This window comes from Selaginella moellendorffii, unplaced genomic scaffold (assembly GCF_000143415.4).
Source record: "Selaginella moellendorffii unplaced genomic scaffold, v1.0 SELMOscaffold_0, whole genome shotgun sequence".
Classification (NCBI taxonomy): Eukaryota; Viridiplantae; Streptophyta; class Lycopodiopsida; order Selaginellales; family Selaginellaceae; genus Selaginella; species Selaginella moellendorffii.
This window is the reverse complement of record NW_003314261.1, coordinates 6537251-6664891: the sequence shown is the minus strand read 5'-3', so window position 1 is coordinate 6664891 and position 127641 is coordinate 6537251. Positions and strand designations below refer to the sequence as shown.

Here is a 127641-nt window from a genome sequence, read left to right as displayed (position 1 = left end):
CAATTAATATCTAAAGCATTGAATGATTGTCTCCTTGGAAAGAATACATGAAATCTATGTTTATAGTGGATTTTTCCTATAAATATATCCAAGTACTATTAAAAAATTGATCGTGACCGTTGATCATGACCATTGATCGTGACTGTTAATTTTTAGAGTTTTACTGCTGCAACGCTTGAATGCTTCAAAATGCTTCTCAATCAAGACACTAAATGCTCTTCAAGACACTAAAAAGAAACTCCTCAATCAAGATATGCCTCTCTTTGCTACTTTTCCATCTCCCCATCTTTTGGTCCTAGCTTGCAAGTAACTTGCGCCTCACGGCTACTTCACACTGAAATGATCGGTTCGGTAGCAAACAAATCTTCCAAACACATCAGATTCTGGGTTTTTTTTTTGTTTCTTGTCATTCTATTGGTGTTGAGAAGATTGGTCCAGCGACGAATTGATCTTCCCAGCACATCAGATTCTGGGTTTTTTTAATTTCTTGTCGTTCCATTGGCACTAAGAAGATCGGTTCGGCGACGAACTAATCTTCCCAGCACCAAGGGAGTTTCTTTTTTTCTTCTTTTTTTTGTTCCCTTGGTGCTGAGAAAATCAATTCAGCAATGAACTAACCTTCCTAGTGCCAAGGGAATTACTTCTTTATTTCTTTTTTTTGTTCCCTTAGCACTAAGAAGATTGGTTCGGCGATAAACCAATTTTCCTAGTGCTAAGGGAACTACTTTTCTTCTTTTTTTTGTTCCCTTGGCACTAAGAAGATTGGTTTAGCGATGAACCAATCTTCCCAGCGCCAAGGGAACTACTTCTTTTTTCTTTTCTTTTTTTTGTTCCCTTGACACTGAGAGGATCGGTTCAGCAATGAACCAATCTTCCTAATGCCAAGGGAACTGCTTTGTGGTTTTTTTAATGTTTACTCAAGTTTATTTGTCATTTTCATGCAGATATATAAATCATGTCACAATAGAAGAAGTGTGCCAATCAACCTCAATAGACCTGTTCTCCAGGAAAATGACTAGATTGTTGTGCTAGATTCACTAGGGACACCTCACAAGTTCAAAGCGCTACTTCGGAGGAAGACCAAGGTGGGAGCAGTGGTGTCCAGATCCAAGTAATGGTTGATCCTAATCCAGGTATTAGCATGCAGGAGCCAGATGGTTCTATAGAGCATGGAAATGCAAAAGTTAGCTATAGCACAGGAGAAGCTGGTGGTGGTAGTGCCATAGGTGGTGGGGTGGAACTTGGTGGCAAAAATGAAGCACCTGGTTCTATAGGTGGTGGGGCAGATCTTGGTGGTGGAAATGGTGGACATGCTGCTGCTCCTAAAGGTCACAAAAATGAGGTGGTAACTATGCTAGAGACTAACATGATTTTGAATGAGCAAGTACATGAGACTATTGTCCAAGCTCAAGAACAAACTATTAGCAGGGTGTGAGGTGAAATGGCTTGGAAAGGATTCTAACATCTTCAGATTCCACTTTGCCGTCTTAAGCAGAGTCACTAGGTGCACTCAGCTTATGACCTCAACATGGCTATTTATACCTCTTTCACAGAGGTTGGATTCGGGCACACTGCTAAATCATTTATTGTGTCATTATCATTCCCCAGAACAAATTGTATAGACATGGTTAGTCACGAGATCAAGCAAACTTGGGATCAAATATGGCAAAGGAAATCTCAGGATTTTAATACTTTGATGGCGTGCCACAAGGAGACACAAGCTTTTGTAGGCTGGATGTTCTTCATTATTGATGGAAACCACTAGTGGCTAGCATTTTGGAGGTGTATCTAAGAGAAGTTCCAGGACGATGACGAGCAACATATTTGTGTCCCAGTGACACTTGTGGAGCCATAGGATCGAAACCAAGCTGTGAAGCTCAACTTGGCATATCACAAGATCAACATGTAAGAATCATTTATTAGTAACCTTTGTTCTCACCAACTATGTTATAGGCTTAATCAGTTTGCTTTACAAGCACATACCTTGGTCCATGATATCAAGCACCTTCGATATGTTGGCATGCTTTCTCTTGAGGAAATCTAAATGTTGTATAGTCATGAGGTTATGGAAGTAGTTCAAGCAAAGCTTGTAGCACGTAAAGGCCAAGAGTTGCTTACTTGGTATCAAGTGCCTATGGATTTTTTGGTTGTGGTGTCTGGGCAAAAGTATCCTTTTCTTGCATGAACTTGTGTTTTCTACTCATAAGTTTTCCTTTTAGCCAATTGTCAAGGAGGAGCAAAACTCATATTTGAAGATTAAGCAAATGATAGATGAGGTGCAAACGAACTTTGAATTACGACAAATTGAGCAGCATATTTTGAACTCGAAGAAATTAAAAGTGAAGAAGCTACTTGCAATTACAGACATTCGACATGATAAAGATTGGCTAGATTGCATTGCAGAGATATGCTCTCATGGCAGTAAGTTAGTCCCTTTTATCTTTCTCATTCCACTTTGAAATCCTTGTCCTTGTAGGAAATGGTAAAACATATGAAGAATTAATCTATAACATTGCAAAAAGCAAACTCTCCTTCAATGAACAAACCTTTTGCTTGGAGCTCCTCAATGCTTGGCATCATAACAATGATAAGCAGTTGGAGAGCAAACTTGAGAATGTGATGAAGGAGAAGCTTTATATCACTCAGAGTATTGCAGCTACTAAAGAGCTACTTCAAGTATGGGATACGAAGTTCCTTATTAGTGCTTGCATTAGCATAACACTTCCAGAATATGTCTGAGCTTCCCTTCAAGAGCTTGAGGATGGATGGCTTCCTAATGGCAGCTCAAACTCTATGGATTTCAAGAATCAACTGGGCCAACCATTTTCTCGTGCCACATGGCATATAGGTATATTACAAGAAATTGACTTGTTTATTTAATCATGGCTCTTTTGTAGGTATTTAAATCATTGCTTAGGTGCTCCAGTATACATAGCAAGTGTTTTTCTCAAACTCTTAACTAGTGGGAATAAACTTGGCATATATAAACCAAAGTTCCATTGTCCCATTGTGCAAGAGCGAGAACTTTGTCCATGGTATTTGGAGTTGTGGAGGCAAATGCCATTGTCACCTTTTGAGCTTGATCTCTACCTCAAGTGTATTCAGGTTTGATGAGTAAAATTTCCTAGTAGTAACTTATGTTTCTACTTTATTGTAGAGGCACTTTTGGAGGGAGTGGAGATGCCTCAAGACAAAGATGAGATTCATATTGAGCAAACCAAAGATGAAAGAATGGAGAACTAGCTGAAAACTCTCCTGCCCCATCTCATCCTACAGCAGTTGCTCATTCCCCAGATCCTACTGCCACTGCTTGTTTAGCCCCGACTACTCAAAATGTACAAAGGCAACTCCATAGTGAGGACGTCCAAGAGAGTAAGAACTTGATTTCCAATAACCTTGTTTATTGTAATTTGGTTGTAGATGTCAGAGAAACCAGCTAGCACTCTATATGCTGACGTACAAATGCATTCTTTCCATCCCTCCCCACTGCTACAGAGGATAACCTCCAAGAGTTATCTTTATCAGCTTCACATAAACAGGTATGAAAAAAAACATGTATTAACTTTAATATTTTCCAGTTTTGAACACTATTCAGTTTGCCCTCTTTCTCCTACGGGAAGTGTTGGCAACGTGGTAATAGTTATTGGGGACTACTTTTAGCTTTCCAACAACGTGAGCCGAGAGTCTTCTATGTTCCATCAATGGATACAAGGATTGGGAATGAACAATACTTTCGGCATCAACCTCGCATTCTTCGACCTGCCTGATGGGTTACCACCTTTACAAGGCGACACTCCATCCTAAAACATCCTTCGACTTGACCATATTTTTCAAGCAGTGGATATGGCATCCAAGGTGTTGCGATACAAGGGCATTATGCTAGTCATTCTTCCCCATTTTTTATTTTGGGGAGGTCTTCTTGCAACGATGGCAGAGAATGATGACTCTAGATTGGTTGAGTTTGCATCAAGCTACCTAACTCTCAAACATCCTAGTTGAAACAAAAGGAGCAGGTGGCCGAATCCAAAAGGTTTGCATTTCCTTATTTTTCATATCTTAAATTGATTGCCTCTTTTCATTATAGGTTTTAGCATGGAACTACCATGCTCTCTGCCACTACTCTTGCCGTCACAGTATTACACGAGTTGATGAGTGTGCAGGTTTAGCATTGCCAGGATATGATAGCTCAACAAATATCATCCTGAATGTCATCGACAAGGACCATCATATAGAGTTCCCTGGCTATTGACATTGTTCACCAAAGGCCATGCAAATCCTCCTAGAGTTGTTTTGTCTTCCTAAGAGGATTGTGCTTGATGCTACAATAGGTTTTGGTTCGATGGTGCTAGCAGCTAAAGAGACTAGTTGTGCAATTTATGCACTAGAGAAGGAGAGTGCATTTGAAGGTGTTCTTGGGACATTTCATAACAGGTGATAATAAAGTATAAATTTCTCATTATAGTAATTCCATCATGGTTGTGTATATTAGGTGGATCGATGACATAGGCTATAATTTACCATATTATGCAGAAGCAATGGCACAAACTCATATATAACAAGAGCCCACAGTTAAAGAGCAATAATACTATTGTGGATGTGGATATTGAGGAAGACTAAATTTAGTTTTTTCTTTAGTCAAATTTTTTAGTGGTAATATAGAGTTTCTTCTTTGAGTTATGATATTTATTTTCTTATTAGACTTATATTATTTAGCTTTTTCTTGGACTGAAAATATGTCTTAAGTTTTGAATAGAAGTGTTAGTTCATCTTGAACCAATCATTTAAACATCAACTTTTGTATTTGGTGGACTATATTGATTTTCATTGACTTTTATTGACTTGAGCTCAGCTCAAAAACTACCCAACCCCCCTACATTCAGATCAATAAAGTTTTATACATGAGAGCATGTGGTTGCTGCTCCATTATGAATTTTCCCTCTTGGCAATGGAAGAACAGTAGAGTACTTGGTTCCTGCTCCATCTTGTTTCACTTGGGAGACTCTGGAGGGGCCTACCAAAGGGTGCAGACTCAGATCTAAATTTAAAATTATAATTATAAATTTAGAAATTCAAGAAATTAGATTTTGTTGCCGATGCAAAAAAAAAGGACATTGTTTTCTAAATCAACTTTGCCTACAGACGAGATTCCAAGGAATCTCCTCACAGATTCTTCCAGAATCTTCCAAGGACCCTGATGCACACAACCCCTTGGCATTCTGTTACCACGGACTCTCAGATCCTCTTCTTCTTGAGCTGCTTGCACCATGCACGTCACAACGCATGCTTGAGAGCATCAAATTGGACCAGCATCTTCAACAGACTCTGTGGCTGCGTTGAAGGCGATCTAACCGCTTTTGGAGCCACAGCGAGTCATGAAGCTGAATTATTGCAGGTGGAGATGCACGATGAAATTGATGCCATTCACAAGAATGGTACCTATTCTCTTGTTCCTCTTCCTGCCGGGCGCCGCGTACCAGATCCACCAGCTACAAGGCTCAGTTGTTTGCGAAGGGTTTCGAAGGTGGCTGGCATCCACTACATAGACTTTTCCCTGGTTGCTCACATGGCAAGTCTTTGCAGCCTCTTAGCCCTTGCAACACAGCATGACTGGGACATCCATCAGATGGATGTCGGCAGGGCCTTCTTGAATGGTAAGCTCGAGGATGAGATATACATGCGTCAGGCTGGAGGATTTTTGGAGCCAGGCAAGGAGCAACTGGTTTGCAAAGCCTTGTACGGCTTGAAACATTTGGTAGCAAACGTTCAACAATTTGCTGTGGCAGCATTCCTTTGGAAACACAGTTGCAGATGTCAACGTGTACATCTTCAACAAGCCATCACCATCATTATCTTTATGTTGATGACCTTCTCCTCATTCCACTGATTACATTTTGCAGATGAAGCGGCGGTTATCTAGCACCTTTGCAAGACTTACCGGTTGGCCGGTTTTTGGGACCACCAACACCTCCGCATTAGCCTGACTACATTCACAAACTTTTCTCACAAGCACAATATGCAAGATTTCAACTCTTCAGCGACCCCCATGGAGGTTGGTGCTGCAAGGATTACAACGACCAACCTTTCGATGCAACCTTGTTCTGAAGTTTGGTAGCCGGGTTAATATACCTTAAGCTTGCTCAGTCCACACTTTTCAAGATATTCTTTTGAGGGCTTTGAATGCAAAAAAGGGAAGGGGACAATATGGTTGTTCTTTTCAACTTTGCCTGAAGTCCATCTAGGGAAGCTAGCACGACTCCAGACCTTTGAAAGTGGCACTGATTCCACAGGGTGTTGAGGGTGATGCATCATGTCAGAAAGCTCCACATCAGGTTATGGAAACCATTCTGAAGATTCAAGAGCGGCAGTGAAAGACATTGAGAAGAGCTGCATCCCTTGGAGTGTACTTTGGAGTATCGTAAGACAAAGTACCTTCTGTAAGACCCACTTTCTAGTATTCAAAGTGTTTTTTTCGCCAGAGTTCTACTCGTCGTCATAGGCTTCCTGGTCAAACAGCTCATCTTCTTCTCCCTCCAACAGTTCCATGTCGTACTCTGAGTCAGACTCCGCTGGCATCGAAGCCGTGCTAAGAAAAATGACCACCACTAGTCAGCAGAGTATCAAGCAGTGTGAACTACAGCTTACATATCAGACGATGAGGCACCATCGCGCTTGCGCTTCCGAACATGCTCCTCAGGCACATCCCTCATAGATTCCTAGCAGGAACAGTGCAGTTAGAGCGAAAGAAACCAGGCTTCTTACCGTGATTGCCTTGTAGTTGCCGTCTATGCTGTCCACGTAGTCCCTCAGCATATGGATCTTCTGTAAATCATCGCCAAGTAGCTCAAACTTCACCTTGTACTGACACAAGTTCGGGGATGTCTTGACGTCCACGAATGCACCTCTGACTTTACGTTTTCTCTTCCACGCCTGAGGCTTGAACGTTGTATAATTGGTCCCCGAGACGATGAAGAAAAGTCCCACAATGAAGATCCCGTTGCTGCTCAAATGCTTCAACAGTAGCTCCACGGGATGCCACACGACTGGATATTTCTCTGAAACAGTCGCCTGGAGGAGGTACGCCCGTTTGGTCTTGAAGTTTATGTAGAGGCTGTCGATGGCAGCCTCCGTCTTCGTCCTGGGCCAAAAATAAGCAGCTGCATAGCCTTTTTTGAGGCACTTCTGAATCTTCTTCTGCAGGTCCGCAAAGTCGTGATAAAAGATGACATGCAGGTCATCCACTCCATCTGCCAGCAACAGGTCGTTCGCAGCGTTGTTCGACACATGTCTGTGCTTCTGGCCACGCTTCGGTAGATCGCATATTCGTTCACAGCTGACGAAGTACTTCGGAAAGGTCATGTGCATGAGTAGTTCCATCAAAGTACCCCGGAAATCTGCCAGGCCGCCGACTCCCCTTAGACTGCTGTACTGCTTGATCATCTCTGACCAGTGTTCTTTCTCAAGCCGGAGCAGCAACTGCTCCTTCACGAAGTTTGAAGCAATCTTCGTGCAGCCTTCAGATGAGTCGCCTCCCCTGTCTAAATGAAGGAGCGTGTGCGAAAACGTACTCTCCAGATCATGGTTTCCTATCAGGGAGAAGAGCGACAGTAAGTTTTCTGTCTTCAGGAGATTACTCTTCATGGCCTGCTGGACGCACTTGAACTTCTTTGGTGTCTGGAACACGAGCCTCGGAATAGGACCGGCAACGTCGATGTGCTTTTGAACTGTTCTCCATTCCAGCTTACTACTGTATGCAACACTCCAGCACTCCATGAGCTCTTCTTTGCTCCATAGCCGAGCATAAAAAGCGTCAGAGCCTCCAGAAACCTTGCTGAACTCTTTGTATACCTTCACGTCAGGACTTGAGATCAGCAGGGTCTGGGCATCGATGGAGTCCGAGTTCGGAATCCTACTCCCGTCGTGGATGTACATTGTAGAGGAGTCCATAAAGTACTCGCTCGCCCCATGGAGATCGAGAACAGAGTCGAACTTGCCGTCACGAAACAGGAAGTACACTCCCGCAGCTAGCTTCTCCTTGTAGTAGACTGCTGTGCGCTTGCCCACCACAGCAAAAAGGAACAGAAGCTGGAGACCCGTCACCGATTTGCCGACGCCTGGATTCCCGACGTACAGCCTCTGAGTCTTGTCTCCTTCCTCTTCATCGTCCAGCACGCTCTCGTAAAGCTCCAGACACTCCTCGCGAACATAGAGGCAGCGGCTCTTGGGCACGTCCCTGATGTTGCGGCCGAGTTTGATCATGAAGAAGGAGCCCACAATGTCGTCTTTCTTCGGGTCGAGCGTCACAAACCCATCGTCGCCCAAGGTCTGAAATTCGGAGAGGTGGAAATTGACGAAGTAGTTGTGGCGGCCTGCGAAATCTAAAGCAAGCACAGACATTTCGAAGATCAAGACTAATTAAAACCCTAGGCTAGGGCAGAACTCTTAAGAATATTCTACCTTTGATTACAAAAACTGACCAAGGTATCATTACACTTATACCCCAAGAAGGAAATCTGTTGCCATCTTTTACACACTCACCAAATAGACACAAGAGGGTGGTGCGCTGGGCATTTGTATAATCACATGACTTGCAAGAGCGTGGATTACTGTTATTTAGATTTTGTAGTTTGGGCATTTTTGTAATTTGTAGAAAATAGAGGGGTATTTTTGTAATTAACTCTCAACCTGAATAATTATGAATATAGGGGTAAGTTTTGTAACTTTCCCAAACAGAAATTCAAATCCACTTTCTCATAAATTTCTTGGAATGGTTAATCTATTTAATGATCCTCACAAAGGCATAATATATATATGGTTTTATTCTTATTTTGGCAAATCAGCTGATTTCATTGAATTCTCCTTAGTTTTTTGTTTCTTCCAGATCATAATGACAACAGGCATCTTCTCTTTCTTTTAATTCCATTTTTCTTCAGAATAAAATAGCCATTAAAGGCTCTTTTATTAAATAATTTCCCTTTTTTCAATCGGTTTTAGAGGAAGAAATAGGGTGTATGTCAAAGCAATTAGCATGAATTTGATTTATATTGATTAGTGGCCTTAAAAAATATATAGATTCCCTTAAGCCTAACTCTAAAATTGAAATCATATATATTGGGCATGTGTGAGTATATCTTTTGTCTTGTAGAGCATCCACGAATGAAAAGATCCACCATGGGACTATAGTACAAATGGATAATTAGTTAATTCATATGGAATAACTAATCTATAAAGATTCAATGCGAAAATGAAAGTATTGATTCCCTTTGGCTTAATAGGGGTTAAGGTTTGTTGTTTTGAAAAGGGAAAAGAATGTAAGTCCTTAAAACTTTGAGGGATATATGAGAATAAAATAGCTCACTCATTTAGCAATTCATTTTTTTTCAAATAACTTAATGGGAGAGACATAAGATGTGCTATAATATTGACTTATTGGTAAGTGCTTTCTTTTTTATTTAGTTTCTAAAACCTTAGTAGTAAATTTTAATTGTGGTGAAAGTTCATTTGCATTGCACTCATTAAATGCCATAACTTTGTAATATGTTTTAGTTTCTCATCTTTATTTCTAGAAGATATGCCATCTATTCTTTTGGGAGACATTTTATCATTCTAGAATGAAGTCATTTTTAATCCAGATAATGTTTTATTCTTACCATTAATTCACTTGCACAGTATACCTCCACTCCATTTTATATAAGATTATGGAATATGGTTGGATGACCAAATTATTATAAAGAATGAGTGGCAATTTATCTTAATAATGGCTCTGTTTACTCATATCTTATGTAAGATCTTAGATAAAAATTTAGTCATATTTGTTTCTAACTATATATATATATATATATATATATATATATATATATATATATATATATATATATATATATATATATATATATATATATATATATATATATATATATGATCTCATCTATGATTTGCTCTCTATCTATATAAAATACACTATATTGGTATATGATGAAGTTAATTGTAAAATTCACTTTGACATAAAATGGTTTTATGTGGTGAGTTTGCTTCAAACATTCAAGTGGAGTCCTGCTAACCTAGGTGGGATTGACATGGAAGAGCTCACAAGAAATATGATGTCAAAGCTTGCTCGTTCAAGAATATAATACAAAACTCAAATTGAGGAAACACAATATAAATTATAAATATGCTAGCATATACTGCATAGTTTGGCTAAACCTCTCTATTGTAGTAGTTTAATAGGGACTATACACAAGCAAAGTAACTAGAGAAACCAAGAGAGATCAACCTTTGAGGCACAAAACCACATTACAAAACACTTGCTGCACTCACTACTCATCTCTTCCATCCTCCTCCTGCACTCACTTGCCACTTAATTAGGGTTTGCCCTAAACTAGACATTTTTGTCATGGGCCTGTTATATATGTAGCAGTCTTTCTTGTGTTAAAACTTGAAAATTTCAAATCCAGAAACAAAGTTATTGAAAATCTCATAGTTATCTTGCTCACCTTTTGCACCAGCAACAATGTAAATTACCATGCTCTATCATGCAATAAAAATTATAAACAGCATGCACTCTCTCCTTCCTTATATATATATATATATATATATATAGAGAGAGAGAGAGAGAGAGAGAGAGAGAGAGAGAGAGAGAGAGAGAGAGAGAGAGAGAGAGAGAGAGAGAGAGAGAGACACGCACACACACATACTGCATTTTTAGATTTGCATCACACCCACAGAATCAAACCTCATTAAACTTTATCGAGGTTGGTGGTGGTGAGGGGGGTGATCGCCCTCCGAGAGAGGTACAGCGGGATGACGGTGCGCACTAGTGTCCTGGTCCTGGGCTTTGGGCGGGCCAGGCTGTGGTGAGCTGGGGGGACTACTGCCCGACCAGCAGGACCAGGCAGCACTGACTGCCGCCAGAGAGGGCGACACAGGGCAGCCACAGCTGGAACCTGCGTTCGGGGGGAGGACCACCCGGCTGGGAGTGGGTCGATGGGGGGCAGACCGTGGTGCTCTCCTGACCCGTTATGCTTAGGCTAAGCTAACATCATCCAAGACAGCCACATAGATTCACACCACTTTCATTTCATAGTCAGCCTTTTCAATCACTCTTTTTGGGGCTTGTATCTTCATTTATAATATACACCATGCCAAGATACCAAGCACAAGAAGCAAAGCTACCACAGCTTGTTGAGCACAGCATAATCAAGTCCTACATCCCTGGGGGTTTCTTTCCTCACTACACCCCCAGCTGCACTTTGACTCACTACTAGCCATTCACAAGGAAGAAAATACTAGCCTACTATAGCACCAACCAAATTTTTCTCTTGCACACAGGGTGTTCAAATAGAAAAGTAAGCAGCTCACTCACTATGCCTCATGCTTTTAAGAGAATTATAATTTAAGGGAATCATGTGGATTTTTGAGTTGAAACCACATATTCGTAATTGGAAGGAAGAGCTGAAGTATTTGTCATTTTGACTCAGTCAACGTTTTGACAGTCATGAAATACTCAGGAAAATTCTATTTGACCGTTGACTTTGTGCTGCCCTTATGTTGACTGGGGTGGTGAAAGACCTGGTATGTACTTGGAGTCGGTCTATTGGTCATATAGGAAGACATTGCCCTGCAAGGTGTCAGCATATGTGTTGCTGGCATTAGGAGTGAAACACCATTTTTACAAATCATTTGCTTTCAAGAGAATTGTGTATAGATTTTAGAGTTGAAAAGCACATATTCATGTCAGAAGGAAGAGTGGAATCCAATGATAAATATCATTTGGACTCGGTCAACATTTTGATATTTTCATTGTTAACTTCACATTCACCGTACATTGACTGAGATGGTGGAAGACCTAGAGTCACTTGTACATACTTGGAGTCCATCAATCGTGCAGGATGAAGTTATCCCATGAGTTGTCGACGTGTGTCACCAGCATTGGCAGTGTGACACCATTAATGCTGATTTTTGAGTAAAAAACCACATATTCAAGATCGGAAGAAAGAATAGCATATGCCATTTTGACTGGTCAATGCTCTGACAATCAGGGAATATTGAAAAATATTCTATTTTACAGTTGACTTATTGTTGACCACACGTTGACTGAATGGTGAAAGACCTGGAGTCATTGGTACAAACCCCTGAGTCCATCTATTGTGTGGGAAGGAGGTGACAGTATATGTGTTGTTATGTGGCATTATTATTATGATTTGTATGATTTCTAAGGCATCTTGTGTGGATTTTTTATTTAAAAATCATATACACATGAAATCTAATGGTATATGGCATGTCTGACAGTCAAGAAATATTTAAGGATTGACTAAGGGTTGACTGTATGTTTACCAAAGTAAGAGGACCTGGAGTCACTGGTACATAACTTGAGTTGATCAACCACTAACTAAAATCCATTGGTCAAGCAAGAAAGTGTACAATTATACATAGAAAATTACAAACCACAATACAAAAGGTGGCTAAATTTGTGAAGAGACTTTAAGCACTAATCAGGGTTCAAGGAGCATCTCCAGCATGTGATCACTTAGGGGAGCGCATCTGCAATAAACTTCATCTATCACCTACCAACTTAATTGCATCTTCAAGTCGGGGGAAGTTGCTACAGATCAAATATATTAAGAGTTGGGTAGGAAATAAGGAATTTTAGGGCTTTTTTTTCATTTATGGCTTGTTCTTCTCTCTCTTCTTGTTTCTCACTTGTGGCTATAGGTGATGATCGAATAATCATTGCATGATGGGTATAATAAAACTTTAAATAACACTAAGATAAAAATATGGTTAACATGGAATTTGCTATGCTGTTGCACAACAACATTTGTTTTGCTTTAGTTTATTATATTTATTTTGTAAATAAATATAGCAATTTGATTTATATTCTGTGTCTGTAAAGGTATCCATAGGTCTTACTTTTGAATAATTAAAGGACAGGTCAAAAGTAAATCACAAAAGTAATTATTTATAAGTTATAGTATATTTTTCTTAAAAAATTTATTTTAATTTTAATCTCAGAATCAGCTATGAAAATATGAGATACAGTCCTGAGGAGTATTATGAAACAAGCTTGATGAAATTTAAAACTTTTGGTCTTTAGAAACTATAAAATATCTATTGAGTTTACAGAGAGAGAATGATACAAATTGAAGTTAAAATAGTCCAAAAAAATAAAAGGATGATAATTGAGATACATCTTCAAATTTATGAGGAATTAATAAACATTTTACAAATTCTCAGTAAGTGGTGCCTTTCTCCTTTCAATAAAAATTATCTAAAAGAACAGAAAAAGAAAACTTTATTTTACTAGAGAATTTCATATGCTTAGTGTTCTCTTTGAAACTTTAACATAGATTGTCAAATAAGGTTTTGGTGATCTATGGATACTATAAACTCTTTAAGGTAAGAGAGTAGAGGAAGCTTGAAGAAAAGGGGCAATGACATCAAAGTTTGCATTGATCTGGTGGCCAAAAATGCTATAGTAATAAAGGGTTTAATGGCTATATTTGGAGAAAGAAAAAGTGAGTTTTTGAAATGGTGGGTGCTATTTGTCTTATATATCTAAAGTTGGCCTTTACAAAAAGGAGGATTTAATAAATTCTTCCAAAGAAGAGCTTGGTTCTTGATCTTAAAGTTCTCCATTACTTAGAAGTTCTTAATTATTAATCCATGTCATAAATAGTTGTAAATGGATCAACAAAAGTTTTCTACCAAACTTTGATTCAATCATATTCTTGCATTCTTGATTCTACTTATTAATAATATAAAAGCAACCAAAGAGAATGATTCAAGAGACAATTTATAAAGGTTTAAATATAGAGGGAAAAAGCTTATAAACAAGAGTGTTTTTTATTCAATTGATTAAAAGTCTTAGGATACTTAGGGTTAAGCATTTTTGGGTTTTAGTAGTGTGACTTTTCAAAAAGTTCAAATTCATTACACAACACCTACTTTAGGATATTCAAATTTACTTGACAAAACCAATAAGCACACACATAATTAATCATTGAATCCTTTGCAATAGCAATGGTAAATGGTTAGATCTTTTATACTCCTAGCCAATTTTCCATTACTCTATGGTGTAGTAATCATTTTAATCTAGCGACTGAGATAATAATAGTATCTAAGAAAAAAAAAACCCATGAATAAAAGTGCACCTTGTTTCAATTAATTAAAGGTTTTAGGATGGAGTTAAGCATTGTTGCAACTAAAGAGTTTACAATATGGTTAAGCTATGCTATAGAGTTTATAATATCCTTGTTAGAAATTACCAAAACTTTATCTATATAGGGAAGTAAAACAACAATCCCATTATCAACACCTCCCTCCAATAGACATTATAGAGCATGGTTAATCGCTCTTGGCCAAGGAGATCAAGTGTCAATCTTAGTGAGGAGAGCTCTAGTGAAGGGAGCTCTCACTAGCAACACTAAACATTACTTGTCTTTTGCTGACACTTACAAACATCATAAATCTAGAGTTGATCTAGAGCATGTTTAGAGCCAATATGCCTTGGGTGTAGAGCTTATGAGAACTATCAATGCCCCATGCCTCACTCACAACCTCTATAAATCCTATTTTAAACTTGGGGTTTGCTAGCCTTGGGAATGACATCCACACTTAACCTTTGCACTTGGTCCAAGTGCTTTACGTGTCTTATCCTATGACTGACACCCAAAGGTACCATTAACATATCAACTTGTTACACTAAAGCCATGCCCATTCACCTTTGTCACACTGATAATCCAACACCACCTATATCACAATTTTGTCTTTCAAAGATTGGGCAATCCGTCCATAAATGATCATCCCAAATCCATTCTTTAGCATCTTTAGGATGTCTGCAGACATAAGGGATAGCCTTCTCTAATACCCTTTTTTTAGTCCCCACCAAATCTTTTTCTATCCATGATTGTGTTCGTTAACACTGCCATTGGATCAAGGCTTATAAGCCCAACTATTAAGTCCCACTATCCTCTGGGACTTCCTCATTACGTGACCATTTTCTCGGTCACTACACTAGAGGATTGCTCCTCTTCCTTTTTATAATTTGGGACTTTGGGATAACATTTCAAAACATTGTGGCCCTACACAAGCCTCATGGGTACTCTCTCCACCTTCTACCTTTGGGTGCTCTAACCATGGGGCTAGAGTGAGATTTTGTTGAGCCACGCCAAATATCCAAGTAGGTAGTCCCACCCATGTTTGGACTGGGAGCATCAACCATTTGATTTCTTAGGTGAGCTAAAGTTGGCTCTTGAACACTTTACCAAATTACCTTACTTGTCTATCTGTATTCACTCTAGTTTTGGACTCTTTAATGAATATATCATCACCCAATACATGGGCATAGCCTTCTTGGGTCACATTGGCCTTTCTTGGCCAAATTGCTCCATTGGGGTCCAACCCCCACACTCTCCTTACTATACTTTTGGAACCCCCTGCAGCCTCTCCTATCCTAGGGGACGATCGCTTTGGGCTTTCACCCAACAATTTGTATTAGTATTCAAACTCGGACTCGGACTTGGACTTAGTCTTAGACTTGGTCTTGGTCTTGGTCTCAATCTTGGTTCCATCTCAAACTTTATCTTAGATCCATCTCAAACTTTATATCGGACTCCATTTTGGACTCCATCTCAAACTCCATTTTAGGTTCATTTCGGACTCCATCTCAGACTCCATCTCAAACTCTATCTTGGATCCATCTTAGACTCCATCTCAAACTCTATCTCAGGTCCATCTTGGACTCCATCTTGGGTCCATGTCAAGTCCATTTTGGATTCCATCTCGGACTCCATCTTGAGTTCATCTCGGACTCCATCTCAAGTCCATCTCGGATTCCATCTCAGGTTCATCTCAAACTCCATCTTGGACTCCATCTCGGGTCTATCTTAGGTCCATCTCAAACTTTATCTTGGGTCCATTTCAAATTCCATCTCGAACTCCATCTTGGGTTCATCTAGACACTTTCACGTGTCATGTGTTAGTCCTCTTGTGTCCCTTTTTTAGAGACTCAATTATTGCTCACTTTAAGTTCATTCCTTGAGCCCTTTGTTGAGATTTCCACTCTCGCTCTCGACTTTTCAAGTTGGAGCTTTTAGTCCAAACATGTTAAACTTGTTTGGCTTTCGCTTCGGCCACTACCACATGGCACCCTTTTAGCTCCACTTTAAAGCTTAGGGATTTGTGTCTCACAACTCCACCACCTATAGATGAAGTTCGATGTCTTTATCGAATAATAAACCATTTTATAAAGTAACCTTATAATGGATTACCACTTTTTATCCTTGGCACACAGCCAATATTTGTCAATGGTTTGACACAAAAAGCTCACCATGTTTTCTCCATCTTTTAAGGAGTATAGTCTCTCCAACTTAGAGATTCATTACACCACTTATGGTGGCTGTTTCCCTTTTGCTCATTTAGTTCATGTTAAATTTGTTAAAGACACTTTCTCTATTTCAATTTGACTACTCATTCAGAAGTAACCTCGGCTTTTACTAACATAATCATCACACTTTGGAACTTTTAATTTTGTCTTTTTAAAGTCAATTTCCTAAGGGTTTCTGACACCTTGCATTGCATGTCTTGTACAAACTCCACTTCCCGATCCTAGGAAGTTCTTTACTTGAGGGCACTATCATCCTCACTCTTATTTCGTGCCACTCTAAACACTAAGTTTTATTTTTCCATAATTTGTGCTAGGGCTATCCACAACTTTATCATTTAGCTATTTTACAGCTCCCTCCTTTAGAACTTTCACCTTTGCCAAATTGGAGTATTTGGAAATCTATCTTTGCTCAACTTTATTGTTTAGATTTCTTCTAATGATTTCTATAGCTTAAACTTGGCCATTAGTTTCTTGCTCCTATCTTTTGATTGTTGTACCAAGTAACATAGGACCATTACCTCCATCCTTAAAGTATTTTTTTGGTTCTATAGTAAAGACTCTGCTTTGCCAAGTCTAAGGGGTGTTCACCCTTAGTAAGTCTCCCCAATATTTTTTACTTTGGGCTCTATTCATGATTTAACTTTGCAATTCACCCATGTGTTCTTCCTTGGAAACTATTTTTTTGAACTCACAATACCATTGTATTGTCACAGTTCATTTCCCTTAAGTGTCCTTCCCACTTGGTCATCTTGACCAAGCCACACCATTATCAATAGTTTAAATCAACACTTTGAACTAGGAACTTTATTCCTTAACGTTACAAGGACCTCATCTTTGCTTAGCCATAAGATCACTTAGTGATATAACTTTGACACCTTAACAAATTTGCTAATAGGTACTAAGTCTTCCAGATTTTTAAGTTGATAACCATAACTTTGGAGGCATCCCCCACACTTTGCGATGCTCCCAAGTCAACCCTTTTGGCCAAGGATCCATAGCAATTGAGATTGGGTGTCCCCATCTTATTCACCACGTCCTTGGTGCCACTTGCACCAAAGTGTTTAAGTGAGATATGTTGAGCTTTCACACTAAACAATCTAATAGTGTATCACGACTCCGAGGCATCCCCTACTTGGTAATGTGCCTAACTTAGTCTCCTCACTAAGAGTCTATGACCACTGAAAAATGAGTGTCTTTATATTCCAAACTATCATTACGCCCTAGTGAGTTAGGACTCAAACCCAAGCATTAGAGGGTTGGGACTAAAACAGTTATTTCTTATGCCAACTATTAGTTAATACTACACCATAGTATTCACACACAACTCTGTGCCAAAATTTCTTTCTTCTAAGAACATCTTTTCCATAACTTTAGTATGGCATATTTTGCCATCAATGAAATATCTATTATCCTTATACTTGAATCTTATGATTCTCCCCATCTTTCGTGGGACATAACACACCTCAGTTCAAATGTTTCTACCAATCTCTTAGGACCATCCCTTGACTCCACTTGAGTCATCAAGCTTTTTGGACTTTGTTAATAAAATGACCTGTGAGGTTTTACTTTTTGAGTTGGTAGCTCGCTAAAATATAACTTCTTGTATTTATGTCCTACTGATAAGGACCATCTTTGCAAGTGTTACTCCGACACTTGATTATTATTTGTTCCATATGGGCTACTTTTGCCCCTTAAAACTATCTATCCATATGATGAGAATACTGACTCATCCTCTAAATACACCCCCAACTCTAGCATTTATAAAAGGTAGTCTTGGCTACCATTTCAAGGACTTGTATCCTCATCCGTATTTGATCTCCCACGGTCATTAATTTTAGTCTCAAATTTATAAACACAAGCCTCAACTATATAGGGATAATCTTGTGACTCCTTTATTATTTTGGAGTTTCTATTTTTCATGTGATCCCAACTATAGTTGTTTACCACAACTATATTAACCAGTTTGTTAAGTTAAATGCTCATCTGGATCATATCCTCAACTCTCTAAGGAAAATTTTATACTGTTCCCAAGATCCCAAAATCGTTCCTTTATTAGCGTTTTTCTATCCAACACCTTGTCTACAAGTTCATATATGAACTATAGTGGAGAGCCATGTCCTCCTGACTTGCTACTCCTCAAGGATAGACCCACTCCTAGGACCTTCCGATGCCAACATAAATGGTGATATACTTCAATAAAAATAAAAGTTAAACTAAGGAATAGCTCCGATATTAAATTGTAAGCGACTAAATTTTCCATTCTACTTTAGTCATTTAACCACACCTCTAACCACTTGGAGGAGCTTCACTCACAACCTCCATAAATTCTATTCCAGAGTTGGGGTTTGCTAGCCTTGGGAATGGCATTCATGCCACTCAACCTTTGCACTTGGTCCAAGTGCTCCACGTGTTCGATTTTATGACTGACACCAAAAGGTACTACCAACATATCACCTCGTTACACTAAGGCCATGCTTATTCAACTTTGTCACACCGGTGATCCAACACCACCTATATCACAATCCTATCTCTCAAAGACTGGGTAGTCCATCCATAAGTGATCATCCCAGATCCACTCTTTAGCATCCTTAGAATGCCTATAGATATGGAGGACAACCTTCCCTAATACCCCCTTTTCGGTCCCCACCAAATCCCTTTCTATCCATGGCCGTATTTGCTAACACTGCCATTGGATCAAGGTCCATAGGCCTAACCATTAAGTCCCACTATCCTTTAGGAGTTCCTCACCATGTGACTGTATCCTCAGTCACTACACCAAAGGATTGCTCCTCTTCCTTTCCATAGTTTAGGATTTTAGAACAACATTTCAAAACACTATGGCCCTATGCGAGCCTCACGAGTACTCTCTCTACCTTTCGCCTTTGGGTGTTCTAGCCATAAGGGTGGAATGAGGTTTTATTGAGCCATGTTAAGTATTGAAGTAATTAGTGCCACCCATGCTTGGATTAGGAGCATCGACCATTCGATCTCCTAGGGGAGCTAGAGCCGGCTTTTGAACACTTCACCAAGCTACCTCATTTGTTTGTCTATATTCACTTTAGTTTTAGACTCTTTAATGAATATATTATCACCCAACACATGGGCATACCCTTTCTAGGTCACATTAGCCTTTTGTAAGGAACCAACTTGCCAAGGTGTCGTAGGCTAAAGGATCCCCGAAAGCATGACCAAAATGACAAAGAGTTCATCAGATGAGACTAAGTCGAAAATCGAGTCCAAGACCAACTCTAAGACCGAGTTCGAGATAGAGTCCGGAATCGAGTCTGAGGCCAAATCGGAGACCGAGTTCGAGACCGAGTTCAAGACAGAGTCCGAGATCCAAATTGGGTCCAAGACCGAGTCCGAGTCCGAGGTCGAGTCCGAAGTCGAGTCCGAGATCGGGTACGAGAACTAATACGGGTCAAGGGGTGAAAGCCTAAAGCGTGCATCTCCCAGGGGGGGGGGGTGAGGGCTGCAAGGGGTTCCAAAAGTAGAGTAGGGATAGTGAGGTCCAGGAACCAGTCTTGAAGGAACTCTCCAGTGGTGCTTCCAAACTGACTTAAGGTTGAGACTGGGGCTGAGGGACCTTGGGTGGGAGTGAACAGGGACTTGGGTGGTGCCGGAGGGGCCACCCCGGGAAGTGCTCAAGAGCAGCTCCTACTCCCGAAAGGGAAACCGACTACGATGCTTCCGGCTCATGTGGAGTGGTGCCCCACTTGAGTACCATGTGGCTCATTGGTCCTCACCCTTCCTAGGGGCTTGGGCCTTCCTTCGGGATGGAAGTGGGGGGGTAGAGGTATCCATACTGGGTCGTTAAGCCATGGTGTTTCGCCCCGGCGTCCCGAAACAAGTGTTGCACCCAAGACTTGGGATTTAAAGGGTACCATGATCAAGTTTTATGGTACCAAGGGGTGTTAAGAACCTGGAGGCTTGGTGTGCTTGGTTGCTTGTGCCTACGGGGAGTGTAGCTGAACCTTAAGTCTAGTCTAACCCGGGGAGGGGGATTGGGAGAGATTTGGGAATCTGTGGATGGATGGCTAATGCTCCGTTGCTCGTGTAGTGAGTAGCTGAAACCAAGTAGGAGCTGATACCATAGGCGAGAACCTTGGCGAGGGAACTTAGCAAAAGCTAAGGCAATGTTAGATGGGTAGACGAGGTAAGTTAGCAAATTGGAAAGGAAAAATTTGTGGCTTACACCTTTTCTGGCCAAATTGGCTCCATTGGGGTCCAACCCCCACACTCTCCCTACTATACTTTTGGAAACCCCCCACTTAGGGGACGATCACTTTGGGCTTTCACCCAACAATCTATATTAGTATTCGGACTTGGACTTGGACTTGGACTCTATTTCAGTCTTGGTCTCAATTTCATCTCAGACTCCATCTCAGACTCCATTTCGGGTCTATCTCGACACTTCCATATATCATATGTTGGTCCTCTTATGTTTTTTTTCTAGAGACTCACTTATTGCTCACTTCAAGTTTGTTCCTTGAGCCCTTCGTTGAGAGTTCCACTCCTGCTCTTAATTTTTTAAGTTAAAGCTTTTAGTTCAAACATATTACACTCATTTGGCTTTTATTTTGGCAATTACCATGTGGCACCCTTTCAGCTCCACTTTGGGGCTTAGGGATTTGTGTCTCACAATGCTCTTATAGAACTAAGCGCTAAGAAACCAAATGGCACCACAAGTAAGAATCACTATCCTAATTCAATTAGATCATGATCCCATACTAAAACACAAATGTGGAGCATGAGGGAACCATATGTGATGTTATTCTCGTCCAAGCTATGCTGGATTTTTGCTGTTTCTAATATTTATTTTATAAAAAGATATTAAAAGAATTTTAGTTTTTATATTTTACTCTATGTGTTTATACTCTAAACTATCTTTATAAATATCCTTAGTTTTATGTTTTACTTTCATAATAAGTATTTCTTATAGCTTATATCATAATATGTATTTCTTACAACTTCATTATAATCTACTAATATTGTGTTTAATGTTTCTATGTTTTAATTTAGGATTATCAGGACGAAAACTAACCATTGGAAACACTAATGTTTTAACTCCAGAAGATATGGGTAAAATCATTGGAGCTATGTATAAGTTAATGGGGGATGTTTATGGAAAACAAAGTTATTCAACAGATTATTCAAATAATATTGAAGTAGAAACAACAAAAGGTATTTTTGATGTAATATTTGAATGTAAAGAGGATTGTTTCAAATCTGCTACTATTGGGGGAAATAATATAATTACTGCTTTAAGAGTAATTATTGATAATTATTTAGATTTTATGAATGAGAAACTTTCAGACTTTTTTCAAAAGGAAACTAATAAATTTGTATTAACATATAAACTAAAAGATAACTCAGAAACTCTATCTATGCATCTAAATAAAAAAATTAGTATAAATGATTTATCTTTTTGTATATTAAGAGCTACCAGATTATATTATGATTCAGTTATGTATACTGGTGATTTTATTTACTCCAAAGGTTTTAAATTTGTTTTAATTTTAGAAGTAAATTGCAAACTCTCTCTATATAAGGGAAAAATAAAAATCTGGGAAATAACATCTAGGAAGAGAAATATTTTTAATTGCTATTTAAAACTGAAAAATAATGGTAAGTTAGTTTTGTATCATTATAATGAAGATGTATGGGATAGTCATAAATATTGTGAAAATTGTTTGTTATCAACATATTTAAATGTTTCAAATGATTGTGCTTTAAATATTCATCTATTAAAATATCCTAATAGAATTTATTGGACAAATAATATGAAGTGTGAATAATTTGATTTCTAATTTGCAAAATATGTTTTTACTTTAAATAACATCGCTAATCAATACTTTTCGAAATAACTTTTTCGTATGATTTAGCCCTAACCCTTTTAGCTCTTCCTGAAAGGATCGAATCAAGGTACGATGAAATTCTTCTCGGATTCATGATTCATGATGGATGTTTGCACCAGGCGACGATGCCCAAGAGCTTCGCCTTCGCTCTCTACTTCGACGCCGCGCTAGAGAACCAAATCCTCGAGCTCTGGAACGTCTTAGCCCGGAGGAAGATAACCTCCCTGCTCATTGACAGCGGCAGCCGACCTCACATGCGTCTCAGCCTCACGACCGCCGACGACTTGGAGCTCCCAAAACTCCGGACCACTGTCGAGAGCTTCGCCGCGCAGGAGGGCCCTGTGGCCATCAGTTTCTCCGCCGCTGGGGGCTTCTTCACGGACAAGACCTCCCTCTTCCTCACCCCGGCCCCCACAATCCAGCTCCTGGCTTTCCACGACCGCTTCCACGAGCTTCTCCAGGTGATGGGAGTCGAGAGCTTGGATGTCTATCAGCCCGGGAACTGGTTCCCTCACTGCAGTGTCGCCCAAGAGCTTCCCAGGAACCGGCTGGCGGATGCCTTCGCTGTGTTTCAAGAGTTGAAGCTACCTCTAACGGGCCACATTTGCGACGTTGGCATGGTGGAGCTCACTCCCTTCCAGGAGTACTGTGCTTTCTCTTTGGACGGCGATATGTGCTAGAGGTTTCTTTCTCTCCGGGAAACTCTTTTTGTCTGTCCGTCCGAGAGCCACAGAGCGGCTGCAATGTGTCAGTAGTACACAACGAATCAATCAAACCGCGACTTCTCTATATGTTTCCTTCCTCGTCCTCGTCCTCTTCCTGTGCGAGCTCTATCAGCTTCTCTGTTGGCACGGAAATGATCTCTTCTTTCAACTGGGCGTCGACATCAACATCGTCTTCTTCTTCATCATCCTCCTCCTGAACGAACGAACGAACTGTTCATCAAAACAGACCCATCCAACATGCGTGTAAAGTTCTTACCTCTATATCTTTGTCGCCAATGTCAATAGCTGCGGCCATTTCTTCCACAACTGCTTCATCCTCCTGGAATTCAAGAGCCATCAATCAAGAGCTGCTCGAAAACGGAAAAGAAGCTCACCTCGGCCCTTGCGGCTGCAGCTTCAAGTCGTTGCTGCTGCAAAGCCATTATGCGGTTGTGTTCAGCTCGTGTTTTCATCCGACCACCCTGCATGAATGTTCAAAAGGAGGATAAGCCAAAATGCAAGTCAAAAGTATATCTTACTGTACCCGTACCCGTATCAAGTGTTCTATGAGATTTGGCCTTGGCTGATGGAAATTTGGCCCTCGGTAATCTGGAATTTCATCTGGTTTTTTTCTGTAATTTATAGTTGGATAGACAGGATCGCCACCAAAAACTGAAACAAACCAGCCAACGACCGAATCAGGTGAATCCAAGAAACGATTTTGTAACTCACCGGATCTTTTCATCTCTCGCGTCGCACGCATCACAAGTGGATCTCTTCGGATTCGAACATCAGTACCCATCATTTGTCGATATTCTCTCTGAGTCTGGCAAGCCAACATATTCATCAACTGCAAAGCCACGTCTTCTCCCGTTTCCTCGTAGTGCTTCTGAACAGCTTCTTTCGACGTATCCTTGTCCCACGCTTTCACCCATTCATGATAATATGCCATTGCCCCTATTTCGTCCCTCCGTTTCGCTTCCGCCGCCAACCTGAAAGTTTTGTGTTAATTTTACAGCCAGCACAAAGAGAAATTTTTGGCAAGGTAGCTCACCTTTCCTCTTTGAACACGAATTTTCGAGCACGATAAATGTGCGTCTCTGTCACAGTTGGCGTGTCTCCGAACAACTTAATCTGTCCTGTCAGTGCCGCCATAGCTGCCATTGTCTACATACAAACGTACAAACGCAAGCTCGAGTGTTAGAGAAAGTTTGCAAGTGGAGAACTTACGATATCAGGAAGCCCAGGACGTTTCTGGAACTCACTCCAGACGTGCTCATCAGGCCGTCGGTTCTTCCAGTTCCACCATAGCTCGTCGTTTGTCAGCGGAGGACGCTCGTCCTTGGCGACCTTCCTGGGCTTGTATGACGAAATAAGCGCGTAGCATTCTTTGTCCGGGAAGTTCATGTCGACGACATCAAGGTCTCCTTCCTGTTTTTCTTCGTCTTCCAACTCGTCTTCAGCTTGATCATCGTCTTCCTCCTCTTCACTCTCGTACACAACTTCCACGTCGGCCATGTTCTTACCTTCAATCACCTTAAGCTTCTCCCCCTCCATGATTTTCCATCTATCATTTTCTTTCTTGCTCTTTCTTTTGGTCCGCGCAACAACCGCCTCGGCTTTTGTCCCATCTCTGTCATCAACAACTTCAACTTCCACCGCTGTAGCTTCTACAACTTTCCGCTTAGGTGCTGCCCTTTTCTTCTTCGGTTTTTCAAGGGGCTGTTCATCCGAGTCCCTGGGAGAAGCTGCTGCCGATGCTCGAGATTGTCGCTTCGTAACTTTCGGAGTCACAGCTTCTTCTTCTTGCTTGGGTTGAGCCGAAGGATCATCAGCCTTCTTCCGACGTCTCGGCTTGGGCTTGGGTGTCTCAGAAGCGTCAGCACCACTACATCGTATAACCAGCGGTCTTCGAAATCCACCTCGGAGAAGGCTCTACAAATGAAAAACGCCACAAAACCAAAACTGAAATAGAAAGGAAAATGTAGTGTACCGTGGAGAAGCTCAGTCTCAAACGTGGAAGAGAGTAGTGGCCAATGAGCTCTGCAACCTCCAGAATTAGACGAAATCGCGTTCTTCAATGCTGCCTACCACCACTCACCTGAGCGCCAAGTGCCTGTGCTCACAATGCCAGCTACTGCCGCCATGCCCGCTCGCTAAAACCATCCATAAACCCTAGCGCACGACTCGTCCTTAGATTATAGAGCAACTTAATTCTTCTTACCTCATGTTCGTGCATGCATAATCTCCGCATTGTCCAGGAACTTGGATCTCAGCTCCAGCAATGCGCCAAAACGCGATCGCTGCTCCAGGGCAAGGAGCTCCACCGCGAAGTTCACAAGAATGGCTATGGCGCTCACACATTCGTCGCGAATTCTCTGATCCAGATGTATGGCAGCTGCCAGTGCCTGCAAGAAGCCCGATCAATCTTCCACAGCATCCGCAATCGAAATATTTACTCGTGGACAATCTTTCTTGTCGCCAGTGCCGAGAATGGGGATCTCGATCACGCCAAGATTGTCTTCAACAGGATGCCGGCTCGAAATCTTGCATCCTGGAACGCTCTCATCGCTGCCTGCGCGCGAAACGATCAGTGCCAAGACGCATTGGAGATTTTCTACCGGATGAGCCTGCAGGGAGAGCGTCCAGATGATCTTACCTTCGTCAGCGCTATCGATTCTTGCGGGATCTTGCGATCATTGCGAGATGGGAAGCTGCTCCACGAGCAAACCCTCGAGGCCGGCCTTGTCCACAACACCGCTGTAGCGAACACGCTGATCACAATGTACGGAAAATGCCAGCGTCTGGACAGCGCTTGGAGCGTCTTCGCGGACATCCCCAATCCAGACGTTGTCTCTTGGACAAGCATCGGCACAGCATTTGCCAGGAACGGATATTTCGATCGATCGCTGGAGCTCTTCCAAGAAATGCCCGTGGCGAAGAATGTCGTCTGCTGGAGCGCGATCATCACCGCCGCGGCGCGATGCGATCGCCACAGCGCAGCATTCCAGCTCTTCCAGGTGATGGATCAAGAAGGCGCAAGACCTAACACTCTGATCTATTTGACGCTCCTCCAGGGAAGCCATTCCACCTCTACGATTAGGGCGATACACTGTACGGCCGAAGAGGACGAAGAACTGGCCAGGGATTCGAACCCCGCCGTGATGAACGCCGTACTCTCTGCGTACGGCAGGTACGGAGACCTGGCCAGATCTTGGGCCGTGTTCTCGCGGATGGAAAGAAGAGATCCAATCACCTGGAATTCAATCGCGACTGCTTGTGCGCAATCTGGAGATTTCGATGGAGCGATGCGTGCGCTCGAGAGAATGCCGCAGTGGGAGATCTCGTCGTGGAACATAGGCATCGCGGCAATTGCCAAGGGTGGCGCGACGGCGTCGGCGATCTCTTTCTCTTTCCGGATAAATCTCGAGGGAATCAAGCCCGACGGCGCCACATTCATCGCGCTGATCGATTCATGCGCATCGCCCAATTCGCTGCCGGATGCCAAGAGGATCGCGTCGTGGATCGGCGACAGCGAATTCTGGTCGGATCCGCGGCTCCGGGACGCCACGATCGACATGTTTGGCCGATGCGACGACCTCGACACCGCCAGGGCGATTTTCCTTGAGAATCCAACCAGCGCCGCGGGGTGGGCGAAGATGGTCGCGAATTACGCCCGAAATGGGGACTCCCGGACAGCGATCAATCTCTTCAAGCAAATGGATCTCGAGGGAGTCAAGCCGGTCGCTCTGGCATTCGTGGGCGCGATCGCGGCGTGCTCCAATTCCGCGGCGCTGGGCGAGGGCGAGGCAATCCACGCGTGCTTCGAGGAGGAGGAACACGCAGACCGCGAAACAGAGCATGGCCCAAGTACGGACATGGTCCACAACGCGGCCATCCACATGTACGGCCGCTGTGGATCCTTGGGCCGGGCAGATTCCCTCTTTCGATCGCTGCGCCGCCAGAGCGTCGTGTCGTGGACTTCCATCATCAGGGCTTTCGCGAGCAACGGGCGCGTGGATCTAGGGTTTCGCCTCTTCCGCGAGATGCAGCTCCAGGGGACGCCGCCCAGCGCGGTCACCATGGCGGAGCTCCAATCCGCGTGTGCCCATCTCGGCCTCCTGCGCGATGGATTGGACTCGCTCGCGTCCATGCTGCTCGATCACGGCATCGCGCCCACCGCCGAGAACTACGCCTGCATTGCCGATCTGCTCCGCCGATCGAAGGCCCAGGAAGACGAGGACGGGGAACTCTAGCGCCAGGGCCAGGATCGAACCCTGGCAGTGGAGTTTTTCATGATTAAATACACATCACATCAGCTTGAAATGGACTCGAGAATGAGAACCACAGATCGGTATGACGCTATGACACGATTGACGTGAGCAATTGGCTTTATATCTTATTCCCGGGGCACATGAACAGAACACATTGGAAACCATTTTTTCTTTCAAAAAAAAAAACAAAAAAAAGAGAGGAGAATATCCGGCCTTTGGGCGGGAGAATATCCAACGAGAAGAAGTGTACGGGACACCTACCGTACATGCCAATAAATGCCTCGTCAACTGACGGGGCGTCGAATGACGGGCGCCTCTCCCTAGGGCATATTTCACTGACACGACAACGGCCCTTGGATTTACCGGTCCAGAGATACACCGGCGAGGTTTCCCTTTGGTAAAAAGTAAATTACCTCCATTGCCATGGATCAATCAATGATAATCGAAGAGCGTTCATGGAGGTAAAAAGGCCGTTGGAAAGGTTTCCAACAAAATATAAGTTGGCAAAAGGCTGGCAGTTGCAACGCTTCCGTACGGTTCTTCAAACCCGCCATGCAAAAGAAAAGAGAGAAAAGGTGACGCAGAACATTCATATATCATAAAGGGAAGCGAAGAATTAGGGTTCCCTGCGCAATCCAGTGTCGCTTTTGTACTTTTTAGAAGGGCCAATGCGTTGGAATGGGTTGGATTCTTCGAAGTAAAAGGAGCGATTAAAATTGGAAATTTCACCGCCAAGGGAGCGTGAGAGTGAGGCCCTTCTTCTACATCGCCCGCAAAGATACCCTCCAAGCTCGTGTTTTTGTCTTTGATACAACTAGATTCCACGGGCATATGCCGCACCGGGAAACATTCCCCCCACTACCGTACGGATGTACCCGGCGACGGGCGGTGACGGGTGGTAACGGGCGCCGGCGGCCCGCCAGCCGGCGGGAAAACCCTAACCGGCCACCGGGAAATGCCACCGGTAACATTAACTTGCTCTGTTCTTTTGCTTTGGCCCTTGGAATTTTTTTTTTCTTCTCTCGTGGCATTTTGGAGGACACGAAAACACAGTGGCGAGCTCCAAATCTCTGCTTCTCCGGAGGATCGCGTCTATTTTCTCGCAAACAAGAGAGAGAGAGAGAAGGAAGAGCTCTCGCGAAAGGAGAGAGAGTTTTTCTTCCTTCCTTTGTCTCGCCCTTTTTCCCCCTTGTGATCCCCCCATTCCATTCCATTCTCTCTCTCTCTCGGAGCCTCGGATCCACGGTTGAATCTCCGGCGGGGACTGGGATTCGCGCGAGAGAGCAGTGAGATTCGCGGGCTGGCTAGGCATTGGGCATCTGGGTCGCGCGAGGAATTGGAGGAGCGAGCTAGAGGAGCAAGCTAGAGGGCTTCCCTCTCATGGGTTGCTTGTGCCAGGCGCTCACTCCCAGGTAAGCCATAACAGCAAGGCAAGGAGGAGCCGCGCGAGCGATGCGAGAGAGGGAGCCAGGTATGGCGGCATTGGAGCCGCCGCGGCATCGTCTCTCCTCCTCCGCCACCGTGATCACACCATGACGACGCCGCCGCTGGAATGCCAATGCTGATGAATCCCAGCTCGCCGCCAATGTGAGTGGAATCGCCCCGCAGCTCCTCCGCCAGCCCCCAATCTCGTCGATGCCTCCGCCGCCGGGATTCCCCGTGGGATAGGGATTTGTCCTAGGCTCCTCCTCGCCGCCGCCGCGCGCCTCCTCTCCTGGCTCTACTGGGTTCCTTCTCCTCTCTATCCAGGCGGCCTGGCTCTAGACCAGTACCTAGAGAACCGCCGGCTGGCGGTACCGCCGCCCGCCGCCAGCGGCATAAGGCCCTCGCCTGGCGGTATACCGCGCGGTACGCCGTCCTCACAGTTTGGGATCCTAGCCAACTTATCAAACTTGTCCTCTTCGGGTGGAGCTTTCCATAGCGGCAGCAATCCTTCTCCCAGCTCGCTAAATTATGCGCTGCTTGGATCCAGCGTAGATGTTCTCAGCCCAACTTCTTCCTCCGGGAACCTTGGAAATAATCCATCCGCCGCCGCCGCCACCGCCACCACCACCACCTCGAGCGCGAGTTTGCTGAGGAGTTCCTCGTCGAGGCTCGAGCATGATCCGGGGCTGGCCAACTTCCAGCCTCCAATGCAGCTGGTTTCCAGCGCTGCGCAGGAGCAAGCCAGCGGCGGGGCGGTGGTGGGAGGTGGCGGCGGGGGTGGCGGAAGCGGTGGTGGAAGCGGTGGTGGTGGTGGTGGCGGTAATAATGGTACGTCGACGATCACCACCATGCAAGACCATCACCAGGCGGCGATGGCGGCTGGGGGTGTGAAGTTGGAACCGGTGGAGCCGCAGACTCATCATCTCCACCAGCAAATGTTACAGTCGCAGCAGCACCACCAACAGCAAAACAGCGTTTTGATCCCGAAAGTGGAGGTGAAGCTCGAGGAGGAGCTCCACCAGCAGATGCTCCAGCAGCAGCAAGCCCGGCAGCAGCAGCAGCAGCTCCAGGCTCATCTCAGCCTCCTCAACCAGCAGAGATTGCTCAAGCACCACCAGCAGCAGCTGCTGCAATCGCTGCCTCAGAGCCAGTCTCATCTCCACCAACGCCAGCAGCACCTCCAGCACTTGCAACAGCAGCAGCAACAGCAGCAGCTCCAGCATTTGCAGCAGCAGCAACAGCAGCAGCAGCAGCAGCAGCAGCTCCACCAGCAGAACCAAAGCTTCGTCGCGAGTTCTTCCTCATCGAGCAACGCCCCTCCGCCGCAGCACTTCCTGGCTCTTCAGCTTAAGCAAGTCTACGAGCCTGGCTCTTGCTCGCGCCGTGTCATGCAGTATATCTATCACCAAAGGCATCGGCCTCAGGTACTCCACTCTCTTTCTCGCGGAGTTCCACAAACATGGCAAGCTTTTGCAGGACAATAGCATAACGTTTTGGAGGAGATTCATCGCGGAGTACTTTGCCCCCCGTGCGAAGAAGCGCTGGTGTGTTTCTCTGTACGGGAATGGGAACAATGGCCGCCAGCCAACTGGTGTCTTCCCTCAGGTGAAAACTCTCAGGAGAATACTTCTTGACGTGACAAAACTCTGTTGGTTTCTCTCAGGACGTTTGGCAATGTGAAATCTGTGGAACAAAACCGGGTCGAGGCTTTGGTGAGTTCTTTCCTTGCTTATGTGTTTTGGAGTGTTTGTGATTTTCTTTCTTGTTCTAGAGACGACTGTGGAGGTTTTGCCACGGCTTTGCAAAATCAAGTATGACAGTGGCATCCTCGAGGAGCTCCTGTTCGTGGACATGCCTCACGAGTACCGCTTGGCGTCGGGGGTCATCGTTTTAGAGTATGGGAAAGCCATTCAAGAGAGCATCTTTGATCAATTGCGTGTTGTGCGGGATGGTCAGCTCCGGATAATCTTCTCTCCTGATCTCAAGGTAAGAAGAACAAATGAAAACAAACATTGAGAGGTGTAGTTATACTTGAATTGTTTTTCTTCTTGACAGATACACTCTTGGGAATTTTGTGCAAGGAGTCATGAAGAACTGCTTCCTCGAAGAATGATAGTTCCACAGGTTGACTTCTTCTTTCTTTGTAATCCGGAGTTCAAAGTTTTCGACTTGCAGGTGACCCAGCTGGCCACCGTCGCACAAAAGTACCAACAGAGTGTCGCGCAAACGGGAACTGCTGGACTATCGTCACAGGACCTACAAACAAATTGTAGCATGTGAGAAATTTTTTTCTCTTCCTTATTTTTGTGGTTTTTCATCCTTTGTACTTCATTCTTTCAGGTTTGTAACAAGCTCGCGAAATCTTGCAAGAAACTTGGAAGTTCCGACGGTAAATGACCTTGGCTATACGAAGAGATACGTTAGGTGTCTTCAGGTAAACTTTTGTATTTTCAATGTACGAAACTATATGAGAACTCGGGTTTTTTTGTTCAGATATCAGAGGTAGTAAACAGTATGAAAGATTTGATTGACTTCAGTCGAGAAAACTCTATGGGACCCAAGGGTACTTCCTACTTTCATAGATTGATTTTTACCTGTGACGATTGATTTCGGTTATCGCAGCGAGCTTGGAGATTTTTCCTCGTCGGACAAGCCTTGGGGGTGCCTCGACTACTATGGCTAATGGAAATCACCAGCAGCAGCAGCAGCAAACTTTGCTCCTCCAGCAACATCAACAGCAGCAGCATCAGCAGCAGCATCAGCAGCAGCATCAGCAACAGCAACAGCAACAATTGCAGCCGCAGGAGTTGCAAATCTCGTCAACTTCTCAAGAACACGATCACCAACATCAACTCATGAGCTCCTCCACCATTGCCCCGCCGAGACAACAACATAATCATCAACAACAACAACATCACGCACACCAACACCAACACCAATATCAACTCCAACACCAACAGCAGCAACTAGGAACTTCTTTACAGGGCCTTCTCGGCTCATTCCCTTCTCTACTCCACCAGCATCAGCAGCAGCAGCAGCAAAGTAATAGCGCTACGATATCTCCAGCTTCATCGCTCATCATCCCCAAGAACACCACCACCACCGCCAACAACAACAGCTTCCAGGCCGCGCAGATCCTCACGAGCAGCAGCAACCTCCAGAGCCCAACGAGCTCCGGAAACTTGATGAGCTCTCCTCCGGCAATAATGGGCAGTAACAGCGCCTCGATGCTCCAGCAGCAACCCAGCAGCCAGCAGCACCAGCAGCAGGATAGCGTCGTCCATCAGCTCTTGCAAGAGATGATGATGAACGCTGGGAGCAGCGGGATGATCTCGCCAGGGAATAGTTTGAGCCACGGCGTTGGGAACGTAAACGGTTTTGGAGCCTCGGTGCTGGAGAGCACGTCCAACTTGGGGATGGGCATGAGAAGTACACAGCAGCAAAAGAGTTTGTATATGAGTTCTTCGCAAGATCACAGTGGAGGAGTCCATGACTTAGCCGAGAACGGGATCTTGAGCAGTTTGGGAGCGGCAAATGGTTTTGCAAGCTTGCCGTTTGACTGGAAATCGCCGTGAGATAGTTGTAATACAAAGAGGTAAAAGGTAATAGCAGCGAAAAGCTGAGGGAGCCAGAGAGAGAAAGGAACTTCCCCTGTGAAAGAGAGACAGATTGATCGTAATTGTCAAAGTGTTCCAACATAGATAGTATTCCAACTCTATTACTAACATAATCATTGTTTCAAATGAAACAGAAAAATATAGTCCAAAAAAATTGTTATCTTTATTATCAAGAAATCAAAAAGTAAAATGATAGGAAGAGAGATCAATTTTTAATGTTAAACTTTATTTAATAAATAAACTTTAAAATTTAAAATAATAGATATTTAAACATTTAATACATTATGTGTGTAGCAAGATAAGTCTTTTTCAAATGTATGTGATAATGTTTAATTGGGAGAAGTTCATTTTGGAAAATTTAAATATTTATCATATTAACATATCCATAAAAAATTTACATTATAAATATTTACATTATTAATTATTATATCAAAACTAATGCTATACATTTTTATTGATAAGATATTATACATTAATTAAAATTATTATAAAATATTTTTTCTCTTTGGTTCATTCTAAATCATTTTTCTTTTATTCACCATAGTATTCAATTGTACCTTCAGTCTTAAATGTTTTTTAAAAAAGTATTTATTTATTCAATAATTATTATTCTTAAAATAAAAAACAAAAATATTAAAGTTAAATATATTTTTATATACAAGTATTTTCATTATTGACTCAATCTGAAGTGTGATAACTTTGAATAATGATTAAGAATTGTGTTAATTTGTACTTATGGAGTTGAAAAATAAATAATGTGTTACAGCATAATAATACATTAACAGTATTAATGATTTTTTTTTTTGTTTTGGACTCTCCAACTTAAACAAACTACTATATATTTATTGTGTCTTTCTTATTGACATATATTGTAAATGTATTTTTGATATTTTTAATAAAATTTGATATGGACTTTTAAAAGTATAAAAGTATCCATAAAACAATTTATAGAAACTAAAGTTTTAATGTATATGTGCTTAATATTTAAATTTTGGTAAGGCATCCATGTTCATAGAAGTTGACTGTAGGGAAAACACAAATGCAAGTTGGTCATGAGTCTAAATTAACAGTAATATTAGAGATTGGCTAGATTTAGAAATGAAATATATTATTTACTATAATGGTACTTTATAAATTGTTGTGGCTTTTAAAGTTATTTGTTTAGGTTTAAAATTATGACTTTAATGTTGAGTTACACACATAATTACAATTAATTCATCAAGATTTCATAATTGAGTGATGTTAGTGCCATAGCTTTGGGTTTTGTTTCTAACATGGTTATCACCAATTATGTTAGTGGTGTTATAGGAGTTTAAAATTCTTATGACAATCTATAATTGCCCAATAAAATATTTAAATGTTCTATTTTAAACCCATATCCGAGCACTCACATTCTGATATACAAATAAAAATTCTTGTATTAAATTTAAACCACATATGATAAGAATCTTTATAAATGAAGTGGTCTAAAAGTAAATGATCCTAATTTAATATTCATGTTTCACATGCTCCATTTTTTTTTTATTCTAAGAATTAGAAGAAAATTTAAAATAATATATCTTGAGATTTAATGTTTGGTAAGAATTACATTAAGTGCTAATCTTCACTTCGAACTTCAGGATGCACTAATAATAATGCCGAAATTATGAGCAAAGTTTATCTTTGCATATGAAAGAAAAAAAAGCAAAAGGTTAAAGAAATGCCCTCATATTAACTAATGCTGTGTTACAAGGCTTGATAGTTGCATTCATTCGTGGAGATGGTGGAGTGAGATCTTTGTTTGGAACTAGACTAATAGTCAGAACTTGAAGAGCAACAAACAACTGCAAGAACCACTTTACCTATAATTAGTTGCCTTGGATCTTCACATAAAGCACGCTTGCCACTTTGTGTATACAAAATTCTATATTGTTCAGGGAGGAAGGGTCTGCCCAAGTTAAACTATTCTTTTAGGATATTCCAGCACCATAGGGTTAGGGCTTTTTATTTCCACGAAGGAACACTTGGATGATGGCGATGGCGGTGGCGGTGGGAGGAGCGGCGAGCTGAGAAGCTGATCCTCGGAATGTAGTGAGCTGCGGGGGGTCGATTCTAGCTCGATGGGCGGTAATGAGCAGGATAGGACTGATGCCGTGTACAAGACGAAGATTGTGAATTTCTTGGGCCGCCCCGTGCCTATCATCCTCCAAAACGATAACGGTCCTTGCCCTCTCATCGCTATCTGTGAGTAAACTTTAACTGGTTTGCATTAGGAGCTTTTCTCTTACTTTGTTTTCCCTTGTTTTCTCAGGTAACGTTCTTCTCTTGAGAAACAACGTGACACTTCACAAGGATTCTCCTGACATCTCACTACAAAGTCTACTGATTTTGGTAGCCGAGAGACTGCTCGATTCGAATAGCAACAACCAGGTAAAGTTACTCAAGCTTTAATGCCATTTTTCCATGGATTTGCTCCTCTGTTTTTTCTTCCTCTGGTTCAGGACAAGGACGAGAACTATGTCCAGAACCAGCAGCAGAACATTTCGGATGCCATCTCGTTGCTTCCTCGGCTTGCCACTGGAATTGATGTTAATGTTCGGTTTAGAAAGTAAGCCGGACTGTGCCGTTTCTTTGGCTCGGGCGCTTATACTTTCGCACTATTTTCGCAGTATTCATGATTTTGAGTTCACCCCAGAGTGCGCGATATTTGATCTTCTAGACATTGGCCTTGTCCATGGCTGGCTTTGTGATCCTCAGGTAACTATGCCATTAAGGGTCGATTCTCTTACTCTTTTGCTGGTGTAGGATGAGACCACAAGCAGAGCAGTGGGATCAAACTCTTACAACGTCCTCGTTGAAAAGCTTGTCGCATTGCACGCTGGAAAGCCTGCTGTGGAGGAGGAGCCGACTGTCGATTTTGCCGCTGCAACCACTGCTAGCTTAGGAGTGCCTTCCCCAGGTCTCTGCTCGAGAACGTCCTTTGAGGGCTTGCAGTTTCTGGATTTCACGGACCAAAAGCAGGAAGCCCCGGAGACGCTTGATACGTCATTGGAGACAGAAACAGAGGGTTCAAATGAAGCGGAGGAAACCCGAAAGAGGAAAGGTGATGAGGAGGAAGCCGCTCAGTTGCTCGACGCTCTCAACCTGTCCAGAGTGGACGTCCCAAGCACGCAGCTTGTAGATACGGAAAATGGAGCTTCGAGTCCAAAGAAGAACCCGGTGGAAACGGAAGCAGGCCTCAAGGAGTGGCCCAGTATGACAGTATGGGTGCCTGAAAAGGATGGTGGCAGTGGTACAGAGTCACTGGTAACGGTGGCGGAGGACAGTGAGTGGCAGACCAAAATCGATCGCGACACAACGGAGAGCTCGCAGCTCAGTAGCTCGTCAGATTTCGAGTGTGTAGAAGTAGACGATTGTAGGACTGCTGATTCTTCGAACCTCAGCGGAGAAGCAGAAAAGATGGAATCCGCGACAGCTGACAGCATCGCTGAGGATGCTGGTCGTGAGAATGAAGGACGGATTGAAATCGATGAGCCGCTTTACGAGGGTGAAACAACATATCAGTCATTTGAAGGTGACTTCGAGAACCGGGAGCTTTTATACGAAGGGGAAGCGGTTATAGCTGATTCGGAGCCGGGATCCAGTGGATCTGATTTGAGAACTTCAGAAGGTATGATTTCCATTTGTTTGTTTCTGAGTTCAAGCAAACTTTTGGGGCTAATATGTGTAACTGGATGCTTTGAAACTTTCCAGCGCTGGCTATTGAGAATTTTTTGAGCAGCCACGCAAGTCAACTCACATACTACGGGTGCGTTGCAAGCGTTTGTTTATTCTTTGCTGAATATTTGTCTTTTCCCGATTTGTTTTTCCAGTCTCTTTAGTTTGCAGGAAGGGCTGAAAGAAAGAGAGCTGTGTGTTTTTTTCCGCAATAATCACTTCAGTGCGATGTTTAAGGTCTGGTTGGTTGTGTTAATCGGTAATTGCTACAAGTGCTTATCGTCGTGTTGCAGTACGAGGGAGATCTCTTTCTGCTTGTGACAGATCAAGGCTACCTCAACGAACCCGATGTCGTGTGGGAAAAACTTACCGAGGTGATTTAATTTGAAGGGTGACGTTCGTTCCTTGACGGTTGCGTGCTGTAGGTGGACGGTGACTCTGTCTTTTTCACCGGCAACTTCACGTTGTTTAAGGCGGACGATCGGAACACGAGTTCCTGGAATGAGCGTGACGCAGTCGCTGCCACAGCTGTGAGTTGTTACCAAATATCTCAGTGGAGGATCTCTGTATTTATCTTTACTTTTGCTGTAGGATTACATCTCTCAAATGGGAAAGCCAGTCCCGGCACCGCAAACTTCCATTGATCCAAGCTACAAGTATGACTGGGTTTTATAGTGTGTCGGTTCTTACCATCACGTCTTTGGTGCAGCTCGGATTTGGAGCTAGCCATGGCACTGCAGCAACAAGAATTCGACCAGCAGCAAAACCAGCAAAACCAGCAACCGCAGCAACCGCAGCAACAGCAGCAGCAGCAGCAGTCCCCTCGAAAGCCATCCAATTCTCCGCGAAAGGGACACAGACAATCCAGCGGGATCACTCCTGGAAGGCTAGTCACGGTAAGAAGATGGCACTTCCTTCGCAGAACTAAAAGATTTTCTTGCAGGGACCGAGCAGTGCCAGTCCGCCACCCAAGTCATCGGACTCGAAACCCAAGGATAAATGCAAATTGATGTGAAATACAAAGGATGGTAATAATATACATAATTTTTTTCTTCCCATCTTACTTTCTAGTTTGATTTATTACTTCATAGCTTGGATTGATTTTTCTTATCGATCATGTTAAGATGGACACACTGCCAGTGGAAGTAAAATCCTGCGCAAAGCTTCTAAAATCTCTCGACAAGCTAGAGGATTGCCACAAGGTCCACGCGAAGATCCTCGAGCACAGCCTCTTTTCTCGCAACACCTTTCTCTCCAACACCACCCTCGAGGCCTACGCTCGATGCGGGGGCTTGGCCGAGGCGCTCCACCTCTTCCACTCGATCCATCGCCCCAATCTCTTCTCCTGGGGCCTCGTGATCCGGGCTTGCATCGGCCACGATCGCCTCCCTCTCGCTCGCAAGTTCTTCGATGGATCGCCCCAGCGCGGCCTGGTGCTGTGGACGACGATGGTGGCGGCGTATGCCCAGGCTGGGGATCCCGCGGCAGCGCAGGAGCTCTTCGAATCCATGCCCGAGTGGGACGTGATCTCCTCCACGGTGATGATCACGGCCTGCGAGCTGCCAAGAGCGCGAGAGATCTTCGCCGACATGCCCGAGAGGAACTTGGTCTCCTGGACAGCGATGGCGGTAGCGTATGCCCGGAGAGGGCATCTGGAAGAAGCCGTGGAGCTCTTGGATCGAATGCCGGAGCTGGATCTGGTGTTGTGCACGTCGATCGCGGCCGCGCACGCGAGGAGCGGCGATTTCGATAGAGCGAGAGAGTTCTTCAACCGGATCAAAGAGCCCGACGCGTTCTCCTACGCCACCATGATCGCTGCGCATGCCCAGGCCGGGAAGATGGAGGAAGCCCAAGAGCTCTTCGATCGAATGCCCGAGTTTGGAGTGGTGGCGGCCACTGCCCTCGTCCATGGCTACGCCGAGAGTGGCGATCTCGAGGCCGCGAAGCTCGCCTTCGATCGAATGCCGGAGAAGAACATTGTTTCCTGGACGACCATCGTCTCCGCCTATGCTCGAGCCGGTCTCATCGAAGCCGCCGAGGAGTTCTTCGCGAGCTCGATGAGCGAGCACGACACCACCTCGAGCAACGCGATGCTGGCCGCGCTGACGCTCAACTCCTGCGTCGATCGAGCCAAGGCGGTGTTTGATGCGATGCCGCTGCGCGACCTGGTGTCGTGGAACTCGATCTGCGAGGCCTTCGCCGGGAGCAACCGAGTGGACGTCGCGGCGGAGATCTTTCGCTCGATGCCCGAGACCGATGTGGTGTCCTGGACGACTCTCGTTGTGGCGTATGCTCAGGCTGGTCATAGCGCCGCTGCCTCGCTCGAGCTCTTCCACGCCATGAATCTCCACGGCCAGCTTCCAAACGCCGTCACCTTTGTGGGAATCCTCACTGCTTGCAGCCGCATTGGGAGCTTGCGTATCGGTCTAGCCTGCTTTGCTTCGATGGTCCACGACTTTGCGCTCGAGGTTTCTCCAGAGCACTGGTCTTGCCTTGTGGACATGCTGGGAAGGTCGGGTCAGACGAGTGATGCGCAAGAGGTGATCAAAGACTTGCCTGCTGCTCGCGAGGATCCCGTGGCGTGGACGGCGTTTCTGAGCTCTTGTAAAGACCAGGCGGATTTCCAGCGGGGAGCTTTCGTTGCCCGAGATGTGGTTGCTTCCGGTGTTGCGGACGGCGGGGCTTTCACGCTTGTTTCTAGCATCTGCTTCACTTAGCGAGAAAAACAAGAGAAGGCGAAGTGCAGAAACACCTTCTCACTCACAGACGATGATAGCCTTTCTTTATTGTAACTTTACTGGTGTACCTTTGCTTTCACACACGAAGCTCACAGAAGCTTCAGGATATCCTTCTGCAAGAAAAGAAGTTAGTGCACCGAAAGAGAGTAGCGCGGCAAGAAATTGACCTCGATTTTGGATGGGTTTGTAGTTGGAGCATAGCGCTCAACAACTTCACCAGTCTTGCTCACCAGAAACTTGCTGAAGTTCCACTTGATAAAGTCGCCGAAGATGCCCCCACCCTTGGCAGACTTGAGGTACTTAAAAACAGGAGCTGTGTCTGCTCCATTCACGTTCACCTGACACAACACCACGATGGAAAAATTTAGGAGAGAACTGAAAAGATAATCACCACTTACTTTCCCAAAAACCGGGAACTCGGCCTTGAATCGAGTACACACGGTTTGCTGGATTTCTTCGTTAGAGCCAGGCTCTTGCCCGGCAAACTGGTTACACGGAAAGGCCAGGATCTCAAAGCCTGGAGTCAGGGAGAGCTCATAAGTTTCACAGCCAGAAAAAAGAAATTCATACCCTTGTCCTTGTACTTCTCGTAGAGCTCGTTGAGTTCTTTGTAATTGGTTGTAGTGAAGCCACTGCCGAAGAAGAAAAACCGGTTAGAGCACACCTCGATTGACAACAAACATACCATTGCGATGCAACGTTCACAATCAGGAGAACTTTGTCCTTGTAGCTGCCGAGAGAAACATCGTTTCCTGTAGCATCCTGTAAAACAATGCGAAGAACATCTAGACAATTGGAGGAGGTGTATAAACGAGCGAACATTGACAGTAATGTCGTAGATGCTAGAGGGCTTATCCGAAGAGCTCATGTTCCGATAATTCGGCGAGAAGATTCTTGCAGAGTCGTAAAAAAGCGAAGCGTTCCTCCAATACAAAGATACCAAGAGCACAAGAACCAATGATATATACGAGGAATATGCTCTAAGTATCATTCGCTGTAGCTGTGGATTCTTGTGTCTGGAAGAACAAGCCAGAAACGAGGATGATGATCGATCTCGATCGGTCTCGACGCGCAAGAGCGACAATCGCCATACCTGGATCGCGCCAAGCGATTGACTGCTCACAGATCGAGCCAAGCGATTCTCACACCGCGTTCTTGGCGCAGCGCATTCCGGGAAGAAGAGAAAGGACAAAGAAACCCTAGCACTGGAGAGGCAATGAGCTTCTTGTCTATGAGAAATTTTGCGGGGAATGGATCGAAGCGACCATCGATCCAATCCAGGAAAGATTACAGTGAGCAATCGCACCGATCGGTGGATGGCAGCAAGAATGGAAATATTTCGAGAGAGCTCGTGCTCCTCCGCGGTCACGGGGTCACGCTGTCGCTGGATCTAGGCCGGAATCCCACAGTGGGATACATCTGGCGCTTGCGATGCATGCTCACTGGCGCCGCCGTGAAATGCATGAGCAGCTGGTTGCTCGCGAAGAGATCCGTGAGATAGCTGCCGCCATTGCCGAGAACCTTGCTGCACGCGCCTTTGATCTTCCTCGCGACCACGCCGGGCGCCCTGGCCATGGCCTGGTGGATCTTGGACACCGGGCACGGAGATTTCCTGCAAGCCGACTTGGATTTCGCCGATGGCCGATCGGCCGGGCGGAGGCGAATCACCGGCGGGAGCTCCACATTGCTGCTACACTCCGCGGCATCGATGGAGCTCACGAATCTCTGGTAGCTGCGGATGCCATGGCCGGATTTCTTCTTGTCCCTGGACAATCCCAATGCCGCCGGCAAAGACCGCCCCATAATCCCTATACGGATGGATCCACTGCTGCGTGGCCGCCGTCGCGTGGATCGACGGAATCGATCGATCGCCTGCCTGCCTGGGAAGGATGGAATCGCAGCAACTACCTTATTAACCACTGCCGATTCGGGATCAGAGGAGGAGAAGAGAGAGAGGGACGCGTTCTTCGCCAGGACTGCGACGCCATGCCATTGAAGGAAAAGATGGATGGACGGATCCAATCAAGGATGGAACAGAGTAATGCCAGATCTCTATTCCACGGTTTGGTAGAGCGCATTGAAGGAAGTGACTCTAGGGCTTGCGTGTCCGCCGCGGTGTCAACGTTTTAGGGCTTTCCTTTTAGGGCTAACAGGTTAACTTTTAGGGCGTAAATTAAAGGGGGGGTCAACAAATTTGCCAGACAAGATCAAGTTGACCACCAGTTTGTAGTACTTTTGCGTGAAATGGTTTCCATCCCAAGAGACGAATTTGGAGGGATCAACACAGACTGGAACTCCGGGCGATCCACATTTTCTCCGGGGTGAGAAGTTGTACGGACTCCCGGATCCACAGCAAGCGTTGTCTGTGTCTGTGAAACCTGTATGAAAATCTTGATCATCAGCTAGGAAACTTCAAGAGAATAGCCACACCGTAACGCTCTGCGTTCTTCTTGATGTGGAGGAACGAGTTGTAGAGATCCGCAAAGAAGAATCTCGAGTCGCGGTGTTGTTTCCTCAGCCGATCGGTGGCGGCCCTTAGCCCGAGCTGCAGCGTGAGCGTGAGGTTGTTGTACGGAATTAGACACCCGCCGGCGTCATAGCCCCCCGGGTTCTTGCCTCCGTACAGCGTCTTGAAGAGCGGCGTGCAACCCTGTGGAGGGCGGCCGAAAACCAAGAAATTCCTGGCTCCATGCCGGTGCAAGGTCTGCTGGGAAAGTTCTAAGATTTGCCATCGAGACTCGGGTTACTCACTTTTATTGCGGATTCAACAGCGGCCACCGCCCGAGGGATGATCGAATCGCGAATCTCCTCGAGCGATTTGTTCCCGAACTCCGGCTTTAAGTTGTGATTGATATCGTTCCCGCCGACGAGAATGAAGTACAGAGATTTCTTGAAGAAAGACGGGGCTGGCAACAAGTTGTTGCATCCTTTTACTGAGGATAAAAATGCCATCGTCAAAGTTCTCTCAAGCCACGACCAAAATTACCTGTCCCTTGATCGATTTCTCGAGCCCGGCTGATCACCCTTGTTCGAAACTGCAAGAACTGCTTCACTTGGAGCATGAGGTGGAAGGGATTTTGGAAGCTTGCAGCGGCGGCAGTAGCTCCAGCCTGCGCGAAATTCACACTTTTCCTATGATCCGGGCGCAAATCCTCCAAATAAGCCACCGCGCCCTCTCCAAGACCGAGAGCTTTCACTGGAAAACCACGGATTGCTCGATTATGATCGCCCATGAAAACAACTATTTGACCCCGTACCAAAGTAGTCCACCATGAGCTTTCCATCGCTGGATCTTCCCGTGCTACTGGATCCCGGCCAGGTGATCCCGTATGGCAGTCCGGAAGGGAATCCCCCGGGCACACCGTCGGGAAACAAGGCTTGCGCGTTACCTGTGTCGGACAGGGAATCGCCAAACGCGATGAGACCCCGGACTGGAAGCGCTAGCAAATGTGGGGCACGATGTGGGGCTTGTCCTCCAAATGCTGAAAGAATCTGGGCATTGGCATCGATGAGCAGCGAGAGCGAGTAGCACATCCATTGGAGGAGCAGTGTCATGGTGTGTGAGATTGAGATTGAAGCACGTATTGTGCAAGCATTCCTCTAGAAGTGAAGTATATTCGAATCTCAAAATCCATCCAAGCACGTTTTAAGATGCCGATAGTGTATTTTGGATTCAAAATGGTCCAAGGGGCATAACGTTAAAAGATATTTAATCTTAAGAGGAGGTCGTTAAGCCTTTTTATCTTTGTTGTTAAAAGATTGGTAAGGGTTGATTCCAATCGGCTCAGCCGTTGGATTGCGGAGGCTCCGAATTAGGGATTAGCCTATAACTAAAGGTGAAGCACTTGCATTGATGAAAGTCTTCGCCCATGATCTTGGTATTGCCTGGATATTGCTCAATTACTCAGTCGTGAGACTCATGAAAAGCAGATTTTTTCACACTACCACTAGGTGAGCCCAACATTTCGAGTCATCAAGATCCCTTTCAGGATCTTGCCATCCATGCAACTTCGTCGCTACAAGACCCTTACATTCACTTCACGCATTAGCTCTGACGAGGGTTGAAATTGATGATCCGGACGAACAAGGATTCCTTCATTCTGGAGTCTGAAATCTCAAAATGAATTACTGATGCACCTTGATACTTTGAACACAATGATTTATGCATCTCTAAGTGCCAGAACATGATCATGATTTTGACAGAGAATTCACAAAATCCAACATAGATGCGATAAACAAACAACATCCATAATAACTACATCAAAGGGCTGGATTGACTCCAATGGAGCATTGATGGATCACCTTTCATGGGCAAAGGTGATCCCTAAAGAGGTCCAAAGCTGCAAGGCTAGAAAATGCTAAAGAGATTTATTAATTGTTCCATTCAAATCCATAACCATATGAAGGATTTAGATTGGTTTTCTGTTTAGTGAGGATGCTTGACAATGAGCTTCAGGTCTGTTGGTTTGTTGTTTAATTCTTCACATTTGTTCTGTGAGCAGGCAAAGATGTCCTTGGAGGAGTTCTGCAACGCAGTGCAAGTCCTCACCGCCATCAGTGAGAGCTGTCCGATACAAATTCACAAACTACAATTCACGAAAAGCTATAACATGCTGGCTGAAAAGTACTTAGCAGATGAAGTACAAAATTTTGGAAAGCATGACCTGGCGAGACATGGTGTTCCTGGTCACAGAGATGTGAAAGAAACTTATTTTAAAGTTTCGTTTGAGCTTTTTGGTTTTTGGTTTACTTTTTGGTTGTAATTTTAAACATGTTTCAATGCATTAACAAATAATACTAAAGTTGCTGCATGCAACACACAGAAAATTGAAGAATTGACAAACATGCTAGCTCAAAACATCCATTTTTTGCTTCACTCTTCTTTGAAATAAGTCGAAATCCAGACGCGAGGTCGAAGGGAATGAGATTAATCGCCAGTGTTGGCTCTTCAGCAACCATGGCAACGAAAAAATCCGTGACTGGGGATTAAAGCAACTCTTACCAGCATCTGGAGGCCATTCTAGCTTTGACCACCTCCGGATTCCAGGGGCAGTCAATCGGCACCGAAAGAGTCTCGACCGCCCTGTCCATGAGGCAGCCGCTCCTGTACCCGGTGGCTTTCATGGTCGCAAAGTTGACTATCCAATAGTCAGCGGCGACCTTCGATGACGCGAGCGCCACCCTCGTGAAGACGATTTTAATTTTTGGAAAGCACGGGTGTTGTTGACCAGAAAGTCATGATTTTTTAAAGAACTTAAACAATATAGAAGGAAAGTCGTAATCAAAGCACATCCTTTTTTGCCTCTGGGAAGAATTTTTCTCCGAGAAAAATGAAAGCACCACAAGAACCCTTTGTTGAGGTCTGAAGCCTCTCGCCATGGTTTGACGTTAATGCCTATTTTTCACCGGGTTTGAGACGTGCAGAGCCTCTGACAAGAACTTTACACCGAAAGAAGCTATGCCTATCTTTTCTCACGGGGTGGAAGGATTTGCTCTCGACTGGAGTCCGGTGCACCACGCTGGTACCTTGAACCGATTGATCCATTTGCATTTAAGTGTTATTGTTTATAGGTGATAACAAATCCATGTCTGGCAACCACTTAAGAGCTTGTGTTCTTGTGAAACATTCGTCCAGCGTCGAAGATTTGCATTTGACTTTTAATGATAGTATCTTTGAGCTTACAGCCTGCTCTTCCGATGGAACGGTCAGTGATGAAAGTTTGATGTTAACGTGCTCTCTTGGAACAAGTTTGTGGTCCTCAAGAACAAACATTTTTACTGTCATTTTCACTGTCAGATTCACACCGCCGGGATTTCGACTCTCTACAGGTGCTTGAGCTTCAATTCAATGTTTTTTAGGATGGAACACAATACTGCTTACCAATCTAAGAGTGCGAGATCATGGTCCTGAGTTCGACCAGTGATTTACGACATGGATGACATTGAACAGGGCTGGAACTGCTATGTCTGGTATACATAAACGGCTTGGTAGAAGAAGCAGTCCAAGGACGTACCGGGGTGGATCCTACAATGGATCAGTTCTTGGCCATGGTTGGTGGTAGTCAATTTTCCTGGGCGACTGTTCCTCCAGAGGAAATTGCTGAAGAGGTGAAGATTCTATGCAGCTTGTTTTAAGAGACTCGATGAGCTTCAGGTATGTTATTCTTTGTATTCTTCTCTTTGTTTTGTGCTTCACATTTGTTTTGTGACCGGGCAGAGACGTCCTTTGAAGAGTTTTGCAGTGCAGTTAACGTCCTTTGCACCATTTGCGAGAGTTCTTCTAAGCACCACCTGACCAACCATGGCAACCGATAAGTTATGACAGGCTTTGTTGTGAAAATCATTGAGAAAGATCTGCATGGGTTGTCCCAGTGTCCAGGAGATGCCCAGGTTTTTGACCAGGTAAACTCATTTTGAAGTTTGATTTCATGGTTTTTTCAGGTAGAAAGTTTCACCAGACACCAACGCATGCAGAAAGAAAATTTGAGAAGGAACGAATCACACCACTCGTAAACAAGCTGAAAGCATCACTTTCACTTTTTTTTTTTGAAAGAAGTCGTGAGATCCTGATCCACGTATACTTGTTTGAAGCGATAGCTCTCGGATAACTCTTGCAGCAAAGCCAAGAAATGTTTATTGAGAAGCAAACTTACTTACTACTGACTCGAGGCCCCTCCTCCCTCCTGCACGGACGAAAGCTTCTCTTTGGTCCCGGACAAGGCCTCGAGCTCCTTCTCCACAAACTTATCAATGTCGCTGGGCCGGGTCCCGATTCCAGCGGCGGCGGCCCTTGCCCGCGGCAAATCGTCCTTGAAAGACACCCTCTTCCTCCTCGCTGGCCGCCTCACCGCCTGTTCTTCCGCTGGTGATTTCTCTGGAGAAGCTCCCGACGGTGATACCAGCAAGACGTTCCGGCAGCAGCACACCATGGCTGCCACCTCCAGCACGAAGATGAGCACCGCCCCCCACACGTAGCACGTCCACTTCCACTTGTACAGGACCGACTTGAGCCACGGAAGCTGCGACTGGACGAGCACCTCCGCGTTGTAGATCTCCGGCAGCCCGGCTCCAGGACCGAATCCGGCCCTCGGTTCCAGCAATATCTTGGCACTGCCCGGGTAGCTGCTGCTCGATCGCTCTTCGTACGCTTCCACCAGCTTTAGGACGAGAGTCTGCGACTCCACCTCCAGTCCTAGGATAAGTGGCACCGCCAGCATCGCTGTCTTTGCGTACCGGATCGGACGACTTCGGTAGCGGAGCATGCAGGGATGCGTGAACCGAGACAGCACCACGCCGTTCACTGCCAGGATCTCAGCCGTCACCTGTTTCATTTCACAAAGCCTGTGAGCAAACCACGTCCAAAGCAAACAAAAACCAGAAAGCAAGAAAGAAAAGGAACTTCCATACGTACCTGGAACATCCCGAGGCGCATGTTGTGGTCGGATTCGGGTAGCTGCAAGGTTGCCGTGATGTGGAAGCTGTGCGTCTTCGGGATTGCCCAGGCTTTCAAGCTGCTGACGCTCTTATCCGTTACAACCTGAGGGAAGAGAGGAACTCGTGCACTCGGACGAGCCTCGGTGTAGTCGAAGTTTATGCTTTCCCGCAGCTGGACTGGTTCTTCCACGAGCCGGGACATCAGCACCACGTCCATGAGAATGGCAGGAACCAAGAGGAGGTTCAAGAGCATAAACACGTATGCCGCTGACAAAACACCATATCCCATCCTCTTCACCATCCTGCTCACCTTTGGACCAATGTCTGCAGCAGCCTCCCAGAGCATAATCTGGAGCTGAGTTATAACGGAGATGCCATCGCTGATCTTCCCCGTCACCTTGTTCTTGGCCTCCACAGTCCTATGGATTGGTTCCGTCACCATCGAGAAGCAGATGCTAAACAGTAGCATCGCAATTGACATGGTGTAGCCGATCATCTTGAACTGGAAGCCGATCGCGTTGATCAAAAAACCAACTGGCCATAGCAGGAGATGGCTCTCCGGCTGCTCCTTGTGCGTTGGCATCTTGTACACTTCTCTTCTTCGATGCGGGGCCGGTGCCGGGACTGGAGCAGTCTCAAAACAGGCAGACTTCTCGACTAACGGCGGCATTGTCAGCCCCTCGTCCTGTTCATCGACCCCCTGGCTTTCGTTGCTACTGCTACCGTTCTCGAACAACAAAGGCTGCCTATCCATGTCCGGATGCTTGCCACCATCGTCCTCGTCCGAATCAAAAGCCACCTCCCATCCGTTGTCAACGTCGGGAACCTCAAAACGGCCAGTCCCCGAGCCCGAGCACTCGCCAGAGTCCTCCTCGGCCCCTTTATCGATGCGTGCCTGGCGAAAACCCGAGCTCTCGGCCACCTCTTCATCATGGAGCACGCACGACGATCCGGACGCGCTGTCGCCGACCCTTTCGGGGAAGCAACCGCTGTCAGGCTCTCGAGCAACCGAACCTGGAAGAATCGAAGACGCCATCCCCCGAAAAACCAAATCTCCCTGCCTACATTCCCGCATCACTTGTCGTGCTTCCCAACTCCGCCCAGCATTTTTCTTTCCCAGCAATCGTTGCTCGTCGCTAGAGCACCGCGACGACGATAGTAATGAAGCTCCCACCCCCCGAGCAAGTGCGCAGCTCGTTTTCTTCCTTCTTTTCCCTGCCCCTGTGCGTTTCCTCCATGCCTCCCGTTAAACACCATCCTTCCTCCATGCGCCTCGAGACCCGATAGACGGCGGCGATGGCGTCGCTAATTTTAGGAACAAACGCTCATTGGCCACGTGATAGGCCGCCACCTGTCCTAGACTTCACGAAGATCCTATCGTTTGCTCCAGAGAACCTCTTTCTGGTGGTGTTGTTTCCTCTTCGAGCTTTGCGATTCTCTCCTGCCAGGGTTTGCCGGGAATTAGCGTGATCACAAGCTTTTGTAGATTTAACCATACCCTGTGATATTCTTCCAGCCAGGTGTTGATCTTGGCCCAAGTTGCCGCTCGGCTTTCCTGTTTCTTCTTCTCAGACAGCTCGTCTGAAATGGCATACTTCCAAGCGTTCATGCAGCGCATGCAGCGAGCTCTGATACCACCAACCAAAAGAGATGTCTAAGTTTGAGCTGTACTTGTTGGAATCCGCGTACCTCTTTGCGCGGCCGATTGCGATTTGCTCTTTTAGAAAGAGCTCATCCTTGGAAGTCTTTGATGCCACTTTCCACTTGTTCCAAATCCATTTGCACAGGCGAATATGGTTACAAATGGCGCTTGTTTCCTCGTAGAAACCTCTAGTTTCAACAGCCTGTTGCAATAGCGTTAGCTTTGGACGCGTGTTCAGGACTAGCAGTACCTCTTTGAAGCTATAAAGACATCTTTTCACCAGGTGGGAGCAGTAGAACTTTGTCATTTTCAGCGTCTTGAGCCACAAGCGTAGGCACAGAACTTGGCACCATCTCCCCCGAAACTTTCCGATTGTCTCTGCAGCCTCGTTCATCCTATCCGAGACACAGCTCCACCAGGCAGCAAAAATCTTCCGCTCTAGAACCAATGAACAGTGCGTCCACGCCTTGTCCATCTTCGTTCTGTACAGACAGCGACCTTCTCATGTAACGCCAACCTATAGAACTTGTAGTTGCAATCATCCCACTTAGTTTTCTCGCATACCTCTCGTTCCAAATCAGTCTCTTCCATGGCAGCATTCCGTAGTACACAAGTTTCTTCCGCGAGCAATGCAATGCTGCAAGCTCGAACTGCTGGCACCACAGCTCACGCTGTTTCTTCTTCTCTTCCTCTTTCTACCAATAAAGAAAACCCATCGATCATCAGATCCGAGCTTGCCAAAAACAATTGACCAACCTCGAGCCTTTGTTTCTCGGCCAGCTTCTTTTGCTCCACATAAGCTTTCCTCTGTAGCTTCTCCAGCTCCGCTTCTCTCTGCACCCTCGCTTTCAGCTCCATCTGAAAAGAAAGCAAACTCTTTGGAAGATGAGGAAAAACAAACGCAATGCTGACGTACTTCCTTTTGCCTTTTAGTGTTCTCATATCTCGCTCGAAGTTCTTCCCTCCGCCGGCGTCGTAGCTCGTCACGAGCAGCCATGGACTGTAGCGGCCCAAACGAGCACCTCGTTCCTGTCACACGAAACCACACGTTTACGACAGAGACACACTCCCCTTCCATCTGGACTGCGATGAAATCGCCAGTGCCAGCAATCAAGGCGAGATCTCTGGAGGAAAAGCAAGAAATCCATCCAACACGGCTGGATTATCAGGAAGCGAGACCTCCGAGCTGCTAGAGAACAATGCTGGACTCTAGAGAGGATCAAGATCGGATCGCCGCTTACCGGATGATCTGGTGGAGCTGCTGCACAGCGATGCCGCATCGTCTCCTCCATGAACCATGGCGATCGCGCCTCGCGCCCTCAAATTACCCTAGCCCGCCAATCCTAGTACCTATAAAGGAATATAAACTTCCATAACGGACAGAAAATCCAGGAATGTTTTCTCTAACTGAAAAGGAATGGCCGATCGATCAATCGATGGATGGGAGCGGGAGCTTCCCAAAATTTCTCTGTGATCGATGGAGACGAAGAACAGCGTGAAACGAAAGAAGCCCTTTATTGGAGTGGATCAAACAACCAAAAGTGAGAGAATGTAGGTTCTATGAGAAGAAGAAGAAGAAGAAAGAAGAATCATCTAAAAATCTTTGGGTGTGGAGGAGCTACTGCGAGGCCATTTGATCCTCGCAATCGATCATCCGCTGTAAGGATCCTGCTGCAAGAGGCGCCGATTGGCGGAATCCATGCTGCGCGCCAGATTATCCATGACCTTCTCCTGCTGCTCCAGGGAGAGATCGTCGATCTCCTGGGCAAAGAAGGAGCTGCCGCCCGCCCCATCCAAGAGAGGCCGATGCGATTCAACCGGGGCGATCGCCGCGGACAAGATCATCCCCAAGAGGCAAGCCACGAGCAGGAGCTTGGAGATTCCAGCTGGAGAAGCCATCAAATCGTCGTGCTCTCCCTGCCAGGCGCACAAGAAAGACGAAGATTAGGTCAACTTGATCCAAGCCCTACCTGGTGTCCGGTCGAGAGGAAGAAGAAAAGGACAAAGAAGGGAGGGGAAGAACACGAGGAAAGAATGTAGGATCCACACAAGAACAGCGAGATTGTCACAAACCTGCGCGCCTTCGAGATTTCACGGAGCCGCGCGCCTGGATTATGGTGAGGCGGTGGATTGAGCTCCCGCGAGGAAGATGAAGATCGAGAAGATCAAAAGAATGGATCGATCGAAAGAATCGAGAAGAGAGCTGGAGGAAGCCCTAGGCAAATCTCTTGTTCTTTTTTTTCCCCCTCTTTTTTGTCGCGGAGGGCGCAAGCGAGAAACCTGAGAGGCGAAGTGTGGCCAAACAAAGCAAACCAGAAGACAAAACGAGAAAAGAGCAGTTGCCAACGGCAGTTGCCATGCGCAAGTGAGAGCGCATCGCGACCGTCGGTGTGCTGCCATCCACGGCCGCGCTCGCTCCACGCCACGCGGCGCGCGACGGTCGAGATCCCGCGTTACATCAACGTTTGGAATGTGATAATCTTGGTCGCCAGTAAGAACGCCACCGTAAATTCGAACCGGGGACCGCCCAGAGAGACGTAAATAACCACAATGCTGCCAATCTGGTTAAGTAAAAGTCAAAACGTAATTCTACTAGCTCCTTGCACCTAGCACGCCATAGCTAGGGTTTCTAGGGTTTGCTGGGAAGAGGGAGGCCGGTGGGGCGGTGTGGCGGCTGTAAATGTGATCCTCTTGAGGGGAGATTTCCGTGCGCGGCGAAGATAGCAGCGGCTGTCGGCGCCGGAGGATCGTGAAATTTCAGGGGATCGATCGATCGTCGGCGCCGGCGAGCGGATGGGCGTCGGTGCTTCCAGAACTGGCGCTACATTTCGCGCAGGAGGTATTGGAATCATCGGTAGTGGGATATCTAGGCGCTGCAGTTCATGAAATCTTTGTGAGCCTTACTGCATTGGGGCTTGCATGGGCGATCCTGAAGGCTGGCTACAGCCAAGCGGCCTTTTGCCTGACGGATCATCCTCCTTCGCGGCTCTATTCTCGTCTCTGGACGATGAGCGCTGGGTCCAGGCAGAGAACAGGACTGGCGAGCTCATCACACGCATTCAGCCCACCAAATTCTCCGAGGATCGGCGGCGGGCCGTCGCGGACTACGTGGAGCGTCTCATTCGCAAGTGCTTCGACTGTGAGGTGAGAATTCTCTTTGTTTTCCTTTTTTTTCTTGTTTGTTTGCGGTACGTGGACACCAAGTTTCTAGCTCAGTGTGTGGGTCACTGTGTAGGTGTTTACATTCGGCTCGGTGCCATTGAGAACATACCTTCCGGATGGGGATATCGACTTGACTGCTTTCAGTGGGCATCAGCACTTACAGGAATCATGGGCGAATGACGTCCGCGCTGTGCTTGAAGCGGAGGAACGCAGTAAGGATGCTGAATTTCGGGTGAAAGAGGTTCAGTACATCCAGGCCGAGGTAGTTTTCGTTTCTCTTCCTTTCTGTAGCGTGACGAATAGATGATAGCTTGCTACCTGGCTTTGCAGGTGAAGATCATCAAGTGTCTGGTGGAGAACATTGTTGTCGACATTTCTTTTAATCAGTTGGGTGGTTTATGCACACTATGTTTTCTGGAGGAGGTATTAGTTCTAAACATGTTGCTCGTTTTCTAATCCTTCGTAACTTATCAGGTCGATCGGTTGATAGGCCGAGACCATTTGTTTAAACGCAGCATTATACTTGTGAAGGCTTGGTGTTATTACGAAAGCCGCATTCTCGGAGCACATCATGGTTTGATATCCACATACGCATTAGAGACACTCGTGCTCTATATATTTCACGTATTCCATGCAAGTCTTCGCGGTCCCTTGGGGGTAAGTTATAACCATTCTATTGCCCGTTTAGTTTGAAGGGTGGCTGATGCAGGTACTGTATCGTTTCTTGGAATTCTTTAGCAACTTCGACTGGGATAAATATTGTCTGAGTTTATGGGGACCTATTCCACTCTCGGCTCTTCCCGATATGCAAGGTAACCTCTCTTTTCTGTTGTCTGGACGAGGTTTTAACCTTGTGCTGTTACAGCTGAGCCACCGCGGAAAGATGGAGGACCTTTGCTACTTACTAAGCATTTTTTGGACTCCTGCAGCCGTGCATATGCAGTTATGCCCAACGGGAACATAAACGGGAGTATTGTCCAAAGCCGGGTCTTTGGTTCGAAGTACCTAAACGTGGTAGATCCTTTAAAAACTACCAATAATCTTGGCCGCAGCGTGAACAAAGGTTTGTTGCTAATGTAAGGTTTCTCTCCTGACAGTGTCTGTCGTTGGACGAAACAGGAAATTTCTACCGGATTCGCAATGCATTTGGTTTTGGCGCGCGTAAGCTAGCCCGTATTTTGGAATGCCCTCTGGAGGATGTAGCCGACGAGGTGGATAAGTTCTTTTTGAACACGTGGGACAGGCATGGGAGCGGTAGGCGACCTGATGCTCCCGAGTTCATTGAGAGGATGTCTTCGCCGGATGAAAAGCTGTCCAGTGAAGGATCTCCCAGGGTTGTGGAGAAGGGTGTGTTAGAGGCGGAGAACGACCAGCAGGTTGATAAGAATGCAACAGCTGGTGAACTTATTCAGGAGCTGAATAATTACGCAGTACGCTCTCAACAAAATGATTATATTTCGGAGACAGGTGATAAGACGGGCGAAGTGGAGTGTTCGGACGACAGAAGGCCGATTTCGGAAGATAAGCTGGCCTATACAGATACTGTTCCCGCACCACCACCACCACCGCCGCCGCCGCCGCCGCCGCCGCCTGGAGGATCATGGCCAGCGCTAAACCATGGGACTTTTTCGTATCCGCATATAGCTCTACAAGGCGGCTCTCAGGTCTATTCTGGCTTAAGTCCTCCAACAGACGTCACAGTACCACCAAGTCCGAGCTCCGAAGCATCTAGTCCTGTGTATTCTCCACAACGGCCATCAACGTCTCTTGGTATACCGGTTGGGCATTTACTTTCTTCGACATACGATGCGGCCGTTTCAAGTAACATGCAGTCTCGGAAGCAAAGGCCGGCGGACGGCCAAGTTCCTCCGTTTTACTATTCTCCGTTCTCTTATGTACCTCTCTACAACTCGTACTACGTGTTGCCGCGCGAGGGTGGAGAGGGAGAAACACTGAACGAGATGCCACCAAATGCACTACACGAAGACGGCCAGGCGGGGCAGCAGATGGTCTTCGGTGTTGGGGAAAGGCTCAGTGCTGCTGGAATTCCTGTTAGTTCTGGTGATCCAGACGCAGACAGGTTGACAGATGGACATGGTGCTCAAGTTTGTCAGTCTGATCTCTTGAGCAGTGACTTCGCTAATCATCTTCGGAACTTGGACTACGGACGAGCCTGCCAGACTGGTCCAATGTTTCTTCCGCAGCACGCATTTTTCCCCTTCGCTAAGGAGTTACAAGGTCATTACATTTGGGAAGGTCCTGGGAGACCTCATTCGAACGTCAACTTGAAGCATGGGCCGGGGTCTCCACGAATTCCTAGAAGATCTTTTCCTGGACCTGTTGGCTTTAATGGAGACGCTCGCGCGGGCACCGGAACCTATCTTCCTGGGACGGTAATTGTCATAAACTACTTTTCAAACCTTGGTTCTGATTAAGTTGTGTCTTGCAGCGGCAGACTTACCGGGAAAGGCAGTACAGAGGCCAACATGATGGCTATCAAGAACGGGAGTGTGAAAGAGATGTACCTCCTCGTTATCAGCGTAGTGTGGGCCGTGGTCAGAATAGTCGCATAGGACATGGGAAAGCAGGTGACAAAGGAGGATGGCATGACAGCTTTAACAGGAACGCAGTTCATGCAGCTCCAGTAACATTATCTTCTGGCAATCCGCCGGGGACACCGGAAGCTTATTCTCAGGTGTATATGAACGGCAATGGGAACACGTCGATTGTTGTATACCCGTCCAACGAACCGCTTGAGTTTGGGACGCTTGGGGCGGTGCAGGGCTCTGAGCTTGGAGCCGTTCGTGTGAGCTCTAAGGGGCAGCAGGCTGCGGGTCAAGATAGACAACAGCCGTCCTCCCCGAATGACCAGCAAAGGTACCAAAACGTTTTATCGATTATTCTGGCCACTGAAACTCGTTTTGCTACTTCAGGCAAAACCAGAGGGCTTACCAAATGAAAGAAGAGGACTTCCCACCTCTTTCTTTCAGAGCGCAGGGAGGGAATAGTTCCACGAGTGGTAACGGGGCTGGCACTCGCAGCTCCCCGTATCAGACGTACGTTGCATCTCAGTCGTGAGTTGGAGCGCACCAGAGCTAAGACTTGCTGTTTGTATATTTTACTATAATTGTAGCTGCTTTTCTAATTGTAAACTGGGCTGTATTTGTTGAAGCTTTAGGCCCGACTTTTTTTTTCTCACTCGGACAACGAGTCGGATGTTTTTAATACTACTGCGTGTCGTGTATGAGCTAATGACATGGCAGGGGAAGTTCGGGGGAGAATTTTGGAGATGAAAACAGCCTTTCGGATCCGATCAGGTTCTGTACACTTTCGAAATTTTCTTTGCGAGACTAAGTTCTCTGTTCAGATATGAAGACGCTTACGGCGATAGATTGGGCTCTGAACCTGCTACATCTTTTCATTCTGGTACACGGATTTGTTTTCTTTTGTTGGGGGCTCGTTTATTGATTTCTTCAGCTACCTAGGTGTTCGGAGGCTTGATTGTTATAATGGTTCCGGTCATACAAGGAGGGAGTCCCAACTTTTCGCCTGGGTGGTCAGTTGCAGTCATGTAATTATTTGTTCTGGGAATCTAACTTCTTGTTTTGCTTGCGTAGGCTTCTTATAATTCTTGGAGGGGTAACGATTGTGGCTGGTGCTTCAGGCATAGGAAGGACAGTCGGTCCTTGCTTCTGGATAAATATCGTTTTCAATTGTTTTGCTGCTCTTGGATCCATCGTGTACTCGTTGGCCTCGTTTTCGAACGTACGCTTCACCTTGTCACTTTGGGCTCAGCTTCACTCGCTTGTCGCAGAGAGAGAAAGTGGCGAGAAGTTTTCGATCTAAGCGCTTTAGTGCGAATGAGGTACATGTTATTCACGAGCTTGGGCTTATCGTATCTTTTTATTGTAGGTGATTATGAATGTAGGTGGAGTCGTTTATCGGACGTGTTTCATGGGCGTTTTACTTCCTGGTCGTTGCCGAGGTTTGCAAACTATGTGGTATAGCTAAACTTCGGCTAACTAAATTGTCGCCCTGTGAAGGTGTTGGGGGTCTTCTTCGGGAGCCTGGCTCGCCAGCTTAAAAAATCGGAAGGACCGCAGGAGAGTTTTGAACGGCGATCTATTGCTCTTCAAAGATTGAGTGTCGACTTGTATGGGTTCATTTGAGTATTCTTTGGCAATTGATTCATGGGGTGTTGCTATTTCAGGGCCGCGAAGGACGTCCGAAGAGCAAGCAAGAATGCGGATCGCATCGCCGAGAAAATGAAGGATAAATATGGGCAGTAAGCTTTATTTTTCTATCGGACATTTTCCCAACCTTACAATCTTCCTACAGATGGAGCCATGAGTAACGAGTGTTTTCTGTATAACTTGTGATGTGATCCAGCATCGTTTTATTCTATTTCTTATTACCACCGAGGTAGGCTTCCTTTTGTCTATGTCGTATCCTTTAGCTTCATGGGAACAGGGAATGATTTATCTGTCCTGAAAACCAACACACCATCAAAGACACCGTCGATGCGATCCATGGAACGGGATCAATGCTGATCACCACCTACACAGTTCCCTGGATACCGACGGATGTGAGCTAATCAGTCGACCAGAGGCGCACAGGCTCAGTCTTTTACGTACCGTTTTCCCCGTTTTCCCTGGAGCGAATCGTGACTGTGTAAGACGTCTGGTGCGTGACTTCAGAGATGCAGCAAGACCACACCAGTGAGCATCCTTCCACAACTCGTACACCTTCTCCCAGAGCATCACGCAGACTTTGACGAACGGTGTGCTGTTCTTTGCCGATGAGAGCACCGAGATCGAAATCGGAGCCGAGGAGGAGCTCGGAAACCAGACACTGTATCCGAGGAGGCGCGCTTCCTTTGTTCGTGGCAGGTCCATAGGCGACTCCGATTCGCTCGCACTCGCCAGATCTAGCAGGTACGTCACGTTGAAGATTTGCCTGCTCCTCACAGCTTCTTCGACCGCCAAAACCAAGTCCGGAGTGTTGCTTCCACGTACAGGAGAGGCCGTTGGTCCCTTGAGAGAGATTGTGGTCTCGAAAGTTTTAGTTTTAGGTCGCCGTTCAAGGCAATGCTCCAAATATTTTGTTTTTATAAATAAGTGTAAGGATAAAATCATAGGTGGATGCAAAGTTGAGGGTCCCTAGAATTCATACAAAAGTTGGTGAATCTGGCATTTCTCAAGTATGGATTTACTATACGGTGTTCGCGAAATATGAATGCGGATGGATATTTTTCAGTGTTAGTACAGATTTATTTATAACTCGCGATTGTACGGATCTTTTAGTTCTTATTATCACCAAGGTAGAGTGTTCTATTTCGTAACGTTGAGTTTCATGGGAACAGGGATGCGGTATGTCTTGGTACCGTCATATATCTCCGCATCAGTCCTGTAAGCCAGCACACCATCAAAGACACCGTCGATGCGATCCACAGGCTCACGCTCCACACCATTGAGCGACGTGTCCCTCGTCTTGTAGTGGAACGGGACGGCCAGTTTCGCAGTGCTGATCACAACCTGCACAGTTCCCTGGATGGATAGCAGAGGATGTCAGTTAATCAATCGAGCAAAGGCGCACAGGCAAATTCTCATACGTACCGTTTTCCCTGGAGGAATCGTCACTTTGTAAGTCGTCTGATAAGCGACTTCCTCGGACAAAGTCTCGTCCCACTGGTTTCCAAACTCTTGCTCGGCTCCGATCTGGATCTCGGTGCTCTCGTCGGCAAAGAACGGCACACCGAGCGTCAAAGTCTGCGTGATGCTCTGGGAGAAGGTGAACGAGTTGTGGAAGGACCTGGTGTTGCTCACTGTGGTGGTCTTGCTCACGCTGATCTCCATCTCTGCAGGCTCACTGCCCTTGTTCGTGGCAGATCCATAGGCGACACCGATTGGCTCCTCCTCGCTTGCACTCGCCAGATCTAGCAGGTAAGTCACGTTAAAGATTTGCCTGCTCATCACAGCTTCTTCGACCACGAGGTGGCTTGACGTTTCCTCGTAGTCGGATGCCTCAGCAAAGATCGCGTCCGGAGCGTTGGTGAAGGACGGGCTTCCACGCTTGCAGTAGAGGCCATTGGCACTCTTGAGAGCAACTGTGGTGCTGTTCACTCGGACTGGATCGAACTGGCATTCAGGGTGGTCGGGAGTGTCACCGTCCGGTGTAATCCACTGGGACGCCCTCCAGTAATTGTTTGAAGTCCAGGAGGCGGCTTGGTTGGATCGAAGAGCTATCTTGCCGTTCAGGAGATACTCCACCTGGTAAGGGGGCTGCGAATGGAAGCAAGCAGATGAAAGACGAAAACAGCAGTACCTGGTGGGTGGTAAGACGAACGTCAGCAGATTCTTCTGTGAGCGCGAACGGATCCAGTATGACAGGGTAATCGACCAAGCACGTGAGGTATTTGGCATTGCTACCTTTGAAACCCACGTACTCGGGCATGTTGACAACGTAGTAGGACGACTCCACCACTTCTACCATGGCAAAGATCTCATTGGGCTCCTCGAGCAACGCGCGGTACTGGGTGTTGAAGCGCTTGAGGAAGAGACCGTCTTGGACGGAGGAGAGTGCCACCTTTCCTGGGGCGACCTCGGGCTGGAGCTTGAACCGGTTTGAGGCATCGGTGTCGCTGGGCGGGTTCTTGAGGTCGGCTACCACGGCAGAGGTGGAGGAGTGGCGGCGCCAGAAGTGCTTGTTGGCGGAGCAAATGACGAAGGAGGCGTTGGAATCATTGGCATTGTAGACCGCCTCGTGTGTGGTGTATCGGGTGGTGGTGTCGGACTCGAATGCAAGGGTGCCATCGGACTTGAGCATGAGGTACTTACCATTGTCGGCTTTGAGAGAGAAGAAGCGGGGGAGCTTGAGAACAGGGGAATCTGGATTTGGGATGTGAACCATTGTGGACAGGAGTAACTTGGGCTTAGATTGGGAGAGATAGTGCTATTTAGGGAGGATGATATGATCTCCGCTTAAATGCTCGTAGTAAGATGGTACGTCTGCCTCAGTTATATGCGAGATGACGTAAGTTACAGTAGACATAGACAGGTTCGATATAGAAAAACGGGAAGTCTTCACAGCTGTGAATTTTCTACTAGCTGTTGCTGAAGTTTGCCACCTTAGCTAGAGTTAGCGGCTGAGGAGAGTTTGCACCACATTGAAACACATGGGAGCTTTCGATTAAATTAAGAAAATTAAGTCCTCTGGAGCCTAGCCTTTCTATCAGCCAAAGGGTTGCCCAAGAACAGGGGTTTCATCTCTTCGGGAATGGCATCAAAGAGCTCTCGAGCTTCATGCGTTTGGCCATTTCCTGCAAAGCTGGGGAGCACGGTGCATCCAGAAGTAATGGCTGTTGAACCAGCTCTAGAATAATACCTCCTAGATCAAAGTGAGCAAGACAAATGTCTAATAAAGCTTGTCTAAAATCAATACTAAGAAAAGTATATAAATATTTCACATGAACCAGCTTAGAAAAATACCTCATGAATCAAAGTGACAAATATCCCAAATATCTAATAAAGCTTGTCTAAAATCAGTACTAAGAGAAGTATATTTCACGAGGAGAAAACACATTAGCTCGGTTTCAAGGTTCAGTATCAACAAATACGAAGACCATCTGCTAACATATCAATACCGCCGAAGCTCTGATACATAACACAAGAATAAAAATCAACCCCGGTATCTATAGAGCGAGAGAGACGTAAAGAGGTTCTCTGTTTGAGACTTACGCCATTCTTGAAGAGATTTCCTTTGCGCTGCATTGAGACGGATCCGTGGGCGATGTCTCTTGATCAGGCTCTCGCCTTCCTTCCAGTCGCCCACCACGCCCAATGCCACCAGCAGCGCGCACGTAACAGCCACACTACGCCCATGACCTGTGCACGAACGACAAGCATCCAAATCGTCTAAGGCCCACCCCGCCAGCCAAGATGAAAACTAAAGCACGCTCAATGCGCGTCGATAAAAATCCGGGGAAGAAAGAGGGAAAGATCATCAATGCAGAGGAACAAAATGCCAATCGAAAGAATGCTGAAAGAAGACAATCAAAACATTGTTTTTCAACTAGGCCTAGCTATGGCAAAAGAAGAAAGAAAGAAAAAAGAGTGATGGGGAAGCCTACCTTTGGCACAGTGGATGAGAATGGGATGGTTCTGGGAGCGCTTGACGAGAGCCCAGCGCACGGCTAGCTCGATGCCCTCCGGCGATGGCGATCTGGTATCCCAGGCCGGGATGCACACATAGGGAAGCTCCAATCCCACCGTCCTGGGTAGCTCGTTGGTGCAATCCACGACCGCGGGACTGCCCGGAGGGATGTGATCGCGCTGGAATGGCCACGCCCCACGAACAATCCATCGCAAATCTCCGTGTAGGTGGCCTCGAGGCCCGCGCGCCGGCGGAATCGGACGTAGAGCCGCGTACCCCCTGCAACCGTACTTTTGGAACCCCCTGCAACCCTGCAAGCTTATTCTCAGGTGTATATGAACGGCAATGGGAACACGTCGATTGTTGTATACCCGTCCAACGAACCGCTTGAGTTTGGGACGCTTGGGGCGGTGCAGGGCTCTGAGCTTGGAGCCGTTCGTGTGAGCTCTAAGGGGCAGCAGGCTGCGGGTCAAGATAGACAACAGCCGTCCTCCCCGAATGACCAGCAAAGGTACCAAAACGTTTTATCGATTATTCTGGCCACTGAAACTCGTTTTGCTACTTCAGGCAAAACCAGAGGGCTTACCAAATGAAAGAAGAGGACTTCCCACCTCTTTCTTTCAGAGCGCAGGGAGGGAATAGTTCCACGAGTGGTAACGGGGCTGGCACTCGCAGCTCCCCGTATCAGACGTACGTTGCATCTCAGTCGTGAGTTGGAGCGCACCAGAGCTAAGACTTGCTGTTTGTATATTTTACTATAATTGTAGCTGCTTTTCTAATTGTAAACTGGGCTGTATTTGTTGAAGCTTTAGGCCCGACTTTTTTTTTCTCACTCGGACAACAAGTCGGATGTTTTTAATACTACTGCGTGTCGTGTATGAGCTAATGACATGGCAGGGGAAGTTCGGGGGAGAATTTTGGAGATGAAAACAGCCTTTCGGATCCGATCAGGTTCTGTACGCTTTCGAAATTTTCTTTGCGAGACTAAGTTCTCTGTTCAGATATGAAGACGCTTACGGCGATAGATTGGGCTCTGAACCTGCTACATCTTTTCATTCTGGTACACGGATTTGTTTTCTTTTGTTGGGGGCTCGTTTATTGATTTCTTCAGCTACCTAGGTGTGCGGAGGCTTGATTGTTATAATGGTTCCGGTCATACAAGGAGGGAGTCCCAACTTTTCGCCTGGGTGGTCAGTTGCAGTGATGTAATTATTTGTTCTGGGAATCTAACTTCTTGTTTTATTTGCGTAGGCTTCTTATAATTCTTGGAGGGGTAACGATTGTGGCTGGTGCTTCAGGCATAGGAAGGACAGTCGGTCCTTGCTTCTGGATAAATATCGTCTTCAATTGTTTTGCTGCTCTTGGATCCATCGTGTACTCGTTGGCCTCATTTTCGAACGTACGCATCACCTTTTCACTTTGGGCTCAGCTTCACTCGCTTGTCGCAGAGAGAGAAAGTGGCGAGAAGTTTTCGATCTAAACGCTTTAGTGCGAATGAGGTACATGTTATTCACGAGCTTGGGCTTATCGTATCTTTTTATTGTAGGTGATTGTGAATGTAGGTGGAGTCGTTTATCGGACGTGTTTCATGGGCGTTTTACTTCCTGGTCGTTGCCGAGGTTTGCAAACTATGTGGTATAGCTAAAAGTTTGGCTAACTAAATTGTCGTTCTGTGAAGGTGTTGGGGGTCTTCTTCGGGAGCCTGGCTCGCCAGCTTAAAAACTCGGAAGGACCGCAGGAGAGTTTTGAACGGCGATCTATTGCTCTTCAAAGATTGAGTGTCGACTTGTATGGGTTCCTTTGAGTATTCTTTGGCTATTGATTCATGGGGTGTTGCTATTTCAGGGCCGCGAAAGACGTCCGAAGAGCAAGCAAGAATGCGGATCGCATCGCCGAGAAAATGAAGGATAAATATGGGCAGTAAGCTTATTTTTCTATCGGACATTTTCCCAGTCTTACAATCTTGCTACAGATGGAGCCATGAGTAACGAGTGTTTTCTGTATAACTTGTGATGTGATCCAGCATCGTTTTATTCTATTTCTTATTACCACCAAGGTAGGCCTATTTCGTACCCTTTAGCTTCATGGGAACAGGGAATGATTTATCTGTCCTGAAAGCCAACACACCATCAAAGACACCGTCGATGCATCCATGGAACGGGATCAATGCTGATCACCACCTACACAGTTCCCTGGATACCGACGGATGTGAGCTAATCAGTCGACCAGAGGCGCACAGGCTCAGTCTTTTACGTACCGTTTTCCCCGTTTTCCCTGGAGCGGATCGTGACTGTGTAAGACGTCTGGTGCGTGACTTCAGAGATGCAGCAAGACCACACCAGTGAGCATCCTTCCACAACTCGTACACCTTCTCCCAGAGCATCACGCAGACTTTGACGAACGGTGTGCCGTTCTTTGCCGATGAGAGCACCGAGATCGAAATCGGAGCCGAGGAGGAGCTCGGAAACCAGACACTGTATCCGAGGAGGCGCGCTTCCTTTGTTCGTGGCAGGTCCATAGGTTCGCTCGCACTCGCCAGATCTAGCAGGTACGTCACGTTGAAGATTTGCCTGCTCCTCACAGCTTCTTCGACCGCCAAAACCAAGTCCGGAGTGTTGCTTCCACGTACAGGAGAGGCCGTTGGTCCCTTAAGAGAGATTGTGGTCCTCTTCACTCGGACTGGATCGAACTGGTCTTCTTTCGAAAGTTTTAGTTTTAGATCGCCGTTCAAGGCAATGCTCCAAATATTTTGTTTTTATAAATAAGTGTAAGGATAAAATCATAGGTGGATGCAAAGTTGAGGGTCCCTAGAATTCATACAAAAGTTGGTGAATCTGGCATTTCTCAAGTATGGATTTACTATACGGTGTTCGCGAAATATGAATGCGGATGGATATTTTTCAGTGTTAGTACAGATTTATTTATAACTCGCGATTGTACGGATCTTTTAGTTCTTATTATCACCAAGGTAGAGTGTTCTATTTCGTAACGTTGAGTTTCATGGGAACAGGGATGCGGTATGTCTTGGTACCGTCATATATCTCCGCATCAGTCCTGTAAGCCAGCACACCATCAAAGACACCGTCGATGCGATCCACAGGCTCACGCTCCACACCATTGAGCGACGTGTCCCTCGTCTTGTAGTGGAACGGGACGGCCAGTTTCGCAGTGCTGATCACAACCTGCACAGTTCCCTGGATGGATAGCAGAGGATGTCAGTTAATCAATCGAGCAAAGGCGCACAGGCAAATTCTCATACGTACCGTTTTCCCTGGAGGAATCGTCACTTTGTAAGTCGTCTGATAAGCGACTTCCTCGGACAAAGTCTCGTCCCACTGGTTTCCAAACTCTTGCTCGGCTCCGATCTGGATCTCGGTGCTCTCGTCGGCAAAGAACGGCACACCGAGCGTCAAAGTCTGCGTGATGCTCTGGGAGAAGGTGAACGAGTTGTGGAAGGACCTGGTGTTGCTCACTGTGGTGGTCTTGCTCACGCTGATCTCCATCTCTGCAGGCTCACTGCCCTTGTTCGTGGCAGATCCATAGGCGACACCGATTGGCTCCTCCTCGCTTGCACTCGCCAGATCTAGCAGGTAAGTCACGTTAAAGATTTGCCTGCTCATCACAGCTTCTTCGACCACGAGGTGGCTTGACGTTTCCTCGTAGTCGGATGCCTCAGCAAAGATCGCGTCCGGAGCGTTGGTGAAGGACGGGCTTCCACGCTTGCAGTAGAGGCCATTGGCACTCTTGAGAGCAACTGTGGTGCTGTTCACTCGGACTGGATCGAACTGGCATTCAGGGTGGTCGGGAGTGTCACCGTCCGGTGTAATCCACTGGGACGCCTTCCAGTAATTGTTTGAAGTCCAGGAGGCGGCTTGGTTGGATCGAAGAGCTATCTTGCCGTTCAGGAGATACTCCACCTGGTAAGGGGGCTGCGAATGGAAGCAAGCAGATGAAAGACGAAAACAGCAGTACCTGGTGGGTGGTAAGACGAACGTCAGCAGATTCTTCTGTGAGCGCGAACGGATCCAGTATGACAGGGTAATCGACCAAGCACGTGAGGTATTTGGCATTGCTACCTTTGAAACCCACGTACTCGGGCATGTTGACAACGTAGTAGGACGACTCCACCACTTCTACCATGGCAAAGATCTCATTGGGCTCCTCGAGCAACGCGCGGTACTGGGTGTTGAAGCGCTTGAGGAAGAGACCGTCTTGGACGGAGGAGAGTGCCACCTTTCCTGGGGCGACCTCGGGCTGGAGCTTGAACCGGTTTGAGGCATCGGTGTCGCTGGGCGGGTTCTTGAGGTCGGCTACCACGGCAGAGGTGGAGGAGTGGCGGCGCCAGAAGTGCTTGTTGGCGGAGCAAATGACGAAGGAGGCGTTGGAATCATTGGCATTGTAGACCGCCTCGTGTGTGGTGTACCGGGTGGTGGTGTCGGACTCGAATGCAAGGGTGCCATCGGACTTGAGCATGAGGTACTTACCATTGTCGGCTTTGAGAGAGAAGAAGCGGGGGAGCTTGAGCAATGGGGATTCTGGATTTGGGGTGTGAGCCATTGTGAACAGGAGTAACTTGGGCGTAGATTGGGAGAGCTACTGCTATTTAGGGAGGATGATATGATCTCCGCTTAAATGCTCGTAGTAAGATGGTACGTGTGCCTCAATTATATGCGAGATGACGTAAATTACAGTAGACATAGACAGGTTCGATATAAATAAAGGGAAGTCTTCACAGCTGTGAATTTTCTACTACCTGTTGCTGAAATTGCCACCTTAGCTAGAGCTAGCGGCTGAGGCACATTGAAGCTTTCGATTAAATTAAGAAAATTAAGTCCTCTTGAGCCTGGGGAATGGCATCAAAGAGCTCTCGAGCTTCATGCGTTTGATTTCCTGCAAAGCTGGGGAGCCCGGTGCATCCAGAAGTAATGGCTGTTGAACCAGCTCTAAAATAATACCTCCTAGATCAAAGTGAGCATAAGAAAAGTATATAAATATTTCACATGAAACAAGTAGAAAAATACCTCATGAATCAAAGTGACAAATATCCCAAATATCTAATAAAGCTTGTCTAAAATCAGTACTAAGAGAAGTATATTTCACGAAGAGCTCAGTTTCAAGGTTCAGCATTAACAAATACGAAGACCATCAGTACATAACATATCAATACCGCCGAAGCTCTGATACATAACACAAGAATAAAAATCAACCCCGGTATCTACAGAGCGAGAGAGAGGTAAAAAGGTTCTCTGTTTGAGACTTACGCCATTCTTGAAGAGATTTCCTTTGGGCTGCATTGAGACGGATCCGTGGGCGGTGTCTCTTGATCAGGCTCTCGCCTTCCTTCCAGTCGCCCACCACGCCCAATGCCACCAGCAGCGCGCACGTAACAGCCACACTACGCCCATGACCTGTGCACGAACAACAAGCATCCAAATCGTCTAAGGCCCGCCCCGCCAGCCAAGATGAAAACTAAAGCACGCTCAATGCGCGCCGATAAAAATCCGAGCAAGAAAGAGGGAAAGATCATCAATGCAGAGGAACAAAATGCCAATCGAAAGAATGCTGAAAGAAGACAATCAAAACATTGTTTTTCAACTAGGCCTAGCCTATGGCAAAAGAAGAAAGAAAGAAAAAAGAGTGATGGGGAAGCCTACCTTTGGCACAGTGGATGAGAATGGGATGGTTCTGGGAGCGCTTGACGAGAGCCCAGCGCACGGCTAGCTCGATGGCCTCCGGCGATGGCGATCTGGTATCCCAGGCCGGGATGCACACATAGGGAAGCTCCAATCCCACCGTCCTGGGTAGCTCGTTGGTGCAATCCACGACCGCGGGATTGCCCGGAGGGATGTGATCGCGCTGGAATGGCCACGCGCCCACGAACAATCCATCGCAAATCTCCGTGTAGGTGGCCTCGAGGCCCGCGCGCCGGCGGAATCGGACGTAGAGCCGCGTACCGGCGAGGTAGGGATAGAAGAGGAGGGAGCTCCAGAGCGGGAAGGAGCCGTGCAAGGATTTGGCGAGAATGCGCGGATTGTTGATGCCCGGGTGGGAGAAGAGGGCTACAGTGAATCCGATCAGTGAAGTGTGGAGGAGAGGGAGGAGGAAGATCCGATGGCGGATGCTGCCGTTCAATGCCGCCCCCGCCGCGAGGATGAGAGCCGCGGGAATGCCTACTGCTAGTGAAATTCCCATGAGCCCCAAGAAAAACCCTAAAGCCAGTTATGCTTGGCATATGCTCGCATTTAAGTTGTAGCTAATTAACTTTTAACAATAATCCGTATTTTCAATTTTTGATTCATTACTTTAAATTTCAATTTGTAAGGTTTGTAAATATATACATGTATATACATGTATTACTCTGGCTAGGCATTATAATACTATAGCATATAAATTATCCATTTGAAGCTGAATATGGTCCATTCATTCTTGTATATAAATAATGGGCTAAACCTCAATTAATATATTTATTCATATACTGCAATTTATCTTTAAAAGGCAAAGTTTTTTCGTAGTGTTTTACATAGTGTTCAGGTGTTTTTTATTTTTATTTCTTCATTCTCTTTTAGATTTAGATTTATGTTAGCTTTTTGTGAAATCTAAAACTTTAATTATCACTGTGCTTAGATTTACTCTTTCTTCTGATATTTATTGTATTCTCTTCTTATATTATACCACACTTTCATTAATCCAGAAGTATTTCACTTGTTGCCAATATTGCTCTGTTAGATTGAACTTTTGGTGTTGTGAGGTGTAATTATATTAGTGTTGCACTCATCCTTGATATGTTGCTATCTCCAACTTCTTTGGGACGTAATTACATAGTTTATTCTATTCTTGGTGTTTTGCCATCTTTTGTTGATGTGGAGCGTGATATCAATTGGCAAGCTATGGATAATGTAATTTGGTTCTTGGAGAATATTTGAGGATCAAATTTATAAGAGTATAATATTTACAAGCTTGAATGGATTTTGGATTGTGATAAGGAGCTTGATTATTATGGAGATAACTTTGGAGATAAGTTGAAGATTTTGTAGGGAAAACAATTTAAGTTCTTTACCATTTATAATGTTTATAAATGTTTAAAAAGGAATAGATATTAATCTTTTAATTTGTGATTTAATCCTTTTTCTTTACCTTTTGTTCTTTCCTAATCTTTTTTTATTTTTTGACTTAAGACATATATTCTTAATGTTCCTTCCTTATCTACAATATTTCCTTTTTCTGGCATATTGATCATTTTTTACTTTTATGATTCTCATTTTCAATTTAGTGTTGAGTTGAATATTTTTTATCCTCTTTATACTAATTTAAATCTTGAGTGTGTGCAGAAAGTTGAGAATCTTATTTTTGTTTCTTTGGCAAAGTCTTCGATTAATTGTACTGTTGAGTATTCCCCTATCTCTAAGGTTAAATTATTTTGGCTAGTATTTTGGGTTGAGTGCATATCTTTGATTATGAGTGTTGTTGAAAGTGTTTGTTTTATTGTTGCTATTGAGGGTTTTATGTGTTCTTCTGAGAGTACTATTAATTTTCTTATCTTAAATATTAAATTGTGTGTTAATGAGGTTGAGCAGTATGAATTTTTTACTTATTTCGTGTTAGCCAAAGTATTTTATCACAATAAATCCTTTGTTCTCTAAACTTTGAACATATTTCTTTCTTTCTTTTTTTCCTATTTTTACTTTGACAATTGTTAAAAATTTCTTCTCAAAATTTCTTTATCCACTTTTTCTTTTTCCACAATATTTCTTCCTCCCTTTTTCATTTTCTCCTTTTTGCCTTGACACTTTAAACTTTTTTTTTTTCAAATGAGGGCGTTGTTAGGATCCTATCCCTTACACCCTAAGCCAACTGGCTAAAGGGGTGATCACTTGATTGTAGGGCCCTTTCTTTATCCTATTATCCTGACCTGGTGCCTAACAATCCTCCCCTCGTCAGGGAATGATCGTCCTCGATCATACTTAGGCCATCCTCCGGTCACCATGGTCCTTCTCTTAGGGTCTACCAAACCTTGGTTCTCCCTCTAGATTCACCATGTTGAATATTCCTTTAGAATATTTTTGCCCCACTCGTCAGCCACGAGAATCGAACTAAGCTCCGATACCATTGTTAGGATCCTATCCCTTACACCCTAAGCCAACTGGCTAAAGGGGTGATCACTTGATTGTAGGGCCCTTTCCTTATCCTATTATCCTGACCTGGTGCCTAACAGGCGTAGAGGGGATGGACGGGAATTTTAACCCCAATGATAGAGTGAAGACGAATGAATATAATAGTGGAGCAAAAATGAATAATATAAATTGTGAAGTAAGGATAAACATAATGAGTCAAAATGAAACATCCAACCCCGATATAGTGAAGCACAATTAATACAATAGTGAAATGAAGTTGAATATAGTGGTAGAATGAGGACAAGTGTAACAAATCCAAATGGAGCTAGTGCCTCAGAATTATTTTTCCTTTGCACTACATGAGCAATAAAGTGATACTCATCTTTTCACAAAATTCTAAATTCTCTTCTAATCCCCTTTCCCTATGTTAGATTGGATTTAAAGTTATTTACACTCTTCATAAGCATAAATAGTGAGTAAACTAAGCCTCCAAATTTTTAACATCCTATAGTACAATAAAATTTATTCATATGACTTTATAAATCCTAAGCTTTAGGTGAATCTTTTAATTCAAAATTTCAAAGGAAAATACTGTGGCTTAATGGTCTGGTATAAGTACCTCAACTCCCCACCTCCATCCCAAAGGGAAAAGATAAAGAGTAATAATCTTTATGGTACTCAAGTGAAACACCATTCTACCTAAGCTAAAAACACTAGAGTCAATTTCCTTTTTAAAAGTGGGAATTGCTATTAAACTAAATTTTATTAATCCCTAGTTCCAACTTAAATTTAGTTAAGAAATATTATTAGAGAGTTTCATCAAGACTAAGTCTTTAGCCTTACTATCTTTACTATATTTTGGAACTCCTTGTACCACTTTTTTATAAGCAATCACTTGTGAGACACAAAATCCCTAGGCCCCAAAGTGGAGCCGGAAGGGTGCCACATGGTAGAGGCCGAAGCGAGAGCCAAACGAGCGTAACACGTTTGGACCAAAAGCTCCGACTTGAAAAGTCAAGAGCGGGAGTGGAACTCCCAACGAAGTGCTCGAGGAACGAGCACGAAGCGAGCAAAAGGCGAGGCTCCAAAAAGGGACCCAAAAGGACCAACACATGACACGTGGGAGTGTCCGAGATGGAGTCCGAAGTGGAGTCCGAGGTGGACCCGAAGTGGAGTCCGAGATGGACCCGAGATGGACCCGAAATGGAGTCCGAGATGGAGTCTGAAGTGGAGTCCGAGGTGGACCCGAGTTGGAGTCCGAAGTGGAGTCCGAGATGGACCCGAGATGGACCCGAAATGGAGTCCGAGATGGAGTCCGAGATGGACCCGAGATGGACCCGAGATGGAGTCCGAGATGGAGTCCGAGATGGACCCGAGATGGACCCGAAATGGAGTCCGAGATGGAGTCCGAGATGGACCCGAGATGGACCCGAGATGGAGTCCGAGATGGAGTCCGAGATGGAGTCCGAGATGGACCCGAGATGGAGTCTGAGATGGAGTCCGAGATGGAGTCCGAGATGGACCCGAGATGGACCCAAAATGGAGTCCGAGATGGACCCGAAATGGAGTCCGAGATGGAGTCCGAGATGGACCCGAGATGGAGTCCGAGATGGAGTCCGAGATGGAGTCCGAGATGGACCCGAGATGGACCCGAGATGGAGTCCGAGATGGAGTCCAAGATGGAGTCCGAGATGGAGTCCGAAGTCGAGACCGAGAACGAGATCGAGACCGAGACCGAGACCGAGACCGAGATCGGGACCGAGACCGAGGCCGAGGCCGAGCCCGAGGCCGAGGCCGAGGCCGAGGCCGAGCCCGAGCCCGAGCCCGAGTCCGAATCCGAATCCGAGTCCGAGTCTGAGTCCGAGTCCGAGTCCGGAGCCTGAGAGGGTGAAAGCCCAAAGCGTTCGTCTCCCAGACCCTTGGGGGTTTGGTGAGCTCCAAAAGTATAGTAAGGGGGAGGACTGCAATGGAGCCAGTTTGGCCAGGAAAGGCCAGTTTGGCCCAGGAAGGCCGGACCCAGTGTTGGGTGATGAGCTGCCCACTGGGAAGTCCAAGACTAGAGTGAACACGGACCGACAAGCGAGGTAGCTTGGTGAAGTGTTCAAGAGCCGGCTCTAGTTCCCCCGGGAGATCGACTGGCCGATGCTCCCAGTCCAAGTGTGGGTGGCACTACCTACTTGGATACCAGGCGTGGCTCAACGGAACCTCGCTCTAAGCCCATGGCTAGAGCACCTAAAGGCGAAAGGCGGGGAGAGTACCCAGGTGGCTCGCGTAAGGCCACGGTGTTCCGAAATGTTGTCCCAAAGGCCTAGACTGTGGAAAGGAAGAGGAGCAGTCCTCTGTGGTAGTGACCAAGGACACAGTCGTGTGGTGAGGGAGTCCCAGAGGACCGTGGAACTTAGTGGTCGGGCCTGTGGGCCTCGATCCAGTGGCAGTGTTGGCAAACACGGCCAGGGGCAGAAAGGGACTTGGTAGGAACTGACAAAAGGGACTTTGGGGAAGGCGATTCCCCCGGTCTGTGGGCATCCTAAGGATGCTAAGGAGTGGATCTAGGATGACCACTCGTGGACAGATGGCCCAGTCTTGGAGAGCCAAGACTGTGATGCAAGTGGTATTGGACTACCAGTGTGGCAAAGGTGATTGGGCATGGCCTTAGCGTAATGGGCTGCTATGTCGGTGGTACCTTTGAGTGTCGGTCATGGGATCGGACACGTGGAGCACTTGGACCAAGTGCAAATGTTGAGTGGCATGGATGCCATTCTCGGGGCTAGCAAGTCCCAAGTCCTGGATTGAACTTATGGAGGTTGTGAATGAGACTCCTCCAAGTGGTCGGAGGTGTGGTTAAGTGACTAAAGTAGAATGGAAAAATTAGTCGCTTACATCACTTAATTGTAAAGTCATTTTCTATTCTATTATCAAAAGATGATATATAGGGTTTAAATATAAAAAATTATCTATAGAGGTTTAAATATAAAATGAAAATAGTCCATGAATAAAATTTTTTTCCTTTTAGTTAAGGGATTTTGGATATTTGAGGTTAAATGTCTTTGTGTTTAAATAATATTAAGCCCTAAGAAGTTTAAATTCAAGAGATTAATCTTGAACCTTAGTCTTATTTAATAAATTTTTTATCATTCTGAGCATAATTTCAGTGGATTTATCTACGATATATCAAAAAATTAATTCCTTGCAACTTTATGGGCATTTAAATAATTTACAAGGATGTTGAAAAATGATTTGTCATTGAGGGAAATAACTGTTAACTCCAAAGCATCCATTTTCATAAAAGCCGTCTTGATCTTTTAAAAAAATGACATTAAGTTAAAATACATTTGAAAAAAATTAAAATTAAATTTAATAATACCTTTTACAATTCGCATATACACCCTATTATTTCTCTATGAGTAATAGAATATTTTTTTGCTTCACAAGCATATGTAGAAAAAAACGAAGCCGCTAATAGTCTTAGTAAACTCCTTATACATAGTTTTATTCAGATTTGCCTTATACATAGTCTTATTTAGGCTTGTAATGAATAACATTTGGCATCTGTGGAACCAAGTTTTGTGATAAGTTTGCTGTAGCCTAATGGCTATGACATTTAGATTGATTTCATAGTTAAATTGAAAAAATAAAGAACAATAAAACAATTAAATTTAAAATTTATAGACACTTTACCTCATGATATATTTAATTTTACTCACTTGAAATATCATTATTAATCTTACTTTCATTTTAGTTTTCAATTTGTAAATTTTTTAAGAAGAACAAAAATACTTTATAAGAACAATAAACTTGCAAAAATGATTTTTCTATATTAAAAGCCTTCTTTTACAATGTAATATCTAAGATTTGCCACAATAAATAAGGCATAATTTACATCCATAATTGTTTATATAAGGCTTTTAGATTCTTCATAACATACATTAAGCTAAACAATTTTAACTACACCAAAAATATGTAGAAACATGAAATTTAATCTATATGTTTTCTCATTATTATAGCAATTCCACATCATAACCTCTCCAATGATACTAAATTTGAAAAGAAATCTAATTTTAGGATGAAGAAAAACAAATTAAAGTGGGAAAATGAATATGCCCATCAAATGTCATCATATAATTTACAAAAGTGGACATTAAATAAAATCATGTGTTAACCTGCAAAATAACATCTAGACTAGGTGGGACCAAATGGCCGAGAATATCGGCCACGTGGCACAAATGCTCCAAGCTCTCAATAAAGTGAACCAATAATCAAGCTTGGACATGCGACTTTTTCTCATCATGGGTCACGCTGATTTGAGTTCCAAGCTCCAAAGGGTCCTCCTCCAGCATCAGGTGCGTCTGAAGCCCGTACCTTTTAGCTCTTCCAGGGATTCTCACGAAACTCTCAAAGTCTACGACGATTCCAGGCTCCAGTTCATCCAGGAGATGCTCGACCAGGAGGATGAGCCCGAGGATTCTAGCCAGGAGGCCCAGCAGGTTCTTAGCGGATTGCTGGATGAGCTCACAGCAATCGTCTCTTCTTACCCTTCTTCCTCCTGTTCATCAGATCAAGATGAGCTCCAAGCGCCCACTTCTCCGGCTAGTAATCCAGTGCTCGCGAGGAGCGATGGAGCAGATTTGGAGGGTCTGCTAGTGGCATGTGCTGAAGCAGTGGCCGCCAACGACTCAGCACAAGCGTACGAGCTCGTGGAAGAACTGACAAGCTTTGCATATTCTGGAGAGAGCTCCCTCCATCGAGCAGTGCTCTATTTCACTAATGCCCTCGTCGCAAGGCTGAGAGGATACGGCGCCCAAATGTATAGAATCATGTCCAAGGAGGTGAGCATCAGGCAGACATTGGCAGTGCAAATGAACCTCCCAGTTCTCCGAGCCACCGAATTTTTTGCGAACCAGACTATCCTCGAGGCTTGCCGGGGACAGAGGAACCTTAAGCTTCACATAGTTGACTATGGGATCTTCTACGGCTGCCAATGGCCATCGCTCATCGAAGCTCTCTCCCAGCGAGACGAAGGCCCTCCAAAGAAGATGATGATTACCGGGATCGAGCTTACGAGCATTGCGGAAGCCTCAATGCGTCAAACTGGCGAGGGCTTGATAGCGTACGCAAAGTCGTGCGGGGTCCCACTGGAGTTCCAGCCCGTGGTAAGCAACACTTGGGAGAAGGCCGAGCCGCGGTACCACCTTTCCTCGGACGAGTTCTTGGTTATCAACTGTAAGCTGCGAATGAGGCACTTGAGAGAGGATGGTTACATCCTAATGGAGAGCCCCAGGAAGATTTTCTTCAAGAACATTGCTAGGCTCAAGCCAGCATTGTTCGTGCAGTGTGTGGTTACCACCGACTTGAGCTCCCCGTTTTTCATTCACCGCTTCCGGGAGGCCTGGAGAGATATCCACATCAGAATGGAGCAGATTGAAGAGACTATGCAAGTGATTGATCCGCCCAAGCTCGAGTATCTCAACAGGTTGATGGAGAAGACCGTCATGAACATGGTGGCCTGCGAGGGAGCCGATCGGATTGAACGCCTCAGCTCGTACAAAACCTGGAACTATTTGGCAACGAGAGCAGGGTTTGAGAAGCTGCCCATCAGCAATCAAGCGCTGCAAATGGTCAAGCTTGTGTGGACGAGCCACAAGAAGTTCACGTATGGAATCGATGAGAAGTGGCTGCTTCTGGGATGGAAAGATGTGACTTTGACGGCGATGAGTGCATGGCAACCAATGTGTAGTACTTTCCCCTTCATTAAGGAAAAAAATTAAGATTAGGTGATCACCTGACAAGAAATACCAAAGCTGGGCGCCTAACAATGGATAAGGTGCCCAAGAAAATTTGAAGGTAGAAGAGAGATGTTTTAGACTTCATATAGTACTTAAATCTGTTTATAAAAGTTTGTTCATCTTTTAAAGAGAGTTGGAATACCTTTTCGCAGCATCTGGGGCTGCAGCATGTTTTCCATTTCTTGACGCTCTTGCAAGGGAAGTTCTTGCCAGTTCATTAGCTGTTCTAGAGCAAGTTTTGTTCGTCTTTTTTGTAGCTGAATTGAGGCATTCGGGAATTTTCGAGCTACATTCCTGCGGCTCTTTAGTTGACACTTCCACATTTGCAATTAGGATCTAAAACATATACTAAATGGAAACTGTGAACAAATATGTTATACACACTGTGCAAGAGAAAATGGAGCCACGATTTGTCAAAATGTTTGTGAAAAGTGATTGACAGTTACAGATACTGCGGATTCCGCGCACTCCATCGTGGAAATCAAAACTATGCACCAAGGAAATCAAAATAATGGGACACGAATATCTGTGCTCCAAGCTCCAGCTGGCGCTCCTCCAGCACCAGGTACGTCTCAAGCCCGTCAATCTATCCTCGCCCGGGGATTCCCATAGAAAAGCCCTCAAACTCCAGGCTCAAATGCATCCAAGACATCCTCGACCAGGTGGAGAAGAAGCCCCCGATGGAGATTCGGAAGAGATTGTCGCGATGAGCTCGACCAGCAGTTCCTGGTGCCGCTGGTCGTCGCCCTGGTGGAGCTGCTCGTCCTCCTAGTGATCCACTCACGAGCGATCCGGCACACTTCGAGGGTCTCCACATGGCTTGTGCACAAGCAGCGGACGCCAAAGATCCGGCATGCAGAAGCATTGACAAGGCTTGCCTCGTCGGGAGAGAGTTCACGATCAGCGCTCTACTTCACCAATGCACTCGTCGCGAGATTGAGAAGATACGGAGCTCAAATGCATCACATCATGTGCAGGGACGTGAGCTGAGCACCAGGCAGACTCTGGCCGTACAAATGAACCTCCCGATCCTTCGAGCCACCGAGTTCTTCGCGAACCAGACCATCCCCGAGGCTTGCCGGGGAGCGTAAATATCTCCACATAGTTGACTATGGGATCCTCTACGGCTACCAGTGGCCATCGCTCATCGAAGCTCTTTCCCGGCGAGCGGAAGGTCCTCCAGAAAAGATGATGATCACTGGGATCGAGTTCACCCACACGGCGGAAGCTGTGATGCGTCAAACCGGAGATAGGCTGACAACTTACGCAAACTCTTGTGGGATCCTACTGGAGTTCTAGCCCGTGGCAAGCAACACTTGGGAGAAGGCCGAGCCGGGCTACCACCGGACGAGTTCCTGGTGATTCACTTGCGAGAGAGGTCCAAATGCGAGGATTTGCTTGCAAGCACGGGCTCAAAGCTATGCTAGAACACCAAGATTTTTCCCACAGTCTTGCAACAAACAACGTGCGCTAGTCAAGGTCGTTGTGCAACAATAAATCTGTAAAGAAACAAGCCCTAAATTTAATTCATAGTTTTTTGAACCCATCTTTGCGTGCTCAAAGAAGAGAAAGAAAATGGTTTGGCTGGAACACACGGCTTTGACGAAGGAAACGCGACCTCACCAACCAAATCCTTTAACTGTAGAAAGACCGGAAGCTTTCCTGCCGCAATCGCCTACAATAGCTCCATCTACCAAGACTTGGATTGAGAAAATTTTGATCCCGGTCCGAGGTATAAAAGGGAAGCCTAGAGCCAAGCTAGAGCAAGTTGAGGCAAGGAAAGCCTAAGTTTCTTCGTCAAGGTAACTAGCAAGAGCTCTCGATTTGGTTGCTTCGATCCAATTGAATGGTTTCGAATCTCCTTGCACAGCAGTCCACATTTCTACCAAGATCCAAATGGCCCCTTCCACAGTCACCAAGGAGCTGCCCTGCGCGATCCCTGCTCCAAAGTTGTGGGCAGCGATCATGGACGCTCACTTGCTCGCCAAGGCCGTCAAGCCCGTGGTGACTGGCGTGGAGGTCGAGGGCGGCGACGGTGTGATTGGAAGCATTAGAACTGTGAACTTCAATGCTGGTAAGAAAGATCACTGCTATCATTCCCATCTCTCGGTCATGTTTGCTTTCGCTTGGCAGAGATCGTTGGATTCCCTTACGTCAAGGAGAAGCTGACGTCTTTGGATGAATCGAGCATGACCATTGGCACCTCTATGATCGAGGGAGGATACCTTGGCTCGCAGCTCAAATCTCATTCCGCCACCATCACCGTCAAGCCCAATGGCCAGGGGAGCGTTATCGTGTGGGTGCTCCAATACGAGCCTTTGGTCGAGAACCCCAACATTGACGAGATCGTCGAGGGCTTTGTCAAATCCTTCAAGGCGATCGAGGCCTACCTCCAGTCCACGAACTAGATTCGTGCAGATCTAGACTTCTTTCTTTCTCGGGTTTTGTTTGATCCAAGGAATAAGTTTCTCCTCGGTGAGTGTGATGAAAGAAACTCTTCTTTGCCCTCTCGGGCTTCACTCTAGGTGTAGATCTTGCCAAGGAGAAACTGTTGGCGAGAGAGATCCACGCGAAGGATCCAGGATCGTGGGAGATCAGGCGCTGAGCAGCAATCACTCCCCTGCCCGGATCGCTGTAGATCCGGCACGCCCCAGCCAGGCATCCCCAATCGATCGCATCGGGGATCCAGGGCATGGACCGCATGAGCTCCTCGGCATCGCCCAAGTGACCCGATCGCGCCAGGAGGTCCACCACGCAGCTGTAGTGCTGCTTCCCGGGCGTAATCCCATGATCCATGCTCATCGCTGCGAAGCAGCATCGCCCATCGTAGACCCGCCCCCAGCGGCTGCAAGCCACGAGAAAGGCCGTGAAGAACATCCCGTCCGCCATGCCCAGAGCTCCCAATCGCTCGAATTCGTGGAGGAATTCTGCTAGATCACGGGTGTGGGCGTAGCAAACGAGCAGCGCCGCGCAAGAAGACGCACAATGCTGCTCCGGCATAGCCAAGCTCAGGCGCTCCGCCGCGTCCACCCGCCCGTTCTGCGCGTAGGCACACACCATCGCCCGCCACGCCACCTGGCTCCGATGTGGCATGCCAGCAAAGACTAGTCTCGCCTCGTCGGCGAACCCGTTCTGGGCATATGCCGACAGCATGGCATTCCACGTCACAGAGCTGTGACATGGCATAGCGTCGAACAAGCTCCGTGCCACGTCGACATGACCGTGCTGGGCATAGCCCGCCAGCAAGGACGTCCAGCTCACAAGATCCCTGCACGGCGATTGGTCCAGGAGCTGCTGAGCCAGCGCCACATCACCCCCGGCACACAGTCCACTCAGCATCGCGTTAAGCGTCACGACGCTCATCTCTGGGATCGTGGCTAACAAACGCTTGGCAGCGTTGAGATGCCCGTTTTGGGCATAGGCGCTCAGCATTGCGGTCGCAAGGACGAGATTGATCTCTGGAGTTTGAGCTAAGAGATTCTCGGCTTGGATCACGTTCCCAGCTTGGGAATGAGCAGCGATCATCGTGGCCAGAGAGGCGAAATTCTTTTCTTCCATGCGATCGAAGAGTAGCAGGATCGAGTCAAGTTTCCCTGCCAGGGAAAGCACTGAGAGCATTAGATTCCAGGACACACAATCCCGTTCGGGCATTTGATCAAAGAGATCCTTTGCTTCATCTACAGAGGCGCAGCGAGTATATATCCCCAGGAGTGAATTCCAGGAAACCGAGTTCCTTGCTGGCATTGCATCAAATACCCTTTTCGCGGATTCCAGATCGTCGCACGCCGATAGCAGCGAATTCCACGAAACCAAATCCCTCTCTGGCATATCACGAAAGAATTTTCTCGCCATCTCAAGGCTGTCGTGGCTCGCCGCTGCGAACAAAAGTGTGTTCCAGGAAATAAGATTTCTCACTGGCATCTTTTCAAAGCTTTCAAGACAGTCTTGCAAATGCCCGTGTTGGGCATGTGCCTGAAGCATTGCGTTCCACGAGATCAGATCTTTTCTCGGCATTGAATCAAAGAACAGTTTGCATTCTCTTATACAGAATATGTCACATATTGCTGAAAAGAGCGAGTTCCAGACCATCATACTCCAGCATGGCATTCTTTCCAGTAAGCTCAAAGCATATTCTAGATCTCCATTTCTGGCATTTGCTGCAACCATAGCAGTCCAAGACACAAGATTTCTCTCGGGCATCTGGGAAAAAATCTCTTTTGCAGATCCAAACTTGCCAGTTCTAAAGTAGGCATCCAGCATTGAATTCCAGCACGCCACATCCCGCTCCGGCATCGCATCAAACACCCGCCTGGCATCGTCAACACGGCCATTCCTGGAGCACGCCAAGAGAAGCATTCCCCACGAGAAGCAGTCCCTGCGATCGAGAGGGATGGAATCAAACACCTCCCTGGCCAGCGCCACGCTCCCACACCGCCCATACATCTCAATCACCCTGTTCCACACCAGGAAATCGCCACGGCTCTTGGGATGACAAGCCCAAGCGCGGTGGAGCTCCCGCGCCCTGGAGAGGCTCCTACATGAAACAATCTCTTCCAGGCAATCCAGCTGACTCGGCAAAAGTGAGATCTATAGCTATTCTTACGGCAGTGTTCTTGAAAGTCAATGGGTGTTCACAAGGAATAATTTTCCACGTCCCTGGCATACTGGACAAGTGCTTGTTTTCTTCAAACGGAGATAGCCATCAGAGCTCTAAAACAAAAAAAGCTTTTCGATCTGAAGATGTTCAGCATTTTGCAAGCTTTGCGACTGGATCCAGCGCGTTGAGCTTCTTCTCCATGGCCTGGACGTGGATCTCTTTACCCCAATCTATCTATCTATCTATCTATATTCTGTTTTGGCAGTCTTGCGGTGCCCAACAAGAATGTGCAAACAAGTTTGCAAGTTTGTTGTGGGGGTCTTCTCGCTCCCTCCATCTCCACGCTCACGTTCCTCCCGGATGTTTGTGCAGGCCGCTAGAACAGCGACGTAAGTCGACGCTCGATTCGCCCATCGCCTCGAGCTCTCAAGGATTCCGGAGAGAGAGATCTTCTCGCTCGCGCCCTCGTAGTTTATTCATCCAGAGCGTTTAAGTGGAGGAGCGCATGGGGTTCCACTTGATCATTGGAGCCGTGAAACGAGCAGCCAACACGCAAATCGAGATACAGTTGAACTTGACTTGGTTTAGCTGGAACACACGGCTTTGACGAGACCTCCAACAACCAAATCCACTAACCGAGAAATTTCCTTGCCGCAATAATAGCTCCATCTTGGAGCTGAAGCCTAGAGCAAGCTGAGCAAACACTTCCCTTCGTCAAGGTAAGCCAGAGCTTTCGATTTGGTTGCTTCGATCCAATTGAATGGTTTTGAATCCCTCTTGTGCAGTAGTCAACATGGCCCCTTCCACAGTCACCAAGGAGCTGCCCCTCGCGATCCCTGCTCCAAAGTTGTGGGCAGCGATTATGGACGCTCAATTGCTCGCCAAGGCCGTCAAGCCCGTGGTGACCAGCGTGGAGGTCGAGGGCAGCGACGGTGCGATTGGAAGCATTAGAACTGTGAACTTCAACGCTGGTAAGATCATCACACGCCTCTTCTCTCAAGCTTGATCGTTTCCATCATCTTCGCTTGGCAGAGATCGTTGGATTCCCCTACATCAAGGAGAAGGTAACGATTTTGGATGAATCGAGCATGACCATTGGCGCCTCTCTGATCGAGGGAGGATACCTCGGCTCGCAGCTCAAATCTCACTCCGCCACCATCACCGTCAAGCCCAATGGCCAGGGGAGCGTTATGGTGTGGGTGCTCACTTACGAGCCTTTGATCGAGAACCCCAACATTGACGGGATCGTCGAGGCCTTTGTCAAATCCTTCAAGGCGGTCGAGGCCTACCTCCAGTCCACGAACTAGATTCGCACAGATCTAGATGTCTGTCTGGGGTTTTGTTTGATCCACGGTCGATCAATCGAGTGTTATGAAAGAAACTCTTCTTTCCCCTGAGAGATCCACGCGAAGGAGAGCAGTGATCACTCCACTAGGAATTCCGCGAGGTTGCGGGTGTGGGCGTAGCAAACGAGCTACTCAAGCTCAAGCGCTGCATCCACGGGCCAGTTGTGCGCCACGCCACCTGGCTCTGATGTGGCATGCCAGACAGCATGGCATTCCGCGTCATGGAGGTGCTCCAGCAAAGACGTCCAGCTCACATGTCCCTGCACGGCGATTGGTCCAGCCAGCGCCACATCACTCCTGCAAATAGGTGGCATAGAAGATCATGGGACCCCGTGGGGCATCAGATCTGTTACAAACATTCTAGTTTGTAGTTTTGAGGAGAGAATTTGAAGGAGTTGCATCTGAGAGCTTGTGATATTGTGGCCACTTCAGTGTAATTGCTGCCAAATATGTAAAAGCTAGACATTTGTGTGTGGTGTATACCAACCTTCACCTCAAATACCAAAGCCATCCCTCCCAAGGGATTGGAGAGACCACTACCCAACTACTGAATACAAACAATGCCCTTTAGCCTGATATGCTGCAAAGATCTTCTTGTGCTTCTGTCCAAGAGGCCAATAGAGCTCAACACCTTTATCCCGCATAGTATTCACCATTTGCAGATACCGCATAAAGGTTGTCGCCTTGTAGCCATGTATTAAACGCTTTTTCCATCTATAGCGCTTGGGACATAAGCAAACAAACGCGTTGCAGTCACAAGGACGAGATTTACCTGTGGAATTCGAGCATAGAGATTCTCGGCTTGGATCACATTCCCATGGATCATCGTGGCTAGCGAGGCGAGATTCTTTTCTTCCATGCGTCCAAGAGTAGCTGGATGGACTCAATTCCAGCCAGGGAAAACACTGAGAGCACTAGATTCCAGGACACACAATCCCGTTCATCGATGAGGTTCTTTGCTTCATCTGCGAGTATAAGCAGTGAATTCCAAGAAACCGAGTTTCTCGCCTGCATTACATCGAATACGATCTGGATTCCAGATCGTCATCCTGAGAACACGGCGATAGCAGCGAATTCCACGAAACCAAAGCCCTCTCTGGCATATCACGGAAGAATTTTCTCTCCATCTCAAGGGCCGCTGTGAACAGAAGAGTTTTCCAGGATATAAGATTCCTCGCTGGAATCTGATCAAAGCTTTCAAGACAGTCTTACAAATGCCCGTGTTGGGCATTAAGCATTGCGTTCCACGAGACCAGATCTTTTCTGGGCATTGAATCAAAAAATCATTTGCATTCATCTATACAAACCGTCACATATTGCCTAAAAGAGGACCATCAAACTCCAGAATGGCATTCTTCCCAGCAAAAGCAAATCTTCATTTCTGGCATTTGCTGCAACCATAGCAGTCCAAGACACAAGATTCCTCTCGGGCATCTGAAAAAATATCTATTTCGCAGATCCAAGCCGGCCAGCTCTAACGTAGGCATCCAGAATCGAGTTCCAGCACACCACATCCCACTCCGGCATAGCATAAAAAATCCGCGATCTTCTCCAGCCAAACATGCGATCGCGGATCTCCAGCTCATAGACGATCTTCTCCAGGAAATCCAGTTGATTCAAGTCAATGAGTAGTCAAGTAATGTCAATACAGTCGATACATTGACTGTTTTGACTTTTTGAGCCTCGCTGTTAATCTCTTGTAGTGAGATTGATCTCACTATACTTTAGAGTGAGATGGCGGACAAATCCATCGGGATCCATGCCTTTACCAGTCACGACTTGGAGGAGCTCCTCGGGAGTCTCATACAAGCGCCCAATGCTGTGAACTTTGTCACGCAGCCACTCGCGCAGTGGCGCAAACATTCCCTGCGCAATGTTTTGGCGGACAAGGCCACCGAGATCTCTATCCGCCGCATCGAACAGCTGACAGGCATAGATCGCTCCAAGAACATAGGTTGGGAAGTATCCAAAGATCCCCAAGCTCCAGTGGATGTCCTGCAAATCCAAGTATCGTGATTCCAAGCTCCAGATAGAAGCGATTCGATCGACTAGACTTGCCTGTAAGCAACCTTGAGCATCGTTTGAAACAGTCACACCGAGGTACTCCTCCATCTTGGCGTTCCAAACGCTGGGAATCTCAGTTACGCTCAAGCTCCCATCAAACAATCCCTTCTCGATCTCGTAGCGGATGAGAATGTGCAAGGGGTACGTGATCTCGTCGGCCTCCACTCTCACAGGCGAGGGCATCACCCTGGTCAGGTAGCGGTAGAAGCCATCGCCCGTTTTTACGCCGTGCTTCGCAAGGCCAGACCCCGGCCAGTAGTGATCCCAGAACTCGCGGCTCAAGCCCACCATACGCTCCCAGAAGAGCGACTGGCTCTCGTGCATTCCCGTGCTAAGCGGTCGCAACGCGATCAAGCCCGGCTCCTCGACTCGCCCTTGCTCGTATAGCGCATGTCCGGTCTCGTGGATCGCCGCCAAGATGCCAAACCTGCGCTGATTCAAAGACGATATTAGATGTTCGAAGAACTTTGAAGAAATCATCCACAGACCTGGGATTGTTCTCGATGAACTTGGACGTGATCCGGACGTCCGAGGGTGGCGAGACTGGAACTGTCATTGGATGGACGGAATCATCCAGCCGACCATTGAAGCCCATGTCCTGGATGATCTTCCTCGCAAGCTCTCTCTGCGGCTCCATTGGAAATGCCACGCCTGGCGTGTCATTATCGGGCTGTTTGATCTTGGCCAGGAGCTCGATGAGGGGCTGCTTGATCCGCTCAAACATGCGATCCATCTTTTGCACCGAGGACCCACGTTCGTGTTCGTCCAGCACGTAGTCATATGGATCCATACCCGGCGACACCACCGCCGCCTCCTCCTTGCGGATCGAGATCCACTCGCTGATAACCGGGGCCATGAGATCGAACCGGTTCTCGCGGCGTGCTTGCTCCCAAGTAGCCTGCGCCGTGACTTCCAGGCCCGAGATCCTCCTGTACAAGCTCTCCCGCGTCTTGATCACTCGGCTGTATTCCCGGTACGCCTCGCGGATCGTGGCACGTTCCATGCCGGAGAGAGTGGAGGGATCGATCTCCCGGGCGCGTTCCAGGCACCTGCCAAGCTCCTCGGAGCTTTGCATCTTGTAGAGGAGCGAGGCCAGCGTTTCGACCTGGCGCTGGCGAGCCTGATGCGCTCCTGCTGGGAGTGTTACCTGTTGATCCCATTGTAGCAGCGCCATGACGCTTCCAATGGCTTCGATCTCCCCGAGCTGCTGCCTGAGCTGCTCCATCAATGAACTTTTCGTACTCTAAACTATTTAAGAATTGCGTTGAGATATTCTTAGGTTAGCACACAAAGAATGTATGCACATTCCGTGCAAGCACAAATGGCCCTACACGAAATGAAAATCTACATGTTTGCACGGAATGTTGACCATCACCAGGTATTTTAAGGAACAGCCCGCTAGAGCTTATAGAGTAGAACGGAAACGAAGCAAACGGTGGAGCACATTGGCCAATCAGGTAACGATCGTTTCTTTCTTTTTACTTCAGGATCTGTTTTCTGATGTTTTTTTTCTAGATGAATTCGGCATTCTTGTGGTTGTTCATTTTGTGTATCATCGTCGCTCGTTCTTACGGATGGAGTCTGGTAAATCCAAGCTTGATACTCCCCACCAAGGCTCACAACATGAGCTCGTTTGCAAGAATGCCAACGGCAATTGAGCCACTCGGGTTCGAGTATAAGGTAAGGTCTTTGCTATAAGCTCTGCGTTTCAAAGGTTTTACATCCTGCAGATCTACTTGAACACAACCAACGAATGGAAGGTTGAAAACGGCTCGTTCTTTACAACTGCACAGCTCCATATTGGAAAGCATCTCTTGGTCCCAGCTCTTAGCGCTCATCCCCGCCAATTTCTTCCAGAAGGCAGTGCGCTCCCTACCCTTGACTCTCTCTCCCTTTCACCCTCCACGAAGACAAAGATGCAAAACATGTATGCCACATACTGTTCCACTTGCCATTGCTTCCACTCGCCTGAACTCCTTTTGGATTTCCTCCACTCTCGTCGCGTCACACAAGTTCTCCACATAAATCGTTTTGGTGAGAAGGCTAGTAACATCTCCATCCATAGCATTGAGCACCTTCCAGAAGTTCGAACCGTGTGTCATCTGGTTCCACACCCATGGGCTGTCTATGCATGCCACTTCATCCCTCAAACCGTTGCTTTGGTGATAAACAAATCCGTGGGTGTCATATGCCATCTCAACACAACCACATTCGATCCTCGCACGCCTGCACTCTTGTGTCTCAACACAGAACCGGGGGAATCAAGCCTTTGCCACTACCTAGTCCAATGTGACATCCTCACTTTCTAAAAGGTTGCAAGAATGATGCAATCACACCGAGTATTTGAGAGTTGACTTGTTTGACCAAAATAAAATCGAACACAGTAGATATACAACTTCTTCTCTAGCAAATCCAATCGAGCTTCTCACTCTCGCCCAAGTGATATTGCGCAACACAATGCTGGATCTTCAGTGCGATCAGTTGTCCTTCTTCACGGCGGCGCTAACAACTTCTTCTCTAGCAAATCCAATCGAACTTCTCACACTCTCACCCAAGTGATATCGCGCAACACAATGCTGGATCTTCAGTGCGATCAGTTGTCCTTCTTCACGGCGGCGCTAGCGGCGGCGAGGTCCTCATCCAGGAGGATGTCCCACAGACCGTCCCAGCGGATGAAGAACTCGGTGTCTGTCACGTACTGGACGCGGTGGACGTCCCCCGCGGGCGTGTAGAGGAAATCCCCAGTCCCCAGATCGAATACCTCGCCCTTGGTCACGTTCCACACGCGCTTACGCCCCTCGAGGACGATCACGTCGTGCCCAAAAGTGTGGTGGTGCGCCGGCTCCAGGCTCCCGGCCTTGAATCGCACCACCGCGCTCGTCGGCTCCTGGCGCAGGATCTTCCACGAGCCCCCGGGCATGATGTCCACCGGATCGAAGCTCCTGGCGCTGGCGAGCTCGCAGATGGCGCAATCGGAACCGGCGGCGCCGCTGGAATTAGGAATCTTCGCACTGGCGGCGCCGCCGATTGCTTCCATCTCGGGCAGGGACTTGTCCAGGAAGGCGTGGATCTCCTCCGGCCATGGATTCCCCTGGTTGGCGGGGCAGGGGGACTTGAATGGCGTCGCCAGCCACGCGTCGACGATCTTCTCGGCCTCCGCCGGGGGAGTGGCGACGGCGCCTAGCGTGATTACGTTCGAGTTGTTGATCGATCGGGCGTTCTGGGCGTCAGCCACGGACGAGCAGGGCGTGGCGTAGATCCCGCGGGACTTGTTGGCGAAGACGCTCACGCCGATGCCGGTGCCACACACGATCAAGCCCTTGAGCGCCGCCGCCTTGTTCTCGGCCACTCGCTGCCCAATTTCTTCGCCCACCTGGTAGTACTTGTCGCCCACGCCGCGATCTTCCACCGCGATGCCCTTGCCGCGCAGATACTCCACCACGTGATCCTTGAGCGCTGCCCCAAAGGGGTCGGCGCCAGCCACGATCGCCGCTTCCTCCCCGCCCATTTCCTTTAGGTCAGATTACTATTTTGCCTTTAAGAAAAATGCAATAACAGTCAATAACAGTCAATAAAAGTCTTCAAAGACTGTGTTGGACTTTCATTGACTTCCATTGACTTTGAGTTGAAATTGGCTCAACTCGTGGGCTTTTGCGTAATTTGGCCAATTGATATGTCCTCCTCACGCTGCATTTGCCTAGTGGAGTGATTTTGTACATTCTGGGGAGAAAATCTTTTTGGATCAATGCAAAACGACACGCAAACTCCGACACGCTTGTGCTGCGACATATAAATATGCATTTCTCTTCTGTGGTCTTTTCCTAGCATTGTAACCAAAGAAACATCTCCTCCCATCAATCACGTCTCGTTGTTCTCCTGTTCATATAGATCTCCTCTCCTCTTTGGTTTCCTTTGATCGATCGATCGATCCATCATCAATCATGGTGGTGGCAAATGTGAAGGTGGAGATTATCCTCAACGTCAATTGCGACCGGGCTTGGGAAGCATTCAAAGATTCCAGCTCCTGGCTTCCAAGAATGATGCCCAATGTCATCCAAAGTTACGAGTACGATGGTGGACGAAGAGGGGCTGGAAGTTTGCGACGAGTCACTTACGGTCCAGGCAAGTTTAAGTTTGCTCCTCCCTAGAATGATGATCCATGTGTTAAGCTTGATCCGATCCCAGCGATGGATAGATTGTGCTTTCGATGATTTACCTGTGCTTGCATTCGTGATCTTGCCCTGCATTGCCGGATCTCACGTAACTTTCCAAGAACCTTTTCACTCCTCCCAAGTTCTTGGGAATTCCACGCTTGAATGAATCTACGGTCTCCCTCGCACGAACTTGAAACGAGTAGAAACGAGTAAGATGATAAAAATATTAAAAGTCTCGCTCTGTCTTTCTTACAGATTTCCCGGCTGGATCTTTCTCGCTGCAAAAGATCCTGGCAGAGGATAACAATTCCATGACATCGACTTACACGCTTGTCGGTGGAAGTTTGGCGAGCAAGTACAGGCATTACGTCGCCACGGTGAGGTTTCGGCCGGGTCCAGCCGATCGATCATCCACCACTGTCGCGAGCTGGAGCCTGGACTACGAATTACGCCCCACTGGCACCAGCAGCAGTAGCAGCAGCAGGGATGATCGTGACTCCACTGACAATGCTGCGAGTCGCTCGCAACAATCGGCGCTAGATGCCTTTAAAGCCCTCGAGCAGTATTTGCTCTCTTCTAGCTAGTAAGAACATTGGTACGGAAGACAAATCCTTGCGAGAACCGCGGAAGAACTTAATGTACGGTTTTCGAGTGGTACCATGTCATACGATTTAATGACATGCGCAACGGACGGAATTAGCTTGGGTTTCCGGTGGATTTCGTTGGTGGCATAAGTGGTTGGCAATTATAATGTTTGTTTCAAAGAAACTTTTTCTTTGTTATCGTTTCTGATATTTTTTTTGCTTTGATCTTAGCGACGTTTACAAATTTTTGTTTCTCCAATCTTGGAACTTTCTTTATTAACTCTCGCCATGAATCGATATACATCTAGAAACCGGGCTAAAAAGGATAGAGGAGGACGAAGAGGAAAGAAGAAAAATTTTCCCTTTTAACCACATTCGCTTGCTTATTCACATACTCTTGTGTTGTCTTGTCATGGGTGTGATATTCCTTCGTTGATCTTTTTTCTTTTTTTTTTCTTGGTGTTGATGCCCGAAAGAATTCTCTGGCCTGAAAATTAAATACCGAGGGAGCAGCGATTGCTGTGGAGTTTTCTTCGCTCTCGTTCGTTGTCTATATAGAAACTCGAAACTCTCGCGCAAGCTGATCGAGTGACAGTAGCAATCAATCGATTTTATCCATATCCCTGTTTTGTTTCTAGCCCCGAATGAAGAATCCAGTCTGTAAAAATAATCTGAATTGGCTGCCACCACCAAACAGTCAGCCACTCTTGAGATCGATGAATCGACTGGAAAAGGAGAGAGAGAGAGAGAGAGAGAGAGAGAGAGAAGAAAATGGAGGAAAACGAAGGAGAGACGAAAATGAAAGAAGAAAGAACGAAAGAACGAAAAGAGAACCTTGTTACCAGCAGCAATAGTTTTTAAGTCCTCCCACGTCGTGCTTGTTTTTGTCGCTCGCTGCGTAGAACGGTCACAACTCTAGCTCTTTGCGCGCCAACCCGGGAACCTGGCCATCAATCCTTTTGCTCGCCGATGAGATCGAGCCCGATGACGAGGAAGGAGATCCCTTGGAAGAGCAAGAAGTAGAAGTGCACGCCTTGAGCCGAGAGCAAACTCCTCGCCGCCGCCGTGAGCAGCAGGAAAGCCAGGCTCAGCTCCTTCCTGTAGAACCGGGCCTTGGGTTTCTTCTGTGGCGATGGAGCCAGAGCCTTGGACTTTGCAACCTGTTCCTGTTCTTGCAACTTTGCCAGAGTTTCCACCTGTGAATCCGAGGAGCCGCGGAGCAACTGTTGAGCTTCCGCCAGTTCTTCTTTTGGAGTGACTAATGACAAGTCCGCTTCCGACGCTCGGCCTTTCTTCTTGGTTACCACCCACTCGTAGGCGCTGCTGAGCTGAAAGAGTCCCGATATCATAGCGTTGAACTTGGTGACGGACATGGTGTTTTCGAACAGAAGGTAGGGAACGATGAAAGGGAAGGAGCGAGGGGACGGGAGAACGTTGAGGAAGGACATGAGAGCTGGGACGTAGCAAATCACCCAGACTGGCAAGTGTGACTCTGGAACGAACATGGTCATGGGAAGGATAATGCAGAACAAGGTGAACGAGTAGAATGGCAGAATGAGCTTTCTAAGCAGGAAAAAGAGAAAGACGAGATTGGCTTTCCTCCACAATGGTATCTGGAAAAATCAACAAAGCCTTTCAAAGTCAGCAACAACGTACAAAAAAGGAAAACGAAATACTTGCCTTCGCTGTGACAACATCTGGCAAGCACAATCGAAAGAGCTGCATTGGACCCGAATGCCAACGATGCTGCTGCTTCCTGTAGGCCTCGTACGATTCTGGAAGCTCGCACAATACGTTGACGTCGTTGAGAAAAATAAACTTCCAGCCTCGCAGGTGAGCTCGCACAGCAATGTCCATGTCCTCCACAGTCGTCCTTTCCAACCAGCCACCTGAATCCTCCAAGGCCGTCTTCCTCCAGACTCCAGCGGTCCCGTTGAATCCAAAGAAGTTGAGAAACACTCCGTTCACCTGCTGTTCGACTTCGAAGTGAAACGAGAGATTTACGTTCTGGAGCCTCGTGAGCAGGTTGTCATCCTTGTTCACGAACGCCCATCGTGCTTGTACCAACGCTAGTTTTGGATCTTGCTGCAGAACACAGACCAGCATATCAAAACGACAAACCAGTTCAAGCTGAGCTGGAGCACCTTGAGGTGAGGGATTGTCCGCTTCAGGAAATCAGGCCTTGGTTGAAAATCCGCGTCGAAGATCGCCACAAACTCATAGTCATTGACGTAGTCGCAGGTCATTGCCGACTTCAAGTTGCCAGCTTTGTAGCCCGTTCGGATTGGTCGGTGCCTGTACACAATTCGTATCCCTTTCTGATGCCACTTGAGGACCTCAGCTTTGATGAGCATCTGAATCTCCTCGTCGCTCGAGTCGTCCAAAACCTGAACTAGGATCCTGTCCCTGGGCCAGTCGAGTTGGCTCACTGCTGAAATGGATTGCTCATACACCTGTTTAGCGAGTGAGAACAGAAAAGGCAACTCAGAAAAAAATGAAAAGTGCTCAAGCAAGCCAGCTCAACGTTTTAAAAACAAACAACCAATCGAGCAGGAAGAGAAAAGATGACAGGGTTTGCTTACAAGAAAAAAGAGAAGAACTCATGAAACCAATCTATATCAATCAAAGCATTGCTGGAACTGGAACTGGAAAGCAAGAAGTGCACATACCTCTCTTTCGTTGCACATCGGGATCTGGCACAGCACCATGGGATAGCCATTGTACGGGAGCTCGGGATCGCCAGAGTCGAGTAACTCCACGCTTGCTTCCGGTCTAATCCTCTTGTACTTGATCCAGATGCAGCCCAGGCACAGCAGCACTCTATCCGCGCTCTGGATGAGGAACAAAACGATGCAGCCGTCGGCCAGCGCCTGGAGGGGAGGAGCGATGAAAGTAGCTCTCACGTACACCCAAGCCAGGTAGATGGTTTGTAGCAGGCTATGGAGGCTGAGATCTTTGGGGCTGGGAAGATGGAAATGTGGTCGGTTGAAGCGCAAGTGCCAGCCCAAAATGTGGGCACACATCTCCACGACGAGCATCACCACCGCGAAGGCCAGGAATCCTCGGATAAACTGGTGGAGCTTGCCCTTGTGCTGTGGCTTCCCCGACGAAGAAGAAGAGTCCGAGTCCCCCGAGCGAGAGCTAAGAACCAATCGCGTCTTGATGGCCGCGAGCAATGCCCAGATCCCCTGCGCCATCCACGCGACGCACCCCACTGCTCGGTGCGCCTTGAGGAGGAGGACCCAAGTGAGCTGCTTGGCGTTCTTCCCTCTATCCTTGTCGCCGTGAAGGGCCGCGTTGGGTCCTTCGATCTCCACCATGGACCAGTTGTTTGGATCTTCCATCTTGACAACCACTGGCGTTCCCCCTCCTCCCCCTACTGCCCCGCCCCTGCTTCCAAAGAGCTCCGACAAATCGAAGCTCGGCGGCATCCTGGCTCGAGATTTCCCACTGCCACTGCCACTGCCTATCGACCGATCGACCCCATCTCCTTCTACCGCCCTGTTTCTACTCTAGCTCTAGCAAGCTCCCTCGAGGAAGCTGAAGCGATAGAGATAGCACCTTCTCTGCGCGTGTTCTTCGTCAAAATGTTGACGATAGCCGCGACCTGGCACGGATCTTCCAAATTCCTCCCAATCCCGACGTGCATTGCGCGGCGTCTCACCGCGCGCTGTGAATTGGCCGAGAATGCGGGATCTGCGACCCCGTCCAGACCCTAGAACCCTGGAAATATTTCGGCATTGGAGGGAGAAAGTGACCCTGGATCGATGCTGCTGCCGTGGTACACTACAAGATCTCAATGCGAGGAGGAGGAGGAGGAGGACGACGACGAATAGACCGCTGTGCTGCTTACCGCCATTGCTACGATAGCTCCCGACCGCTCGTCCCCTTGTTGCCTAGCGCCGCCGCTGGATCCGGCCAGGAATTGCCATCCGAGCCACCACCACCGCCGCCCGGCCGCCGCCGCCGAGCGCTGCCGCACATATATTCCCGATCGATCGATCGATGCGCGTCAATGCCGTGCGAGAGTAGAAGAAGAAGAGGAGGGGGCCTCGCCACGCCCTGCCATTCTGCTCCAGAGCCAACGATATTTGCTCGCACTGGCTGGCTCTCCAAGCCACTGGCATATTCCACCGCGGCGGGGGTACATTCCGCCGCGGCGTGTAGAATATTTCACCGCGCAGCGCCACCGCTCCGTCACCATGGTAGGTGAACGGTCGTAAGAGGGGATGGCCGGAATATGCGTCTGAAAGGCGGGGTCAAGTCGTGTGGTATTCGTATCCTGTATTCGACAGTTACATTACAACCAACGTCAGGTGGCCGAATTTCTCCCTGAGTGTTGGCCATGTGGCCCACGTCCCGTAATTGTAGTCCCGTGTCGGGCTTTCTGGCCCGCCGCAACTAACGGCTGGGAGGCCGTCCATCCGCTGGCTCTTCCGCCGCGGAATGCCCGGCGTCATAAGGGCCGTCCATCTGGCCGCAAAATGCCTGGCATCATAAGCTCCGTCCATCCCCTCGCCATTCCGTCCCGGAAATGGTCAGTGGCAGCACGCGTTTGTTTGCAAACGAATGAAGTACTTTCTCCTTGTTTTGTTCGTTTGTGTTTGTGGGTGTGGATGGTTTGATTTTGAGCGTTTGGTAGAAATTTCTTCCACTATTTTTTTTGGATCGATGATGATCCGAAATGCATGCACGATGCTACCGACGTAGTCCGCACGACACAAATGACTCAAAACTTTTCGCGTGTGTGTGGGTGTTTGGCCATTGTCTTCCTGTCTTTGTTTTTGTTTTCCACTTCGTCCGAGTGGTCAAAAGTTCTGGGATCATGATGTTTGCTTCCCATGATCATACCATGATCAAAGCCTCGCGATTTTCTGTTTTCGTTTTGTCAAATGATTGACGTGTGTGTGTGTGTTCGTGCGGGGATCTATGATGACAGACAAGGGTCGTCCAGAAATCACGAACTCCTGCCGCTGCGATCAAAATCTCGTGTACGCACAAAAGCAAGCAAGAACAAGCAGCGATCTAGCGAGAAGAAAATAAAGAACGAAAACTTTGATCTGGTCTTGCTTGCAAGCAAAAGAAGAAGAAGAAAAGAAAAACACGAGAACTCACTCGTTTGTTGCGAATGGAACACGCTTGTGTTGCTGTTGCGGATTTTTTCTTGTAAAAGGGACAAGCTCGCCAGCGGATCGCTGTCAGGAATTGGTGAATGCACACCTGAAAGCCATCGATGGGTGAACTGGAAAATGCCAAACGAGACGAGATTTTTGTCCTACCTTTTAGAGGCCAAAACTCTGGAAACATTCGCATTGTTTAGGGCTCGAGACGATGAGGGCTGCTGCTGCTCGGGTGAGAAGAGGTGGGTTCTTAGAGTTCTCTCCTTTGTCATGCTTAGCGGAACTTTTCTTCTTGCGTCGTGGATCTTTCCAGGCATCGCAATGCGGCAAAGTTCGTGCCGTGAGATGAGCAGGCGCGCACTGAAAATCGCAACCAGGAAGGTACCAAAGTAAAAGATTAGTTTTTGGCGAGGAGAAGAAAAAGCTGGCCTGACCTTTGGTTGTTTTGGTGCAGGCTGCACAGAGCTTGCGGCGGGACAAGATCAACAACAGGATCTCCAAGGAAGTCGCCAAAGCGTGTAACTTGCCTTCTTCGTGCTCTCGATAGCAGCAGAGATTTCTAGTGTTGTTGCCCACTTTCGTTTTTTTCTTGAGCAGTGTTCGGGAGGGTGGTGCCAACACAGCGTCAAACTTGCAACTGGCAGCGGTGCTTCAACGGGCGAGAGAGCTGAATGTCTCGAAAGAAATCATCGAGCGAAACATGAAGAAAGCGAAGGACACCGAGAACCAATCCTTCAGTGAGATCCTGTACGAGGTAAAAACACGCAAAGCGCGTGTTAGCTAAAAAGATAGAACCTTTGCTTTTGAGCTTTCTTACGTGAAGCTGTGCTTGCAGGTGTTTGGCTATGGTGGCGTTGGTATCGTGGTCGAAGTTCTTACGGACAATCCTAATCGCTCGTCCTGTCAGATTCGAGAAGTGGTGAAAAAGTGTCGAGCCAAGATGGCTGGCTCCGGCTCGGTTCTCTTCGACTTCAAGCGAGCTGGTGTACTTTACGTTAAAGCTGCCGCAGACGTGAGTGCCGACGAGCTCTTTGTAGCAGCCACCGACGCTGGTGCCGAGGATGTCATTGAGCCTCCGGAAGACGAGGAAGCCTCCCTGGAAGACAGGTACACCAAAAGCTTTTTTGCTTTAGTGTCATAAAAGCAAAGCTTCTCTACACTTTTTCCAACAGGGTCTTCAAAGTGATAACAAAGGCGGAAGACTACATACCTGTAAAATCCAAGCTTGTAGAGGCCGGATTCCCAGTTGGCGTCGACTCGGGTCTAGAGCTCGTGTCAAACGCGCAAGTAGAGGTAACATATCGAAACGCTAGTGCCTGATTTTGTTCTGGCTGGGATGATGCTCCTAGGTTGATGATGAAGCGATGGAGTTGAACAAAGGCCTTATGGAAAAGCTACTGGAGCTGGATGATGTGGATGCTGTTTATTCAAGTCAAAAGGCTTGAAGTATAACCGGTCCAGTTTCTGTAAGTGGACAGAGGAAACAAAGCAGCAAAGGTTCGAAACAAGAATTGAAAAACATACCTGATGCACAGCCTTAAAAATCATAATCGTTTCTTAGGATGAAAACCGTCGCGTAGAATTATGATTTTGTAAGATGCTAAACGACTCCGCAATTTATAACTCCACAGTGTCCATTACCAGTTGTTGGAGTATTTTTCTTGAAGCCCTGCATGTGCTTGGCAGCCTGTGACTAGTGTTAATACACTTGCAGTTTTAAAACCGGCTACATTCAACCAACCTTTCGGACGGCAAGAATCATCCCTCTTTTGCATTTGCGCAATCAATTTTTTCTGCGTTAGCTCTGATCCAAGCAAAAACTCGTTTAGTAAAAAGAAACAACACAGAGAAACAGAGAGAGAATCCTACTTCGCTTTTCAGATCTTGAAGCTCTTGGCTTTCTCATTTGTTGTTGGTAAGATTGTGTAAGATACAGGACTGATTATGCTCAACACGTATCATTTTCGATTTGATCGCCTCCGAGGTGGAAGTTATTATATGAGCAGTTTTATCACGAGCTCGAGACTGCAACTTCTTTTTTAACTTGTTTAGCATGTTTCTCAAAGAGCCTCTTTCGATCAGTACAAATCCTGAGGTGCAACGAATATTTACCGATCCATGTAGACTTTAGAACCGGTCATTAGAAAAAACCAACGTATACCTTCTAAAGAAAACCGAAAGCGTGCTATAGTTCTTGTTGGAACGGCAGCATCGTCCTGAGGCTTCCAAATAACGAGCTCCAAAGATGACGAGGAGAGCACTAAACCATCATAACTAGCTTAGCCGTACTTGTGAGAGTAACTCACCTTTGATCTCTTTGATGTTCTTAAAATCAAAATCCATTATCTCTGCAGCTCCTGTAAAGGTTGACGTCAGTAGCAACTTTGATTGTAATTGCACTCTCGTACTTTGCTTGGTGAGTTTCCACTCCGATATGCACCCATACTTCTTCGTGAGAAGTATGTTCTTTGCCATCGATGAAAACTTGTAAGGCTCGAAAAGAATAAACGCTAAAGCACGGGCTCTCACCTTCTCGATGCTCCCAGGGACTCATTGACCAAGTTAACGAAGTTCCTAATGCCGGTCTTGACATCTGGCCTTTTCATCTCGTGCATGGATAGCATTGCCCTCTTCGCAGCATCGTCATCAACTATATCCATGAGCCTCTTGTGTCCCATTGTTAATCGAAAAAGTATCTCCGCAGCACTAGCTTGAAGTTGAAAGTCTCCACACTTCGGGAGTAAAAGCTTGAAAAGCTTGTAGCTGCATGAAAACCTTAGAAACATAAAATGAAATGCACAGCCGAACTCACCATCCAGTCACGTGAAGTATCAGAAACTTCTGGTTCTCGGCCGATCGAGTAATCAAGGCACAGAGAGTCTCCACAGAAGCACGCTTGAGTTTTAAAGACCCCGACTTCAAGCCAACGTCAGAAGCCTAGTAATGAAGTGCTTCCCACAAAGAACTTTGCCTGTTAAGAACGAAAGAAAAAGGAAAATCACTAAGGCATCATCTCTACATACGACCGCTCACCTTGAGGATGATCGCTTAGATCTTCGATGGCAAACAGAAGCTGCAAATTCAACGACAAGACCTCCCTCCGAATGAAATCCACAGTCACAAGATCATCACACACAGCTTCGCCAGCGCTTCCAAAAACTCCTCAGTCACGAGAATTGGAAAAGATTGAAGCTCGCTTCAGCAAATCCTCCACGCGCCAATATAGTGCCGCCGCCGGAAGCCATGGATTTGGACCTGAAGAGCTGTGAGAAAGAATCGCTTATACCAAGAAACACTCACATTCTCCAGGACGCCGAGTAGCCGCGCGAGATCCAGCCCACCGATGAATTCCGATCGAATGCATTGATAATCTAAATCCCCGGCAGCTGGATCCGTCCGCGGCGACTCCATCGCGCTCTCATCCACGAAAAGCCCTAGCTAGCTCTGCACTGGGCGGGAAAACGATAGCACACGGCAAAGAATCGAGGCCGTCAAAGTGGCGTTTGTCAATTAACGGTAGAGATCGTGCTACAAGGCAGGATAGAAGTAAGAGCTCATAGCAAATCCCAGAAACAATAGACCTCCAATGAGCGCCACGGTTCTCTGTGATATTCTCATGGCGAGAATTCGACCGCCAACGACGGCAATGCTCGTACACACGGTGTGTCCAACGATCGCTCCCAGTGTAACTCCCACAGCGTTTTTGTGAGCAGCAAGCTAGAAAGACGAAAATTTTGAGCTGGATCAAGGAAAAACAATGCGAACTTAACTGCAATCGTTGCGATCTGGCTTCTATCTCCCCATTCCGCCAAAAACGTGAGGATGAACGACTGAAACGACCGGCAAAATGATCAGCCAGCGAATGAAAACTTGGAGTGTAACACCAAAACGTACCTCCAAAAAGATTGGAGTGCAAAACCTCGTGAAAAATTGTCGGACTCTTGACTTTCCATGCGTGCTGCCTTCCAGTTTCTCTTCGACCTGCGGGAACGAAGTTGGAAATGAGCGAGCAAAGCTAGGGTACCTCTCCGAGCTCGTTTTGTTTCTCGGTGACGCCCGACTTCCACGCTATATACAATAGCCGCAATCCAAAGAAAGTATACAACACTGCAACAAGGAAAAACTGAGGAAAAGAAAGGAACGAAGAGAAATCCATACCAGTGGCAAAACTATTGACGTGCCTTCGCGAGATAAGATTGGGAACTATTCTTCCAAGAACGGTGGAGAAAACCTGTTATCAAAAGAATAAAAGCACCTGAGTAAACAGAAAATAAAGCTTGCGAGAACTTACAGTCATGAGAGCAAGCGCGGTGAGAGCTCCAGAAAGAACTATGGCTCGCGGATGCCTCATCGCCATTAGAGCTGCGATGATGAAAGTCTCGTCTCCAATCTACCAGAGGAGCACAAAAGAATTAGGCCTAAAGCAGCAACCATTAGCAACGGAGAGTTCCGGGACGAGCAAACGTTACCTCGCTGACAATTATCATAGAAAAGCTCGAGAACACAGCGTCGAGCAAACCATACCCGCTGAAAATCCCCGGTGCTTGAATCAAGGCCCCGGTGGAATTCATGGCCTCATCCATAGAAATCTAGAAGAGAACAAAAAATGGCAGCATTTTGGGAGTGATCAATCGATCTGGAAGGAAAGTATCCTTACCTGTGCTTTTCGCCAGCCTTGAGCCCACTGCGAAGAGCAAACACAAAGGAATGAGAAACACAAGCCGCCAATGCAGGCCTCGATCGAATCCAATCACCTCAAGCAGCGACGCCATCACGAGCGCGATCAAAATCCACTGCTTCCTCATGGCGCCGGCTCCCAGAGCTCAGATCCTTAGATCCACTACCAGCATAACCCTAGCACAGATCTGGCGCCTTGGCGCCCAAAATCGCAGTCACTGACTAGCTACGCAAGAAAAAAAATGCCCTGTTTCTATTTCTAGGGTTAGGGTTCTTCCTCCGCGTCTTGGTCTTGGATCGTTTGGCAAATCTCGGGGATGGATTGGTCCAAATCGTCGGCCTGGGCGTTAGAGAGCAGCACATACGGCACCGCCGGACACTCGGATTGCTCCTCCATAGCTACGAGCTTCCTGGCGATGCGTTTAGCGCGCTTGACATCCTTGTGGTTCTTGCAAGCGCCCAGGAGAGTGGTGAGCACCACCACATTGGGCTGGAATGGCATCGTCTCCATCAATTCCTCGGCCTCGTCTAGCCGCCCAGTTCGTCCCAGGCAGTCGACCAGGATCACAAAGTGGAATACTCCCGGGGTGAGGTGATAGTCTTGGATCATCGATCCAAAGTGGCGATATCCATCCTCCTGGAGGCCCGAGTGGCTACAGCAATTCAAGACGTTCACGAACGTCACGGCCTCTGGATTCCTCCCGTCCAGCTGCATCGCCAAGAACAGCTCCAGCGCCTCGATCCAGTGGCCATTGCTCGCGCAGCTCGCGATCATCGCGTTCCAGCTGATCACGTCCACCACCTCGCGGCCATCGTGCAGCAGCATCGCCTGGAAGATCTCGCGAGCTCGATCCACTCGCCCACACTTCCCATACATGTTGATGAGCGCCGTGGCCACGATCACGTCGGTGTCCAGTCCAGATTCCACCACCAGCGCGTGGATGATCCGCGCCTGGGCGATCGCCGCGGCGCTCGCAATCGCCTCCACGACGCTCACGAACGTCGTCACGTCGGGCCTGGCCGATCCATCGAGATCCATGAGCCGGAAGAGCTCCAGCCCCAGCTCGCCGCGATCGCTCAGCGCGTACGCGTTGATCATCGTGTTCCAGGAGATCACGTCTCGCTCGGGCGCTCGATCGAAGAGCTCCCTGGCCTCCAGAGCTTCGCGCGCGATGCCATGCGCCTGGATCATCGTGTTCCAGCTCATGAGATCGCGCTCGGGGAGCCTGTCAAAGATGGATCTCGCGCGGATGGATTGGCCGAGCTGGGCGTAGCCAGCGAGGAGCGCGTTCCAAGTTACTCCATCGCGCGTGGGCATGCTCTCCACGATCTGGCTCGCGGCGATCACGAACTTGCTCTGGGCCAGCGACGAGACGATCGAGTTGAGCGTGACAAGAGTCCAGTGTGGCATTCGATCAAAGGCGAGCTTTGCGAGCTCGATCTTTCCGCTGCTCGAGTAGCCATTGAGCATCGCGGTCCAGGAGATCACACTCCGGCTGGGCATCTGATCAAAGACCAGCTTCGCCTCCGCCGATCGAGCGTGAGCTCCATAGACGCAGATCATCGCGGTCCAAGAGACGTGATCCTTCTCGGGCATCGACTGGAAGAGATCGCGAGCTTCTTCCAACCGGCCATTCTCGCTCAGAGATTGGAGGAGAGTGTTCCAGGTGACAACGCTCCTGGATGGGATCTTGCGGAAGAGGGCGATTGCCGGGGAGAAATCGCTGCTTTGGGCGTAAGACGCAATCGCGATGTTCCAGGAGACGACGTCGCGGTGTCGCATGAGCGAGTGGAAGATCTCCCGCGCTCGATCGAGCTCGCCGTTCTGAGCGAATGCTCGAAACATCGCGTTGCAAGACGAGGTTCCTCGCTGCGGCATTCTCTCGAAGATCTGGAGCGCGCTCTTGGCGTCGCAGCAAAGGCCATAGCCGGTGAGCATCGCGTTGCAAGATAGCACATCGCGGGTGGGCATCTCGCGAAAGAGTTTGCTCGCGTGATCCATATCCCCGGCTTGGGCATAGGCGTGGATCATCGCGTTCCAAGTCACGACGCTCTTCTCTGCCATGGAATCGAAGAACCAGCGCGCTCGATCGAGCTCGCCACCGTGAAGAAACGCCACCATCATCGAAGTGGAAGTGATCACATTGCGCTGCTCCATGCGATCAAACACCGCGATCGCTCTTCCCAGATGCCCGTGCTGGGCATACGCCCCGATCATCGCGTTTCCAGCCACCACGTCTTCCTCGGGCATTCGATCGAACAGCGTCTTGGCCTCTTCCAGATGTCCCTTTAGCGCATAGCCTTGAATCGCAATGTTCCAGGAGAGAACGCTCAGCTCTGGCATCCTCTCAAACACAAGCCCCGCGCGATCCTCTCGCCCGCTCTGCGCGAAAGCGTTCATCAAGACGTTCCAGGAGATGTGATCCCTGTGAGGAATCCTGTGGAAGAAATCGATGGCGTGGTCGAGATCTTGGAGCACGCTCATCACCGTGTTCCAGGAGATTGCGTCGTGCTCCGGCATCCTGTCAAGAAGCCAGAGGCAGCAATCCATATGCCCGTTTCGCGCATACGCTTGGATCATCGTGTTCCAGGTGACCACAGACCTCTGTGGCGCGCTCTCGAAGATCTCTCGCGCCGATTCCACCATGCCGGCATGGGTGTAGGCGACGATCATGTTATTCCACGAGAAGACATTGGGACGATACAGCCGCTGGAATGCCGATCGCGCCTCCTGGAAGCTCTCGCATTTGGTGTACAGGTGAACGAGGAGATTCCCCAGTAGGGTCTGTGAATCCATGCCATGATCGGCGAGCACGGCATGGATTCGCCGCCCCTCGAGCAGCGCCTTGGATCCGGCGCACTGCCGCAAGAGAAACGCGCAGAGATTTCCATCCGGATCCCGCCGCTGCTGCTCGATTTGCCGCACGGCCTCGCGCAAATCAGCTCGTTTCAATGCCTCGCCATGCCTCATGCATTGGGAAAACGAATCTAGAGGGCGCTTATAAAGAGATTCGAACCCGGGGGCAAAGATTTTATAGCTATGGCCACAAAACCCTAACCCTAACTTTTGGTGTTTGATTGCCCTAGGGTTTAGGCGCTTTCGCGTGCCCGGGCAGCTATGGAGGTCTGAGAGAGCCGCTCACGCAGCTCCAAATCCGGTGTGGGAAATGGGAAGCAATCTATCGCACGCTGCCGCGCCGCCGCCTCCGCCAGTTGCGACGCCGGACAAGATTTCGCCGCAGCCCCCAGCAGCTCCCCCGGCTAAGGAGGATGAGAAGCCAGATGCTAAGGTCGACTACTTCAATCTCCCGTGCCCTGTCAAGTACGAGGAAATCCAGCGGGAGGTGTCCAGTAAGTAGCGATTTCCATGGCTGCATTGTCTCATCGCGTGTTCTTCCAGTGGCTTTGAAGCCAGATCTCTTCGAGGGCCTAAGATTCGATTTCAACAGGCCATTGAATGAGGTGTTCTCTCTGAGCCACAGGTATCAAGATTTTCTTTTTATATTTCTTGTAAAAATCCAATCTTTACAGTGTCTTGATGGGATCCATAGAAGTTCCACAGCAATCCCCGCAAATCGTCAAAGTTCCCAGCGCGCACTATGAATTTGGTGCGAACTTCTTGAGCCCGCGGGTTTGTTCTCTCTTCAAATCTTTTGGTAAATCTAGCTGAGTGTCTTGGAATGCCAGCTTTTTCTTGTAGGACGAGTTTTAACGGATGGAAGGCTGAATGCCCGTGTGAAAGCCGACTTCACGGAAAACTTCTCCATGAGGCTGAACGCCCAGGTACGATATAACGATTGCATCTCCTTCGGGCATTTGTAGACGTTTCTAATGCGTTTCTTGTCCATGGCAGTTAACCAACGAGCCACACTTTTCACAGGGAATGTTCCAGTTCGACTACAAGGTCAGCCTCCAATCTTTATGTTATTTTACTTTTCTAAGAGTCGAAATGCAGGGCAAAGACTACCAAACGCAGTTCCAGTTTGGCAACAGAGCATTTTATGGAGCAAATTATATACAGGTAAAGTGGCCGTGGTTTCGAAGAAAGATTTTCTCAATGTGGTTTTTGACTTCCAGAGCATCACTCCTAGCTTAGCTCTCGGCGGTGAGGTGTTTTGGGTTGGTCACCAAAGAAAATCTGGTCTTGGACTTGCTGCGCGCTACAGCAACGATAAAGTGGTTAGTTCTCTTTTCCTTGTATTTTTCCAAGTCGAAGTCTATCTATGATTCATTTTGTTGGCTTTCCAGATTGCCACTGGTCAAGTTGCGACCACGGGAATGGTGTCATTAACTTATGTTCAAAGGGTGTCGCAAAAGGTAAAAAAGAAATTCTTCTTTTCTCCGTTAATCAAACGAGAACTTCCAGGTGAACTTAGCGACGGATTTTCTATACAACGCGCTCACGAAGGAAGCCATAACAAGCATTGGCTACGACTACATTTTGCGACAGGTAAGTCGCTTCTAGATTTGAGCAGCTCTTCATGCATTTTTGCGGCAGAGTCGTGTGAGAGGCAGGCTCGACACAAACGGCTGCGTGGCCGCTTTCTTGGAGGAAAGACTCAACGTCGGCGTTACGTTTCTCCTGTCGGCGGAGGTTTGCATCGCCGCCATTGTCAATACTTGCTAACTCCCGTGCTGCTGGCTGCCCAGATTGATCACTGGAAAAAAGACTACAAGTTTGGTTTCGGGTTGACGGTTGGGGAGTGACAGAGATTCTTTTTTCTTTCTCGGACAAGTTTGAGTCTTTAAAACCAGGGAGTGGCCCGTCCGCCAGATTTTGAAGAGCGTCCCGCAAGTACGCTTCCTTCTTCTGCTAGCTTAGTGTAAGCAATTCAATTCCTCGTTCCTTTCCTTTTGCTTGTGTAGTTCTATGCTATATAACACGGCCGCGGTAATAAGCAAGGACAGACTACTACGTTCCAAGCAGTCTTATAGTTCGTGAGAAGCTTGCGTTACAAACTTTTGGTCTCTTTTGGTCTCTAACTCTTTGCTCGAGCTTGTGATTTTTCCAGGCTCCCAGCAAGCACGTCCACTCGGTAGCGTCTGGAGCAAATGGCATGCTCGTCGCGACGTCCCTGGCAGTGTCAAGGAATCCCGACCTTGCCAGGAGATCCACCACGCAGCAGTAGTGCTGCTTGGTCGGCTCGATCTGGAAGTCACTCACCATGGACGCGAAGAACTCCTGGGCTCTCTCCAAATCCCCGGCGCGGCTACACGCGATCAACACTGCCGCGAAGGCTGCTCCATCCGGCGGCGCTTGGAACGTCGCCGCCATGGAACTCACGAGGCTGAAAGCGTCGAGAGGATCCTTGCCGTGGTGTGCGTACGCGGCGAGCATCGAGTTCCAGATCGCTACTCCATCGAGCTTTGGGACTCTGTCGAAGATCTGGCGCGCTCGATCGACGTGCCCCTGCTGCGCGTACGCTGCGATGAGCGAAGCCCACGAGATCTCGTCCCTGTTCATCGCGTTTCGATCGAACACATCCCTGGCGGCTTGGAAGTGGCCGCTGTGAGCGTAGGCGCTGAAGAGCGTGTTCCAGGAGAAGGAATCCGGGGCTGGAATTCGATCGAAGAGCTGCTGGGCTTGCTCCAAATCGCCCTCTTGCGCTCGCAGCGAGAGCGCTAGATTCGAGCTCACGAGGTCGTGCGCAGGCATCCCGCGAGAGAAGAAATCCAGCGCTTGGCGCGTATGCCCGGCCTGGGCATACGAGCAAAGCATCGTCTTCCACGAGACAAGATCATGCCGAGGCATTCGACCAAAGATCCGCGATCGCTGGCTGTGCGTCGCGGCGGCGAGGATCGCATTCCACGAGACGAGATTGTGCTCGGGCATCCTCGCGAAGATCTCCTCAACCTCCTCCTGGTATAGTCCCGATTGGGCATACGCGCCAAGAACAGTCGTCCACGAGATCACGTCCCGTTGGGGCATTGCTCGATCGAAGCACTCCCGGAGAAGATCTAGACGATTTCCCTGCGCGAATGCCTGGAGCAGTGAGTTCCAAGAGACCAAGTTCGTCTCTGGCATACTCTGGGAGAAGAATCGCTGGGCTTCTCCAAAATGCCCAGCACGGGCATATGCTGCAAGCATGGAGTTCCAGGAAACTAGATTGTACTGCGGCATCGCATCGAAGACCCACTTCGAATCGACCAGATTACATTTTTGAGAGAGTGCTGCCTGGATCGAAGTCCATATCACAAGATCCTTGTGTGGAATTCCCAGAAACAATTGCCATGCTTCCTCAAAATGCCCGGCTTGGGCAAATGCGCAAAGCATCGTGTTCGATGACAGTGCGTCCCAGAGTGGCATTCTATCGAAGATCTCTCTGGCGCCGTGAAGATCTCCAATGTCGGCACAAGAACCCAGCATCGCGGTCCAGGCCACGAGAGTTTTCCCCGGCATCGAATCGAAAATCTCTCTCGCGTTGTCGAAATGCCCGTTCTTGGAGTATGCCAAGAACATGAAAACCCAGGAGAAGGAATCCCTGCTGCTGGTGGCGATCTCGTCGAAAACCTGGCGCGCCATCGCCGGGCTCCCGATCCGGCCATACATTTGGATCAGTCGATTGTGGACGAAGGTATCGGCCCTGCGGAGATTTCGCTTGGCGAGCGCGTGGATCTCGGTGGCCTCGGACAAGCTGCCGCAGGAATCGATGAGTTCCAGAAGATCTTGACGCATCCAAAACCCAGGTTGACCGAAACTTCGCGCCTAGAAAATTCTACCTAGAGAATCTCCCTAGAGAAGAAAATGTCAAAGCTTAGGAATAGCCCTAATTCTTCGTGGGTATGGCGGACACGGAGGCGCTGCGCGTGTGGTTCCAGTCGGTGGATGTGGATCAATCTGGCTCGATTAACGTGACGGAGCTCCAGGTCTGTGCTCTGGAATGCGCGATCTCGCCAAATTTCGAGCTCGAATTTGAAAATTTTCGCTGCAGGAGGCACTGGCTGCCGGAAATCTTCGATTCTCCCAGTCCATGGTAGCTCAGATGATCAGGTCAGCTTCCTTGGCGCTAGATCTCTCCAAACAGTGATGCGTGAATTCCTTTTTCTCTTCTCTCTCCTCACAGAATGTATGACCGGGATCAAAACGGGACAATGTCATTCGAAGGTAATCTCTTTCTTTGGAAATTCGATGTCATGATCGATCAAATTGTTTGTTTTCTTTTATCCCTGGCAGAGTTCGTGAATCTTCACAAGTTCTTATCCCTGGTAAGAGGAGACTGTTTGTTCTTTTCCCTTTCCCTGGCTGAAAATTCGGGGAAAAAAAATCCAAACAAGCTGTGCACTACACCAGGTCCAAAATGCTTTCACAGCCAGCAGCAGGTAGTCTGGAGCTCATCTTCTTCCGGGAAGAACTTCTAGTTCTCACGAGTTCTTCCATCGCTGTTTTTTTTCTTTCAGAGGAAGTGGAGTTCTCGGATTGAGTGAGATGCACAAGGTACTTTTTGCGTTCTTGTTCTTTGCTGCCAACTTCGCCTTTGATCTTTGCGATAGGCCTTGGCGCAGGCTGGATACGCTCTGGATCAACCATCGTTTTTCATGGCATGCCAGGCGAGTACCTTATAGAATTCCAAGCCATGCTTGCTCACCGCAGGTTTTCTCAGAGCTTCGATCACAAGCGAACAGGCCAGTTTCGTCTGGACGATTTCATCTCGATTTGCATCTACTTGCAATCAGCCAGGTGAAGGATCTCTTCTTCCTCTCGTCTAAAAAACTCTTTCTTTCTTTAACCAGGAACCTCTTTGATGCCTTCGACACAACTCGCCAAGGAAGAATCACTCTGGATTTCAATCAATTCGTCTACTGCGGTAAGCTTGGAAATTTTCCATGGATTGGTTTGGTTCTCTCGCTCTCATTGTGTGTTTCTTCTTTCTCAGGTGGAAACTTGCGAATGTGAAAGAACAATAGAGACTTAGAATAAAACAAGGGGGAAGAAAGAAAGAAATTTAGGGTTAGGGCAGAGGTGGAAGGAGCTGGGCATGGGAAGAGGAATTAGTCTCCCTGTAGCGTATGGTAGACTGATCGGGGAAGGGCAGTGTAGCACACAGGAGGCGACGCAGCACAGCAAGCAGGAGGAATGGATTTGGGAGTACGTGCTCAAGAACTGCCAGGATTTCTCCATCGCCACGCGCTTGCTGGAAGCGATCCCCATCCCCGACACTCCTTTCATCAAGAAGCTGGCGATTCTCAAGCTGCTGTCGCTGGACGTGGAGGCCGGGTGCTACGCCGAGAGGGATTTGTTCGCGCTGCAAGGCCTGGAGCGGCTGGCTAGAGACGAGACTAGGAAGGAGTTAGAGGAAGAAGAAGACGAGGAAGAAAATGTGGGAGTGGTGGATCGAGAAGAAGGGCAGCAAGGTGGCGACGAGAAAACGAGGAGGCGATGGCGGAGGCGTGAGATGGATTCTATGTGGTCGAAGGTGGGTGTTCTCGTCAAGGCGGAGCTTGCTTTGCAGCACTTGAGAGACGGGAAAGAGGACTGGGAGGGTTTTACCGACGCTCTGGACAGGCACTGGGGAGATGTGGTCCAGGACACCGAGGAGCCCGACTTTTGCCAAGGGAACAACATCAAGTGTGATCTCTGGAGCCTCAAGGCCAACCACAGGCTTTCGAAGTTTATCCTGGCAGAGAACAAGAGGGAGACGGTGGATGAGCTTGTGAAGCGGTTCTTGGCTCTCGCGTGGGAAGATGTTGGCCAGGTTTTGCTGGAAAAGGTGGACGAGGACATCGTCAATGGACGGTACGTGCCTGGTGGAGAGAAGCGTCCCCGGGAGTGTGAGGATAACAGCGATGGTGGTGCTGATCCAAAGAAGAAGCGAGTGAGGAAGACGCTGCTGGCAAGCTTGGATGGAGAAGAAGCAGAGATGAGTCGTCCTCCGTGGAGTGGTAAGCTCACTTTTTTCTTTTTCTTTTTCTAGTTATGGGAGTTTTGCTTTTAGGCGAATCTGAGAGACCAGTTACGCGAAGGCTAAGACGACGGTGCTACGAGTCAGAGGCTTTGCAGACTCCGGCCGTGGATAAAGCTGTGAACGAGCTAAAATCCAGTCGGTATAATCTCAGGAAGCAAGTTCGCGATCCTCTTCCAGAGGCGGTCGAGGTTGCACGGAGCTTAAGAGAAGATACGAGCACAGCGAACGGGTCCTTGAACCAGCAGGGTCAGCCAGATCAACAGCAGCAGGAAGCTCAGCCTGATGAGCCACCCCAGCCAAGTGGAAGTGGGAATCGACAGGAAGAGAGAGCTCAACTGGATGCAAACCTTACTTCGAAGCAGCAAGAGCAACAAGCACAAGCTCTTGGAAATGCGGCTGGCAAAGGGAAAATGAGCATGATGGAACGAAACCATACCGCTCGAACTCGTGAGGTAGGCATGTTTTCCATTTTTCTGACAGAGCTCACGGTGACTCTCCAGTGGAACGACGACGACGATGACATTGAGGAGGACACCTCCCCGTCGGCTTCTAGGCGCGTAAATCTTCCCAGTAGCAGCACAAAGGCACCCTCGCCTTTGCAAAAAATCGAACCAAAAGTCTCTTTGCTTCGGAGAAGGAAAATCAAGCGGTGGACGGCACGAGAGGAAGAAGCACTTCGGAAAGGAGTGGAAATGTAGTGTTTTTTGTTTATCTCCTTTTTCCTCCACTGAGCTTTTACGTTTGTTTGCAGCTTTGGGAAAGGTCGCTGGAAGGCCATCTTGCAGAGCAACCTGGACGTATTTGACAATAGGACTGAGGTAATTTTGGTGGGATTATGTTTTTTTTCCCAGAGAAGTGATTGTTTTCAACAGGTTGATCTTAAAGATAAGTGGAGAAACATAGAAAAAGCTGAAGGAATCAAGAGAGATTGATGGATAGTTTGTACCAATTCTTGTAAAGTTCCAAGTTTTCATGGTATAAAGAGATTCCAAACTTTGAGTTCATCTGATGTTATATATATACAAAATTTGTCTACAACTTTAGTGCATTTATATGCACAAAACATCATATGGCTCTTTTGTATTCTTAAGCCTGCTGAGATGGAGATAAGCTTGAGTCCCTGAAAAAAAACAGATTTTTTTTTAGAGTTTTAGAAAGCTTTTGACACGAGAATGTTATACCATAGCCTTCCATGGACGCAAGCTGCAAGTCTCCCCCAAAGTATCTCGCATATAAACGAGTGACTGGCAGTCCATAGCCATATCCAGCCATGGCATCGCTTGGTTGCTCAAGAAATCTGTTCTGGTCCAGCAGTGGAATCTCACCAGTGCTGTAGAAGTAACTCCAGACCTTTGGAAGCTCACTTCTGGGTATACCACCACCCTCGTCAGATATCTGTAAAACCAGGAGTTTGATGATCAAGTTTGTGGAGATTTGCTCTGAGTTACCTTAATGGTTACGTCTTCGGTGCCACCAGCGACGATGACTTTCACGGCAGGAGTCTTGGAAGCTGTAGAGAAACGTTCCTGGACTGACCGTAAGGAATTCTTTAGCAGCTCAAAGACCATCCAATGCAAATGCGTCGGCACGTAGCTATAAAGGTGCAAGAGATAAGCGCGAGTCAAAACGAGGAAGAAAACAAAAAGGTTCTATCCTTACGCGAATTTCAAACCGCTATCGCCAACGACGTGTACGTCTGGAGAGCGGCCGTAAATCCGCGAGCACATCGCCCGTGCATCGGACGCAGCATTGTGGATCACTTCCACCGGAGAAACTTGCGTGGAGACGAGGCCAATGTAGCCGGGAGGATTTTTCTGGTGGAGTGCTACGTGCTGTCCTGCGAAAGAGAAACCATCCAAAGTTCTTACACAGAGTTCTCTTAGAACAATAGCCAAAGAACGCGTAAGAGAGACTACTTACCGATGAGCATGCGAATCCCAATCCGGGACAAGAAGAACCGGTTGAGGAACTGGTGAATCTCTGGAAGTTGCGTGGTTGATCCAAGCTCCGCCTTGAGTTCTTGGATGCCCAAGCCAAGCATTGGAATGACATGGTTGTGCCGTTCTTTCACGTCGTGAATTAGCTGCGTGAACTCGAGCTCGTCGCTGGGGGTCACGATCTCTGGAAATCCGTGAATTTCTTTGAAAGACTCCACGTACCAATCTCGAACCTGCCGCCGATCATGAACATTTTCCAGCCGGAGTTATTCACGAGAGGAAAAAACGCCATACACCTCAAAAAAGAACTCCAAACCTTTAGAACTGGCGCCTTAGATGAGAGACCAAATGGAAGATTTTCCAGCTCCACGACCTTGTGCGAGAGCCTGACGGGCAGCTCCCTCCGCAAGAACTGCGCGGCGATGAGGAGATTCTTCTCCGTGGGGAATGCGCCGAAATCCATCATCAGCTTGAGATTGACACCGATCTGATGCTTGAAACTACACCTGTAGATGTCGTCATAGATGTTCCTAGCGATCTTGTCGGCGACCCGGCGTGTCGCGGCCATGGATCAAGCGATTGATCGCCCTAGCCTAGGAGCAAACGAAAATAAGATCGATCATTGCGAAGGTGCGCGAACCTCCGCCGTCGATCAAAATACAGCATCGCAGCCTTGAGAAAAACTAGTGGTTTCAAAACAGTCCACCTGGCATTGTACAAGGAATAAGGGAGAAAAAGAATTTCTTCTTAATTTTGCTAAGGAATTGTGAATCTAAATAAGGGGCAGAACGTTTATGTGATGAGCACAAAGACTAGAGGGACCAAGAGTGAACTTGCATTGCATATTTAGTAAGCACATAATTTACCATGCTAATGAAATTGAAAGTGTTTTATTTCCTTAATAGGCCAGAAGAAGAAACTCAATACATGTACAAATACATTATGGCTGTGAAACAAACCTAATAAATATATGAGCGGTATATTGCTACTCTCCATCCGAGACCGAGAACAGACTCTCAAGATCAGTCACCTTCCGGATCCGTAGCCATTTGATGGAAAGCACCAAGTTTTAAAGCAGTGACGAACAAGGCAAAAACATTCTTTACATTGTTGTTGTTAGTCATCTTAACTTCCTTCGCTTGAACTACTGCTAAGTAGTCAAAGCATTGCAAGCTCGACTCTCGAAAGAAAGAAAGAAAGGCCAAAGCTGTTGTTTTTGACGGGCTTGCCTTTCTATAGCAAGTGCGCATGGCAATGCTATTTGCTATATATTATCAACATTCTAACAAGAAAAGTCTTAAATCATGTTTGGGAAAAAAGAAACAGAAAAACAAGAAACGAAGCTTGCCTTCATATACTGAAAAGCAAATGGCAAAACATTCGCCTTCGATCCACTCAGCCACTACCATGCCTTTTAGAATCCCAGGTCGAACACGCAGCTCTCAAGCAGCAAAGGGCAGCCACAAATGTCCATTCTTTTCACTAAAGTGCCCCAGGCTTCCATTGCGGAACGTTTTTGTGACTCTGGAACCACTGTTCCAGAAAAAAGTCACCGGAGCTAGACATAATCACCACCGCAGTCCGGTCCTGTTTTGTCATGGCTACAAACCATCCTAGGATTGTTGGACCACTGCTTCAACTTGTCACTTCATCGATGACGAAAATTGGCCTCCTGTGCTGGTTTTCAATCTCCAGGCTCATAAACCAGCCCATGACAGAGCCCAAGTCCTTCTTTGGCTCTTCGTCTGGCAGATGGAGAAAACTCGATGCATCAACGTCTACGCCCCTAAACGTCAGCCCCAATCATCTTTAGAAGGGCCGATGACAACCAAGGAGACAAGAAGCCCAAGTTCACAGTCTTGTAATCTGTTTAGCAGCCAGCTCCAGAGTACTGAAGTCCGCAGCCCTCATGTAGATGTAGAAGAGCGGCAACTGGGCTTTGAGCAGACTTCCTAAGGTGCTTGAGACTTTCCAGAATTGTTTGGCCCTATGCAGTTGAGGCCTATTTCAATCTGTGAGAGCAGATTGGTCATTTCTTTGCGCCTGTCAAAGAAACCGTCATCGACGTCATCGCCATGTTAATAATTCGTGCATAATGTTTGGTTTAACATTTGAGGGTGGGGTTGCTCCCTCTGCTCGCTGGGGAGTGATACCAGGTGCGCACTCTGCTCTCGTTTGAAGATTTCTAGTGCTTTAATTTAGAAATCTCGGGAAGGCAGTCGACAACTGAGTACATTTCTAAGTTTTCTAATGTTGTATCGTGGCACAGTCAGAAGCAGAATGGTAGTACATGTGACGTGGAGTACAATGTTGTGACAGAAAGAAGCAGTATGGATTCGGAGGCTGTTCTGGGATATTGGCTTTCCACATTACATCCATGTGATTAGATATACATAAGGGTTTTTTAGGCTTAACATGTTTCACAGACGTGTTAAGTGCCAATTCGCTTGTGTTCCAAAAACCTGGCAATTGGTATTGTGTTTCTCATGTGCCTAGGATGTTGGCCACGGATCCATCCCATGAGATCTGTGTGTCCCTGAGCTCCGGGTATCCTGGACATTCGTGCACTACATATGTGACCGTTTCCACGGACATGCTGCACACTGGACAAAGTCGTGAGTAGGCAGTGAGCTCCCACCCGAATGCGTTGCCTCGCAGGGGAAAGCTAATCATAAAGTGCTGATCTGTGTGAATTGATCTCATGGGGTCATATTTTGTGTGGGCTTCCTGGACCTTGATCCATTTTACGAGTGCAATGTATGGGATCTTGGGTAGAACCCTTTTTATTTAGGGTGGGTTATTTGGATTTGCATGCCATCATTACTATAAAATAAAGATTGTTCTAGTATATTATTTTTAATTATTTTTAAGTATTTAAAAGTAAAAAAATCAAATATACTATTTATTCTACTCAAACAGTATTATCTTGATTGTATAGCTTAATATGACTATATAGAATATTAAATGCATTTTTCTTTCTTTCAATATATATTTTTTGCCAAATATATTCTTGAAAGTAAGAGCTGTATAATCCTTTTGTTGTACCATGGTGAGGAAGGGATTTTTTCACTGCATCGATCGATATCTCATTGGTCGATGATATCTTTCACATTCTCTCTCTTCTGGAAGAAAATAATTGTAATACAAAAAGTAAAAGAATTTACTTTACTATTAGTTCTCTCAATAAGATCGGAAAAAGAAAAAATACTATCTTGAATTTCAATTTAGCCATAATACTAAAGAAAATAAATAAAATAAGAAAGAAAATATAAGAAGCACAAATATAAAACACAATGAGGAAAAACCTAAACTAGTGTAGGTTATATACTTATAAATTATAGCCGTTCATTCACTAGCTAATTATAAAATTATAGTCATTAAAATATCTGTTAACAACATCTTAATGTTACTAATTTAAAGTTAGTCATTCAACATTTAGGGCACAAAGCTAGGTGTGCCTAAGCACGCCACAAAGGAAGTGAGGAGTGAGCATGGCAAAGGGGCAACCAGGTGCTGTATTATGCATTTCTCTCAAGGATCTCAAAGTTCATTCCAAGTTTGGCAATCCACCACTTCATGTCAAACCACCAGCCATTGGAGTCTACCTGAGTTGGACTTGGCAATGGCATGGTCTACAAGTTACTACTTTTCAGATATGGAGGACTGTCCTTCACTAGAACAAGCTTTTCTCCATGATCATGATTCCATATGGTACCAAGTTGAAGTTGTATTGCACCATTTCCATTTTGTCCCATTCCTTTTGGTGTCATTCCTAGCCTTGACATTTCAGCTCCCTAGAGCACTGCTATTGTGAAGTAATATGTTTTCTTGACCTCCCAGCTGGTGACATGTGCTCTGAAGCAGTATGATTGAGTGGGCATGTGGCTGCTTTCTTGCATTCCTCAACTTCAAATTTCCATGGTTTGGTCCAATGGACAACATACCTAATATACTTATATTTTATTTGTTGGCCTTTGTAGTGAAAAGTCACCTCTTGGTTGGGGCCAAAGACCATGATCTTGGTCTTGTTAAGGTTGAGTTGGAGTTCATTCTCCATGCAAAATGTTAATTTGGTCTTGTAGCTATTGTTGTCTCTAAGTAGTAGATAGAGGAATATGCAATCACTGAGTCTGGGAGAACCAACAATGGAATCATGATGTTTCAAAGAATCCCTTTCAATCCTTGCCAGTTGGATGGTAGAGAGTTCTCACTATGCCAAGAGTTACTTGTGTCCATCAATGGATAGTCCAAAAAGCATGGGGGGATAGTAAGCATCCTTGCCAGACTCCAATGTCTTGCTTCTGAAGTTTGCATAAAAGAGTTGGATGATATAGATGAGTTTTGTAGTTCCATTAAACTCTAGAATAATTTTGCACATGGTACTATGTCAAATGCCTTTGCAATGCCTACATAACAATTGTAGATTGACTATGTTGTGTCCTGGCATGATGGTTCAATAATTCCTAGAAGAACTCGTGGAATCAATAATGGAGTTCAAGAAGCAGCCAAGGAATTCAAAAAGATAGGCATGAAGCGTAATTAGCCTTATGGCATCTGTGGACTGATTAAATTGCAAGAGGAGTTGTTGTTGAGTACATGTTGCAAAGCACAAAAAGTTTAAGCTTTAAATCCAGAAGAGGCTAGAAAGAGTTTATTAAAACAGATAATAAACCTATGAATTCACTAAATTAAATTAAAGTAAAAGTGACTAGAGTAAGAAAGTAAAAAATGACAAAGGTATAAAAGCCCTTTTATCAAACTTATGGAACCCTAGTAAATGGCAAATGGTGTCATTTTAGATTTTGTAATCATAGAGGAGTAGCTAAAACCCTATAGAATCCTCTTCATAATTAACCCCAAAACCAATACATGCCATTTGTAAAACCAAAAAGACCCAATAAACAATATTTGAGCTTCTCCCACGAGGATTTTTTCTTTTCAATGCACAAATGCAACCAATCATGCAAGGTTTATATAGTACATTAGAAGCACTAGTTGAAGATTGTCTTTGGGCTGTATGGCATAAATCTAAAAGGTAAGGTTTGACTTTCAAATGAAAAATAGTTTTTTGATTTACCTTTCATCTTAAAAAGGCTAAATTTTTTTTCCCATTGATAAAAAATGCCAAAAATTATAGTGAAATGTTAATTATATAAATATATATTTTTCTATGCATTCTAAATATGGAATGCTTTACACCAATCCACATCATCTTAATTTGAAGCATTCATGAATATCATCATCAATACCTTCAACATCTCCAAAGTATATCCACTTTTAACTTTATTTTTATGTCATTTTATCTAAAAAATCCTCTTTTGCATAGAATAGTATTAATTAGAATTGTCATACAAAGTTGTTATAGCTTTATAAGATTTGAAAATATATAAGTTAAAATTAAACTTGAATAAATTTTTTTTCTTACTTAGAAATATACTCCACCAAAGCTTTTCATCTTTATAGTTATACCAAACATTATCCATGGTTTTTCCTTTAGTTGATTTGAGTATCCCAATAAAATCATTTAGCTTTTACATAACTTTTATGTTAACAATTGTTTGATTATAATTAATTTTGTTGAAAAGTCTCTTTAGCTGAAGTCGAGTTTGTTTTCTCCTCTTTGTTAAATCATCCAAAATTGAACAAAGATGAAAAGTCTTTAAATTGTTGAAAAATGAGAGATTTTCAAAATGTTAGTTAAGACTATTAACCACTTCCTGAATGTATTTTTTTGCAATATTTTTGTAGTTTTCAAGTGATCCTCTTTGTATATTTAATATTGCATTTAAATCCAAAACTTTAGTCTTACAAGGAATCTCCTTATAACTCAAAACATAAGAAATAATTTATCCATATATCTAGTACTCTAGCTTTCTAAATTCAGTAGTAGATAAAAAAAAACTAGATAATAAGGTTTGAATCTATCCAGCAATTTGCCTTGAAATTGGATTCGTGTAAGAATTATTCACCACCACTTCAGAAATTTGAAATACTAATTTTCTTATAACTTTCACAAAGCCTCTCAAATCTGTGTAATGGTATGTTTAGAGTAGCACAAGTATGACTCACTTTCATAATCTTATATAATCTTCCTTTCCTCCTGTGAAATCAAATTACTTATTGATGCCTTTATTCTCCCTTACTTGTCTTTTTCAAATCATCATTTCTAATCTCTATCCCTCTTTGAAGCTGCATGATCACTAAAATTATGATGATCTTTCAAACTTCCCAATTGAATAGTAGTAGATCCTACTATAGTAAAAACATTTGTTTTCATAGCTTAGATACACCAAGCACAAAAAAATCTCAAGTCCCATATGTAAAAGAATTAAGAAAAGAAAAAGTTTAAATCTATTTTACCTTTGTCATTAGTTTTATTAAAAGCCCAAGGATAGCAAAGAGTCCAATTGGTTGAGAATCTTTTGAGTGGCCATTGCTTTTTTGATGTATAATCTTCTTCCATTTATATTTCCTGTAAGGTTATTTAGGCTTTCTTAAGTTAGTTCAGCAATGGGCCATGCATTTTCCTAAGATCTATAAGTTAAATGCATGGAAATAGAAAAGGTTCAATGTATAATATGCATACCTTCTAGAATTGGATGAAGATTCTTACTGCCCTTCCATTTTCTTCTCTATAAAAATGTACCCTAAACAAGACAATTATGGCTTGCAATCTAAACTCCAATCAATTGAGAGAAGATGTCTAGAGAAACACTGTATTTAATTTGGAATATTCATTTGTCCATTAAGAAAGAGAAAATATTCTGAAAGAATATTTTGTTCTATTGTGAAAGAAATTTTGGATATTTAAAGGGCATTTTGGAAAAACACATGTCTCAAAAAGGGCCTGAAGGGCATCAATTTTTTGCCTTGCTGGGCCCATCAACACGACGACAACCACTGCAAGTGACATCTGCAGAATATGACTCGACTCTTTAGCCAGTGGATGGTCTATTGTCAGTGTATTGTCCGGTGGACAATTTCTAGTGCCACTTGTCCCGAAAATGAGTCACATAGCTAACCGGGGCAAATAGTGCCAAATACATTTCCAATTCCCACAGCTCCTTCTTCTTCTTGTCAATCTCTTCCAACTCCTCTTGAGATTTAACCTGTTTAGGCCTACAATCCTTATGTCGATGGATGCCATAAGGCCCATAATCCACCTCTATCCAGTCAGGTTTCACGCCTCTCCTTGAGAATTCCATGACTGCTTTAAGGAACTCCACGGCCGCTCCATAGCTTTTCCCTGCCCTAGAAAACTGCTCTTATATAAAGGACAAGTACAAAGGTGTATCGGTGCATACAAAAACCCAGCAACAGTCGAGGACTTCACATATAGATCCACGAGACCAAACATGTCCCTGGTATATAGAGCTCGAGCTCAAGTCATCCCTATCTCCAGAAACTTTAGCTTGATCTTGGTAGAGAGATTGGCATTGACCTCTTTCTCGACTTGAGTAGCACAGGACCTCTGCGAGCTATAGAGCAACATACCATTTGGGGCAATGCTTGTTGCTCATTTGCCATATATTATCAACATCAACAATCTAACAAGAAAAGTCTTATCAAAATCATGTTTGTATTGAAAAGCAAACGGCAAAACAAATTTATTTAAGAATATACATACATCTTAAAATTTAACCGTCAGATCGTCAAACTCACCGGCACAAAACATTTTCATAGCGACAGCAGGAGACCTTGCCATGATAAAGTCACAGACGTTGGCAGGTTTGTGGAAGTCCTCGAGGTCATCGTAAACCAATCAGCCGAACATTTATCAGGTTGCAAGAGAGCATGGCTTTGACCTGCTGCAGGCACTCGACGATATCCCCGTTGAAGACACGGCGTCAAACATGCGCCACAATGAGCTTCATCACCTCCCTGAACTTGGCCTGTTCCCAGCCGCGACCATGCTCCAGTCCCAAATAAATCTTGGCCAACTCAGCCACTACCATGCCTTTTAGAATCCCAGGTCGAACACACAGCTCTCAAGCAGCAAAAGGGCAGCCACAAATGTCCATTCTTTTCACTAAAGTGCCCCAGGCTTCCATTGCGGAACGTTTTTATGACTCTGGAACCACTGTTCCAGAAAAAAGTCACCGGAGCTGGACATAATCACCACCGCAGTCCGGTCCTGCTTTGTCATGGCTACAAACCATCCCAGGAGAGTAGCTACATCATTGTTGGACCACTGCTTCAACCTGTCAGCTTCATCGATGACGAAAATTGGCCTCCTGTGCTGGTTTTCAATCGCCAGGCTCATAAACCAGCCCATGACAGAGCCCAAGTCCTTCACTGGTTCTTCATCTGGCAGATGGAGAAAGCTCGTCAACGTTTACGCCCCTGAACGTCAGGCCCGATCGTCTTTAGAAGGGCCGATGACACACCAAGGAGCCAAGAAGTCCATCTGTCTTGCAATTTGTTTAGCAGCCAGCTTCGGGGTACTGAAGTCCACAGCCCTCATGTCGATGTACAAGAGCGGCAACTGGATTGTCATTCTTTTGCGCCTACCCGCCGCCAAACCCTAAAGCGCAGCATACATTTTAATAATTCGCCTTGCATAAATCCGTCCAGGGATGGCTGCCGTGGTTTAACATTTGAGGGTGGGTTTGCTCGCCCCGCTCAAACCCAGTTGGGCTAGTTCTAACTCTGCTGGATTCCATTCCTTTCACTCGCTGGGGAGTGATATCAGGTGCTCCACTCTCGTTTGAAGACTTGTAGTGCTTTAAATCTTTGGATCCTTCTACGCCAGCCATCTCGGGACCATGTCATAAGCGCAAGTCAAGTTCCACATAAGAGCCACGTAGGAAAGAGAGGAACAAGCGCCGGTTTCTGCCACATAGGAGAGAAATGAATCTTAACGGAGGCTGTGCTCGCAAATATTTTTCCAAAAACCGTGCAGTAATACTACTACCCGGCATAGATGTTTTAAATTTTTGGATAGAATTAAACAATAGCACAAAAAGTATGTGTCTTGGACACTCCGGAGCAGGGAGGGCCCCTTGCATACACAAAATGCAAAAGTGAAAGAGAAAAAGGAAAAAAGAAAGAAAGAAAGAATACATAGTCTAAGATTTTGTTTTCTGAGAACATGGACAATTAAGAAAGACTTTGGGTCCCCTTTGGCTTATTTTTCTCACAATCACCTCTCTCTCTCTCTCTCTCTTCTGCTTGTTTAAGAAAAGATCTACACCACCAACATAAAGAAGAAAATCAACTATTGACTATTAAGGATATTGTTAACGGTGGTTGGCACGATTGCACTCCAAACCATTTGATATTCAATTGGATTTCTGATATAATTTCCACGTTGACCCTTAGCTTGCTGAACAGAGGAGATTACTCAGATTTACGCGATGAGCTTAGAGATGGATCTCATCTGATCGAGGGCGGACCCAACCCTATCGATCCATCGCACGAGCGCAAGCTAGCAGCTATGGCGCGATTCTCCCCGGGACGATCGTCTTGGCATGGCAATGGCTGCGGCGATTTAGGCAGAAAATGCTTACTTCTCTTGGTAGCATGGCTGATATTTCTTGCGGGCTTAATCGTCCACTTTGGGAGCGATTCGGGCGCCCCCTCGATCAAAGGACACAAGCGCGATGGATTCTTCCTCGTCGCAGTGATCTTCAACAGGGTGTTTGCGGCGGATCTGTTCAACATCACGTCTTTCGAATGCCGGCAGTGGATCGATTACATGGGCAGCGCAGGGGTGGAGCACATCTACTGGTATGACACCGCCCACGATGAATCCGAGTCCCAGGAAGAAAGTCTCCGGCCATATGTGGAATCCGGCGCTCTCACATACCACCGCTTCTACTCGCTCTTCCCCAAGCTCGAGGGCTCGGATTTCCACTACGAGCAGGACAATTCCTACGCCCATTTCCTCGCGAACTACAATCGATCCGGCGTCTGGGCGATCGAGATGGATGTGGACGAGTACCCATTCTCGCCCACGGACACGAATCCGGGATTTTTGGCCAGATTTTTGCGAACGACAGGCACGAGCGAGGTGTCCCAGATCTTGTTACAGTGTATGCTTTTCATGGGGAATCCAATGGGCGATCCGGGGAACTGGGTGATCGAGCGCTACCAGAGGAGGAAGCGCGAGAGCGAGGGCACGATCCCGGGATTCCATAGCCGCCAGAAGCCGATCTTTCGGCCAGCGCTGACCGAGGGCGTGACGACCTTCGATCCACACAAGTTTGTGATGAGGATTGGGGCGACGATCGTGGCGGAGGAGGAGGAGATGAGGATGAACCACTACTGGGGGCCTCGGCTGACAGATTTTGGGCCTGATACTCCAGAGGCCGTGGCGATGCTGGTGGAGGACAGTGGGATTCAGCCCATCGCGAGCTATCTAAAGAGGACGAAGATTGGAGATGATTTTAGATACGGAAGCGGACGGCCTAGATTAGGCCCCCTTCCATTTTGACAAAGTTATTTGTACATAACTTTTTACCCGTGGGTTAAATTGCCCCCATTCCTTTTAGGGTTTTAGGGCTTCTATTGTTCGATCCAACGGCGTCTCTTTGTTTCGATTGATCGCATTGTGAGTGGTTTAGTCATTTGTGAGGAGCTAGGGTTTTAGCACGGTGGCGCGCGATGCCTCCTACTCCACGCGCGCCATGAGCGCCAGATCAATCGCGGTTCTTCATGGAAGGGCATGAATCGTCCATGGCGCCGCCGGAGGTAGGGGATAGGACGCCTTACGCGGGTAGCGGCGGTAGTAGCAGCAAGCTCAAGCTCAAGAAAGGTTCTTCGTCCAGCGCGAGGATTAGCACGCCGTATGAGAGGCCAGCGGCAGCCGCAAGGCATCCCAGGCAGGCGGCAGCGCTCGCGGAGAGCAAGGAAGGATGGATTGGAGGCAGAATTGTAGGCTCGGCATCTAGGATTCTAACCAAGAGTGCTACATTTTTGTACACTTCACTGTTCAAGCGCCAAGCTCCGGCTATCGCAGCTCCTCCTCGGCCAAATGCTGGTGGGTTTGTTTGATCTCTTTTGGGTTTCTGTGAAGTTGCGGTTTGATCTTGCAGAAGTGGAACTGGATGGAACTGGCGATGATATACCTTCTTTGGAACTAGCGTTCCCTTCGAACGAGCAGGTAGTCTGGTTTTTTTCTTCTTGGTTTTTCTTTTTCTTTCCTTTACTAGTTTATTGTTTCTCGCTGTGAAGGTGGCTAAGGATGATCGTGACGATGCCCGGCTTGAGAATGGGCCGTGTGATCCTGTCAGGGTCGAGAATGGTCCCTGTGATCCTGTGGAAGCTGATGACCTTGAGAGCATTCTTGTTGAAAAGGAGCTCACAAGGTAGTTTCTTCTTTTTTTTCAATCACGAAGTAACTTTGTGCGGCACAGGGAGCAATGTGAGCGCTACATCAAGCTCATCAGATCGAGGTTTTACGGGGACGAGCATGTAAGCAAGCCGTCTACTAGTGTGTCTCGAGCTCAGCGGTGGACGCCGATTCAGGTTCCAATCTCAGGTGGTCGCGAGGTAATGTATTTTACATTCTCTGCTTGGATAAATTCTACGCTACGCTTTCTTTGCAGCTTTTGAAGAAGCGGGATAGTGCCGAAAACTCTTCGCCTTTGGCGCGTGGCACGAAGGATCTCTCACCGACTGGTTCGATGAGTTTTAGAGGTCCAAGTATCCTGCCGAGCGTTGCGCAAAAGAGGAAGCCTCATGCCGACTCGATGGACTTGACTTGCTTCCGCAAGACAAAAGAGAGGACAGGTTTCAAGCTGTCCGCGCCTAGTCAATCAACGCGCACTGCTGGGAGAATCCTTGACACACTGGAGAAAAGTCCTTTCAGGGACCTTGACGCGAGAAAAACCACCGAAGCGAGCAGGGTTTCTTCTGGAAAAAGAGTTACGGCGGCAGAAAATGTGCTTTCTTCGACAGATACAGTTCCAGAGAATCCACCCCTTTACAAGGCAAGTATCTATCATTCTTTCTTCATTTCCAGTGCGACCATTTCGTAACCGTTGTGTTGCTACTCCAGACGAAGCGTGGTGGCTTGGCGCCGCTGACTGGATTGTCAACTTCTTCGAGTTTCACATTTCCTTCAACACGCTCTCGCTCTGGTCCAGAGCCGCCAACACCAAAGATACCATCGCCCCCCTCCGTCATCACAAGGTATTCCTTTTTCTAAACTCCAGCAGCTCTTAAGTCTTGGTTGTCAGCAGGGATCAGACCAAGACCAGAAGCGTTACGGTTTCATTTGCCAATGGGACAGCCTCCGATATCGACAAGTTCGCTGCACGGGTCGAGAAAGCTAGCTCTATTCTCGAGGGGAACTTTGGTGGTGGTGGAGCTCCATCGCTAACTTCTTCTCCCTCCGCGAGCGGTTTCGAGGCCGGCAGTTCTAGCAGATTCTTAGCAGCACGAGGTGATGACGATGGGAAGAAGACGATCTCGGTGGCTTTTGATCCGGCAAAAGAAAAGGAACACTCCCTGTTCGAAGCGAAGTCGGAGAAGTTCTTGGTAGGAGCTCAATCACCCGCTCCTCCAGATAGCAATCCTCCTAATTCATCTAATGGCGGCTTCTCAGTTGTTGCTGGACCGGAGAAGATATCAAAGAGAAAAAAGTCCGCAAAACGAATGAGGTGAGGAAATGATCACTTGATTGACCAGAGTGAGAAAAGATTCCTGGCTAACAGCAACAGTGGGGCTTTGTATGATAAGTTCAAGGTTTTGGTGACTTGCTACCGAATAAGTGGCACGGGTGATGGTGACTTCGCTTCTGTGGGTATAATACAAGCTCTTACCAATCAAACTTGCTGAAAAACAACAGGACAAGCATACGCTTTACCAAGCAGCAATGCCACACTCGTGGCCTGAGAAGAGGCTGAAATGAGAGGTGAGCATGGAGACTCAGTAAAGAGCGAGCTTCACAAAGTAAGCAGTAAGCATGGACTGAATTTTGAGCTAATAGATCTCGCAACTTAGCCGTTGAATGGAGGGAGCTGCACTTACAAACTGTCTCACAGATCTGAATTTCCTTTTGAGCCTATCACCAGTATTCATTGCCCCAAGGAATGTCGCTGCAGTTTCATCAGCTCTGCCACATTCGCTGCATCAACTATGATGAAGCCCATGACCTTGTCCAGGGAATGCTGCTTCCAAAAGTGACGAGGATGATGCATCGGCTTCAACTGAGGAGGCATAACCAAAAGCCGGAGCTGAATATTGGACAGCATCTTGTACTCGTCAGAGATAGTCCTCCGGAAAGCCGGGAGCATCAACATCTGAGTGAGACAGAGGGCGTTTCGGAAACTTGTCCTGCATGGTCAGGATTTCACCGTCTGCAGATCTATACCTAATTGCCCGTATCGAGTCTGCTGCAGCATCGTTATTTCCCGATACAAGCGTCGTGCAAACCTGCTTGTCATGTTCCAGATCGCAGAGAAATCTGCATTCGGTGGACACGAGCACGTCCATTATACCAGCGAGCTTTGCGATTTGCCAGAACTCGACAGGGCAGTCATGGAGTTCTAGTAGCGGTCTTATAAGAGGCATTCTGTCCATCACCCCGTCGTACTTCATGCTTCGGAATGACAAAGCATAAAAGTTCTGCAGGCAGAATCCCTGAGCAGATGCGCAAGGCACCCGGTGACTTAGTTCTAGCCACTTTGAAGGCAGGTGCAGCCATTATCCTCGTGCTGATCCTCGAAGTAGTTTCTAGCTGCGACGACGCAATATTCGTGGCCCTTTCTTACCAGCCTTCCCACTCCGCCCTCAACAAGGACGATACAAGCGTCCTTCCTTCCCACGCCGACTCCCAGTCGAGCAATCTTGCCATAGAAACTCATCTTACTTGCACTCCACTGACTTGCCTGGCGGTCGGCAAAGGCGGAGGAGTGTAGGCTGGAACAGCTACGGCGCCTGCCTGATCGTCTGCTGGAATGGAGATTGGACTTGCATACACTGGCGCCATCCTGAAAATCTAAACGAAACGTTTAGAACTTCCATAGTACCAGGAAATCGAAATGGTAGAGCAAAACGTAGAACAAGCTAGGGAAATCCGTGTGCCCAGGGCAAGAAACGCTAGAAATGGAAGATCTACAAGCAAATGCTGCTTCATTCCCCTAGAATGCATGCTCTAGACCTCGAAATCCATGCCAATCGACCCTGGCAGCGTATTTCCATTGCAAGAAAACCTGGAGAATGCTCACATACCTCGCCCTGATCGCGCCGCGCGCCTGCCTTCACTGCCTGGATTCAGCTTTTCTCTGGTTCTACACGCCTTCATGCCATACTTTTTATGATACGTACATTTTATCACAGGTGTGTCTCAAACTTTAATAACGCTTCCTTAACTTGAGCCTCCTTTATAAATATAATTTCTATGGTTCGTGACCTAAGTAGGGTAAGATTCGAGTTCTAGGCTAGGTTCTAAACAAGAGTCTCTGTCAAGCCAGAGTCTCCTCCATTTTGATCCTTCTGATGTTACTTTCGAGCGACTTTATGGACTATTGTCTTTTGTTGCATACCTGCTGACAAAAAAAAAAAAAAAAATGGTTGTTTTAGTGTATCAATTTTTTTAAATATGGATAGTTTAGTTTATCGTGTTAAAAGCCTCCGACATAATAGATTAAGTTATCCATCTCTCATGTTACTTGGATTTGTGTGTGTGCTTAGTGAAAATAATTGTGTTGCAGCGTCAATGCTCTACTAGAGCAAGCAGATTATCCTGGCAAGAAACAATGTGTGGTCACACAAAAGCATAGCAATGTTGTGTGACTTATACATCTGATACTACTCTAGAAGTGCTAGGAAAATTCATCTACTCGAGGTAAGATTTTGGTTTTGAATTATTTGGATGCGCAGGAACAAGCCCGTGATTAAAAAGCTCGTCAGACGCTTTTACCAGTGGGATGAAAATCTGGCGAGGGAGCTTGGTTTTATTACCGGACTTGATCCCGAGCTCTACATTGCCAAAGCACACAAAACCTTATAGCTCAATGCAGATGAGAAGGTCTAGGAGCTATTTCTTTTGCATTATAGAAGTTCGAACTTAATTCTACAGGCAAGCAAGAATGTGAAGGAACTGCCATCCATGTCTCTCATGGCAACGGTAGCGCATGAGCTATTAGTCCTCTCTTGGTTTCAAAATGCGCCTCGTATACTGTTTGCCAATTTCAGTTCCATGCAATGTGCTTGTATACTGCTCGCCATTTCAGGGGTTTCATGTTCCATGGCCCGACGGTCCCCATACATCTGACTTAATGGAAAATCTGATCAACGTACTCCATCAATTGTGGCAAGAAACAATCCAAACATATAAGTTTGTTTTTTCTCATGCTCAAGTTTATAGGTTTTACTGTCATGGAATGGTTTCAAGATGAAGGATCTGCTATAGAACAAGAGTTTTTCATTCAGACTGCTTCTGGTGGAGGGGTTTGAGATCAACCCATTTGAAGCATCCAAGTTTCCGTGCCATCTGTGCTTAACGCTCAAGCAACCCAACTTCAAACTACTTGTGACCAAGGAAAAGAGAAAGAGCTTGGCCATCTATATAGCAGGCACAGTGGTCTAAGGGTGGGAACATTTTGAGCCTATACCTTATGGTATGTATGAGGCAGTTACTCATTTATAGGACTCTTTGGCTGGTGCATCGGGAAGAACTAAAAGCTGTATTGGGTGTTATGGCAAGTTTGACCACAAATTTAAGGATTAGCATGACATTTTCCTTGGAAGATTTGTGAAGTTTGTTTTCCTCAGAAGAATTGGAAGGTTCATAAAGTTTTTCTTTTGTCTCAATTTTTCTTTTTCCTTTTATTTCCATAATAAACTCTCTATGATCAAAATGAAATTGCAATCAAAAGGAATTTCTAAATGATTTAAAAATATCTACAACAATAAAATGATAAGGGGCAAAGGCTCATAGTTGCTGGATCAGGCAGGCCTAGTAGTCATGCTCATTGCCAGCTTTAACCACGTGGTCAATGTTGGTCAAAGGGAGGCTCAAGGGTATATTAAGGCATGTTAGGGTAAGGGACAAAAACCCTACCCTAGGGCTCACAGTGGAGTGACGGTGCAATGGAGCTTTTGAGGTAACTTGGGGGTGGTTGGGTGGTGAGAAACCTCAAAAGGTGGTATAACATAGTCTAGGGTGACTAGATCTCTATTTTTTTGCACCGGATCATAACATTGGTATTAGAGGAGGTTGGTTGCAATGGTTAACCAAGCTGAACATTGGAATCCTATTGTCGATAGTGGTGCTGACGATGGTGCCGACAAAGTTGTGGAGATTTGGATTATTCAAGATGTGGTTCATGAGCTGCAAGCCCTTAATCGAAATCAGTAAGAGATGCAAGACGAGATGCATGGCATGATGGATACCATGCATGGGCGTGTTGAGGCACTTGAGGCTGGACGGGATAGCGCTCCAAGTAAGCCTTCTTTGGTAGATCAACTCAAGATTCCAACTTTTTCCAGTGATGGTGGTGTGAACGAGTGTCTCACTTGGCTAGCCAATGTGAAGAAGTTCTTGGTTGTTAGGGGAACTCTAGATGCAGAGGCTTTAGTGGCTATTCTGATGGTTTTGCGTGATGCGAGTCTTCGATGGTGGAATTGGCTTGAGGAGTCCCGTGTTGCAGATAAGAAACTACTAGTGTCTACCATTGAGGATGCTTTCCGTTTACGTTTTGCCCCTCATTACGACATGGAGAATGCTTGTACAGAACTTCTAGCAAGGGAAAATAATGCTCGGGGACTATATTGAGAAGCTTACTCATTTGATTAGTTGTGTTCCAACAAAGGATCCAGATCAAAACAAGTCTTACTTCATTGATGGCCTATATAGTGAGAGCATGCAGCAACACTTGCGTCATTCTCAGCTTACAAAGAGTTTGGAGGAGCTATTTGATGCAACTCATTGACTTGACAATGACAAGCACAAATCTCGTAAGCATTCGCGGAGTCCTCTTGTTGAGAATCGTCGTGATAATTGCCATGGACATAAGGATGGGAACAAACATCACAAGTTGAAGTCGGTGGTGACTACCTCGGATGTAAAGGGGTCCAAGAAGCAAAAGTTCTTTGTGAAGAATTATAGACAGGGTTGTCATCATTGCGGCGAACTTGGACACTACAAGATTGATTGTCCGCAGTTGAAGAACAAGCAACAGGACAAGAAGAATGGCCAATCTTCTTCTCACAGTAAGTCAGATACTAAAAAGTTGCAAACTATGCAGTGTGAGGATGACGAGAACGACCATTCCGGTCGGAGGAAGATACTTTCGATTGTTGCTTGTTAGCTCAACTATGTGTGGAACAAGATAGAGCAAGAGGATACACTTGAATCAGCTTTAATGCTAGAGGATGTGTTCCATGGGGATCCAATGTGGATTTTACTGGATAGTGGGAGCAATGACAACTTTGTTGCGGAGCATGGCCTGGTCACATGCGGAGTTCTTCCATACACAGTGGAAGGTGCAGTTACCTCTGCTCAGCATTTTGATGCTTGTGTCGAGAGGCTGGAAGTGTTGGTTGGCAAAACCATACTTATGGAGACTTTTTATCTCGTGGGTATTCATCGTGTGGATTTCATTCTTGGGATGCCATGGTTGGTGAAGGTGAATACAGAGATAAAGTGGAGTATTAAGCATATTGTAAGCAACCAAAGGGAACGACTTGAGAGACGATCCATAGGGGTTCAAATATAGAGGGAAAGGGCCCATGAACAAGAGTGCACCCCCTTTTCCAATCGGTTAAGGGTCTTGGGATATTTGGGGTTAAGCGTCCTTGGGTTTGAATAGTACTGGGCTGGGTGACCTCCCGGGAAGTCCAAACTCAGGAGCTTACATTTGGTATCTGAGCGGTCTCGGGTCCGACTCTGTTGGTTGGCTAAGGGAATCGCACCACATGTTGATTGACATCTAGCTGGTCCAGTTTGCTCCCGCTGGGCTCGACCCGAGGGGTAGGGTGTCAAGAGAGCGGGGCTCTCGGGAGAGCTGCGGCTCTCAGCTTCCATTCACGAGGGCGTGAACTTGCAGGGAAGCGTGGTGGATTGTAAGCAACCAAAGGGAACGACTTGAGAGACGATCCATAGGGGTTCAAATATAGAGGGAAAGGGCCCATGAACAAGAGTGCACCCCCTTTTCCAATCGGTTAAGGGTCTTGGGATATTTGGGGTTAAGCGTCCTTGGGTTTGAATAGTACTGGGCTGGGTGACCTCCCGGGAAGTCCAAACTCAGGAGCTTACACATATCTCAATGGAGTATGGTGGCGTTAAAGATGTGTGATTTGGTAAGGGCGTTTAACCACCAGTTATTATGCTCTCTACTACATCTTTGAAGCGAGTTTGTCATAATGGAAAAACACTTTTGAGTTACTTGCTATTTGTTCGTGACTTTGGGGACCAAGGCATGTGTGGGGGAGAAGCAGCAATACGGGATGTACTTAACGAGTTTTCTGATGTTTTTCCATTTGAACTTCCTCATGGGTTGCCTCCATTACAAGGTGTGGAGCATGGGATTACATTGAAGCCTGGGACGTGGCCAATTTACTGGCATCCATTTCGGTTAAGTTATGTGGAGGAGCAAGAAGTTCAATGACAAGTCAAGGAGTTACTTGAGTTTGGATTTATTCAGCCAAGTAAGTCTCCGTTTGGTGTTTCAGTCTTGCTTATGAAAAAAAAAGACAGTTCAATGTAGATGTGTATTGACTACCGCACTTTGAACAAAAAGACAGTGAAGGATAAGATGTCGATGCCATGTGTGGATGATATCCTAGACAAGCTTGGTGAAGCATGAGTGTTTACCAAGATTGATCTAAGGAGTGGATATCATCAGATTGCAATGGATGATACATTTATCTCCAAGACGGCATTCAACACAAACTTCAGACATTTTGAGTTTATAGTTATATCATTTGGTTTGACAAATGCACTAGCCACATTTACTCGGTTGATGATAGAGGTATTTGAGCATTATTTTTATGAGTTTGTGGAGATTTTATTCTTGTTTTTAGCAAGAATATGGAGGAGCATAAGGTGCATTTGCACAAGGTTCTTTTGTTACTCCGAAATAACAAACTTTATGCGAAAAAGAGCAAATGTGAATCTGCAAAGTCGAAGGTAGAATATCTAGGCTATATTGTGACATCTAAGGGTGTCAAGATGGATCCAAGGAAGGTGGCTGTGGTGGAAAACTGGCTTACACTGACTACAGTGGCCGAGTTGCACAGTTTTCTTGGTATGGCTAGTTACTACTGACATTTCTAGCATAAGTTTGCAAAGGTGGCTATTCCTTTAACACGGTTGTTACGCAAAAATGTGTTATTCAAGTGGAAAAAGCCACAAGAAGAGAGTTTTGTGGCATTGAAATGATTGTTGAGCGAGACTCCAGTGCTTCACATTGCTGATCCATCAAAACCTTACAAGGTGATATGCGATGCGAATGGTTATGCATTGGGAGGTTCTCATGTACGAGGGATAGCTTATTGTATATGAGAGTCGAACTTTGAATTCTACAGAGCAACGTTATTCCATATATGAGCAAGAGTTACTCTCTATTGTTCATGCTTTGCAGACGTAGTGGCACTATCTTTATGATGTAGTGTTTGTGGTGTTGATAGATCATAAACCACTTATGTATCTTTTCACACAGAAGGAGTTGAACATTAGGCAAGCTCGTTGGATGGTTAAACTCATGGAGTTTGGAGAATTTCCTATTAAGTATCGTCCAAGAAAATCAAATGTGGTGGCAGATGTTTTATCTTGTGTTTGTTATGTGACGATGTTACAACACGATTTTGTCATCATTTGAGTAAGGTGGTCAGCGAGTTTGGGCAGTTGGTTGAGCATGCTTAGGCTCAAGATGCTGAGGTGGCCTCTTTGCGAGACCAGATGGAAGCCCCTTTCTCATTGGTGGATGGGATTCTCTACTACAATGGCCGTGTATATTTGCCATAGGTGGATGCATTAATTACTCAAGTTTTATTCCACTATCATGATCGTCCAGAGGCCGGTCATTTTGCAGGGAAGAAGACGTATGAGTTGATTAAGCGCAACTTTTATTGGAGGAATATGAAGGCTGATATCCTCAAGTATTGTAAATCATGCAAGCTTTGTCAGTGGGTTAAGGTGCCATAGGAGAAGCTACAAGGACTTTTGCAACCTTTACCTATTCCTCAGAGCCATTGGTGTAGTATCTCTATGGACTTCATCACTTGTTTGCCACGAACATAGAGGCAAAAGGAGCAAGTATGGGTCATAGTGGATCAGTTGATAAAGTATGTGTGGTTGTTGGCTCTTCGGAAGACTGTCACTGCCTCAGACTTAGCTGCGGTTTACTTGGAGAAGGTTTTTCCTAATTTTGGTTTGCCAGAGGACATCATTAGTGATTAAGATTCAAAGTTCACTAATGGATTTTGGAAAAGCTTTGGAAAGGCTATGCAAGTGACTTTGAAACTCTCGAGTGGAAATCATCCTCAAAGGGATGGGCAAACCAAGTGTGTGAATCATGTGGTGGAGGATATGCTATGTTGTAGCATTGGTCAAAGGCAAGGACAATGGGATCTATATCTTCTATTAGTGCAATTTTCTTACAACAATAGCCAATACAAGCTAAGTCCTTATTTTGCCATGTTTGGAAGGCATCCTCGAATAGTGGTGGAGTTGGGCTTGCATTTGAGTAAGGACGTTCAAGATAAGCTTAATTATGAGGTGACTGATTTGGCCACAGAACTTGATGAGATTCTAGTGGTGTGCAAACGGAATTTGCAAGCAGCTCAGGATAGAGTGGAGAAGTTTGCCAATAAGCATCGCCAATTTCGGGAATATAAGATAGATGATCTTGTCTTTGTGCAAGTGATCTTTTTGTTAAGTGAGCGGCGGAACACCTTGGTGCCTTTGCAGACAAGGAAGAGTGATAAATTTTTCCATCAATATATTGGTCCATATGAAGTGCTAGAGTGCATTGGTAAAGCGACTTATTGGGTGCGACTGCCAGCTGGGGTGAAAATTCATCCGGTATTTTATGTCAGCCAATTAAAAAGTGTACTATCTTAGAGTGACAGGCCTAATGCCTTCTTGATATATATGGTTGTGGAAGATGGACCAGAAGCTTGACCAAGGTTCCCCAGAAAGGGTGATTATTGGTACAACTCATCCTTGAGACAAGCACTTTGTTGGGGGGCAAGAATTGTTAAGTGCCAGCTTTGACCATGTGGTCAACATCAGTCAAAGGGAGGCTCAAGTGTATATTAAGGCATGTTAGGGTAAAGGACAAAAACCCTACCCTAGGGCTCACAGTGGAGTGGTGGCATAGTGGAGCTT

At 46.6% G+C, this 127641-nt stretch overlaps 31 protein-coding genes and 3 long non-coding RNA genes across 45 annotated transcripts; 15 read left to right on the top strand and 19 right to left on the bottom strand.

Annotated features, from left to right (window-relative positions):
* Positions 1–22263: 22263 nt before the first annotated feature.
* LOC9633036 lies at positions 22264–23028 on the top strand. The gene is made up of 2 exons (XM_002961272.2): positions 22264–22306; positions 22359–23028. Exon 2 carries the CDS (start codon positions 22365–22367, stop codon positions 22917–22919), a length of 555 nt encoding a protein of 184 aa, XP_002961318.1. The 5' UTR covers positions 22264–22306; positions 22359–22364; the 3' UTR covers positions 22920–23028.
* Positions 22917–25275, bottom strand: LOC112344567 (protein PLASTID TRANSCRIPTIONALLY ACTIVE 12, chloroplastic-like). The gene is made up of 10 exons (XM_024669509.1): positions 25168–25275; positions 25045–25118; positions 24937–24986; positions 24174–24878; positions 23998–24110; positions 23676–23935; positions 23494–23615; positions 23339–23425; positions 23221–23283; positions 22917–23157 (listed from the first exon to the last, which is right to left on the bottom strand). The coding sequence occupies exons 2-10, from the start codon at positions 25088–25090 to the stop codon at positions 23026–23028; spliced, it is 1578 nt and encodes a 525-aa protein (XP_024525277.1). The 5' UTR covers positions 25091–25118; positions 25168–25275; the 3' UTR covers positions 22917–23025.
* Positions 25181–27199, top strand: LOC9633035 (pentatricopeptide repeat-containing protein At4g20770). Its single transcript, XM_024683684.1, has one exon. The coding sequence runs from the start codon at positions 25181–25183 to the stop codon at positions 27197–27199; it is 2019 nt and encodes a 672-aa protein (XP_024539452.1).
* Positions 27200–28173: 974 nt separating this feature from the next.
* Positions 28174–32461, top strand: LOC9633034 (transcriptional corepressor SEUSS). Its single transcript, XM_024669500.1, has 9 exons — positions 28174–30066; positions 30119–30247; positions 30306–30354; positions 30414–30628; positions 30698–30766; positions 30818–30918; positions 30983–31076; positions 31136–31205; positions 31265–32461. Exons 1-9 carry the CDS (start codon positions 29350–29352, stop codon positions 32215–32217), a joined length of 2397 nt encoding a protein of 798 aa, XP_024525268.1. The 5' UTR covers positions 28174–29349; the 3' UTR covers positions 32218–32461.
* A 1776-nt stretch (positions 32462–34237) lies between these two features.
* On the top strand, positions 34238–37013 carry LOC9643122 (ubiquitin carboxyl-terminal hydrolase MINDY-1). Its single transcript, XM_002961269.2, has 12 exons — positions 34238–34482; positions 34550–34668; positions 34740–34846; positions 34908–34995; positions 35044–35908; positions 35992–36046; positions 36111–36192; positions 36249–36329; positions 36381–36485; positions 36547–36611; positions 36665–36851; positions 36899–37013. The coding sequence occupies exons 1-12, from the start codon at positions 34359–34361 to the stop codon at positions 36968–36970; spliced, it is 1950 nt and encodes a 649-aa protein (XP_002961315.1). The 5' UTR covers positions 34238–34358; the 3' UTR covers positions 36971–37013.
* A 66-nt stretch (positions 37014–37079) lies between these two features.
* Positions 37080–38672, top strand: LOC9643121 (pentatricopeptide repeat-containing protein At2g35030, mitochondrial). The gene has a single exon (XM_002961268.2). The coding sequence runs from the start codon at positions 37080–37082 to the stop codon at positions 38670–38672; it is 1593 nt and encodes a 530-aa protein (XP_002961314.2).
* Positions 38673–38720: 48 nt separating this feature from the next.
* On the bottom strand, positions 38721–39877 carry LOC9633033 (probable phospholipid hydroperoxide glutathione peroxidase). Of its 2 annotated transcripts, none has more exons than XM_024668704.1 (7): positions 39787–39877; positions 39514–39709; positions 39379–39455; positions 39264–39325; positions 39092–39210; positions 38861–39031; positions 38721–38806 (listed from the first exon to the last, which is right to left on the bottom strand). In XM_024668704.1, exons 2-7 carry the CDS (start codon positions 39682–39684, stop codon positions 38783–38785), a joined length of 624 nt encoding a protein of 207 aa, XP_024524472.1. In that variant the 5' UTR covers positions 39685–39709; positions 39787–39877; the 3' UTR covers positions 38721–38782. The 2 variants fall into 2 exon arrangements, with proteins under 2 accessions (XP_024524472.1, XP_002960665.2); XM_002960619.2 differs by having other exon boundaries at positions 39514–39697; positions 39787–39874.
* A 963-nt stretch (positions 39878–40840) lies between these two features.
* Positions 40841–42321, bottom strand: LOC9643120 (GDSL esterase/lipase LIP-4). Its single transcript, XM_002960618.2, has 5 exons — positions 41951–42321; positions 41680–41889; positions 41445–41626; positions 41124–41397; positions 40841–41071 (listed from the first exon to the last, which is right to left on the bottom strand). The coding sequence occupies exons 1-5, from the start codon at positions 42246–42248 to the stop codon at positions 40848–40850; spliced, it is 1188 nt and encodes a 395-aa protein (XP_002960664.2). The 5' UTR covers positions 42249–42321; the 3' UTR covers positions 40841–40847.
* A 2981-nt stretch (positions 42322–45302) lies between these two features.
* Positions 45303–47470, bottom strand: LOC9643119 (seipin-2). The gene is made up of 2 exons (XM_024668683.1): positions 46105–47470; positions 45303–46015 (listed from the first exon to the last, which is right to left on the bottom strand). The coding sequence occupies exons 1-2, from the start codon at positions 47200–47202 to the stop codon at positions 45350–45352; spliced, it is 1764 nt and encodes a 587-aa protein (XP_024524451.1). The 5' UTR covers positions 47203–47470; the 3' UTR covers positions 45303–45349.
* LOC112344284 (coiled-coil domain-containing protein 191-like) lies at positions 47459–49091 on the bottom strand. Its single transcript, XM_024668697.1, has 8 exons — positions 49011–49091; positions 48686–48798; positions 48526–48627; positions 48334–48464; positions 48020–48251; positions 47817–47971; positions 47626–47755; positions 47459–47568 (listed from the first exon to the last, which is right to left on the bottom strand). The coding sequence occupies exons 1-8, from the start codon at positions 49066–49068 to the stop codon at positions 47491–47493; spliced, it is 999 nt and encodes a 332-aa protein (XP_024524465.1). The 5' UTR covers positions 49069–49091; the 3' UTR covers positions 47459–47490.
* Positions 49092–50391: 1300 nt separating this feature from the next.
* On the top strand, positions 50392–59868 carry LOC9633031. 2 transcript variants are annotated; one of them, XM_024687772.1, is made up of 10 exons: positions 50392–50913; positions 51005–51193; positions 51262–51354; positions 51406–51588; positions 51641–51743; positions 51797–51994; positions 52051–53324; positions 53381–53626; positions 59412–59593; positions 59650–59868. In XM_024687772.1, the coding sequence occupies exons 1-10, from the start codon at positions 50689–50691 to the stop codon at positions 59792–59794; spliced, it is 2838 nt and encodes a 945-aa protein (XP_024543540.1). In that variant the 5' UTR covers positions 50392–50688; the 3' UTR covers positions 59795–59868. The 2 variants fall into 2 exon arrangements, with proteins under 2 accessions (XP_024543540.1, XP_024543502.1); XM_024687734.1 differs by lacking the exons at positions 59412–59593; positions 59650–59868 and adding an exon at positions 53865–54127 and having other exon boundaries at positions 53381–53808.
* On the bottom strand, positions 56153–57882 carry LOC9643118. Its single transcript, XM_024687913.1, has 3 exons — positions 57256–57882; positions 56547–57200; positions 56153–56477 (listed from the first exon to the last, which is right to left on the bottom strand). The coding sequence occupies exons 1-3, from the start codon at positions 57838–57840 to the stop codon at positions 56262–56264; spliced, it is 1455 nt and encodes a 484-aa protein (XP_024543681.1). The 5' UTR covers positions 57841–57882; the 3' UTR covers positions 56153–56261.
* On the bottom strand, positions 58465–59356 carry LOC112351021. Its single transcript, XR_002993971.1, has 3 exons — positions 59060–59356; positions 58668–58814; positions 58465–58583 (listed from the first exon to the last, which is right to left on the bottom strand). It is a non-coding gene; the product is annotated as an uncharacterized LOC112351021 (long non-coding RNA).
* A 55-nt stretch (positions 59869–59923) lies between the features above and the next one.
* LOC9643117 lies at positions 59924–61137 on the top strand. 2 transcript variants are annotated; one of them, XM_024688046.1, is made up of 7 exons: positions 59924–60033; positions 60084–60142; positions 60202–60272; positions 60334–60481; positions 60531–60581; positions 60629–60701; positions 60761–61137. In XM_024688046.1, exons 1-7 carry the CDS (start codon positions 59973–59975, stop codon positions 60799–60801), a joined length of 504 nt encoding a protein of 167 aa, XP_024543814.1. In that variant the 5' UTR covers positions 59924–59972; the 3' UTR covers positions 60802–61137. The 2 variants fall into 2 exon arrangements, with proteins under 2 accessions (XP_024543814.1, XP_024543867.1); XM_024688099.1 differs by lacking the exon at positions 60761–61137 and having other exon boundaries at positions 60334–60581; positions 60645–60695.
* Positions 61138–61903: 766 nt separating this feature from the next.
* On the bottom strand, positions 61904–63774 carry LOC9633030. Its single transcript, XM_024687845.1, has 3 exons — positions 63055–63774; positions 62346–62999; positions 61904–62276 (listed from the first exon to the last, which is right to left on the bottom strand). The coding sequence occupies exons 1-3, from the start codon at positions 63637–63639 to the stop codon at positions 62061–62063; spliced, it is 1455 nt and encodes a 484-aa protein (XP_024543613.1). The 5' UTR covers positions 63640–63774; the 3' UTR covers positions 61904–62060.
* A 372-nt stretch (positions 63775–64146) lies between these two features.
* LOC9633029 (uncharacterized protein YnbD) lies at positions 64147–65312 on the bottom strand. The gene is made up of 3 exons (XM_024687979.1): positions 64737–65312; positions 64344–64490; positions 64147–64259 (listed from the first exon to the last, which is right to left on the bottom strand). The coding sequence occupies exons 1-3, from the start codon at positions 65272–65274 to the stop codon at positions 64243–64245; spliced, it is 702 nt and encodes a 233-aa protein (XP_024543747.1). The 5' UTR covers positions 65275–65312; the 3' UTR covers positions 64147–64242.
* Positions 65313–71445: 6133 nt separating this feature from the next.
* LOC9633028 (scarecrow-like protein 33) lies at positions 71446–73104 on the top strand. Of its 4 annotated transcripts, XM_024677726.1 has the most exons (3): positions 71446–71533; positions 71608–71696; positions 71748–73104. In XM_024677726.1, exons 2-3 carry the CDS (start codon positions 71627–71629, stop codon positions 72956–72958), a joined length of 1281 nt encoding a protein of 426 aa, XP_024533494.1. In that variant the 5' UTR covers positions 71446–71533; positions 71608–71626; the 3' UTR covers positions 72959–73104. The 4 variants fall into 4 exon arrangements, with proteins under 4 accessions (XP_024533494.1, XP_024533483.1, XP_024533488.1 ...); XM_024677715.1 differs by having other exon boundaries at positions 71608–73104; XM_024677720.1 differs by having other exon boundaries at positions 71592–73104.
* Positions 73105–75346: 2242 nt separating this feature from the next.
* On the bottom strand, positions 75347–77987 carry LOC112349292 (pentatricopeptide repeat-containing protein At4g02750-like). The gene is made up of 2 exons (XM_024683516.1): positions 77923–77987; positions 75347–77510 (listed from the first exon to the last, which is right to left on the bottom strand). The coding sequence occupies exons 1-2, from the start codon at positions 77985–77987 to the stop codon at positions 75347–75349; spliced, it is 2229 nt and encodes a 742-aa protein (XP_024539284.1).
* Positions 77988–78204: 217 nt separating this feature from the next.
* Positions 78205–78972, top strand: LOC9643115 (major pollen allergen Car b 1 isoforms 1A and 1B). 2 transcript variants are annotated; one of them, XM_002961262.2, is made up of 3 exons: positions 78205–78292; positions 78359–78544; positions 78606–78972. In XM_002961262.2, exons 2-3 carry the CDS (start codon positions 78367–78369, stop codon positions 78878–78880), a joined length of 453 nt encoding a protein of 150 aa, XP_002961308.1. In that variant the 5' UTR covers positions 78205–78292; positions 78359–78366; the 3' UTR covers positions 78881–78972. The 2 variants fall into 2 exon arrangements, with proteins under 2 accessions (XP_002961308.1, XP_024531610.1); XM_024675842.1 differs by having other exon boundaries at positions 78224–78292; positions 78362–78544.
* Positions 78973–81314: 2342 nt separating this feature from the next.
* Positions 81315–82208, bottom strand: LOC9633027 (carboxypeptidase 1). The gene has a single exon (XM_024683446.1). It carries the CDS (start codon positions 82206–82208, stop codon positions 81315–81317), a length of 894 nt encoding a protein of 297 aa, XP_024539214.1.
* Positions 82209–83323: 1115 nt separating this feature from the next.
* LOC9643114 (DNA damage-repair/toleration protein DRT102) lies at positions 83324–84491 on the bottom strand. The gene has a single exon (XM_002960612.2). The coding sequence runs from the start codon at positions 84489–84491 to the stop codon at positions 83577–83579; it is 915 nt and encodes a 304-aa protein (XP_002960658.1). The 3' UTR covers positions 83324–83576.
* A 433-nt stretch (positions 84492–84924) lies between these two features.
* On the top strand, positions 84925–85721 carry LOC9633026 (MLP-like protein 423). Its single transcript, XM_024683287.1, has 2 exons — positions 84925–85105; positions 85393–85721. Exons 1-2 carry the CDS (start codon positions 84925–84927, stop codon positions 85719–85721), a joined length of 510 nt encoding a protein of 169 aa, XP_024539055.1.
* A 244-nt stretch (positions 85722–85965) lies between these two features.
* Positions 85966–89800, bottom strand: LOC9643113 (probable xyloglucan glycosyltransferase 5). The gene is made up of 4 exons (XM_024672694.1): positions 88391–89800; positions 87866–88174; positions 87402–87806; positions 85966–87334 (listed from the first exon to the last, which is right to left on the bottom strand). The coding sequence occupies exons 1-4, from the start codon at positions 89150–89152 to the stop codon at positions 86672–86674; spliced, it is 2139 nt and encodes a 712-aa protein (XP_024528462.1). The 5' UTR covers positions 89153–89800; the 3' UTR covers positions 85966–86671.
* A 571-nt stretch (positions 89801–90371) lies between these two features.
* LOC9643112 (probable transcriptional regulatory protein At2g25830) lies at positions 90372–92481 on the top strand. Of its 4 annotated transcripts, XM_024677479.1 has the most exons (7): positions 90372–91083; positions 91155–91222; positions 91296–91359; positions 91405–91595; positions 91677–91948; positions 92014–92134; positions 92191–92481. In XM_024677479.1, the coding sequence occupies exons 1-7, from the start codon at positions 91053–91055 to the stop codon at positions 92284–92286; spliced, it is 843 nt and encodes a 280-aa protein (XP_024533247.1). In that variant the 5' UTR covers positions 90372–91052; the 3' UTR covers positions 92287–92481. The 4 variants fall into 4 exon arrangements, with proteins under 4 accessions (XP_024533247.1, XP_024533237.1, XP_024533230.1 ...); XM_024677469.1 differs by having other exon boundaries at positions 90372–91222; positions 91296–91357; positions 91439–91595; XM_024677462.1 differs by having other exon boundaries at positions 90372–91222.
* Positions 92482–92643: 162 nt separating this feature from the next.
* Positions 92644–93311, bottom strand: LOC112347136. Its single transcript, XR_002992672.1, has 4 exons — positions 93250–93311; positions 93148–93198; positions 93003–93101; positions 92644–92931 (listed from the first exon to the last, which is right to left on the bottom strand). It is a non-coding gene; the product is annotated as an uncharacterized LOC112347136 (long non-coding RNA).
* Positions 93312–93376: 65 nt separating this feature from the next.
* Positions 93377–94221, bottom strand: LOC112347134. The gene is made up of 4 exons (XR_002992670.1): positions 94142–94221; positions 93875–94096; positions 93654–93812; positions 93377–93604 (listed from the first exon to the last, which is right to left on the bottom strand). It is a non-coding gene; the product is annotated as an uncharacterized LOC112347134 (long non-coding RNA).
* A 99-nt stretch (positions 94222–94320) lies between these two features.
* Positions 94321–95766, bottom strand: LOC9633025 (GDT1-like protein 3). The gene is made up of 9 exons (XM_002960610.2): positions 95596–95766; positions 95499–95525; positions 95311–95430; positions 95133–95231; positions 95000–95072; positions 94866–94948; positions 94736–94822; positions 94612–94671; positions 94321–94558 (listed from the first exon to the last, which is right to left on the bottom strand). Exons 1-9 carry the CDS (start codon positions 95644–95646, stop codon positions 94370–94372), a joined length of 789 nt encoding a protein of 262 aa, XP_002960656.2. The 5' UTR covers positions 95647–95766; the 3' UTR covers positions 94321–94369.
* A 17-nt stretch (positions 95767–95783) lies between these two features.
* On the bottom strand, positions 95784–98489 carry LOC112349205 (pentatricopeptide repeat-containing protein At2g35030, mitochondrial-like). Its single transcript, XM_024683220.1, has one exon. It carries the CDS (start codon positions 98487–98489, stop codon positions 95784–95786), a length of 2706 nt encoding a protein of 901 aa, XP_024538988.1.
* Positions 98490–98599: 110 nt separating this feature from the next.
* Positions 98600–100370, top strand: LOC9633023 (mitochondrial import receptor subunit TOM40-1). Its single transcript, XM_002961259.2, has 11 exons — positions 98600–98869; positions 98919–99000; positions 99050–99149; positions 99206–99301; positions 99372–99422; positions 99474–99539; positions 99596–99697; positions 99767–99835; positions 99885–99968; positions 100017–100112; positions 100169–100370. The coding sequence occupies exons 1-11, from the start codon at positions 98686–98688 to the stop codon at positions 100223–100225; spliced, it is 987 nt and encodes a 328-aa protein (XP_002961305.1). The 5' UTR covers positions 98600–98685; the 3' UTR covers positions 100226–100370.
* A 60-nt stretch (positions 100371–100430) lies between these two features.
* LOC112349184 (pentatricopeptide repeat-containing protein At4g02750-like) lies at positions 100431–101918 on the bottom strand. Its single transcript, XM_024683137.1, has one exon. The coding sequence runs from the start codon at positions 101916–101918 to the stop codon at positions 100431–100433; it is 1488 nt and encodes a 495-aa protein (XP_024538905.1).
* A 354-nt stretch (positions 101919–102272) lies between these two features.
* LOC9643111 (sorcin) lies at positions 102273–103489 on the top strand. Its single transcript, XM_024664645.1, has 10 exons — positions 102273–102385; positions 102451–102509; positions 102583–102623; positions 102693–102724; positions 102810–102838; positions 102917–102953; positions 103010–103066; positions 103120–103196; positions 103250–103323; positions 103393–103489. The coding sequence occupies exons 1-10, from the start codon at positions 102302–102304 to the stop codon at positions 103410–103412; spliced, it is 510 nt and encodes a 169-aa protein (XP_024520413.1). The 5' UTR covers positions 102273–102301; the 3' UTR covers positions 103413–103489.
* Positions 103472–105425, top strand: LOC9633022. The gene is made up of 5 exons (XM_002961257.2): positions 103472–104398; positions 104452–104873; positions 104922–105115; positions 105173–105239; positions 105294–105425. Exons 1-5 carry the CDS (start codon positions 103495–103497, stop codon positions 105351–105353), a joined length of 1647 nt encoding a protein of 548 aa, XP_002961303.1. The 5' UTR covers positions 103472–103494; the 3' UTR covers positions 105354–105425.
* LOC9633021 (pyruvate dehydrogenase (acetyl-transferring) kinase, mitochondrial) lies at positions 105395–106990 on the bottom strand. The gene is made up of 6 exons (XM_002960608.2): positions 106675–106990; positions 106342–106591; positions 106081–106258; positions 105870–106014; positions 105603–105816; positions 105395–105541 (listed from the first exon to the last, which is right to left on the bottom strand). Exons 1-6 carry the CDS (start codon positions 106924–106926, stop codon positions 105471–105473), a joined length of 1110 nt encoding a protein of 369 aa, XP_002960654.1. The 5' UTR covers positions 106927–106990; the 3' UTR covers positions 105395–105470.
* A 9918-nt stretch (positions 106991–116908) lies between these two features.
* LOC9633020 lies at positions 116909–119145 on the top strand. 2 transcript variants are annotated; one of them, XM_024672636.1, is made up of 8 exons: positions 116909–117339; positions 117395–117462; positions 117534–117667; positions 117716–117851; positions 117908–118291; positions 118360–118493; positions 118544–118841; positions 118909–119145. In XM_024672636.1, the coding sequence occupies exons 1-8, from the start codon at positions 117015–117017 to the stop codon at positions 118960–118962; spliced, it is 1533 nt and encodes a 510-aa protein (XP_024528404.1). In that variant the 5' UTR covers positions 116909–117014; the 3' UTR covers positions 118963–119145. The 2 variants fall into 2 exon arrangements, with proteins under 2 accessions (XP_024528404.1, XP_002961301.2); XM_002961255.2 differs by having other exon boundaries at positions 118544–119145.
* Positions 119146–127641: the final 8496 nt, after the last annotated feature.

Coding starts and splice junctions, on each gene's coding strand:
- LOC9633036 (XM_002961272.2), top strand. CDS start 22,365: ATGCCCAAGAGCTTCGCCTTCGCTCTCTACTTCGACGCCGCGCTAGAG.
- LOC112344567 (XM_024669509.1), bottom strand. CDS start 25,090: ATGGCGGCAGTAGCTGGCATTGTGAGCACAGGCACTTGGCGCTCAG. Junction 23,936..23,997: donor TTCGTGTTCAAAGAGGAAAG/GTGAGCTACCTT, acceptor CAAAACTTTCAG/GTTGGCGGCGGAAGCGAAAC. Junction 23,426..23,493: donor TCATAGAACACTTGATACGG/GTACGGGTACAG, acceptor ACATTCATGCAG/GGTGGTCGGATGAAAACACG.
- LOC9633035 (XM_024683684.1), top strand. CDS start 25,181: ATGCATAATCTCCGCATTGTCCAGGAACTTGGATCTCAGCTCCAGCAA.
- LOC9633034 (XM_024669500.1), top strand. CDS start 29,350: ATGCAGCTGGTTTCCAGCGCTGCGCAGGAGCAAGCCAGCGGCGGGGCG. Junction 30,248..30,305: donor CAACTGGTGTCTTCCCTCAG/GTGAAAACTCTC, acceptor GGTTTCTCTCAG/GACGTTTGGCAATGTGAAAT. Junction 30,355..30,413: donor AAAACCGGGTCGAGGCTTTG/GTGAGTTCTTTC, acceptor TTCTTGTTCTAG/AGACGACTGTGGAGGTTTTG.
- LOC9643122 (XM_002961269.2), top strand. CDS start 34,359: ATGGGCGGTAATGAGCAGGATAGGACTGATGCCGTGTACAAGACGAAG. Junction 34,847..34,907: donor GTTAATGTTCGGTTTAGAAA/GTAAGCCGGACT, acceptor CTATTTTCGCAG/TATTCATGATTTTGAGTTCA. Junction 36,612..36,664: donor TCCATTGATCCAAGCTACAA/GTATGACTGGGT, acceptor TCTTTGGTGCAG/CTCGGATTTGGAGCTAGCCA.
- LOC9643121 (XM_002961268.2), top strand. CDS start 37,080: ATGGACACACTGCCAGTGGAAGTAAAATCCTGCGCAAAGCTTCTAAAA.
- LOC9633033 (XM_024668704.1), bottom strand. CDS start 39,684: ATGATACTTAGAGCATATTCCTCGTATATATCATTGGTTCTTGTGCTC. Junction 39,456..39,513: donor TCTACGACATTACTGTCAAT/GTTCGCTCGTTT, acceptor ATTGTTTTACAG/GATGCTACAGGAAACGATGT. Junction 39,211..39,263: donor CGAGAAGTACAAGGACAAGG/GTATGAATTTCT, acceptor CCCTGACTCCAG/GCTTTGAGATCCTGGCCTTT.
- LOC9643120 (XM_002960618.2), bottom strand. CDS start 42,248: ATGACACTGCTCCTCCAATGGATGTGCTACTCGCTCTCGCTGCTCATC. Junction 41,627..41,679: donor AGAAATCGATCAAGGGACAG/GTAATTTTGGTC, acceptor TTTTATCCTCAG/TAAAAGGATGCAACAACTTG. Junction 41,398..41,444: donor CTGTTGAATCCGCAATAAAA/GTGAGTAACCCG, acceptor CTTTCCCAGCAG/ACCTTGCACCGGCATGGAGC.
- LOC9643119 (XM_024668683.1), bottom strand. CDS start 47,202: ATGCGGGAATGTAGGCAGGGAGATTTGGTTTTTCGGGGGATGGCGTCT. Junction 46,016..46,104: donor TGCGCCTCGGGATGTTCCAG/GTACGTATGGAA, acceptor GAAATGAAACAG/GTGACGGCTGAGATCCTGGC.
- LOC112344284 (XM_024668697.1), bottom strand. CDS start 49,068: ATGGTTCATGGAGGAGACGATGCGGCATCGCTGTGCAGCAGCTCCACC. Junction 48,799..49,010: donor CAGCTCCACCAGATCATCCG/GTAAGCGGCGAT, acceptor TTCGTGTGACAG/GAACGAGGTGCTCGTTTGGG. Junction 48,252..48,333: donor AGACTGATTTGGAACGAGAG/GTATGCGAGAAA, acceptor CTGTCTGTACAG/AACGAAGATGGACAAGGCGT.
- LOC9633031 (XM_024687772.1), top strand. CDS start 50,689: ATGGGCGATCCTGAAGGCTGGCTACAGCCAAGCGGCCTTTTGCCTGAC. Junction 50,914..51,004: donor GCAAGTGCTTCGACTGTGAG/GTGAGAATTCTC, acceptor GTCACTGTGTAG/GTGTTTACATTCGGCTCGGT. Junction 53,325..53,380: donor GAACCTATCTTCCTGGGACG/GTAATTGTCATA, acceptor TGTGTCTTGCAG/CGGCAGACTTACCGGGAAAG.
- LOC9643118 (XM_024687913.1), bottom strand. CDS start 57,840: ATGGTTCACATCCCAAATCCAGATTCCCCTGTTCTCAAGCTCCCCCGC. Junction 57,201..57,255: donor TTCGTCTTACCACCCACCAG/GTACTGCTGTTT, acceptor CCCCCTTACCAG/GTGGAGTATCTCCTGAACGG. Junction 56,478..56,546: donor CGATTCCTCCAGGGAAAACG/GTACGTATGAGA, acceptor CTATCCATCCAG/GGAACTGTGCAGGTTGTGAT.
- LOC9643117 (XM_024688046.1), top strand. CDS start 59,973: ATGGCAGGGGAAGTTCGGGGGAGAATTTTGGAGATGAAAACAGCCTTT. Junction 60,143..60,201: donor TGCTACATCTTTTCATTCTG/GTACACGGATTT, acceptor TCAGCTACCTAG/GTGTGCGGAGGCTTGATTGT. Junction 60,582..60,628: donor AACGCTTTAGTGCGAATGAG/GTACATGTTATT, acceptor TTTTTATTGTAG/GTGATTGTGAATGTAGGTGG.
- LOC9633030 (XM_024687845.1), bottom strand. CDS start 63,639: ATGGCTCACACCCCAAATCCAGAATCCCCATTGCTCAAGCTCCCCCGC. Junction 63,000..63,054: donor TTCGTCTTACCACCCACCAG/GTACTGCTGTTT, acceptor CCCCCTTACCAG/GTGGAGTATCTCCTGAACGG. Junction 62,277..62,345: donor CGATTCCTCCAGGGAAAACG/GTACGTATGAGA, acceptor CTATCCATCCAG/GGAACTGTGCAGGTTGTGAT.
- LOC9633029 (XM_024687979.1), bottom strand. CDS start 65,274: ATGGGAATTTCACTAGCAGTAGGCATTCCCGCGGCTCTCATCCTCGCG. Junction 64,491..64,736: donor TCTCATCCACTGTGCCAAAG/GTAGGCTTCCCC, acceptor GTTCGTGCACAG/GTCATGGGCGTAGTGTGGCT.
- LOC9633028 (XM_024677709.1), top strand. CDS start 71,462: ATGCGACTTTTTCTCATCATGGGTCACGCTGATTTGAGTTCCAAGCTC. Junction 71,697..71,747: donor GGTTCTTAGCGGATTGCTGG/ATGAGCTCACAG, acceptor CCTGTTCATCAG/ATCAAGATGAGCTCCAAGCG.
- LOC112349292 (XM_024683516.1), bottom strand. CDS start 77,987: ATGGGCGAATCGAGCGTCGACTTACGTCGCTGTTCTAGCGGCCTGCAC. Junction 77,511..77,922: donor CACAAACATCCGGGAGGAAC/GTGAGCGTGGAG, acceptor TGTTTCATGTAG/GAGCCTCTCCAGGGCGCGGG.
- LOC9643115 (XM_002961262.2), top strand. CDS start 78,367: ATGGCCCCTTCCACAGTCACCAAGGAGCTGCCCCTCGCGATCCCTGCT. Junction 78,545..78,605: donor AACTGTGAACTTCAACGCTG/GTAAGATCATCA, acceptor TTCGCTTGGCAG/AGATCGTTGGATTCCCCTAC.
- LOC9633027 (XM_024683446.1), bottom strand. CDS start 82,208: ATGGAGCAGCTCAGGCAGCAGCTCGGGGAGATCGAAGCCATTGGAAGC.
- LOC9643114 (XM_002960612.2), bottom strand. CDS start 84,491: ATGGGCGGGGAGGAAGCGGCGATCGTGGCTGGCGCCGACCCCTTTGGG.
- LOC9633026 (XM_024683287.1), top strand. CDS start 84,925: ATGGTGGTGGCAAATGTGAAGGTGGAGATTATCCTCAACGTCAATTGC. Junction 85,106..85,392: donor ACGAGTCACTTACGGTCCAG/GCAAGTTTAAGT, acceptor TCTTTCTTACAG/ATTTCCCGGCTGGATCTTTC.
- LOC9643113 (XM_024672694.1), bottom strand. CDS start 89,152: ATGCCGCCGAGCTTCGATTTGTCGGAGCTCTTTGGAAGCAGGGGCGGG. Junction 88,175..88,390: donor CGATGTGCAACGAAAGAGAG/GTATGTGCACTT, acceptor CTCGCTAAACAG/GTGTATGAGCAATCCATTTC. Junction 87,807..87,865: donor GGACAATCCCTCACCTCAAG/GTGCTCCAGCTC, acceptor TGTGTTCTGCAG/CAAGATCCAAAACTAGCGTT.
- LOC9643112 (XM_024677462.1), top strand. CDS start 90,614: ATGATTGACGTGTGTGTGTGTGTTCGTGCGGGGATCTATGATGACAGA. Junction 91,360..91,404: donor CAAGGAAGTCGCCAAAGCGT/GTAACTTGCCTT, acceptor AGAGATTTCTAG/TGTTGTTGCCCACTTTCGTT. Junction 91,949..92,013: donor GAAGCCTCCCTGGAAGACAG/GTACACCAAAAG, acceptor TTTTTCCAACAG/GGTCTTCAAAGTGATAACAA.
- LOC9633025 (XM_002960610.2), bottom strand. CDS start 95,646: ATGAGGAAGCAGTGGATTTTGATCGCGCTCGTGATGGCGTCGCTGCTT. Junction 95,431..95,498: donor AAGGCTGGCGAAAAGCACAG/GTAAGGATACTT, acceptor GTTCTCTTCTAG/ATTTCTATGGATGAGGCCAT. Junction 94,949..94,999: donor CGTCAATAGTTTTGCCACTG/GTATGGATTTCT, acceptor TCCTTGTTGCAG/TGTTGTATACTTTCTTTGGA.
- LOC112349205 (XM_024683220.1), bottom strand. CDS start 98,489: ATGAGGCATGGCGAGGCATTGAAACGAGCTGATTTGCGCGAGGCCGTG.
- LOC9633023 (XM_002961259.2), top strand. CDS start 98,686: ATGGGAAGCAATCTATCGCACGCTGCCGCGCCGCCGCCTCCGCCAGTT. Junction 99,302..99,371: donor CCATGAGGCTGAACGCCCAG/GTACGATATAAC, acceptor TGTCCATGGCAG/TTAACCAACGAGCCACACTT. Junction 99,836..99,884: donor TTCAAAGGGTGTCGCAAAAG/GTAAAAAAGAAA, acceptor GAGAACTTCCAG/GTGAACTTAGCGACGGATTT.
- LOC112349184 (XM_024683137.1), bottom strand. CDS start 101,918: ATGCCGGGGAAAACTCTCGTGGCCTGGACCGCGATGCTGGGTTCTTGT.
- LOC9643111 (XM_024664645.1), top strand. CDS start 102,302: ATGGCGGACACGGAGGCGCTGCGCGTGTGGTTCCAGTCGGTGGATGTG. Junction 102,510..102,582: donor ATGGTAGCTCAGATGATCAG/GTCAGCTTCCTT, acceptor CTCTCCTCACAG/AATGTATGACCGGGATCAAA. Junction 103,324..103,392: donor CAATCAATTCGTCTACTGCG/GTAAGCTTGGAA, acceptor CTTCTTTCTCAG/GTGGAAACTTGCGAATGTGA.
- LOC9633022 (XM_002961257.2), top strand. CDS start 103,495: ATGGGAAGAGGAATTAGTCTCCCTGTAGCGTATGGTAGACTGATCGGG. Junction 104,399..104,451: donor GAGTCGTCCTCCGTGGAGTG/GTAAGCTCACTT, acceptor TTTTGCTTTTAG/GCGAATCTGAGAGACCAGTT. Junction 105,116..105,172: donor CTTCGGAAAGGAGTGGAAAT/GTAGTGTTTTTT, acceptor GTTTGTTTGCAG/CTTTGGGAAAGGTCGCTGGA.
- LOC9633021 (XM_002960608.2), bottom strand. CDS start 106,926: ATGGCCGCGACACGCCGGGTCGCCGACAAGATCGCTAGGAACATCTAT. Junction 106,592..106,674: donor CTAAGGCGCCAGTTCTAAAG/GTTTGGAGTTCT, acceptor GATCGGCGGCAG/GTTCGAGATTGGTACGTGGA. Junction 106,015..106,080: donor GATAGCGGTTTGAAATTCGC/GTAAGGATAGAA, acceptor GCACCTTTATAG/CTACGTGCCGACGCATTTGC.
- LOC9633020 (XM_002961255.2), top strand. CDS start 117,015: ATGGAAGGGCATGAATCGTCCATGGCGCCGCCGGAGGTAGGGGATAGG. Junction 117,340..117,394: donor TCCTCCTCGGCCAAATGCTG/GTGGGTTTGTTT, acceptor TTGATCTTGCAG/AAGTGGAACTGGATGGAACT. Junction 117,852..117,907: donor CAATCTCAGGTGGTCGCGAG/GTAATGTATTTT, acceptor CTTTCTTTGCAG/CTTTTGAAGAAGCGGGATAG.